At 46.0% G+C, this 144,179-nt stretch overlaps 5 protein-coding genes across 5 annotated transcripts in view; 3 read left to right on the top strand and 2 right to left on the bottom strand.

Annotated features, from left to right (window-relative positions):
* The window catches only part of LOC306773900 (NLR family CARD domain-containing protein 3-like), a gene marked incomplete at both ends in the record, with an annotated part of 28,722 nt that extends 21,572 nt beyond the window's left edge, over positions 1-7,150 (top strand). The window contains 4 exon segments of the mRNA XM_079263844.1: positions 2,597-2,666; positions 2,746-2,836; positions 6,785-6,993; positions 7,097-7,150. Coding sequence (XP_079119970.1) covers positions 2,597-2,666; positions 2,746-2,836; positions 6,785-6,993; positions 7,097-7,150 — 424 coding nt within the window.
* Positions 7,151-41,501: 34,351 nt separating this feature from the next.
* LOC306773804 (NLR family CARD domain-containing protein 3-like) lies at positions 41,502-70,660 on the top strand. Its single transcript, XM_079263719.1, has 11 exons — positions 41,502-41,546; positions 42,536-42,646; positions 55,517-55,687; positions 57,628-57,780; positions 58,997-59,069; positions 59,209-59,431; positions 63,548-65,330; positions 65,410-65,583; positions 66,609-66,770; positions 67,025-67,071; positions 67,183-70,660. The coding sequence occupies exons 2-10, from the start codon at positions 42,558-42,560 to the stop codon at positions 67,029-67,031; spliced, it is 2,835 nt and encodes a 944-aa protein (XP_079119845.1). The 5' UTR covers positions 41,502-41,546; positions 42,536-42,557; the 3' UTR covers positions 67,032-67,071; positions 67,183-70,660.
* Positions 70,661-72,665: 2,005 nt separating this feature from the next.
* On the bottom strand, positions 72,666-92,837 carry LOC306773803 (protein NLRC3-like). Its single transcript, XM_079263718.1, has 10 exons — positions 92,739-92,837; positions 90,287-90,401; positions 90,116-90,208; positions 87,440-87,542; positions 87,108-87,330; positions 79,476-81,258; positions 79,205-79,366; positions 76,067-76,237; positions 75,732-75,778; positions 72,666-75,565 (listed from the first exon to the last, which is right to left on the bottom strand). The coding sequence occupies exons 2-10, from the start codon at positions 90,370-90,372 to the stop codon at positions 75,036-75,038; spliced, it is 3,198 nt and encodes a 1,065-aa protein (XP_079119844.1). The 5' UTR covers positions 90,373-90,401; positions 92,739-92,837; the 3' UTR covers positions 72,666-75,035.
* A 13,453-nt stretch (positions 92,838-106,290) lies between these two features.
* Positions 106,291-122,498, top strand: cdk15 (cyclin-dependent kinase 15; the record flags this gene model as incomplete). The annotated part of the gene is made up of 13 exons (XM_079263843.1): positions 106,291-106,467; positions 109,588-109,728; positions 109,813-109,907; positions 112,571-112,650; positions 113,402-113,496; positions 113,655-113,717; positions 113,823-113,946; positions 116,037-116,157; positions 116,230-116,323; positions 116,719-116,782; positions 117,452-117,500; positions 118,091-118,233; positions 122,396-122,498. 13 exons carry the CDS (start codon positions 106,291-106,293, stop codon positions 122,473-122,475), a joined length of 1,326 nt encoding a protein of 441 aa, XP_079119969.1. The 3' UTR covers positions 122,476-122,498.
* Positions 122,499-134,664: 12,166 nt separating this feature from the next.
* Positions 134,665-135,333, bottom strand: LOC306773898 (putative claudin-24; the record flags this gene model as incomplete). Its single annotated transcript, XM_079263842.1, has 1 exon — positions 134,665-135,333. The coding sequence occupies one exon, from the start codon at positions 135,331-135,333 to the stop codon at positions 134,665-134,667; it is 669 nt and encodes a 222-aa protein (XP_079119968.1).
* Positions 135,334-144,179: the final 8,846 nt, after the last annotated feature.

Below are 144,179 nucleotides of genomic sequence, written 5' to 3'. Positions count from 1 at the left end.
GCACAGTTCCAAGTATGAATTTGTCGGCTGCATGCATCATAGTGGCGCGCCAAGTGCTTTCTCACTTCAAAGGTTCCTTCGAGTCCACACTTCAAATCTGCACTTCGTTTGGCTCCAGATTATCTTAAAAGGATACAAGAGATGTATCCTATGCACCCTCTCCTATCCCAGAATTGCAATACGCCTGATAGAAAAGAATGAGCAGCAGAGTGCTGCCACACCAGCCAGACTATTTATTTTTATGCATATACACACACATATTTGTCCCAGCAGACAAGCTGGTAGGATAGTGGCATTGTGTCCAATAACCACAAATGAATTTCATTCCAGTCGTCCTCAGATGTCTTCGTCCCTTTTCATTAAAGGAAAGACTGAATTTATTACAGTCACTCAGATAACTGGAGACTGAAATAAGGAACAATCATTAAAAATGTCCTAAATTATAATTCAGTGATATAAGACACTGTTTTGTCATTTAACTTAGTTAAAGAAAAAAACAAATTGGTCCTGAACAAATTATAGCATTTTTCTGATGAACAGTGGGACAAAATACCTGTCAACAGGTGCAGAAGTCTGACTGGGAGGAACAGAAAACACCTGACTGGAGTGAAAACAAAACAGCATTTAAAAAAATATATATTAGTTTGACTGATGTAACATGTCATTTTATCATGCTGGTTTGCTTTTTAAAAAATCTTTCTATTGAACCAGAATAAGAAAATAATGTCATGGTTTTCATAACACTTTTATTAATGTGAATGCACATGGGGTCATTCACATAATTGAGATCCTGCTCGGCCATTTTTATTATTATTCCGCCAAACTTTGCCGCGCTGCTAGTCCTGCACCATTCAGGTCATTTCAATCGTTCACATCTCAAATCCTGCAGCTCCTTCGGGAGATGTGTGCTACAACTTTTGTCGTTTCAAATCTATGTAGTTTTTGAGATATTTAACTTTTTCTAAAAAAAAACTAATTCAGCCTTGTGTTGGATGAAAGTCTTTCCAACCAAATGCGGCTTGAAATTCAGCACAGCGATTGGTCAGTTTTTGCATAATGAGCTGAAAACTGCTTCAACAAGGTTTCAGAGCTCTGCACCAGTTTGCAGTGTCTGGTTCATCAATTTCCCGTCCCAACTGTCTTTCCTGCAAAATGTTTGGCAGGCTACTCCTCCTACACTGTTTGTCTCATTTCAACCATTTAAATATCAAACTGTTCAGCTCATTCAGGAGATATGTGCTATGACTTTTGGTCTTTCTAACTTGTAAACTTTTCAAGTTATTCACATTTTTGCCAAATGTTAAAATCCTCTCCAGTGATTGGACAAAACAGAAGTCAGCTCAGCAATTGGTCCATTTTGTGCACCGGTACACAGGTAGACATACAAGACATGTGTACCTGTACCTGTGTTCAAATGCAGCATTTAACATACAGCTCTGTTGTCGTTTGTCGGCTGTTGCTTGATGGCGTGCGGTTCTGCAGACTGCTTAATGTGAACTATTGGTCTCAGCTGCACACTTTAAGGGGCAAAGGAATTTATTTGCAAATGTCACAGTTAAATATGAAGGATTTGTTCCAACAATGGTCCCTGCAACGTTTCAACACTTTGATGAATCTTAAACAACTTTAAAAAAAAAAAGTTTTTTACATTGCACAACGTCTGTCACATCTTTACTGGAGTTTAGTTCAACCTCGCACATGTTTTTGCAATCCTGCACAAAAAAAGGCAATTGGAAAAAATCAAAACGCTTTTTCAAAAGTGCAACTAAGAGTACTAGTGGTATATTGAGTAAGTCAATGTGCTTCAATACAGGAGTTCATTGGTTCAATCCTGATGTGGGGCATTTAGAAAAAATATCAGTAGTGCTTTTCTTTTTTCAATGTCTTATACTTTCTTATACAATTTCATTTCAATCATTCAGCATAGTTCAATAAATGGGCATTCACAGTTGCTATTATTTCAATAATAGCTGTTTCTTTATTATTACTATTGTCAGTTTCATCTTATTTCCCAAGCAGCAGTTTTTCTCCTTTAATGGGAGGGTATGAATACATATGAGGACGACTGTATATGTGTCTAACAAGGGTTATTTTCCACTGAAGTTAACTTCAGCTTGACAGGATGCGATGTCAGCCAGAGGAGAGCTCATCTAAGCCGCCTCCTCCTCATGTTGGTCATTCAGACACAACGGAAAAGGAAAATAAATCTAATTCAAATTACTGGCACCATTTTCTGTCATTTTAAAATATTTTTGTGTCTTTTTGTGGAAGAATGGGATCAGTAATTAGATAAACTTGGCATATGGAGTTGCCAGGCAACGGAGGACCAGCGCACTATGGGTTTATGGGTACGCCAAATAGGCCGTCCATTTTACTGGCAGAACACTTCTTTGCCTGCGTAGTCTGCGCACTTGGAAGTGTGCAAACTCTGAATTGAGAAACACCCATAGTTTCCTCTTTCTCCTGTAGTAATAATGTAATATGCTCCAGCAGCTCTTGGCTACAACATTGTCGATATTCATATTGCCGGAGTGTATTGGTGACGTGAGCTATTTTGGGCCTTTACCTCCCTCTCACTCCTGGATATGGATTCCAGAAGTTGTCTGAGTGATGCGGTGCTCAGTGGATCACCTGAACTGCCACTATATGAAGCTCTGCTGGTATCGGTAAGAAAACCTGCATCTGCTTGTCCTCTGTCGGCCGCGGCTGCTGCTCCTCTCAGCTCCTCATTCTCTCCATTGTCAGTGTGGGAAGAAAGGACAAGTCCACGATGATGATAGGCAAGGATGTAGTCTTCTAGGTGCTTTGGTGCCTTACATGTCGCTCTCTTATATCAGTATGTGGAAGGGGCGCTGTATCTTCCTCTGATGACATATCCTGCAGCAGTCAATTCCGGCTCAAAGGACCTTCTGTTGAGGATTACAACCGCTGATGCTCATTTTATCTAACTGACCACTGCAGGGCTTCAATTAGAAAGCATGTGATTCATCAATGGAGTTTAAGGTTTACTGTTGAACCATGTAGATTCAGCAGTGCCTTTCATTTTCAAAGCAGTTTCTGAAATATTTAACAAAAACAAACCAAATTTACCAATGTATATTGTGGTAATTAAACAGTGTTCTAATGAAACACTTCATCGTAAATAAAAATATCAGTATCAAGCAAATAATAATAATCAGTGCCGTGACAGAACATACACATAACATACACATGTAGACTTAAAGAAATCCAAGTTAAAATCAGACCAACTCAGCTAGCTGAACAGTGTTAATTCCCGATCATGCTAAGAACAAAAAAACGGGCATTTTAAAGAGAGTAAACATATACAGGAGCAAATCAACGTTTGCAGAAAAGGTCATTTACATCTACACTCTCTTCAACCTCACTATAATCGTGACTTACATCGTCAGTGACTGTTGTGATGTCGCAAACATGCCGAAAGCAAAACGTGAATGAAAGGAAGAGGACACCAGGAGTAGGCAACTCCAGTCCTCGAGTGCCACTGTCCTGCAAATGTTAGGAGTTTCTCTGCTGCAACACACCTGATTCAAATCAATGGCTAATCAGCAGACTTGTGCAGAGCTTGACATCAAACTCTGCAAAAGTCTGCTGATTAGCCATCGATTTGGCACTCGAGGACTGGAGTTGCCTACCCCTGCAATCCACCTTAAAACCACCAACCAGGCCAGAAATCTGGGTATAGTGATGGACTCAGATTAAATTTTGAAAAACACATTAAGGCAAGAACAAAGTCAGCTTACTATCCTGTCCTATATTAAGCATAAAAACACAGCAGGACGTGGAAAAACTTGTCCAGGCTTTCATCTTTAGTCGGCTTGATTACTGTAACAGTGTTTTTACGTCTTCTTAAAAAATCTATTACACACCTGCAGCTCATTCAGAACTCTGCTGCTCCTCACTAAAACCAAGAAAGTGGACCACAACAGTCCTGTTCTGAGGTCTTTACACTGGCTGCCTGTTCGCCAGAGAAGAGACTTTAAAGTTCTGCTGCTGGTCTATAAAGCTCTGAATGGTTCAGGACCTCCTGCCCATTACGAACCTACCAGACCCCTCAGAACATCTGGTTCAGGTTTTTTTTTCAGTTTAGGAACAAACTCCCAGGAAGTCTCAGATCAGCTGAAACACTCTAGGTTAAAGACCCTCCTGTTCTCAGCTGCATTTCAGTAGTTTTTATTCAGTTGTTTTAAATTCATTTCCAGTCCAAACCTGCATGTTTCTTCATTTAATGTTATTTCTTTTTTTAAAATTATGCTTTTTATTTTCTAATATTTATTGTCTTTTTAAAGCACTTTAAATCACACTGTTGTTGAATTGTGCTATAGAAATAAACTTGCCTTTCCTTGCAAGACCCATGACCTGCGACTGAGACCAAGCTTTCTGACACTGACCATCACATTTCTGTTCGGAAAATTCCTGTCACAGTAGACACAGTCTTCTTTTCTTCATATGCTTCATTTTCCATCTATCAACATGGAGCTTTTGTGGTAAAAAGTTCCATTTCCGTTTCATCTGTCCGTGGGACACTTTCCCAGAAACTTTGTGGCTTGTCAACATGCAGTTTGGCAAATTCCAATCGGACTTTATGATTTATTTTAACACTGCTGTCCTCCTCGGTCGTCTCCCAGTAAGTCGGCTTTGGCTTACACAACGACAGATGGTGCAATCTCAAACTGATGTTCCTGGAGCTTGAAGTTCACCTTTAATCTCTTTAGTCTTTCTGGGCTCTTTTATTACTGTTTGTATTATCCTTCTCTTTGATTTGTCATCAATTTTCTTCCTGCAGCCACGTCCAGGGAGGTTGGCTACAGTCCCATGGATCTTAGATTTCTGAATATGTGCAGCTGTAGTCACAGGAACATCAAGCTGCTTGGAGATGCTTATATAGTCTTTACCTTGAACATGCTTGTCTACAGTTTTCTTTCTAATCTCCTGAGACAACTCTTTCCTTTGCTTCCTCTGGTCCATGTTGAGTGTGGTACACACCATGTCACCAAACAGCACAGTGACTACCTGTAGCCCTATGTGTAGACCCACTGACTGATTACATCATTGTAGACACCTGTGATGCCGATTAGTGGATAGACTTTGGACTAACACGGCCGTTTGGTAACATTATTTTCTGTTTTTTCTAGGGTGCCATAATTTATGTCCTAGCCTGTATCATTAGTTCATTTTTTATATAATTCTAGTGATGGCAGAAATGGAACGTTCATGAGGTCGAATAATTTGGAAGGATTGTTCAAAGAAAATAATCGACCATTCGGAACACACTACCACAGTGACACCTAGTGGCCAAAATATGTCATTACAAAATATTGAACTCAATAAACTGCAACATTTTTATGTGTCCTGAGTTGTTTGGTCTGTTGTAACTAAATTAGTTCATTTATAGTGATGTCAGCATGGCGGGATGGACTTCAGCATAACTAAAGTGTATTTCTGGATGGGAGAACATGATTGGGTCAAGTTTCTTCGGAAATTCCTGAAACTGTTATTGTCGTCAACCACTGTGAAGGGTTGTGAGTCCTTTACAATCTGGTCAACAACCAGTTGTTTAGGTCTCCCTGTCCGGAAACAACAAAAACAAAGTGGGGAGGGGGAATGCTGCTAAAAAGATAAATTAAAAAGAAAATATGTGATAAATAAAATGAATTAACAATTACATCTTGGATGAAGAGTTTCTGATGCTGAATATAGTTACTGTACATCCAATAAGCAGAGTGCTGGCTTGATGCAGCAGTGGGCTGCACTGGGACTGATGGAGACATCAGGATGTTTGGTCTGAAGGCATCTCCACATTGTTGTAGTATTACTGCAAAAGGCCAAATGTTGCATGCAAAACATTTAACCATTTTCTCTTCAGGCAGTGATCCCAGACAGCTGAACTGGGATGCGTTTTAATTCCTTCCAGTCTAAGACAATTCTCAAAGAATGCTACATTATGCTAAAAAATTTAATACACAACTTTGCAAATAAACAGCCATTAAGGAGAGATTTCAAATGTTTCACACACATCTGGTAATGAATCAGCCACTAACCAGGAAAGACATGAGAAATAACTAATATTTGGGTTTGGTTTTGGGTTTTTTTTGTGAAAATTTAGGCCAACTTATTTGTGAATGTGGAAGGCCTAAATATGTTTCGGTGACACTAGTTGCTGCAAATGAAGTTCAAAGCTGTGATAAAATTAGGTGATCAGGCTGCTCCTGTTAAACAAAGATTGGCTGATACTCACTGACACAGATATCAGTACAGAGCAGTAACGTCTGAATGGTTCAGACTGATAAAACGTAGCAAAGTGCAACCATGACAACAAACATTTTACAGGAATATAAAAGGAGAAACATACTGAGGCTTTAATGAGAACAAACAATATAGCAGGATGCTACACACATAAAAAGGATGCAAGTTGCTCTCCTCACACCTGCAGTTCAAGAAGAAATAAAGAGCTTTGCTGATGAAGGTTTCCATCTCTGATTTACTCCATTTGGTAAAAGATGTGATTGGATATCAGGAACATTGATCTTTTTAGTCGTCGGCTTGTCCATGTTAGCATGCTCTAACCCCCCCCCCCCCTTTCTGCTTTCAGGGTGGCCTGCTGGAGAAGCATGGTTGAGACCAGGTCTGAGGAAGTGTAAGTGTGTTTCCACTGGATTCATCACATTCAGCCATCCTCACACTGTCCCATCTCTCTTCCATCAGTCACATCAAAGTGTCAATAGATCAATAAGTGCAGCGGGATTGTGTTTGTTCTCTCCATCAGATTCCTGTCCACTCACCATCGACGTCAACAACACAGTGAACAGATACATTCGGCTGTCTGACAACAACAGGAAGGCAACATCAGGTTTTCCCTGTCAGCCATATCCTGGTCATCCAGACAGATTTATTGATCCTCAGCTGCTGTGTGAAAACGTTCTGACTGGTCGCTGCTACTGGGAGGTGGAGTGGAGAGGAGTCGTTTCCATAGCAGTGAGTTACAGAGAAATCAGCAGGACAGAAGGCGAGTCTGTGTCTGGAGATAAAGTCCGTCAGTGCTGGAGTCTGAAATGCCATCGTGATTTTGGTTATTCAGTCTCTGACAAAGGCAGAGACACAGATGTCCCTTCCTCTGTCTCTAGCAGAGTAGCAGTGTATGTGGACCAGCCTGCTGGGACTGTGTCCTTCTACAGCGTCTCCTCTGACGCCCTGATCCACCTCCACCACCACTTTCACTCGTCCTCTGTATGCTGGGTTTGGATTGGGGACTGGTTCCATTTATCTGGGTCCAGAAGGTGATGAACGGATGGTTCATTCTCAACCTGTTTTTATTGAGAAACTGGTCTGAATGCTTGTAGGGAACTTCTTCCTCTTCAGTGTGTGAAGACGGAAGCAGAACTACTTCCAGGACCCACGTTTCCAGTCGAAGCTTCATGCTGGGTATCAGGATGCTGTTTTCAGCTGCAGTTAGTGTCGCCTCATGATGCTGAATGAAAATCCTCCCGGCGTTTTTGTTTCATTTGGACTTTTACATGCTTCCATGTTTAATTATGGATTTTTCACATCTTAAAAGGACTTTTTGTTTTATTATTCATCAAGATCTTTATTTCTTCATCCTGTATGGAAATGTTTGACTTTACATGTGAAAAAGTAGAATTTTCTATGAAACTTTTTTCTTTTTGTTTGAATGTCTGAACATTAAACTGGTTCTGGACGTTTTCATCTTTAATCTGATGACTTTGACTTTTCTCATTGATTATTTGTAAAGATGTAATTCCATGTTTCTCTCTGTATGTGTGATCAGTTCAACTTGTTCAACAGAATGAAAACATTTGATCTGAATCTCTTCAGCTAATTTTTGTCTGTTTATCTAGCAGAATTCAGATTTTTCTCATTGATATTTAATAATTCCTGGAACATTTCTTGTTGTCATCGACAGAAACAATCTTCCACAGCAACTGATGTGTTACATCAGGATTGGTGTGAGATTTTCCCAGTGGGTCTTTTCTTCTGGGTGCTCCTGATGATCATCAGGAACCCGCCCGTCCATCGCAGAGAAGCAGGGACGAAGAGAGATTTGGCAGTGGTTTGTTTTTTCCCCACATGAAGAATGCAGTTCCTGGCTGCAGGGAAAGCATTCAAAGATTTCTCAGAGTTTCGGATGTCAGCTGTTTCCCACTTGCACACATAAAGGCACTGAAGAAAGATGCATGCTGCTCCTAGGAATGAAGAACATCAAATGCTAAAAGTCCACCCTTGAATCTAGGAAACAAAGTGACCACTGCATCAGCAATCAAACATCTTAAAGGATTTTAGGAGATCTGCCTCTTTTCTGGAAAGGTCTTCCTATAAACATCCCAGAAGAACACAATGAACAGAAGTCCAGTATGATACATTTTCAACAAGTATTTGGGACTGTACATAGACAGAAACTTCTCTGCCAAAACAACACGACCTGGACCTCTGGCTGTTATGTAGGATCAGCTCTCTTGTACAGGTGTGTGTAGCGGTATCTCATGCAGGCAGGTGTGTTTCACCGCTGCCAAGTAAGACTTTAGGATGCAGCAGTTCTGATGAATTTCCAGCTTTCTTTGTCTCAGTTTCCCAAACACAGACTCCTGCATTCTCCAGTAGGAGTTTTATCACTGTAGACGCTGTACTCGTCGTATCACAGAACCCCCCCGAGCGTTATTAGATGAGAGGTAGGGAACACTGTGGACAGGTGTATCTGGAGAGACAGACTTCCACTCATTCCTAGAGAGAATGGAGAAGCAGCCATTAACATCCATGTCTTTGCTTTGTAGCAGGGAGCCTGAGATCCCTGACAGAACATTGAAACTCCACATAAAACTAAATCTGAATCAAACCAGGAACATTGTTGCTTTGAGGAAACGTTGCTGACCACCACACCCCCCTCCCGCCTCTTTCTCATGTCCTACAGTCATGATCAGAAGATATTAATCAGGACGTAGTGTTGAATGGTTTGGAGTCAAATAAAATAAAAACAGTCTTTCTCCCACCGTTATATCAGGGAGTGTCTGATTATTTTAGATAAACAAGAACATAAAAATATATTCTGACACCTGACCTTATAATAAGTGTACCAATATCCTGCCATGATCACCACCATGATATATAATCTGCTGAATATTTGACTGAGCATGCATCTTAATCTAAACTGGAAATGATTTCATAGTTTTTATGTGTCGCTGTCGGAGCTAAATACACTTCAGATCCAGTTCCAGAGATTCATGTTCAGCTGCCATGAAATAAACAAGTTAAAAACTTTCTAGATTTTCATCACATAACAGTTTTCTGTTACTGAGACACTGAACGAAGGAAAAACGCCTCCATGAAAGAAGAAAAGACCACAAAGCAAAAGTCAACTGAGCCCACAGAGCATGTTCTCGATGTGTGAAACTGTGGTTTAAATAAGCAAACAAACACAAACTAGTTCCGATTAAATGCAGCCGCACATCTTTCCAAGATGGACATGAGATCAGTTAACTAGAAGGGACATAACCAGATAGAAACTGTAGAATCTAAACTATTTAAGACCGCAGAAAGTTCACACTTAAATGACTCCGCAGAAAAGTGGACTCATCACATCTGTGGTATAAAATAAATAAAACGTTTGGAGAAATGTGACAGTTTAACTGGATATAAAGGTAGTTAAATGTAGACTATTTTCCCCCAAACATTTCAGTCATATTAAAGCAGAAACATCAAATAGTTCACTCTGATGTCATTTGTAATTCAGAGGTTGAATCTCTCCTACCTTGTAACAGCTGCAGGCAGCTCTTCTGCTACTTTCCTGTCCTCTCTTTAGTTTCCTTAATATTCCACTTTTCCAAACCTTTTCCTTCTATCATCTGAGAAGAATGAAAATCGTCAATAAATCAGGAAAACTTCCTTCATCCAGCAGATCCAGAGTCTTCTTGACAGCTTTTCAGAGCTGCTTGTAGATGGAGACGTTCTAAAGTTGTCTTTATTACCTCACACAGAACGCTACGTCATACAGGCAGCGTGGAATCCTGGACACCTGCGCGTGTATCCATAGCAACGGAGAGCTGCTCGCTAGCTCAGCTAGCTTAGCTTCGGCAAGCTTTGGCTAAATGCTAGTTAGCTAGCTGAGATAAATCATCTTTAGTGTTTGATTCATTCAAGTTCCTTAAATTAAAATGAACATTTGACACGTGAATGGACTGACTGAAACTTAGATACTGTAGGATTAATTGTATTTCATTTATTAAGTTTACTGTGGATTTTTTTTTTTAGCTTTCTAATTAAAATGTGCTGCTACTTTATAAATAATCAGTTATTTATGAGAGAACTAATAATTTTTAGGCCTAAAACTGATTATTTTGGACAGACGGTTATTGAACTGAGGAGATTATTGCTGACTCAGTTGAGTTAGTTTTGCTCTCCTTTACATTTATTAGATTATTAATTGTGAAGATACCAGATTGAACAACACTGCCTCTGTCCAGGTTTTCATGTAGTGCTTTTTAAATTGAACAATCAGGTTGTGTTCAACTGGATTTGGAGCAACATTTTTACAATAAAGTTTATGTATCGTATATGTCCCGCTGGACTCTTATGGGTTAAAACCAGATCACCTGTTACACTTTGTCATGTTACCACTTTTGACAACAGGGTGGCAGCATTACACTACATATGTAAGTTTTGCTCTTAAGTTTGGTTTTCTTCCACTCTGCCGTCTGATGGCAGCAAATTGTAGTAGCTCTGACTTGCCCTCTTGATATTTTAAAAGTACAAACACTAATCTAGATATTAGCTCAAATGATGCCATTTTTTCCAGAGGATTTCATGCCAGTTCGGTGGGTGTGCTGCAAGGGAGATTTTTCTGCATATTTTTGGCTCTCTCAAGACTTGTTATGAGTCTCCATGGCAACAAAAGACTTGTTTACAATTAGGATCAACAAAAAATAAACTCTCCCAAACAGTGGCGGCTGGTGAGATTTTTTTTTAGGTGGGGCAGTCACTTCCAGTAATTGGCAAAGATTGTAAACATTAGCTCATGCAAGAGAGTAAATTAAGATATTTCCCATTGAAAGTTACACATTCAACAATTTATTCCATAAAATAACACCATCACAGCAAATATCAAAACTTCTTAATGTAGTCATCTATAAAAAAAAGAAAATGGCTTATTACCAGTGTTCCATTTTAAACAAAAGTATTTTATACAAATAAATATATTTGGTTACAATTATGTCTAAAATATGAACTATAATAAACAGTGATGTCTATGATCTGCTCTATTAAACTATCAGTGTTTGCATTCTACAAGTGTAGAAAAGTTGATTTAAAATCATATGTTATTGTGGTAAACAAAATAGCACATAAATATTCTCCCGAAGCCCTAATAACAGTAAGTATGGGAATAAAGTGCTTCAGGTGTAAGCCAAATAAAATTAACACTAGCATACGTTTCTGTAACATAGCAGTTGCCCATTACCTTAAGTGCTTTAAGTAATAAAAGAAAAAGAAAAATTTAAAGTAAATGGTGGCACATTTGGGGGTGGTATCCATTTTTATTTAGAAATATTAATTTATCCAGTGTTTTGGGAGAAAGACGATTTCTTTTTTTGTACAATAGTTCTCCAGCTTTAGAAAATACCCTTTCACAGGGCACCGACAAGGCAGGAGTGCACAGAAATGCCACAGCTAGTTTGTACAGATTTGGATATACAGCCTTCTGTTGCTCCCAATACTTCAGTGGGTCTGATTTCCTCAAGATGTTAGGTTCCGACAGGTAGGCTTGGACCTCCATTGTGGCACCTGCAGTCACATTCGTCGTTCTAGTCAGCTGACTAGTTGCATCAAAGCGATGCCACAATTTGCTTCCTACAAAAAAAAAGAATAAACAAACATTACTTATTAGCACAATTGTACTGTATTAATTACCTTGCTCCACAGATTGAGTAGCTGATGTTGATAGAGTGGATGGAGATGGAGATGATGATGATGATGACTGATGATGCCTTATAATAGCAGCACACTCTGATATCAGTATTGTCTCTGCATCCACTGCTTTATTTGGGCTAAAGAAACCAATTTTTTTTAAACCTTGGGTCCAGAAGTGTTGACAGGTACATGATGCTCATTGACTGGATGTTATTTAGTTTGTCCCTCAGCTGTCTTCGAAGAAACTGGGCCATTTCTCTGCTCTCTGCTGTCTGGATCATCCCAATCTCCTCCTCTTCCAGGGAACAGTGGAGCATTGAAAGGAGTGGAATAACTTTTGACCCCGACACTCTCTTTTCCTCAGACAACTCAGTCGTTGCCTGATTGAAAGGCTCCAAAACTTTGAGGCAGTCTTTGATAATTGTAAAAGTATCTGCCGACAGCGGTTGAATGTCAGTTCGCAGTCCGGCCAAAGCTGCACCAACAGGTTCACGGAGATCATATAGCCGCTGGAACATTAAATAGGTGCTGTTCCAGCGAGTTTCCACCTCTTGAACAAGCTTCAACACAGGAAGGTTCATCTGAACTTGCATTTGTGACAGTCTTTCCTATAAAAAACAACAAACTTGTCAACACACACACACACACAAATAAAACAATTCACATGGTGCATGTAAAGGGCTTACTTTTGCAGTAGTGCTACTCTTGAAATATCCCACTATCCTTCTGTAGTTACTGCGGATAGCAGAAATCTCAAGAGAATTCTCCATTGCCTTTCTCACCATCAAATTTAGGGAACGTGCAACACATGTGTGGCGCAAATGCAGCTCCCTTGCACAGGCACCCATGTTGGGTGCACCATCAGTCACAAGGCATGTGACCTTGTCCCCTATGCCCCATTCTGTCATAAGTGCCGTTTTGGTGCTTGCCAGGTTTACTGCAGAATGTGCTTCAGTAAAATGCTGCACTCCAAGAACCACAGACTGCAGACTGGTGCTTTCATCAATGAAATGGCATGTCACCGCCAAAAAAGATTCTGTGTTGATGGATGTCCACAAATCTGATGTAATGCTGACAGCCTGGGCTTTAGAGACCACAGCCTTGGCTTTCTCCTTGGTTTCTTGGTATCGTTTATCCACCATGGCTTTCAGAGTCTACAATAAAAGTATAATGTGTTAAAAAGAAAATGAGAAAAATATAAAAAATGCTTTGTGTACTTACCTTCCTTGTGGGTAGAACATAATTAGGGGCCAATGCTTCAAAAAGCTTTTTGAAGCCAGTGCCCTCCACAAAGGAAAAGGGTTGGGAATCTTCAACGACCATATTCACCAACAACTCCGCAATATCAGCATTCTTGTCTAAATGCATTACAATAATGTGTTATTATACAGTGAGATCACATTATTGTGTTTCCAAAAGGCATACCTGGGCCTGGATTTTCTTGAGTGGCCTCCACATTGACATGCAAAGACCGATAATGCCTTAGCATTGATGAGGTGTTGTTATACACCAGCTCCCTGAGGCACAACAGACACTTCACCTGAAAAGAAAAAAAAAAAAAAAAAAAGAGGGCTATAGATTTAGTAAAATGCAAACAGTATACAGCTGTTTTTAAACTAACATTTGTAGAATTTGTACATAAGGTAGTTACCTTATTCGGAGAAATCAAATCAAAATGTTCCCAGACAGGTGAAGTTTTTCTTTTTCTGGCTGCTGGTTCCATAGCAACAATTACACAGTTCAAAAACGTGATAATTGTATTGAAACAGCAACAAAGTGGACCCAATAACTCAAGATGAACGAGATGACACGGGCAATCCATTGCGTTTCAACCCCCCTTTTATTTCGAATGCCGCTCCAAAAGCGCGAGACACTTCCTGAACCTGTCACGTGACGCCGCATGCTCGGCGAGGCTTCATGATGCTTCACACGTCACTGCATACGTCAGCGACACACACGTCGACAAGCGCTTCGGCAAAGCGCTTCCAGAATTACTCGATACAAGCTTCGGAGCCCTGCTTCGTATTGGCCATCACTACTCATTGGCAAGGGCTGCTGGTGGAGGCGAGGCTGCTCCACAAACCATTGGTGATTCCCCTGGTCTTAATACTTACCTCTCCAAACAAATAAAAATGTTTGAATTGGAGTCTTTTTGAGTGGATGTCACTGATTCCAGCCACTCAGAGGCAAGCATTCTTCACAGATTCATTCAAGAGGCTCTAACCTTACTGAAACTCTTTGAATTTCCAGCACGTATATATTTAGTAATAATGATTTAAACAAAATAATCAATGGAACCCGGAAACTGGACAGATTAAATAATTTGATTCCTCCAACAACAATTCAAACATTATGTTTGAATCAGCAGAGATGGGAGGTTGTGCCACCATCAGGTCATCTCCATGCCATGTGTTTGTTCTGTTCAGTCACTGCAAGCAGCATTGGAATCACCTGCTTCAGTGGCTGAACAGAACAAACACATGGAGATGACTCGATGGTGGCACAATCTCCCATCTCTGGAAATCAGTTGTGTAAAGTTTCTGTTCATTTGTGGAGGAACCTTGCTCTCCTCTCCTTCTGCATGGCAAACCTCTCAATGACCCTCTTGTCAAAGTCAGGAATGTCCCTCACAAGTTTCTTCTCCATGGAGAGCATTGAGGCGATCCTGAGTCACGGAGTTCCTCAGGAAGGTCTTGATCCTCTTCAGAGTGGAGAAGCACCTCTCAGATTCAGCCGTTGTCATGGGTGTCGTCATGAGGATCTGGAGAAGGCTGACGGTCTCGGAGAAAGTGCTCTGAAGGTTGTTCTCCATGAAAGAGGCACTGCTCCACTACAAGCTTTAAACTCACTGTTGTCGTAGATGAGGGACAGTTCTGAGCTTGGCCTTGTCCAGCATGGGATAAGCCTCCACCGTTGTGTCCAGTGCTGCCTCTGGAAATCTCCCGCTGTGCTGAGGAAAACATCTCCATGCACCAGTGTTGCACTAACTGTCATGATGTGAAGATGTTTGACCCACATGCAAGATCACAATATGGAGAATGAGGATAAGTTTTATTGGAGAATGAAGGGAGTGGTTCCAGAAGACCCAAAGGCAGGGTTCTCTGCAATGATAGATAGATGAGTGACAGAATGATGGATAGGATTTCTGGGAAAGTGATGATTTTCCTACTTGTCTGGAGTTGCAGTGAATTAGGGTGGTGTCAGGTGATCTGAGAGGACTGGTGTTGGCAGTGGGAGCCAGTGAAGGTCTTTTCAATGGGGGGTAGACAGGCAACACCAAGATGATCAGATCCGGAGGATTACCAGTGAAGCAAATGCCAGATTGTTGGTTACTGAAGAAGTGATTGTTGGAGAGGATTTACCGCTGGGAGAAATCACAGGGAGCTCAGGAGAATCCAGGATGTGGTCTTTCTGGGAAAAGACAAGGATTACTTAAAGTTTCTCATGAACGCTAGCGTACACAGGAAATCACAGGAGGGCTTGAGTTTTACCACAAAGGCTCAAGCGAGAAAGGACTGGCAGTCAGCTCCAGACATAGTGCTGGGTAGTTGATCACCAATCCTGATGTTTTTCCCACAGGTGTGCTGGCCTGCACACCTGTGGGAAAAACATCACCCTCCAGAAACGGTTCCTCTGGCACCCTCTGGTGGATCCTGAAAAATACCTCAGAACCTCCCAGACCCCTGACACTAACGTGATGCTGAGTGGATGCAAAGCGTTCCTCATCATGCACCAGGATGGTATCACAGACCTGGAACAAACAAAAGCTTTCCTTTAGAATACAATTAGAACTGGAATATTTCTATTCTAAGGAGGGAGCAGTTATTCCCCCCCAGCCACATATTCAACATCACTCTGTCAGACAGAGCATCATTTCACCAAAATAAAAGTACAGACTACATAAATGGAAATATTAGTTACAGACTGTCAGTTAATTTATTCAGATTGGCTGTGGTTTATAAGATCTTTCTCACCAAATCTTTTTTCTTCTCTTTTTCTCTGTTCTATAATAAAAGAGAAAAAATGAAACTTACTTCTGTGGCCAACCTCTGTTGTTCTTCTGGTCCCAGCGTCCTCCGTCTCTTTAGTGGCTGTCCAGCTGTTCTCACAGAGGGACAGGATGGACATCCTGGTCCAAACATAAAAAGTTGCACTCATTACCTTTACATGACTGATGTTTATAAGCACTTGAAACATCTGTGGAACTGGTCTAAACCTACTGTGGACTTGGTCTGTATGAGTAACAACCTGGATTAAGACTGAGTTCATCATAAAACTCAACTAAAGTTTTGTCTTTGAAAAGTTCACATGTTGAAGATCATCTGATAGAAAGTAATGATAATTCAGTCAAATCTTACTAGTTTCCACTGAAGGCCTAAAAGAACTCTGTGCTCTATAAGAATAATTTACTATGATAAGACTAATACACTTTTTGACAGATTTGATTGAGCAACTTCTCTTTGACAATAACATTCTGTCCGTTACTTTAGATATAATTATTTACCTGATCTTGAGGAAACTGTGGTGGAACCGCTGAAGGAGAGCTTTAATCCAGACAGGGTGGATGTTCCTCTTCTGTAGCTGGTTGAACAGCATGTCCACATGAGGCGTCCTCACAAAGCCCCCAACCTCTCTGCTAGTTTTGGTTGTCAAAGTTTCAGAGTCTCTGATGGTCTGGAAACACTTCAGCAGGTCGTCTTTGTGCTCGTACACAGTGTTTACAGCGCGGCTGTGGAAGTTCCAGCGTGTTGCGGAGGCTCTGGGTAGTCTATGAGAAACCACCTGATCCAGAACCGCGGTTCTCTTTGGTGACCTGGAGAAGAATCCAGCGAGGTCGGAAAGAAACGTGCCGATCCTGGGCATGTGGGATGTTGCCTGCTGCATGATTAGGTTCAGCTGATGTGCGTCGCAGTGGACGGTGTGTAACCTCTGGAGGACGGTGTGTAACCTCTGGAGGACGGTGTGTAACCTCTGGAGGACGGTGTGTAACCTCTGGAGGACGGTGTGTAACCTCTGGAGGACGGTGTGTAACCTCTGGAGGACGGTGTGTAACCTCTGGAGGATGGTGTGTAACCTCTGGAGGACGGTGTGTAACCTCTGGAGGACGGTGTGTAACCTCTGGAGGATGGTGTGTAACCTCTGGAGGACGGTGTGTAACCTCTGGAGGACGGTGTGTAACCTCTGGAGGACGGTGTGTAGCCTCTGGAGGACGGTGTGCAGCCTCTGGAGGAGGGTGTGTAACCTCTGGAGGACGGTGTGTAGCCTCTGGAGGACGGTGTGTAGCCTCTGGAGGACGGTGTGTAACCTCTGGAGGACGGTGTGTAACCTCTGGAGGATGGTGTGTAACCTCTGGAGGACGGTGTGTAACCTCTGGAGGACGGTGTGTAGCCTCTGGAGGACGGTGTGTAGCCTCTGGAGGACGGTGTGTAGCTTCTGGAGGACGGTTTGTAACCTCTGGAGGACGGTGTGTAGCCTCTGGAGGACGGTGTGTAGCCTCTGGAGGATGGTGTGTAGCCTCTGGAGGACGGTGTGTAACCTCTGGAGGACGGTGTGTAGCCTCTGGAGGACGGTGTGTAGCCTCTGGAGGATGGTGTGTAACCTCTTGAGGACGGTGTGTAGCCTCTGGAGGACGGTGTGTAACCTCTGGAGGACGGTGTGTAGCCTCTGGAGGACGGTGTGTAACCTCTGGAGGACGGTGTGTAACCTCTGGAGGATGGTGTGTAACCTCTGGAGGACGGCGTGTAGCCTCTGGAGGACGGTGTGTAGCCTCTGGAGGACGGTGTGTAGCCTCTGGAGGACGGTGTGTAGCCTCTGGAGGATGGTGTGTAACCTCTGGAGGACGGTGTGTAGCCTCTGGAGGACGGTGTGTAACCTCTGGAGGACGGTGTGTAGCCTCTGGAGGACGGTGTGTAACCTCTGGAGGATGGTGTGTAACCTCTGGAGGACGGTGTGTAACCTCTGGAGGACGGTGTGTAACCTCTGGAGGATGGTGTGTAACCTCTGGAGGACGGCGTGTAGCCTCTGGAGGACGGTGTGTAGCCTCTGGAGGACGGTGTGTAGCCTCTGGAGGACGGTGTGTAGCCTCTGGAGGATGGTGTGTAACCTCTGGAGGACGGTGTGTAACCTCTGGAGGACGGTGTGTAGCCTCTGGAGGATGGTGTGTAACCTCTGGAGGACGGTGTGTAGCCTCTGGAGGACGGTGTGTAACCTCTGGAGGACGGTGTGTAGCTTCTGGAGGACGGTGTGTAGCCTCTGGAGGATGGTGTGTAACCTCTGGAGGACGGTGTGTAGCCTCTGGAGGACGGTGTGTAGCTTCTGGAGGACGGTGTGTAACCTCTGGAGGACGGTGTGTAACCTCTGGAGGACGGTGTGTAGCCTCTGGAGGACGGTGTGTAACCTCTGGAGGACGGTGTGTAGCTTCTGGAGGACGGTGTGTAACCTCTGGAGGACGGTGTGTAACCTCTGGAGGACGGTGTGTAGCCTCTGGAGGACGGTGTGTAGCCTCTGGAGGACGGTGTGTAACCTCTGGAGGACGGTGTGTAACCTCTGGAGGACGGTTTGTAGCCTCTGGAGGATGGTGTGTAACCTCTGGAGGACGGTGTGTAGCCTCTGGAGGACGGTGTGTAACCTCTGGAGGACGGTGTGTAACCTCTGGAGGACGGCGTGTAACCTCTGGAGGACGGTGTGTAGCCTCTGGAGGACGGTGTGTAACCTCTGGAGGACGGTGTGTAGCTTCTGGAGGATGGTGTGTAACCTCTGGAGGACGGTGTGTAACCTCTGGAGGACGGCGTGTAACCTCTGGAGGACGGTGTGTAGCCTCTGGAGGACGGTGTGTAACCTCTGGAGGACGGTGTGTAACCTCTGGAGGACGGTGTGTAACCTCTGGAGGACGGTGTGTAGCTTCTGGAGGACGGTGTGTAACCTCTGGAGGACGGTGTGTAACCTCTGGAGGACGGTGTGTAACCTCTGGAGGACGGTGTGTAGCTTCTGGAGGACGGTGTGTAACCTCTGGAGGACGGTGTGTAGCCTCTGGAGGACGGTGTGTAGCCTCTGGAGGACGGTGTGGAGCCTCTGGAGGACGGTGTGTAGCCTCTGGAGGACGGTGTGTAACCTCTGGAGGACGGTGTGTAACCTCTGGAGGACGGTGTGTAGCCTCTGGAGGACGGTGTGTAACCTCTGGAGGACGGTGTGTAACCTCTGGAGGACGGTGTGTAACCTCTGGAGGACGGTGTGTAGCCTCTGGAGGAGGGTGTGTAGCCTCTGGAGGACGGTGTGGAGCCTCTGGAGGACGGTGTGTAGCCTCTGGAGGACGGTGTGTAACCTCTGGAGGACGGTGTGTAGCCTCTGGAGGACGGTGTGTAACCTCTGGAGGACGGTGTGTAACCTCTGGAGGACGGCGTGTAACCTCTGGAGGACGGCGTGTAACCTCTGGAGGATGGTGTGTAACCTCTGGAGGACGGTGTGTAGCCTCTGGAGGACGGTGTGTAGCCTCTGGAGGACGGTGTGTAACCTCTGGAGGATGGTGTGTATCCTCTGGAGGACGGTGTGTAGCCTCTGGAGGACGGTGTGTAACCTCTGGAGGACGGTGTGTAACCTCTGGAGGACGGTGTGTAGCCTCTGGAGGACGGTGTGTAACCTCTGGAGGACGGCGTGTAACCTCTGGAGGACGGCGTGTAACCTCTGGAGGATGGTGTGTAACCTCTGGAGGACGGTGTGTAGCCTCTGGAGGACGGTGTGTAGCCTCTGGAGGACGGTGTGGAGCCTCTGGAGGACGGCGTGTAGCCTCTGGAGGACGGCGTGTAACCTCTGGAGGATGGTGTGTAGCCTCTGGAGGACGGCGTGTAACCTCTGGAGGACGGTGTGTAACCTCTGGAGGACGGCGTGTAACCTCTGGAGGATGGTGTGTAACCTCTGGAGGACGGCGTGTAGCCTCTGGAGGACGGTGTGTAACCTCTGGAGGACGGCGTGTAACCTCTGGAGGATGGTGTGTAGCCTCTGGAGGACGGCGTGTAGCCTCTGGAGGACGGTGTGTAGCCTCTGGAGGACGGTGTGGAGCCTCTGGAGGACGGTGTGTAACCTCTGGAGGACGGTGTGTAACCTCTGGAGGATGGTGTGTAACCTCTGGAGGACGGCGTGTAGCCTCTGGAGGACGGTGTGTAGCCTCTGGAGGACGGCGTGTAGCCTCTGGAGGACGGTGTGTAGCCTCTGGAGGACGGTGTGGAGCCTCTGGAGGACGGTGTGTAGCCTCTGGAGGACGGTGTGGAGCCTCTGGAGGACGGTGTGTAGCCTCTGGAGGACGGTGTGTAACCTCTGGAGGACGGCGTGTAGCCTCTGGAGGACGGTGTGTAGCTTCTGGAGGATGGTGTGTAACCTCTGGAGGACGGTGTGTAGCCTCTGGAGGACGGCGTGTAGCCTCTGGAGGACGGTGTGTAGCCTCTGGAGGATGGTGTGTAGCCTCTGGAGGACGGTGTGTAGCCTCTGGAGGACGGTGTGGAGCCTCTGGAGGACGGTGTGTAGCCTCTGGAGGACGGTGTGTAACCTCTGGAGGACGGCGTGTAGCCTCTGGAGGACGGTGTGTAGCTTCTGGAGGATGGTGTGTAACCTCTGGAGGATGGTGTGTAGCCTCTGGAGGAGCGCTGAGCTGATGGTGTCCGCGGAAGCATTCTGGATGTTCATGAACTCGAAGAACCGCTCCTGTAAATTGTTGCCATCTATGTAGCGCAGTACAAGCACCAGCTGACAGTGGGTGGAAATGTCAGTCGTTTCATCTGCTTGAATGGCAACAAAATCTGCGTTCTTCACTTCCTCCACGATGTAACTCCTCACCACGGACAACATGCAGTCTTCCATGTCCCTTTAAACACAGTCGCCGTCTTCAGGTGCTCTTCAAGCACGTTATCCAGGGAGGCAACGAAGTCTACCAGCCCCCGTAAAACACCGGGGTTTTCAGCCAAGTCTTTCTCGTCATGTCCACGCAAGGCCAACTCAAAGGCGCCACAAAACTTAACACAGTCAAACTTAACACGTCTGTTTTTATCCACGTCCTTATTGTGTTTCCTCACCGCCAGTCTGTGACCGTAGCTATGTTCTGCCTTCCCAACATGGCTAGTTTCACAGAGTTATCCATGTGTGCTCTGGTATTTTCCTGTTTTTTAATTTCCTCAGACAGATGCTTCATATCCCTCACTCCTGTAACGGTCCAGGCGGGATCTGTCCCAGACGTTTTAAAAAGCAAGCATGGGAAACAAAATAAAGTGTTAGCATAGCTACATCCAGCTAGCCAAGCCTTTCTGGTGTAGCAGTTACAGGAGAATCCTCTCACATAAGGTTTTCCCTTCTCGCTTGCCGGCTGTCTGATGGTGAGGTCAGGTTAATCCGGGCCCAGCTCTTTTATCTGAATCTTCTCCATCAAAGTTCTCCTCTCAAATGGGTTTTGAAGGAGAGATCGGACAGAGTTAATGCTAGTTCCTACAGTTTCCATCGTGCGATCGTGTGAAAAATGACGTCTGTTGAGTGTCGTCCAACTGCATAAGTTCAGGCTTGGGGCGATAAAATTGTCGCCCTTCAGGGAACTATTTGGACCACGCTGATAGGCTAAATTCGCCGGCAATATAATTATGCTATTGGCTAATGTGCTGCAAAACTCCACCTCCTCGGGGGGATTTTTCGATCGCCGCAAAGCTGGACCTGACGCATATAGACATGCAGTAAAAACACATTTTAAATACGTTTGTTCTGTTAAAAAAAATATCAATTTACACCAATTTATCACTGTGTCACTGGGTATATCCATTATGTAAATATGTGAATTTTGATGTTTTTGTAAAACTCTTATGAACAATGCTTCCTGCTGGGAGCTGCCTGGGAGGGCGGCGCCCTAGCGCCCTCTATTGGCCAGCCGCCCCTGCTCGATTATCAGCAAAAAAACACATTAAATCCTGCTCAGCTACATGCCCACCTGAGCAGAAATAATTTATGCGAGGAGTTTCAGTCAGGATTTAGAGCTCATCATAGCACTGAGACAGCATTGGTGAAAGTTACTAATGACCTTCTTATGGCCTCAGACAAAGGACTTGTGTCCGTACTTATCTTGCTTGATCTTAGTGCTGCATTTGATACAGTCGATCATAACATTCTGTTACAGAGACTAGAACAGGTGATTGGAATTACAGGTACAGCGTTAAGCTGGTTTAAATCATATTTATCTGATAGACTTCAGTTTGTTCATGTAAATGACAAGTCCTCCTCCCAAACTACAGTAAGTCATGGAGTTCCTCAAGGTTCTGTACTTGGACCAGTACTCTTCACGCTATATATGCTCCCTTTAGGCAAAATTATTAGACAGCATGGAATAAACTTTCATTGTTATGCAGATGATACTCAAATATACTTATCCTTTAAACCAGATGAAACAAATCAGCCCGATAGGCTACAAAAGTGTCTCATAGACATAAAGACTTGGATGTCTAGAAATGTTCTCCTCTTAAACTCAGATAAGACTGAAGTAATTCTCGTTGGATCTGAAAAACTCAGAGCTAAATTTTCCAGTTTTGTAATGAACCTGGATGGCATTACTTTAGCTTCCAGTGCTACAGTGAGAAACCTTGGAGTAATATTTGACCCTGACCTGTCCTTTGGTCCACATATTAAGCAGGTTACTAAAACAGCCTTCTTTCATTTACGTAATATAGCCAAAATTAGGGACATTCTGTCTCAGAGTGATGCAGAAAAACTGGTTCACGCTTTTGTTACTTCGAGACTAGATTACTGTAACTCTCTATTACTGGGCTGTCCTAAATATGCCCTGAAAAGCCTTCAGCTGATCCAGAATTCTGCAGCCAGAGTCCTGACCAGAACCAGCATGAGAGATCATATTTCTCCAGTTTTAGCCCCTCTTCATTGGCTGCCTGTTGAATCTAGAATAGAATTTAAAATCCTTCTCCTTACAAATAAAGCCCTCCACAACCAGGCACCACTATATATCAAAGACCTCATAGTTCCTTATATACCAAGCAGAGTACTTCGTTCCCAGACTGCAGGCTTACTTGTGGTTCCTAGAGTCTCAAAGAGCCGAGCAGGAGGCAGAGCCTTTGGTTATCAGGCCCCTCTCTTATGGAATAAGCTCCCAGTTAGTGTTAGGGAAGCAGACACCCTCCCCACCTTTAAGACTAGGCTGAAGACTTATCTTTCTGATAAGTCCTATAGCTAGGGATGGTTAGCATCCCTTAGTTATGCTGCTATAGGTTTAGACTGCTGAGGGACATTTCCTGATACACTGAGCTTCTTTCTCTTTATCTCTCTCTTTTATCCCCCCCCCCAATAACAGTGTTGCATCATTAACATGTATGTCTCCTGTCTCAGCAGGTCTCCCTGGCCGGGAGTAGCAGTTCCTGTTGTCTGTTGTCTTTCTGTCCTCTTCCCCCCACACAGCAGAGGCAGATGGCTGCCTGTCCTTGAGCCGGGTTCTGCCGGAGGTTTCCTTCCTGTTAAAAGGGAGTTCTTTCCTTCCCACTGTCGCCAGTGTGCTTGCTCAGGATGGGAGATTGAGTTGGACTCAAATCAATCTGTTGGTTTCCTTATATAGGCTGTTATGAATTGGCTTTCATTATGTTTTCCCCTCTGTCTGTAAAGCGTCTTGAGATGGCATTGCCGTGATTTGACGCTATATAAATAAAGTTGAATTGAATTGAATTGAATCTGAAATCAGGAAACAGACATTTTCCTGTTCAAGTCAATTCATTATGATCAAAATCACAAATCCACAAGTCTGGTTTAACATGTGGGACATGTTTGAAAGCTTTCTCCAAGTCCATAAAGCTCACATGGCCTGATTGGGCAAACTGCGTTTCAAGAGCCTGAAGAGGGTGTAAAACTTGTGCAAAGCTCCATCTACCATACACTCATCTGTTCCCCACCCTCAGGCCTGGCCCTAGCAGGGGGCCCAGTGACAGACGATGTGTGTTTGTGTTTTAGGTCCATAAAAGTGTCGTGATGTGATGTCTCGGGTGTTTTATCAGTTCCGGTTTCATGTTTTATTTTGTAGTTTTTCCTGTTTAGTTCCCTTTTGTCTTGTTTTCTGTTTTGTCTGCCGTTCACAAAAGGTGCATTCACATCAGCATAGTCCGCTAAACTCGGTCCGGTTGGGGACTCAGCTCATTTGTATGGGGGTGTATCCATTCAGACCGAGATCGCATTCACACTGCACTTTGATCAAACCTGCCAAACCTTTACAATAATCCAGTCTATCCCCATTCCCACCAAAGGTGGCGCTGCACTAGTATTTAGCAAAAGAGGATAATCCATCCATCCATCCATCTTCTGCCGCTTATCCGGGGTCGGGTCGCGGGGGCAGCAGCCTAAGCAGGGAAGCCCAGACTTTCCTCTCCCCAGCCACATTTGCCAACTCTGCGGGGGGGATCCAGAGGCGTTCCCAGGCCAGCCGAGAGATGTAATCCCTCCAGCGTGTCCTGGGTCTCCTCCCAGTGGGACGTGCCTGGAACACCTCACCAGGGAGGTCCAGGAGGCATCCTGACCAGATGCCCGAGCCACCTCAACTGGTTCCTCTCGATGCGAAGGAGCAGCGGCTCTACTCTGAGCCCCTCCCGGATGACTGAGCTCCTCACCCTATCTCTAAGGGAGAGCCCGGCCACCCTGCGGAGGAAACTCATTTCAGCCGTCTGTATACGAGATCTCGTTCTTTCGGTCACAACCCACAGCTCATGACCATAGGGGAGGGTAGGAACGTAGATCGACTGGTAAATGGAGAGCTTCGCCTTCTGGCTCAGCTCCTTCTTCACCACGACAGACCGGTGCAGAGCCCACATTACTGCAGACGCCGCACCGATCCGTCTGTCGATCTCGCGCTCCATCCTTCCCTCACTCGTGAACAAGACTCCAAGATATTTAAACTCCTCCACTTGAGGCAGGACCTGACCCCCGACCCGGAGAGGGCAATCCACCCTATTCCGGCTGAGGACCATGGTCTCAGATTTTGAGGTGCTGATTCTCATCCCAGCCGCTTCACACTCAGCCGCGAATCGCTCAAGCGAGAGCTGGAGATCACGACCAGATGAAGCCAACAGGACCACGTCATCCGCAAAAAGCAGGGACCCAATCCTGAGGCCACCAAGTCGAATCCCCTCAACACCTCGGCTGCGCCTAGAAATTCTGTCAATATAAGTTATGAACAGAATCGGTGATAAAGGGCAGCCTTGGCGGAGTCCAACCCTCACCGGAAACGGATCCGACTTACTACCGGCAATGCGGACCAAGCTCTGACACCTGTCGTACAGGGACGGGACAGCTCGTACAAGGGGGTCCGGTACCCCATACTCCCGGAGTACCCCCCACAGGAGCCCCTGGGGGACACGGTCGAATGCCTTCTCCAGGTCCACAAAGCACATGTAGACTGGTTGGGCAAACTCCCATGCCCCCTCCAGGACCCCAAAGAGGGTATAGAGCTGGTCCACTGTTCCGCGACCAGGACGAAAACCACACTGCTCCTCCTCAATCCGGGATTTGACTATCCGGCGGACCCTCCTCTCCAGGACCCCTGAATAGACCTTACCAGGGAGGCTGAGGAGTGTGATTCCCCTGTAATTGGAACACACCCTCCGGTCCCCCTTCTTAAAAAGGGGGACCACCACCCCAGTCTGCCAATCCAGCGGTACTGCCCCTGATGTCCACGCAATGCTGCAGAGGCGTGTCAGCCAGGACAGCCCCACAGCATCCAGAGCCTTAAGGAACTCCGGGCGGATCTCATCCACCCCCGGGGCCTTGCCGCCAAGGAGCTTTTTGACCACCTCAGCAACTTCAGCCCCAGAGATAGGAGAGTCCACCCCTGAGTCTGCCAGCTCTGCTTCCTCATCGGAAGACGTGTTGGTAGGATTGAGGAGGTCTTCGAAGTATTCCTTCCACCGACTCACTACGTCCCGAGTTGAGGTCAGCAGCTCCCCACCTCCACTGTACACAGTATTGATGGAGCACTGCTTCCCCCCCCTGAGCCGCCGGATGGTGGACCAGAATCTCCTCGAAGCCGTCCGGAAGTCTTTCTCCATGGCCTCGCCGAACTCCTCCCATGCCCGAGTTTTTGCCTCGGCAACAGCCGAAGCCGCATGCCGCTTAGCCCGCCGGTACCCATCAGCTGCCTCCAGAGTCCCACAGGCCAAGAAGGCCCGATAGGACTCCTTCTTCAGCTTGACGGCATCCCTCACTGTTGGTGTCCACCAACGACTCCTGGGATTACCGCCACGACAGGCACCAACGACCTTACAGCCACAGCTCCGGCCGGCCGCCTCAGCAATAGAGGCACGGAACACAGCCCATTCGGACTCAATGTCCCCCGGGACACTCACTCGGGACATGGTTGAAGCTCTGCTGAAGGTGGGAGTTGAAGCTTGCTCTGACGGGGGACTCAGCCAGACGTTCCCAGCAGACCCTCACAACACGTTTGGGTCTGCCAGATCTGACCGGCCTCCTCCCCCACCACCTGAGCCAACTCACCACCAGGTGGTGATCAGTTGACAGCTCCGCCCCCCTCTTCACCCGAGTGTCCAAGGCATGTGGCCGCAGGTCCGACGATACGACTACAAAATCAATCATCGAACTGCGGCCCAGGGAATCCTGATGCCAGGTGTACACATGGACACTCATGTTGGAACATGGTGTTCATTATGGACAATCCATGACGAGCACAGAAGTCCAATAACAAAACACCATTTGGGTTCAGAGGGGGGGGACCATGCCTCCCAATCACTCCCCTCCAGGTCTCACTGTCATTGCCCACGTGAGCATTGAAGTCCCCCAGCAGAACAATGGAGTCCCCAGAAGGAGCACCCTCCAGCACTCCCTCCAAGGACTCCAGAAAAGATGGGTACTCTGAACTGCTGTTCGGCGCATAAGCACAGACAACAGTCAGGACCCGTCCCCCACCCGGAGGCGGAGGGAAACTACCCTTTCATCCACCGGGGTAAACCCCAACTTGCAGGCACCAAGCTGGGGGCTGATGAGAATGCCCACACCTGCTCGGCGCCTCCCACCATGAGCAACTCCAGAGTGGAAGAAAGTCCAGCCCCTTTCGAGGGTACTGGTTCCAGAGCCCAAGCCATGCGTCGAGGTGAGTCCAACTATATTTAGCCGGAACCGCTCAGCCTCGCGCACAAGCTCAGGCTCCTTCGCCACCAGAGAGGTGACGTTCCACGTCCCTAGAGCCAGCTTCTGCAGCCGGGGATCGGACCGCCAGGGTCCCCGCCCCTTGCTGCCGCCCAGCTCACACTGCACCCGACCCCTATGGCTCCTCCCGCAGATGGTGAGCCCACGGGAGGTGGGGCCCATGTAACCCTTTCGGGCTGAGCCCGGCCGGGCCCCATGGGTGAAGGCCCGGCCACCAGACGCTCGCTCTCGTACCCCACCTCCAGGCCTGGCTCCAGAGGGGGGTCCCGGTAACCCGCGTCCGGGCAAGGGAACATTCCAGGTTGGTCGTCATCGTAGAGGTCGATGAGCCGTGCTTGGTCTGGTCCCTCCCCTAGACACCTGTTTGCCATGGGTGACCCTACCAGGGGCATAAAGCCCCCGACAACTTAGCTGCTAGGATCTTCGGGACGCACAAACCCCTCCACCACGATAAGGTGACGGCTCAGGGAGGGGCCGTCACCTTATCGTGTTAGATTATATAGTACTGAGTATAATTGTTAATGTAGGATTGTATTCAGTATTATATGGTATTGCTAAATATTTCTCTCCAACATTGACTAGGATAAGTGACAACAGAAGATTAGTTCATGTTAAAATATAAAATTTTATGATGTTGATGGTGTTGCTGACTGATGAGGCTGTGTAATCCATCATTCAGTAATCAGGAAAAAAGCATATGAACACAATTTAAGATTGTTTTAAGAAATCCTTCTAATTCCCACTGAAATGCAAAAGCACTTCTCCCAAACCATCATATCTCCCAACAAACTAATTTTGACATACCTGTCTATCATCTTCTTTCACAACACACACACTATCTAAATCCTGTTAGAAAATCTAATGAATAACAGGACAACCCGTTGAGCCATAACTAACACACTGAGAATATAGAATGTTACTACACTTAGAGATGACGACCCCTCAGGATGAAAACAGCTGCAAGATTGACTGAATTGTTTGTGTTGGTAGTTAAATCGAGTTGGAGAGCTTATTAGAAGATCTGCGCCTGTAATAACTACAGCTGACCACCAGGTGTCACTGGTGTGGTCTATTATATGAGGCTTTGAAGCTTTGACTCTTTTCACCCATCTCTAACAAGTGTGTGTGTGTGTATATATATATATATATATATATATATATATATATATATATATATATATATATATATATATATATATATATATATATAAATATATATATATATATATATATATACATACATATATATATATATATATATATATATATATATATATATATATATATATATATATATATATATATATATATATATATATATATATATATATATCCATGTAAGAGGTAAAATCCTTTTTCACATTAATTTATTAATTTTATGGAAGGTAAAAATTTAATTACAGTGGAAGTCGATGTAACAACTCTTGTACTTAACACCACCACTTAACCTTTATGGTTAATGTTCAATGGGACAGAAAAAAACTGAAACTCCTGCTAAATTAGTCTGCTCAGTAATTAATCAGAAGAGCAGGCTGGTTATAGTATATATAATTTAAAGCAAAAATTTTCTCTTTTATGGTGAGTTATAGCATTATTTTTATTTTTTACTTCTAATGATACAGGATCAAAACTGGCAGGCAAAGGCTTTTTATGGTGACTTTTTTTTTAACAGAGCATAAAGGTTAAGCAATGGATCACAGATAAACCACATTCAGCTTAATTTTCTTTAAAACATTTTCAGACATTTTTATTTACAACATGACTGACTTTATTTTAACAGCTTATTGCTGATAATCCAACCTGATTAATTTCTCTTTAAGCAAGAGATACTGCTGGTCTGAGTCTGACTTTTTCAGGCGTCTCTCTAGAGTCTAGAGCGACTTTTATGGAAAAATAATCCCTGAACAGGAAACAGAAACTTGACCCAGGCATACTGTAAACACATCATTTATGTCTTGGAGATGCCGGTTTTAACATGAAGACAAAATGTCTCCAGACATCGTTTTTTCCCAGAAGACCATATTGAGCAGAACATAGCCGAGTGGTCTGAGACAAGCCATGGCTACGTGGGACCTGGATGAAACTAAACTCGTCTGTATTACCACAGATAACGCTTCAAACACTGGCTGGCCAGCTAAATGGATGGATGAGACTCCAGTTGGAGACTCCACTTGGCCATAGGTGAGTAGACCTACTTCCTCCTGATTGTGAGGAATTATGTGATATATTGTATAAATATATCCATGATTATAATTAATGTCTTAGTAATGTGTGTGTATAGTGACTGTGAGAGAATGAGTGATAAAAAGTATCTCAGAATAAATATACTTATATTCATATATACACACACACACACACACACACACACATATGAGACAGAGCGTCATTATTCACATACTATTTATCCATTAACAATAATCTTGTGAATTATATGAATTACAATAATTAGATACAAAGATATTTAATCTAAAATTACTTTGTCACTCATTGTCTCATACAAACACACTAATAATAATCCTGATGATACAGGTTTATATTATTGTTGTTATTGAGAGGACCATGAAAAATCACAGGATTGAGTGTGCAATGGGGTCTGCAAGAAGTTTGTAAGCACCTTTTTCTATAGTTGGAGAAAAAAGAAAGAGCTGAGAGTGGCACAGTAGGACCTGAAGCTGCCTGACCACTCGTTAAAAACTGAATGTCCAACCAGATGGGGATCTTGGCAGGCCATGATTTCCAGAGTCTTTGAGCAGCAGAAGGCAATTGGCCAGGTCCTCTCCTAAGACAAAGTAACCAGGCGCCTCATCCCCTCATGGCAGGACATGGATGTGCTTGAGGCCACCAACAAGACCCTGGGCCCTCTAGGTGAATTTACTGAGGTTTGTTTAGTAAAACCAACACTCTCCCTCTTTAACAACTCAATCTTGTCAGAGCGAGAGGATAACACAGATCTGTGGAGATGCATCAAGAAGAAGATACTGGAATACCATCCATCATCCTAACCGCTTAGTCCGATGAAGGGTCACGGACAAGCTGGAGCCTTTCCCAGCAGTTTCTGGGCAACAGGCGGGGTACACCCTGGACAGCTCGCCAGTCCATCGCAGGGACACACAGAGACAAACAACTACTCACGCCTGGGGGCAGTTTAGAGTAAGCAATTAACCTAACATACCTGTCTTTGGATGGTGGGAGGAAGTCGGAGTACCTGGAACGAACCCGCGCATGCAAACTCCACACAGAAAGGCCACTGTCCAAGCCTCACCCCAGCCGAGGATCGAATCAGCAACCTTCTTGCTGTGAGGCCACAGTGCTAACCACCATACAGCCCGATACTGGAATACCTAAATGAAAAATATAGTGACCCACCAACACAAGAGCTGCTCGATGAGGCCACTGCCCTGGACCCAAGGTTCAAACGGAGTTACGTCAGTGAGGTCTCCCAGAAGTCAGTTAAAGCCAGACTGACAACGAAGACCATCAAAGTAAATATAAGGATCATAAAAATCAGAAAATTAAGTCAATTGTCATGTAAATTTACGTTTTGATGTCAAAACCCCAAACAGATAAAATTGGTTTCTCTTTCTGTGTTGCCTTCATATTATGTTTGTTTCCTGAAAGGAGACTGAAGGGATGGAGATGCCTGCTGGTGACACTGAAGTTGCTACTGATGAAGCATCTAACCAGGAGAAGAGGGAGAGGGGCCTAAGCAGCTTCTTCAAGGTCCCGACAGCACAGCTCCAGCTGCAGGACATACTCTGCAACCAGACCAGGCCATAGTTCTGGAGACCGGTGTTCTCTTCCAGACAGGAACACTGGACACTGAGGAAGACCCACTGGACTGGTGGAAGATATTGCAGCAGCTCGTCCCACGTCTCCATCCTAGCAAAGAAATATCTGTGTATCCCAGCCATACGTGCCTCATTAGAAAGAGTCTTCCGTACAGGTGGAAACATCGTCACCTGTTTCGTGGTTTATTAGAACACCTGGCCTCGTTGCACCTGGCTATAAAAGCTCAGGGCTTCCGGAGCTCTCTCTCTCTCTCTCTTTCGCTAGTTTTTCAGGTACTAACTAAAAGCTCATAAAAATCATTCCTGTAACCACCAAACACAGTGAGGACAGTAAACACTGAAAAGACCAAGTAAACAAAGTCTGCATAGATATGTAAACAAACATGGATCCTTGTGTCCACCCAGCGGCATGCAAATGGACAAACACCACCTCCGCCAGAAGCACACCTCACAGATTCACCCCCCAAAATGTCAAAAACACCTAAAAAAAGAAATACCCAAATTAAATTAGATGCTGTTCTTAAACCCTTTGGAGTACATTCAAAAGCATGGCTCTAAAGTCTCCAAAGTTTTACCCTGAGTTTTCAAATGTACTGTAACTGTAACCAGCATAAAGTTATTGAAGTTGGAACACAAGGAAATTTGAGTTTTTATCCCTCACTAGAATTTTTCTTTTACTTTGTCTACATGCTGCTCATGGAGAGATGGAGATATGGACTGGAAAATCAGATGGAGCTGTAGCATGAAGCCTTTCCTATGACCAGTTAAAATCTGGTGACAATAGCAGCCACAATTATTATTCTATGAGGGCTTTACTGTAAGTATGTTCATACACTCCCCACAGTGACCATATGGAGTCTCCAAATGGCCTCTTTGGATTCTCCAACTTCAATAAGCTATAACTCCAGAACACTTCAACTTACAGTCACCAATGAGACTCTAATGAAAGGTGGTATCAAGAGGAATCTTGCTGTATATTCATATTCACTATCAGTCTTATTGAAATTCACTAGGTGATGGATAAAGACCCTAAAAGCTTATTTTTTCTGATGTGCATTATAATAAAAGAGTCAGAATAAGTTTTACGGTCATCAGTTTTATATATGTAAACAATATAATGCCATGTTATGCAATGTAAACAAAATATAATAATAAAAACACCATAACACACTCCGGCCCACACACACGCAGATATATATATATATATATATATATATATATATATATACATACAGGTGGAAAACTAACGTGCAGCTGTAAACTAACGTGCAGGTGTAGTAGTAACCTTTGACAGGAATCTGTCTGTTCTAGAGGGCAAAATTCCCCCATGCTGAGTGGACATTCACTAACATTAACATAAACTGTTGTTTATTTTGATCACATTACTGTTTCTGCATGAGTGTGAAATGAAATGTAAAGCTCATATTATCATTTTGTAATATAGTTTTTTAGGAGAGTCTGTAGCCTTCCATTCCCTTAGTTCAAAAAGGAAATACTTACAAAGCTGTTTAAAGATGTAGTTTATCTGTCATTTCAAAGAGACTTTGTTTATTATTCATTTATTTACAAATATAATTTGACTGCTGTATTAGGCATCAGGCATTGGTCCTTAAAATGACGGTTCTGAGTTTAATCATAAAACAGATAACATCATTCCTGACAGGTTCTAATATTTCACATTTCAACTGAAAACAAACCTGTTCATAAATAACATCATTTTATAATGATAATTAAGAGCAAAACTTACATATGTAGTGTAATGCTGCCACCCTGTTGTCAAAAGTGGTAACATGACAAAGTGTAACAGGTGATCTGGTTTTAACCCATAAGAGTCCAGCGGGACATATACGATACATAAACTTTATTGTAAAAATGTTGCTCCAAATCCAGTTGAACACAACCTGATTGTTCAATTTAAAAAGCACTACATGAAAACCTGGACAGAGGCAGTGTTGTTCAATCTGGTATCTTCACAATTAATAATCTAATAAATGTAAAGGAGAGCAAAACTAACTCAACTGAGTCAGCAATAATCTCCTCAGTTCAATAACCGTCTGTCCAAAATAATCAGTTTTAGGCCTAAAAATTATTAGTTCTCTCATAAATAACTGATTATTTATAAAGTAGCAGCACATTTTAATTAGAAAGCTAAAAAAAAAAAATCCACAGTAAACTTAATAAATGAAATACAATTAATCCTACAGTATCTAAGTTTCAGTCAGTCCATTCACGTGTCAAATGTTCATTTTAATTTAAGGAACTTGAATGAATCAAACACTAAAGATGATTTATCTCAGCTAGCTAACTAGCATTTAGCCAAAGCTTGCCGAAGCTAAGCTAGCTGAGCTAGCTAGCAGCTCTCCGTTGCTATGGATACACGCGCAGGTGTCCAGGATTCCACGCTGCCTGTATGACGTAGCGTTCTGTGTGAGGTAATAAAGACAACTTTAGAACGTCTCCATCTACAAGCAGCTCTGAAAAGCTGTCAAGAAGACTCTGGATCTGCTGGATGAAGGAAGTTTTCCTGATTTATTGACGATTTTCATTCTTCTCAGATGATAGAAGGAAAAGGTTTGGAAAAGTGGAATATTAAGGAAACTAAAGAGAGGACAGGAAAGTAGCAGAAGAGCTGCCTGCAGCTGTTACAAGGTAGGAGAGATTCAACCTCTGAATTACAAATGACATCAGAGTGAACTATTTGATGTTTCTGCTTTAATATGACTGAAATGTTTGGGGGAAAATAGTCTACATTTAACTACCTTTATATCCAGTTAAACTGTCACATTTCTCCAAACGTTTTATTTACTTTATACCACAGATGTGATGAGTCCACTTTTCTGCGGAGTCATTTAAGTGTGAACTTTCTGCGGTCTTAAATAGTTTAGATTCTACAGTTTCTATCTGGTTATGTCCCTTCTAGTTAACTGATCTCATGTCCATCTTGGAAAGATGTGCGGCTGCATTTAATCGGAACTAGTTTGTGTTTGTTTGCTTATTTAAACCACAGTTTCACACATCGAGAACATGCTCTGTGGGCTCAGTTGACTTTTGCTTTGTGGTCTTTTCTTCTTTCATGGAGGCTTTTTTCCTTCGTTCAGTGTCTCAGTAACAGAAAACTGTTATGTGATGAAAATCTAGAAAGTTTTTAACTTGTTTATTTCATGGCAGCTGAACATGAATCTCTGGAACTGGATCTGAAGTGTATTTAGCTCCGACAGCGACACATAAAAACTATGAAATCATTTCCAGTTTAGATTAAGATGCATGCTCAGTCAAATATTCAGCAGATTATATATCATGGTGGTGATCATGGCAGGATATTGGTACACTTATTATAAGGTCAGGTGTCAGAATATATTTTTATGTTCTTGTTTATCTAAAATAATCAGACACTCCCTGATATAACGGTGGGAGAAAGACTGTTTTTATTTTATTTGACTCCAAACCATTCAACACTACGTCCTGATTAATATCTTCTGATCATGACTGTAGGACATGAGAAAGAGGCGGGAGGGGGGTGTGGTGGTCAGCAACGTTTCCTCAAAGCAACAATGTTCCTGGTTTGATTCAGATTTAGTTTTATGTGGAGTTTCAATGTTCTGTCAGGGATCTCAGGCTCCCTGCTACAAAGCAAAGACATGGATGTTAATGGCTGCTTCTCCATTCTCTCTAGGAATGAGTGGAAGTCTGTCTCTCCAGATACACCTGTCCACAGTGTTCCCTACCTCTCATCTAATAACGCTCGGGGGGGTTCTGTGATACGACGAGTACAGCGTCTACAGTGATAAAACTCCTACTGGAGAATGCAGGAGTCTGTGTTTGGGAAACTGAGACAAAGAAAGCTGGAAATTCATCAGAACTGCTGCATCCTAAAGTCTTACTTGGCAGCGGTGAAACACACCTGCCTGCGTGAGATACCGCTACACACAGCCACGCCTCGCCATCCATTAGTCATGTAGTCATGGCGATGTGATGTCAGGTGATGCACTGAGCATGTCCTTGCTCCTGTTCCTTTATGTGACAGTATCGCCATCATTAACATATTTATCCTCTTTCTGCAGGTCTTCCTGGATAAAAGGCATGTTGATCTGTCTTTCCTGTCCTCTCCACCAAAACCAGTCCAGGCTGATGGTTGCCCTCCCTGAGCTGCGTGAGAACCACATTTATAGTCCAGCTCCTCCAGAACCTGAAAGCCTGGGTAAGTCAGGCAGGTCAGGGAGAGACATCCGGGGTGTGTCATCACGCTTCGTAGTCCTGGCTTCTGGTCTCGGTGGATTAGATGTCTGTAGCTGTTTGCTCATTTTATTCTGAATCTTTTTTTACTGAGGATTAGAAATCTGGAACTTGTTTAAACAATATAGATCCGAGTAGAGTGAAGAGGGTTTCTTGGTGTGATTATCCTTCCTAACTGCCTTCGTTCCTGCTTGTGCTCTTTGTTTTCTCTGTTTTAGACTGTTTGCATCGTCCAGGCCTCGGTCTGCAAGGTTCTGCAGAAAGCTTGTGTACTACTACGTACACACAGTTTCATTTGCTTAAATCACCACATGGGGACACAGTTCCAGCAAATTACATTAAATTGGAACTAACAACTGTATGACTGGGAGAAAAACATCTCATTTCAAGGTAATATTATGCTAAAGTTATTATGTAGAACCATGATTACACGGAAGTGTTTCATGTCGGATCCGTGACAGCCTTTGGTTAGAATTTAGTCCTAATAAATAATTGGTAACAATATCAGTTTTTTTCTCTTCTCTCATCATCTTTATGTGTTTTTTTTTTTTTTTTTCATTTCTGTTTTCTATATAGAGATGGATAATGCAGAACTTTTCAGAAAGGTTTGTTATTGGAACTGGAAGTTAAATGGAAAACAATCATTCTTCAGCTCCATTTGCTGCTAAATGTTTGTTCAACTTTTTGTTGTTTGTTTTTTTTAAGTATCACCATCATGTAGACACCAACATCACGGCACCACCAGGGACCTCCGACATGGAGCGGAACCTGTGGCAAGCGTTCCTCCCTGATGTGGAGGCTCCAGTCCTGCATCTTTCTGGGCGTGTTGGGGCGTCTTGTCGGGGAGCACTTTAGTGGATCCGCAGGTGGATGCTGAGGAGCCGGACAGCAGGAGAGTTCTGCTCTCTCTATGAAGAGTCGGGTCTGCACGCTGGATTTCAGCTTGGACAGGACACTGGGTTGTAGGAGGGGCCTGGCCCAGGGGCCTGGCCCAGGGGCCGGGCCCAGGGGCCGGGCCCAGGGGCCGGGCCCAGGGGCCGGGCCCAGGGGCCGGGCCCAGGGGCCGGGCCCAGGGGCCCCTTCGGCTGGAGACATTCTGTCCTGGTGAGGTCGATGAGCTGCAGCAGGTCGTCCAGATTGGCTTCAGCAGACTGAGGTGGAGGGGAGGGTCATTTCCTCCACGGTTGCAGGTTGGGGGGGGGGGGGGGGGGGGGTGATGTCCTCCGTGGCAGCAGGTAGGTGCTGGTGTGTGGGTTCTCTTCTGGGGCGTTGCTCTTTTGGTTCAGATGTCCCCGGTTCCCTGGCTGGGGGGACGGGCTGCTGGAAGAGGGGGATGCTGCAGACCAGCCTCCAGGCAGGGGGTCAGTCATGGTGGACGCGGTGGTCTTGTTGGGTGCTGAGGTGACCTCCGTGTGGGTGGATGCAGGTGCAGGTGGGGGTGCTGGTGCGTGTCGTTCGGTTCTGGCAGCTCTCTGTGAGTCAGGTGCTGGATCTGGTGCTGGTGCCGACTCCAGTTCTGACATCTTGGCCACTATGATGGCCTGAGCCTGGTCCAGCAGGCGACCCAGGTTCCTCCTGGTCCAGGATCTCAAATGGCCCCTGCCAGTCCTGTGGGGGTGAGTCTGATGAAGTCTGTGCTTTGTGATCTATGTTCTCCAGATAGTGGTCCCAGAGGATCTGCACAGCGTTCTGGGCCCATTGGTCTGCGTTTTCCACGATTAGGGACTCGGTCTTTCTATTTGGGGTGGCTGGTTTCACCACCGTGGCCAGACTGCGTGCAGTTTTGTCCAGGGATGGAGGAAGTTCTTTTAGTGAGCTGGTTTTCAGGTGGTGCTCTGCTGTCATCAGTCTGTGGATGATACGGACCTTTTGGGAGAAGTCAGGACCATCGGACTGGTGCGTCCCCGTGGCAGGTAAGTCTCACGCGGCTGTCAGGCTTCCTGCGGTTGTAGTCATGGTAACGGGCGGAGCGTCCGTGGTAGCGGGTCGGTCAGGTGGCGGCCATCAGAGGCTCCCTCTAAGGAAAGAGCCCCCTAGTGGACAGAGCCTGAAACAGCACTCTGGTCTGCTGTGTGCAGATTCTGTGGAATCAGAGCAGCTGTGACTTGACCAGGCCGGCAAATGTGTGTTTGGGATGGAAGCTGTGTTTGTGGAGGAGTGCATGGGTGTCTGTGGGTTTGAAATAGACTTTAACGTCCAGTTTATGTGTTTGTGGGAAATTTGGTCCTTTATAAGTGGTTGTATCCAGGAAGTCGATAGAATGTGTGTGTTGAGTGGATTTTAGTGAAATGGATGCGTTGTGGTTATTAAGGGTGCCCAGGAGAACCTCAAAGTCCCGCTCCGAGTGCAGCCACACCCCCCCAGATGTCATCCAGGAACCTGTAGTAGAAGAGAGGCTTCTTTTCACAGCTCTGGAGAGCAGAAGTCTCCCAGTCTGCCATGAATATGTTGGCGTAGGCTCGAGCAAACTTCTTCCCCATCGCCGTTCCCTTCACTTGCAGGTTATATTCTCCGTTAAATACAAATCATTTCTGGTCAGGTTGATTTCCAGCAGCTGCAGCAGTTCCTTGTCTGGTCTCTTTTGTTGGAAAAATTCTTTTTACAGCTTCTCATCCTTCTTTGGTGTCAATATTTGTGCATAAACGATCAATATCAGTTGTAAATAAGAATGAGTTTTCTGGGATTTTAATGTGTTTAATTTGATCAATAAAATCATCTGTATCTTTTATATAACTATCATGTTTGGTGGAGAGAGGATGAAGGAAGTGGTCGATGTATTCCGCAGTAGAATATGTTTCACTGTGACAGTCTGATAGGATGGGACGTCCAGGAGGGACTTGAAAGGGGACAGACCACCTACAAGGCTCTTTGTGAACTTTAGGCAGCATGTAGAAACGCCTCGCCCTCGGTTCTGTGGAGCCCTTTGTTTCAAGTTAATGAACTTTTTCAAATATAAATGATTCATTATTTTATCAACAATAGTTTCTAGATAGATGGCTTGTTTTAATTTCAAATAAAAAGTTGTCTGTATCCTTCATTTAGGTATTGTTGTCTATCTAAAATTACTACGCCACTTCCTTCATCTGCAGGTTTTATGATGATATTTGGGTTTTTTGCTAATTCCTTAAGAGCTTTGGCTTCTTCAGGAGTTAGATTAGGTTCCAGAGGCCTTATCTGAAAGGATTCCTCAAACTGCTTCAAATCAGATTCAATCAGGTGCTGGAAGCTGACCAATGGGGGGAGCCCAATCTGACTTGGGAGTGGAGGGCTGAGGCTCAGACTCTGTAATGTACAGCCAGTTTGATCCTTCTGTGCAAGCTTACATTGAAACCATAAATTCCTGTTGTATCCTGCAGTTGGGATAAAATTCAACCCTCTACTGAGGAAGGTAAGTTGTGCTGAGGACAGCTGGAAACATTCAGACAGATTAAAAACACCATTTGTCCCATTTAACCGGGCTTATGGGGATTCCCCATCTCCATGTTCAGACCAGTGACTAAGCACAGCCAGACCTGGACCAAAGATGTCATCCTTCTCTGTGAAGAAGGGTTTGCTGGGAAGTGGCAGTCCAGGATGTAGTTGTTCAGATGCTCCGGGATCATCCTCTCTCTGTAGGGAAGGAGGTTGGAAAAGTTGGTGACTGGGATAAACACCTGAGCAGTGGGGAATTCTCCCAACTGGTGCTAACTTTTATTCAACCAATAATCACGCACTGTGGATGGCAGACTAAGATTTGTTCATTGTACAATTAGTTTTTCAGATATCAGACACAATCATTTCAGCTTGTGTACGACACAAATCCCAGAGTTTATCTGAAGGAATGAGTGCTTTTCCTACGTCCCAGTTTGCTTCTGTCCTTTATAGCCGGTTCAATGCTCCACAAACAGCAGAGTTTTTGCTTTGAGATGATGTGGATCAGGTGTCAGGTTAATTCTGACCTGGGAACAGAGAAACACAAGAAGAAACATGCACGGACAGAAGTTTAGCTTCTGCGAAAGGGAAGAACAGCTTTCCCCGGCACTCCATGGACGGCTTTCCCTCAGCAGGTTTTACTGAAGAGACAGACTGGACTGGTGGACTACATCCTGTCTGTGGCCAGGCATGTTTTATACCTTGACAGGGACGTACGCTCACCGCTGCACCTCAGGACTCTCCATCGGGCAGTCAGACCTTCTCAGAGCCCGGTTCATGAGGAGGACCTCGTTGTTCCTGGTGGAGGGAAGGAGGTTCGATGTTTCTTGGGTGTGAGGGGGAGGTTTTGGTGCATTCTTGTTTTAACTGGTTTTCCTTGTAGGGTTTAGCTTCGTGTATGATGCCCTCCTTAGCAGGATTGTGTTTAGTGTCTGTTTATTTTGCAGGATTGTGTTTGGGATGTACTGGTTTTAACCTTGGGTTTTGCACAATAAAAGTTTTTTTTTTTTTTTAATCTGGGAAGCTAAGCAGGGTCTGGCCTGGTCAGGACTTGGATGGGAGCCCGCTTGGAGGTACCAGGCGCTGCAAGCTTCTGCTCTTCCATCTGCAAACTCATGAGGGCGCTGCTGCAACACTGCTTCTTATCAAAACTACCAGATTGTGCAGTTTTCAGCCAAGTATCGTTCCTCCATGATACAAACCGTTGTTTAACTTGAACAGCAACTCTTTTTTTTTTTTTCTGATTCCTAACTTGACCAGGAACGCCTCTCTGGGTGGTTCCTCCAGTGTCTCCGTCCAGTAAAACCAAATGCTTCTCTGGTGTGGAGCTTCATCTGAAGGAAAGAGAAGCTCTATTTAATGCCTGAGTTGGTAACATCAAAAACCACCAGAGACCAGTAGAAACCACCGGGGACCAGTAGAAACCACCGGGGACCAGTAGAAACCACCGGGGACCAGTAGAAACCACCGGGGACCAGTAGAAAACCACCGGGGACCAGTAGAAACCACCAGGGACCAGTAGAAACCACCGGAGACCAGTAGAAACCACCAGGAACCACCAGAGACCAGTAGAAACCACCGGAGACCAGTAGAAACCACCGGGGACCAGTAGAAACCACCGGGGACCAGTAGAAACCACCGGGGACCAGTAGAAACCACCAGGAACCACCAGAGACCAGTAGAAACCACCAGGAACCACCAGAGACCAGTAGAAACCACCGGAGACCAGTAGAAACCACCGGAGACCAGTAGAAACCACCGGAGACCAGTAGAAACCACCAGGAACCACCGGGGACCAGTAGAAAACCACCGGGGACCAGTAGAAAACCACCGGGGACCAGTAGAAACCACCGGGGACCAGTAGAAACCACCGGGGACCAGTAGAAACCACCAGGGACCAGTAGAAACCACCAGGAACCACCAGAGACCAGTAGAAACCACCGGAGACCAGTAGAAACCACCAGGAACCACCAGAGACCACCAGAAACCACCAGGAACCAGTAGAAACCACCAGGAACCAGTAGAAAACCACCAGGGACCAGTAGAAACCACCGGGGACCAGTAGAAACCACCGGGGACCAGTAGAAACCACCTGGAACCACCAGAGACCAGTAGAAACCACCAGAGACCAGTAGAAACCACCGGAGACCAGTAGAAACCACCAGGAACCACCAGAGACCACCAGAAACCACCAGGAACCAGTAGAAACCACCGGGGACCAGTAGAAACCACCTGGAACCACCAGAGACCAGTAGAAAACCACCGGGGACCAGTAGAAAACCACCGGGGACCAGTAGAAACCACCAGGGACCAGTAGAAAACCACCAGGGACCAGTAGAAACAACCAGGAACCAGTAGAAAACCACCAGGGACCAGTAGAAACCACCGGGGACCAGTAGAAAACCACCAGAGACCAGTAGAAACAACCGGGGACCAGTAGAAACAACCGGGGACCAGTAGAAACCACCAGGGACCAGTAGAAAACCACCAGGGACCAGTAGAAAACCACCAGGGACCAGAAGAAAACCACCGGGGACCAGAAGAAAACCACCGGGGACCAGTAGAAAACCACCAGAGACCAGTAGAAAACCACCAGGGACCAGAAGAAAACCACCAGGGACCAGAAGAAAACCACCGGGGACCAGTAGAAAACTACCAGGGACCAGCAGGAAACACTCCCAGGCTACGAGCCACAGCTGGAATGTCATAACTAACATGTTTATTCTTTATTCCCCCCCCCCCCCCCCCCCCCCCCAGCCCGAGCGGCCGCCCGCCGCCTGGTCCTAGTGCCTGACATGTCTCTATTTGCTAAAGCTAAACGATGTTTTTGGACATAAAAAGTTACAGGGGACAAAAACCGTATTTTGAAAAGACCCCGCCCCCGACACACACGCACGCACGCACTCCCTGATGTCCCTCCAGGACAACTGCTTCCTGCGCGCGCAGCTTTGTCTACACTTTACTTTCGCTTTCTCCGCTCTTGTGACGCAGCGCGCGACCGTCAGTCTGCAGGTAAAATAATCAGTTTTTCTTGTTTATATATCGAACAGGGATCTTGTCCAACAGTATTGATCACAGAGTAAATGCTTCTTCTTCCAGCGCTTTCCTTCCAGCTGTTTTACAACAATGTGGATCCTTGTAGTTCAGGACTCTGTAGGCCTCACTGGGAGTCCAGATCCCCTCAGATGGACTTTGAGCTGCTGGACATTTTGTTTTAATGTGAGCAGGGAATGAAAAGAGACCTGGTTTTACAGGACAACTTCATTTCCCGCTGCCTGTCGTCAAAAACCTTCTGTTCTTCTTTTTTCCTCTCACATTTATTTATTTATTGATTTATTTATTTATTGAAACTTTGTAAATCAATAGAAACACATTCAACCACAAGTACTGTTGAGTGGATGGAATTATTATTATTATTATTATTATCATAATTATAAAAGGATGGCGAGAACCACTCCAGGAGCCAGGCAGACCTTGTCCCCGGGCACTCGGCTGACTTGTCGTTTCTTATCAACTATGGCTCCAGCCTGCTGCTCCTGAACTTGAGCTGGTTTCATATTGTGAACTTTACTGTGAAGCGAACACTCGAGCAATAAAGTGTTTATTAATTTCAGGTGTTCAGGATAAAGATGAGCAATTTAGGGACATTTTAAATAACCTGGGAGTCTAGTTTCATTCAGTAAAATGACCTGAAGGTTAGTCAGATGCATTTAACAGAAAAAAGGTATTTAGAAATGTCTTCTAGTAAAAGAACTTTTAGGTCTATGTTGGTGATTTGCTCTCCAACAGGAGACGTACCTGACAGAACACACAACACTTCAGGTTCTGGTCATTTCACACACCAACTGCAGCAGTTCCCTCCTGGCAGGTCTGCCTGCAGGCTCGGCTCTGCAGACGACCCAGAACAGCACGTCTGGTCTAATCAGTGCTATGGTTTAGGAAAGGATGTCGTCTCACCAGTAAACTTACAGTACAGATGTTTGATTCCTGTTTCCCTGCAGACAGGAAGTGTGTGTGATCAGTATGGATCAGTGTGAGGACAGAGAGGAGGAAGGCCGTCCTGCTAAAACCAGTCTGCGTGGGAAACCTGAGAGCCGGATCAGAGCTCAGAGGTGAGATCATCTCTCAGGACACGTTACCATCAGCGCCTCTGATCCGAATCCGAGTCCGTTTGCTCGGAAAGTCCGCTTCGTTTGTGGAAATGTGAGCACGCCAAACGAAGCGGTACCGGTCAGATGGGGACCTACAACTGAGCCGAGTCTGCTAGACCCGGTCTGACTGGGGACCTACAACTGAGCCGAGTCTCCCTTAGACCCGGTCTGACTGGGGACCTACAACTGAGCCGAGTCTGCTAGACCCGGTCTGACTGGGGACCTACAACTGAGCCGAGTCTGCTAGACCCGGTCTGACTGGGGACCTACAACTGAGCCGAGTCTGCTAGACCCGGTCTGACTGAGGACCTACAACTGAGCCGAGTCTCCCTAGACCCGGTCTGACTGAGGACCTACAACTGAGCCGAGTCTCTGCTAGACCCGGTCTGACTGGGGACCTACAACTGAGCCGAGTCTGCTAGACCCGGTCTGACTGGGGACCTACAACTGAGCCGAGTCTCTGCTAGACCCGGTCTGACTGGGGACCTACAACTGAGCTGAGTCTGCTAGACCCGGTCTGACTGAGTTCCTAAAACTGAGCCGAGTCTGCTAGACCCGGTCTGACTGAGGACCTACAACTGAGCCGAGTCTGCTAGACCCGGTCTGACTGGGGACCTACAACTGAGCCGAGTCTGCTAGACCCGGTCTGACTGGGGACCTACAACTGAGCCGAGTCTGCTAGACCCGGTCTGACTGGGGACCTACAACTGAGCCGAGTCTGCTAGACCCGGTCTGACTGAGGTCCTAAAACTGAGCCGAGTCTGCTAGACCCGGTCTGACTGGGGACCTACAACTGAGCCGAGTCTGCTAGACCCGGTCTGACTGAGGACCTAAAACTGAGCCGAGTCTGCTAGACCCGGTCTGACTGGGGACCTACAGCTGAGCCGAGTCTGCTAGACCCGGTCTGACTGGGGACCTACAACTGAGCCGAGTCTGCTAGACCCGGTCTGACTGAGGACCTAAAACTGAGCCGAGTCTGCTAGACCCGGTCTGACTGGGGACCTACAACTGAGCCGAGTCTGCTAGACCCGGTCTGACTGAGGTCCTAAAACTGAGCCGAGTCTGCTAGACCCGGTCTGACTGAGGTCCTAAAACTGAGCCGAGTCTGCTAGACCCGGTCTGACTGGGGACCTAAAACTGAGCCGAGTCTGCTAGACCCGGTCTGACTGGGGACCTACAACTGAGCCGAGTCTGCTAGACCCGGTCTGACTGAGGACCTACAACTGAGCCGAGTCTGCTAGACCCGGTCTGACTGAGGACCTAAAACTGAGCCGAGTCTGCTAGACCCGGTCTGACTGAGGACCTAAAACTGAGCCGAGTCTGCTAGACCCGGTCTGACTGAGGACCTAAAACTGAGCCGAGTCTGCTAGACCCGGTCTGACTGAGGACCTAAAACTGAGCCGAGTCTGCTAGACCCGGTCTGACTGAGGAACTAAAACTGAGCCGAGTCTCCCTAGACCCGGTCTGACTGAGGACCTAAAACTGAGCCGAGTCTGCTAGACCCGGTCTGACTGAGGACCTACAACTGAGCCGAGTCTCCCTAGACCCGGTCTGACTGGGGACCTACAACTGAGCCGAGTCTCCCTAGACCCGGTCTGACTGGGGACCTACAACTGAGCCGAGTCTCTGCTAGACCCGACCTGACTGGGCTCCTACAACTGAGCCGAGTCTCTGCTAGACCTGGTCTGACTGGGGACCTACAACTGAGCCGAATCTCTGCTAGACCCGACCTGACTGGGCACCTACAACTGAGCCGAATCTCTGCTAGACCCGACCTGACTGGGCACCTACAACTGAGCCGAGTCTCTGCTAGACCTGGTCTGACTGAGGACCTACAACTGAGCCGAGTCTCTGCTAGACCCGACCTGACTGGGCACCTACAACTGAGCCGAGTCTCCCTTAGACCCGGTCTGACTGGGGACCTACAACTGAGCCGAGTCTCCCTTAGACCCGGTCTGACTGGGGACCTACAACTGAGCCGAGTCTCCCTTAGACCCGGTCTGACTGGGGACCTACAACTGAGCCGAGTCTCCCTTAGACCCGGTCTGACTGGGGACCTACAACTGAGCCGAGTCTCCCTTAGACCCGGTCTGACTGGGGACCTACAACTGAGCTGAGTCTGCTAGACCCGGTCTGACTGAGTTCCTAAAACTGAGCCGAGTCTGCTAGACCCGGTCTGACTGAGGACCTACAACTGAGCCGAGTCTGCTAGACCCGGTCTGACTGGGGACCTACAACTGAGCCGAGTCTGCTAGACCCGGTCTGACTGGGGACCTACAACTGAGCCGAGTCTGCTAGACCCGGTCTGACTGGGGACCTACAACTGAGCCGAGTCTGCTAGACCCGGTCTGACTGAGGTCCTAAAACTGAGCCGAGTCTGCTAGACCCGGTCTGACTGGGGACCTACAACTGAGCCGAGTCTGCTAGACCCGGTCTGACTGAGGACCTAAAACTGAGCCGAGTCTGCTAGACCCGGTCTGACTGGGGACCTACAGCTGAGCCGAGTCTGCTAGACCCGGTCTGACTGGGGACCTACAACTGAGCCGAGTCTGCTAGACCCGGTCTGACTGAGGACCTAAAACTGAGCCGAGTCTGCTAGACCCGGTCTGACTGGGGACCTACAACTGAGCCGAGTCTGCTAGACCCGGTCTGACTGAGGTCCTAAAACTGAGCCGAGTCTGCTAGACCCGGTCTGACTGAGGTCCTAAAACTGAGCCGAGTCTGCTAGACCCGGTCTGACTGGGGACCTAAAACTGAGCCGAGTCTGCTAGACCCGGTCTGACTGGGGACCTACAACTGAGCCGAGTCTGCTAGACCCGGTCTGACTGAGGACCTACAACTGAGCCGAGTCTGCTAGACCCGGTCTGACTGAGGACCTAAAACTGAGCCGAGTCTGCTAGACCCGGTCTGACTGAGGACCTAAAACTGAGCCGAGTCTGCTAGACCCGGTCTGACTGAGGACCTAAAACTGAGCCGAGTCTGCTAGACCCGGTCTGACTGAGGAACTAAAACTGAGCCGAGTCTCCCTAGACCCGGTCTGACTGAGGACCTAAAACTGAGCCGAGTCTGCTAGACCCGGTCTGACTGAGGACCTACAACTGAGCCGAGTCTCCCTAGACCCGGTCTGACTGGGGACCTACAACTGAGCCGAGTCTCCCTAGACCCGGTCTGACTGGGGACCTACAACTGAGCCGAGTCTCTGCTAGACCCGACCTGACTGGGCTCCTACAACTGAGCCGAGTCTCTGCTAGACCTGGTCTGACTGGGGACCTACAACTGAGCCGAATCTCTGCTAGACCCGACCTGACTGGGCACCTACAACTGAGCCGAATCTCTGCTAGACCCGACCTGACTGGGCACCTACAACTGAGCCGAGTCTCTGCTAGACCTGGTCTGACTGAGGACCTACAACTGAGCCGAGTCTCTGCTAGACCCGACCTGACTGGGCACCTACAACTGAGCCGAGTCTCCCTTAGACCCGGTCTGACTGGGGACCTACAACTGAGCCGAGTCTCCCTTAGACCCGGTCTGACTGGGGACCTACAACTGAGCCGAGTCTCCCTTAGACCCGGTCTGACTGGGGACCTACAACTGAGCCGAGTCTCCCTTAGACCCGGTCTGACTGGGGACCTACAACTGAGCCGAGTCTCCCTTAGACCCGGTCTGACTGGGGACCTACAACTGAGCCGAGTCTCCCTTAGACCCCGTCTGACTGGGGACCTACAACTGAGCCGAGTCTCTGCAAGACCCGGCCTGACTGGGCACCTACAACTGAGCCGAGTCTCCCTTAGACCCGGTCTGACTGGGGACCTACAACTGAGCCGAGTCTCCCTTAGACCCGGTCTGACTGGGGACCTACAACTGAGCCGAGTCTCCCTTAGACCCGGTCTGACTGGGCACCTACAACTGAGCCGAGTCTCTGCTAGACCCGGTCTGACTGGGGACCTACAACTGAGCCGAGTCTCTGCTAGACCTGGTCTGACTGGGGACCTACAACTGAGCCGAGTCTCCCTTAGACCCGGTCTGACTGGGGACCTACAACTGAGCCGAGTCTGCCTTAGACCCGATCTGACTGGGGACCTACAACTGAGCTGAGTCTCTGCTGGACCCGACCTGACTGGGCACCTACAACTGAGCCGAGTCTCGGCTAGACCTGGTCTGACTGGGGACCTACAACTGAACCGAGTCTCTGCTAGACCTGGTCTGACTGGGGACCTACAACTGCGCCGATTCTCTGCTAGACCCGACCTGACTGGGCACCTACAACTGAGCCGAGTCTTTGCTAGACCTGGTCTGACTGGGGACCTACAACTGAGCCGAGTCTGCTAGACCCGGTCTGACTGGGGACCTACAACTGAGCCGAGTCTGCTAGACCCGGTCTGACTGGGGACTTACAACTGAGCCGAGTCTCCCTTAGACCCGGTCTGACTGGGGACCTACAACTGAGCCGAGTCTCCCTTAGACCCGGTCTGACTGGGGACCTACAACTGAGCCGAGTCTCGCTTAGACCTGGTCTGACTGGGGACCTACAACTGAGCCGAGTCTCTGCTAGACCTGGTCTGACTGGGGACCTACAACTGAGCCGAGTCTCTGCTAGGCCCGGTCTGACTGGGCACCTACAACTGAGCCGAGTCTCCCTTAGACCCGGTCTGACTGGGGACCTACAACTGAGCTGAGTCTCTGCTAGACCCGGTCTTACTGGGGACCTACAACTGAGCCGAGTCTCTGCTAGACCCGGTCTTACTGGGGACCTACAACTGAGCCGAGTCTCTGCTAGACCCGGTCTTACTGGGGACCTACAACTGAGCCGAGTCTCTGCTAGACCCCATCTGACTGGGGACCTACAACTGAGCCGAGTCTCTGCTAGACCCGGTCTGACTGGGGACCTACAACTGAGCCGAGTCTCTGCTAGACCCGGTCTGACTGGGGACCTACAACTGAGCCGAGTCTCTGCTAGACCCGGTCTGACTGGGGACCTACAACTGAGCCGAGTCTCCCTTAGACCCGGTCTGACTGGGGACCTACAACTGAGCCGAGTCTGCTAGACCCGGTCTGACTGGGGACCTACAACTGAGCCGAGTCTGCTAGACCCGGTCTGACTGGGGACCTACAACTGAGCCGAGTCTGCTAGACCCGGTCTGACTGGGGACCTACAACTGAGCCGAGTCTCTGCTAGACCCGGTCTGACTGGGGACCTACAACTGAGCCGAGTCTGCTAGACCCGGTCTGACTGAGGACCTACAACTGAGCCGAGTCTCCCTAGACCCGGTCTGACTGAGGACCTACAACTGAGCCGAGTCTCTGCTAGACCCGGTCTGACTGGGGACCTACAACTGAGCTGAGTCTGCTAGACCCGGTCTGACTGAGTTCCTAAAACTGAGCCGAGTCTGCTAGACCCGGTCTGACTGAGGACCTACAACTGAGCCGAGTCTGCTAGACCCGGTCTGACTGGGGACCTACAACTGAGCCGAGTCTGCTAGACCCGGTCTGACTGGGGACCTACAACTGAGCCGAGTCTGCTAGACCCGGTCTGACTGGGGACCTACAACTGAGCCGAGTCTGCTAGACCCGGTCTGACTGAGGTCCTAAAACTGAGCCGAGTCTGCTAGACCCGGTCTGACTGGGGACCTACAACTGAGCCGAGTCTGCTAGACCCGGTCTGACTGAGGACCTAAAACTGAGCCGAGTCTGCTAGACCCGGTCTGACTGGGGACCTACAGCTGAGCCGAGTCTGCTAGACCCGGTCTGACTGGGGACCTACAACTGAGCCGAGTCTGCTAGACCCGGTCTGACTGAGGACCTAAAACTGAGCCGAGTCTGCTAGACCCGGTCTGACTGGGGACCTACAACTGAGCCGAGTCTGCTAGACCCGGTCTGACTGAGGTCCTAAAACTGAGCCGAGTCTGCTAGACCCGGTCTGACTGGGGACCTAAAACTGAGCCGAGTCTGCTAGACCCGGTCTGACTGGGGACCTACAACTGAGCCGAGTCTGCTAGACCCGGTCTGACTGAGGACCTACAACTGAGCCGAGTCTGCTAGACCCGGTCTGACTGAGGACCTAAAACTGAGCCGAGTCTGCTAGACCCGGTCTGACTGAGGACCTAAAACTGAGCCGAGTCTGCTAGACCCGGTCTGACTGAGGACCTAAAACTGAGCCGAGTCTGCTAGACCCGGTCTGACTGAGGAACTAAAACTGAGCCGAGTCTCCCTAGACCCGGTCTGACTGAGGACCTAAAACTGAGCCGAGTCTGCTAGACCCGGTCTGACTGAGGACCTACAACTGAGCCGAGTCTCCCTAGACCCGGTCTGACTGGGGACCTACAACTGAGCCGAGTCTCCCTAGACCCGGTCTGACTGGGGACCTACAACTGAGCCGAGTCTCTGCTAGACCCGACCTGACTGGGCTCCTACAACTGAGCCGAGTCTCTGCTAGACCTGGTCTGACTGGGGACCTACAACTGAGCCGAATCTCTGCTAGACCCGACCTGACTGGGCACCTACAACTGAGCCGAGTCTCTGCTAGACCTGGTCTGACTGAGGACCTACAACTGAGCCGAGTCTCTGCTAGACCCGACCTGACTGGGCACCTACAACTGAGCCGAGTCTCCCTTAGACCCGGTCTGACTGGGGACCTACAACTGAGCCGAGTCTCCCTTAGACCCGGTCTGACTGGGGACCTACAACTGAGCCGAGTCTCCCTTAGACCCGGTCTGACTGGGGACCTACAACTGAGCCGAGTCTCCCTTAGACCCGGTCTGACTGGGGACCTACAACTGAGCCGAGTCTCCCTTAGACCCGGTCTGACTGGGGACCTACAACTGAGCCGAGTCTCCCTTAGACCCGGTCTGACTGGGGACCTACAACTGAGCCGAGTCTCCCTTAGACCCCGTCTGACTGGGGACCTACAACTGAGCCGAGTCTCTGCAAGACCCGGCCTGACTGGGCACCTACAACTGAGCCGAGTCTCCCTTAGACCCGGTCTGACTGGGGACCTACAACTGAGCCGAGTCTCCCTTAGACCCGGTCTGACTGGGGACCTACAACTGAGCCGAGTCTCCCTTAGACCCGGTCTGACTGGGCACCTACAACTGAGCCGAGTCTCTGCTAGACCCGGTCTGACTGGGGACCTACAACTGAGCCGAGTCTCTGCTAGACCTGGTCTGACTGGGGACCTACAACTGAGCCGAGTCTCCCTTAGACCCGGTCTGACTGGGGACCTACAACTGAGCCGAGTCTGCCTTAGACCCGATCTGACTGGGGACCTACAACTGAGCTGAGTCTCTGCTGGACCCGACCTGACTGGGCACCTACAACTGAGCCGAGTCTCGGCTAGACCTGGTCTGACTGGGGACCTACAACTGAACCGAGTCTCTGCTAGACCTGGTCTGACTGGGGACCTACAACTGCGCCGATTCTCTGCTAGACCCGACCTGACTGGGCACCTACAACTGAGCCGAGTCTTTGCTAGACCTGGTCTGACTGGGGACCTACAACTGAGCCGAGTCTGCTAGACCCGGTCTGACTGGGGACCTACAACTGAGCCGAGTCTGCTAGACCCGGTCTGACTGGGGACTTACAACTGAGCCGAGTCTCCCTTAGACCCGGTCTGACTGGGGACCTACAACTGAGCCGAGTCTCCCTTAGACCCGGTCTGACTGGGGACCTACAACTGAGCCGAGTCTCGCTTAGACCTGGTCTGACTGGGGACCTACAACTGAGCCGAGTCTCTGCTAGACCTGGTCTGACTGGGGACCTACAACTGAGCCGAGTCTCTGCTAGGCCCGGTCTGACTGGGCACCTACAACTGAGCCGAGTCTCCCTTAGACCCGGTCTGACTGGGGACCTACAACTGAGCTGAGTCTCTGCTAGACCCGGTCTTACTGGGGACCTACAACTGAGCCGAGTCTCTGCTAGACCCGGTCTGACTGGGGACCTACAACTGAGCCGAGTCTCTGCTAGACCCCATCTGACTGGGGACCTACAACTGAGCCGAGTCTCTGCTAGACCCGGTCTGACTGGGGACCTACAACTGAGCCGAGTCTCTGCTAGACCCGGTCTGACTGGGGACCTACAACTGAGCCGAGTCTCTGCTAGACCCGGTCTGACTGGGGACCTACAACTGAGCCGAGTCTGCCTTAGACCCGATCTGACTGGGCACCTACAACTGAGCTGAGTCTCTGCTGGACCCGACCTGACTGGGCACCTACAACTGAGCCGAGTCTCGGCTAGACCTGGTCTGACTGGGGACCTACAACTGAACCGAGTCTCTGCTAGACCTGGTCTGACTGGGGACCTACAACTGCGCCGATTCTCTGCTAGACCCGACCTGACTGGGCACCTACAACTGAGCCGAGTCTTTGCTAGACCTGGTCTGACTGGGGACCTACAACTGAGCCGAGTCTGCTAGACCCGGTCTGACTGGGGACCTACAACTGAGCCGAGTCTGCTAGACCCGGTCTGACTGGGGACCTACAACTGAGCCGAGTCTGCTAGACCCGGTCTGACTGGGGACTTACAACTGAGCCGAGTCTCCCTTAGACCCGGTCTGACTGGGGACCTACAACTGAGCCGAGTCTCTGCTAGACCCGGTCTGACTGGGGACCTACAACTGAGCCGAGTCTCTGCTAGACCTGTTCTGACTGGGGACCTACAACTGAGCCGAGTCTCTGCTAGACCCGACCTGACTGGGCACCTACAACTGAGCCGAGTCTCCCTTAGACCCGGTCTGACTGGGGACCTACAACTGAGCCGAGTCTCGCTTAGACCTGGTCTGACTGGGGACCTACAACTGAGCCGAGTCTCTGCTAGACCTGGTCTGACTGGGGACCTACAACTGAGCCGAGTCTCTGCTAGGCCCGGTCTGACTGGGCACCTACAACTGAGCCGAGTCTCCCTTAGACCCGGTCTGACTGGGGACCTACAACTGAGCTGAGTCTCTGCTAGACCCGGTCTTACTGGGGACCTACAACTGAGCCGAGTCTCTGCTAGACCCGGTCTGACTGGGGACCTACAACTGAGCCGAGTCTCTGCTAGACCCGGTCTGACTGGGGACCTACAACTGAGCCGAGTCTCTGCTAGACCCGGTCTGACTGGGGACGTACAACTGAGCCGAGTCTCTGCTAGACCCGGTCTGACTGGGGACCTACAACTGAGCCGAGTCTCTGCTAGACCCGGTCTGACTGGGGACCTACAACTGAGCCGAGTCTCGGCTAGACCCGGTCTGACTGGGGACCTACAACTGAGCCGAGTCTCTGCTAGACCTGGTCTGACTGGGCACCTAGAACTGAGCCGAGTCTCCCTTAGACCCGACCTGACTGGGCACCTACAACTGAGCCGAGTCTCCCTTAGACCCGGTCTGACTGGGGACCTACAACTGAGCCGAGTCTCGCTTAGACCTGGTCTGACTGGGGACCTACAACTGAGCCGAGTCTCTGCTAGACCTGGTCTGACTGGGGACCTACAACTGAGCCGAGTCTCTGCTAGGCCCGGTCTGACTGGGCACCTACAACTGAGCCGAGTCTCCCTTAGACCCGGTCTGACTGGGGACCTACAACTGAGCCGAGTCTCTGCTAGACCCGGTCTTACTGGGGACCTACAACTGAGCCGAGTCTCTGCTAGACCCGGTCTGACTGGGGACCTACAACTGAGCCGAGTCTCTGCTAGACCCGGTCTGACTGGGGACCTACAACTGAGCCGAGTCTCTGCTAGACCCGGTCTGACTGGGGACCTACAACTGAGCCGAGTCTCTGCTAGACCCGGTCTGACTGGGGACCTACAACTGAGCCGAGTCTCTGCTAGACCCGGTCTGACTGGGGACCTACAACTGAGCCGAGTCTCGGCTAGACCCGGTCTGACTGGGCACCTACAACTGAGCCGAGTCTCTGCTAGACCTGGTCTGACTGGGCACCTACAACTGAGCCGAGTCTCCCTTAGACCCGGTCTGACTGGGGACCTACAACTGAGCCGAGTCTGCCTTAGACCCGATCTGACTGGGGACCTACAACTGAGCTGAGTCTCTGCTAGACCCGACCTGACTGGGCACCTAGAACTGAGCCGAGTCTCCCTTAGACCCGATCTGACTGGGGACCTACAACTGAGCTGAGTCTCTGCTAGACCCGACCTGACTGGGCACCTACAACTGAGCCGAGTCTGCTAGACCCGGTCTGACTGGGGACCTACAACTGAGCTGAGTCTCTGCTGGACCCGACCTGACTGGGCACCTACAACTGAGCCGAGTCTCGGCTAGACCTGGTCTGACTGGGGACCTACAACTGAACCGAGTCTCTGCTAGACCTGGTCTGACTGGGGACCTACAACTGCGCCGATTCTCTGCTAGACCCGACCTGACTGGGCACCTACAACTGAGCCGAGTCTTTGCTAGACCTGGTCTGACTGGGGACCTACAACTGAGCCGAGTCTGCTAGACCCGGTCTGACTGGGGACCTACAACTGAGCCGAGTCTGCTAGACCCGGTCTCACTGGGGACTTACAACTGAGCCGAGTCTCCCTTAGGCCCGGTCTGACTGGGGACCTACAACTGAGCCGAGTCTCTGCTAGACCCAACCTGACTGGGCACCTACAACTGAGCCGAGTCTCCCTTAGACCCGGTCTGACTGGGGACCTACAACTGAGCCGAGTCTGCCTTAGACCCGATCTGACTGGGGACCTACAACTGAGCTGAGTCTCTGCTGGACCCGACCTGACTGGGCACCTACAACTGAGCCGAGTCTCCCTTAGACCCGGTCTGACTGGGGACCTACAACTGAGCCGAGTCTGCCTTAGACCCGATCTGACTGGGGACCTACAACTGAGCCGAGTCTCTGTTAGACCCGACCTGACTGGGCACCTACAACTGAGCCGAGTCTTTGCTAGACCTGGTCTGACTGGGGACCTACAACTGAGCCGAGTCTGCTAGACCCGGTCTGACTGGGGACCTACAACTGAGCCGAGTCTGCTAGACCCGGTCTGACTGGGGACTTACAACTGAGCCGAGTCTCTGCTAGACCCAACCTGACTGGGGACCTACAACTGAGCCGAGTCTCTGCTAGACCCAACCTGACTGGGCACCTACAACTGAGCCGAGTCTCCCTTAGACCCGGTCTGACTGGGGACCTACAACTGAGCCGAGTCTGCCTTAGACCCGATCTGACTGGGCACCTACAACTGAGCCGAGTCTGCCTTAGACCCGATCTGACTGGGGACCTACAACTGAGCCGAGTCTCTGCTAGACCCAACCTGACTGGGCACCTACAACTGAGCCGAGTCTCCCTTAGACCCGATCTGACTGGGGACCTACAACTGAGCCGAGTCTCTGCTAGACCCAACCTGACTGGGCACCTACAACTGAGCCGAGTCTCCCTTAGACCCGGTCTGACTGGGGACCTACAACTGAGCCGAGTCTGCCTTAGACCCGATCTGACTGGGCACCTACAACTGAGCCGAGTCTGCCTTAGACCCGATCTGACTGGGGACCTACAACTGAGCCGAGTCTCTGCTAGACCCAATCTGACTGGGCACCTACAACTGAGCCGAGTCTGCCTTAGACCCGATCTGACTGGGGACCTACAACTGAGCCGAGTCTCTGCTAGACCCAACCTGACTGGGGACCTACAACTGAGCCGAGTCTCTGCTAGACCCGGTCTGACTGGGGACCTACAACTGAGCCGAGTCTCCCTTAGACCCGGTCTGACTGGGGACCTACAACTGAGCCGAGTCTGCCTTAGACCCGGTCTGACTGGGGACCTACAACTGAGCCGAGTCTGCCTTAGACCCGATCTGACTGGGGACCTACAACTGAGCTGAGTCTCTGCTGGACCCGACCTGACTGGGCACCTACAACTGAGCCGAGTCTCCCTTAGACCCGGTCTGACTGGGGACCTACAACTGAGCCGAATCTGCCTTAGACCCGGTCTGACTGGGGACCTACAACTGAGCTGAGTCTCTGCTAGACCCGACCTGACTGGGCACCTACAACTGAGCCGAGTCTCCCTTTGACCCGGTCTGACTGGGGACCTACAGCTGAGCCGAGTCTCTGCTAGACCTGGTCTGACTGGGCACCTACAACTGAGCCGAGTCTCTGCTAGACCTGGTCTGACTGGGGACCTACATAAGATAAAAGAACCATATAAATATAAAAAACGCTTTTATAAATATAGAAAATGTAAAAATTTGTCACACAAAAGAAAACCTATGTAGTCCATCTGATGCCAGAGTCCAGTCCAGACCTGTTGGCCTGAACGAGGAAAACACCATCTAACTGGGATTTTTCCAGACACGTTTCCCAATCTGCGCTTGTGTTTTAACTCGATCTTTAAATTCCACCTTCTGTTCGGTGTTCATGCAGAATTATAACTCCAGATGGAGGATGATCACATGACACATAAATACGAGCTGCCCTATGTTCTAATAAGGACTGAAGTCTGAATGTCTTCATTTCCTAAACACAAGCCGCAGCGTGTGGCCGAAACACCGAAACTTCTGATAGAACCTCTCTTACCTCACTAGAGGTTTCTCCTGAACATCGGGGCCTTTTGTTCCTTTCAAAAGGAACATCAGCACTTTTTCTGAGACCTGAACAGAGTATTTAGACCAACAAGGACATGGCACTACATGGACTCTTCTGTCAAAGTTTTTGTCACAACTTTTCACGAATTTATGGAAAATTAGTCGTGATGAGGAGTAAAAATGTGACGTAGCCGTCACACCATGTCAGTAACATGACTTTACTTTCAACCGGCCGTTGATTCGTGTTTGGAACCCAACATAAGGCTCAGTGACCAGACCAAACTGGTCATGACTCTTCTTCATATCTGCAAACGTCTGTGGTCACAGGAAACGACCTGGTCCTTTACCTGGACCCGGATCTGGACCCGGACCTGGACCTGGACCAGGACCTTTTCCTGAACATGGACCTTGTCCTGAACCCAGCTGTGTGTCCATGAGGAGCGACTCCTCAAAGGAGGCTTTTGTTGAGTTTAAAGACGAACCTTCTACAGCAAAAAGGTGAGCTATATTTTAATATTGAACATTGGAAAATTCATCATCAGTGTCATATTATTTTATTCCAGCATTTCATCCTTTATCAGGTCCTCATTGAAATACAGGAAATTTTATTTTCCAGTCCCAGAAGAGTGTTGTTATTATTATTTTATTTTATTTTATTTTACAGACTAGATTAACAGGCTTTGTAAATAATCTTGATTAAGGGTTAGGGTTAGGTAAGGGTTAACCCCTTAACATTATGATATTTGCACCAAAAAGCTTTTTTTTTTTATTTATTTTTTTTTTTTTATTATTTCAAATCAATGACTAATTCAACTAATAAATACAAAATCCATCCATCCATCTTCGTGCCGCTTATCCAGGGTCGGGTCGCGTAAGCCTAAGCAGGAAAGCCCAGACTTCCCTCTCCCCAGCCACATTTGCCAACTCTGCGGGGGGGATCCCGAGGTGTTCCCAGGCCAGCTGGGAGATATAATCCCTCCAGCGTGTCCTGGGTCTTCCCCGGGGTCTCCTCCCAGAGGGACGTGCCTGGAACACCTCACCAGGGAGGTCCAGGAGGCATCCTGACCAGATGCCCGAGCCACCTCAACTGGTTCCTCTCGATGCGGAGGAGCAGCGGCTCTACTCTGATCTCCTCCCGGATGACCGAGCTCCTCACCCTATCTCTAAGGGAGAGCCCGGCCACCCTGCGGAGGAAACCCATTTCAGCCGCCTGTATACGAGATCTCGTTCTTTCCGTCACGACCCACAGCTCATGACCATAGGTGAGGGTAGGAACGTAGACCGACTGGTAAATCGAGAGCTTCGCCTACTGGCTCAGCTCCTTCTTCACCACGACAGACCGGCGCAGAGTCCGCATTACTGCAGACGCCGCACCGATCCGTCTGTCGATCTCACGTTCCCTCCTTCCCTCACTTGTGAACAAGACTCCAAGATATTTAAACTCCTCCACTTGAGGCAGGACCTGACTCCCGACCCGGAGAGGACAATCCACCCTATTCCGGCTGAGGACCATGGTCTCAGATTTGGAGGTGCTGATTCTCATCCCAGCCGCTTCACAGTCGGCCGCGAATCGCTCAAGTGAGAGCTGGAGATCACGACCAGATGAAGCCAACAGGACCACGTCATCTGCAAAAAGCAGGGACCCAATCCTGAGGCCACCAAGCCGGATCCCCTCAACACCTCGGCTGCGCCTAGAAATTCTGTCCGTATAAGTTATGAACAGAATCGGTGAAAAAGGGCAGCCTTGGCGGAGTCCAACCCTCACCGGAAACGAATCCGACTTACTACCGTCAATGTGGACCAAGCTCTGACACCTGTCGTACAGGAACCGGACAGCTCGTACAAGATGGTCCGGTACCCCATACTCCCGGAGTACCCCCCACAGGAACCCCCGGGCGACACGGTCGAATGCCTTCTCCAGGTCCACAAAGCACATGTAGACTGGTTGGGCAAACTCCCATGCCCCCTCCAGGACCCCAAAGAGGGTATAGAGCTGGTCCACTGTTCCGCGACCAGGACGAAAACCGCACTGCTCCTCCTCATCCGGGATTCGACTATCCGGCGGACCCTCCTCTCCAGGACCCCTGAATAGACCTTACCAGGGAGGCTGAGGAGTGTGATTCCCCTGTAATTAGAACACACCCTCCGGTCCCCCTTCTTAAAAAGGGGGACCACCACCCCAGTCTGCCAGTCCAGCGGTACGGTCCCCGCTAGATACAAAATAATATAGAAAACTCAAGCTCTGTAATGTCTGGAAATACACATTAATTTCTACTCAAAGAAGTCGAAAAAACTAGAAGATATCCCAAAACTAAACAGACTAGCATGCAGAAGCATACAAATATGGTCATTTACCCAGTAAAGGGTTATAGAGGCTCAGTGACCAGCTCAAACCGTCCACGACTCTTCTTCATATCTGTAAACGTCTGTGTTCACAGGAAACGATCTGGTCCTGAACATGGACCTGGTCCTGAACATGGACCTGGTCCTGAACATGGACCTGGTCCTGAACCCAGCTGTGTGTCCATGAGGAGCGACTCCTCAAAGGAGGCTTTTGTTGAGTTTAAGGATGAACCTTCTACAGCAAAGAGGTGAGCTAAATAATATAATGTTGCATTTAACACAGTTAGCTTCAAATGTTTTTATTCCAACAACGTGAGGTCAGCTCATCCTCGTGTGTGTGTGTGTGTGTGTGTGTGTGTGTGATGGATGCTTGTTTAGATTCATAGCTGCAAACTGTAAAGAAGGGATGTTGTAGTTCGCGTATAAACGTTGTGACATCATGAGCTGATGATATCAGTTACATGAATAAACCCCAGTCTGATTAAATCATCAGCTCTGATCTGCTTGATTTTTGGTTTTTGACACATTATCTGAGTTCTAACAGAAAAGGATGATTAGTTGTTTCCATAAAGACTTTTCTCCCGTCAAAACGGAAACATTTTGTTTGTACTGACTGTTTATGTCCAGACTAAATAATAACCTTTACAATTTGCATTGAAATATTAACAGCATAGTTTTGAGTATTTCTTCATTAACATTGTCATGATCAAAGTAGCAATAATAAGGTCCTGGTTTTGTATAAAAAGGCCATTTTTCATGCTGATGAGTTGAAACTACTAGATGACAGTATGAAGAGGATTTGCAGTTTTTCATTGTGGGATGAATGTAGATGTGATTTTTCTGACCAATATTACAGTTGTTTGTTGTTTTACAGTATTAATGCTGTTTGATGGACGTACCATCCCAGCATGTTCAAAGGTTTTTGCACAAACACCCAATTACTCTGTTCTTATGAGCTTTGGCTGCCTCCTCTTATTCCTTCCATCTCATCCCCGACTTGTAGATAAAAACATTGGCGTCCAAAATTTTTAACCACAGCACCAAAATAACATAAGTTACTGTTCGCAACAAACATTAAATTGGAATTTGTATTTTAAAAACTATTATTTATACTGCCTGAAGTAATAGACGAGCAAAATATACATAAAGATGCTAAATATTTACTTTGTGTTAGAACCATGAAGCTGCTGGTGAATACAAAAAAACTGTTGTATCAGCTCGTAGTAGCAGAGTATGGATTTAGGTATCAGGTGAGCGGGAATTTAAAACGTAAGATGGACATATTTTCCCCCTTTTTTCGTTGTATCATTGTTGTTTGTGCGTGGAACGTTTGATTCTGACATGAAGGTAAAGGGGTTTGATCCCTTGACAGGAGTTACGGGAACCTTGAACTCACCTTCAGCAGCTGTAATGATGTTAACAGAGTCAACTTATATGACAGAACTTTGTTTGATTCCTCCACAGCATGGACCAGCAGAGCGCAGAGCCTCCCAGTGGTCAGTCTGCCCAGCAGACACAGCTGGACTCTGTATTTATGGTCTGTACATGTACAATGAATACTTTTCCATCTCTGTTCAGTCATGTCCATGCTGGAGTGGATTGTCAGTGTGTCTAGCAGGATGTCTGGCTCCATGATTCTAGTCTGACTGTGTCCTTCATGTGGTTTTCTCTTCCAGCTGCTGGAGGACAACATCATCACCTTTGTGAAAAATGAGCTGAAGAAGATCCAGAAGCTTCTTAGTCCAGATGACCCAGGATGCTTAGAGAGTCTGAGGGGTGAAGAAGCGTTGGAGGGTGGGGATGAAAAGCAGACGAAGATGAGAGAGGCCTTTGTGAAGATCACAGTGGACTTCCTGAAGTCAATGAAGCAGGAGGAGCTGGCTGAGCGTCTGCAGAGCAGTAAGAGGATTTCTCTGATAAAATCAAATTAAAATGAAACTTTGTTTATGAAGCACTTTTCATACACAAAGCAACACAAAGTGATTTACATAATAAAACATTACATCCATATTAAAATACAACAAACATAAAAGAAACCTCCATGCATCAAAGTATAAAATATATCAATTTAAAAAGACACCTAAATTCTAGTCTATTTCACACACAAACCCGTCCTCCTTATTCTACTCAGAGTTTGGTAATTATCAACTTCAGTCCCTATTTTTAGTGTCAACTGAATGTAGATTGTGAAGGAGGTGTTGGTAGAAATTCCAGACCTCTACAAGACTGTTTAGGCAACTGATTTTATTCTTCATTCTCCTCAGGTTGTCCTGCCAGAACAAATGATTGTAGACTTCAGTTGTACTCATGCCACTCTTTATTATTGACTATTGGTGATCAATCAGGATTATGCTTCAGGTTTACATTTTATGGTTTATGTTGAGGTTTATGGTTTAGTCTGAAAGCACTTCTTTAAAGAAAACCACAAGTGTTCAAATGAAAAAAAAAAAGGAGTCCAACGACGGGAGGAAGTCAATGTCCCATTATGGCTGCTACCTGTTGACTGATAAGAGGTGATGGAGAAACAGAGGAGAGGCTGAATGCTGATTGCTTTAGCAGGGTGCAGTAACACCCTATTGAGGAGAAAATGAGTATTATGGGATAGATGGTGGAAAAAAACAGCAATTATGGAATTATGATGCACGTCCAGAAACAAGTAACGGAAAACCTTGTGAACAAACTTTGAGGAGCAAAGTTGAACAAAGTCAGTTGGGAATGTCCTGTGTCTGTGCCGGGAGTGAACTTGGCACCAGAACTTGGCACCAGGCCTCGCATATCATTTATCCTTCACTTGAACCTGGGCAGTCCGTACTCTGGCATCAGCTCCGGGGAAAACAGCTGCAACTGTGCCAACCAGCCACAGAGCATGTGTGAGCTGCTTGTCAACAATGAGAACAGTATCTCCTGTAGAGAGATCCTCGTGGTCCTGCTGTCATTTTGAACTGCTCTGATAAGAAGCAAGATAATCCCTGATCCAGAACTGATCGACTAATGCTTGGCAGTGTCTCCATCTACGACGGCTGAGAAGCTCAGTTGTAGGATAGATAACCTGAGGTGTGGCAGGGTACATCCTCCCCATTAGCAGCATATTGGGCGTGATTGGATTGGGGTCTGCCACATCTGATAAAGTATAGCCAAGAGGCTTAGAGTTGATAATGCTCTCCACTTCGGTCAGAATGGTCCCAAGGATTTCTTCTATTTGGGACCAAGGATTGTGTAGAGAACTGATTTGATGGAGTGAATTTCTCGCTCCCAGGAGCCCCCCAAAATGGAGTGCACTTGGTGGATTAAAACTGAAATGAATTTGTTGACTCACAAGCCATGATTCTAATTCAGGAGCAAGTGAGATGAAGGCTTCTTTGAGCTCTGAGCTGCCACCTTTAAAGTGTGTCACTTGATCAAATAGCAACTCATGGGGCTTTCCTCCTCTGGCAATGAAACAACGTCGACTCACGAAGAAGGAATCAGCATCCATACTGACCAGCAGGTAACTAGTAAACTGTAAGTGCAGTTAGGCCATGAATATTATGCCCCATCATTTTTCGCTGCACCTGCCAATCTTAACTGGAAAGGACTGTTTTGGACCTTATTTGATTGAGTTGAATGCTGGTTGATGTAACCTTAAGCTTTAAGGTGGGAGGTCCGACATTTTGGGAACACCTGGTTGATTGCACCAATGAGGTTCACTTCCAAAGTGGGACCAGGAAGAAGATGTTCATTCAGACTAGCACCTTGAGAGATGAATGAACAGTTGAAGACAATACGATCTTTGCCATTGTGACTGACCATGTGTTGCAGGATATACAAAGTTTTGCTGTGTTGCTCTTGAGATAAAGTGATGTGTCTTATATATCCTGCATCCAGTAGCTTATGGATCTTCCTTTTGTAGGAAGCTGCTCTGCCTGAGTCTTTAGTAAGTTGACTCTCTGTACGTCGCAGGTGACTCTTGACTGCTACCTTTGAAGCATTTAGTGGAGGAAGTTCTTCTTTCCACAGCAGAGGAGTGCCTTCAAATGTTTCCAACACCAACTCTGACGGTTTTTCTCCTCCAGTAGTTTGATGGCTGCATTGTCCTGCTTTGACCTGGTGATAAGTTTCTAACTGCGATATGGGAAAATGACCATCTGCCATAATTTGATACATGGCTGAGTAGGTCAGCAGAAGGAGAACAGGTGTTAATGAGAAGATACTGAGGGGTGGAGGATTGAAATTGAAGGAGTTTCTTGGGACCATGAAGTGTCCAAGAAAGCTCCTGGATCTCCGGGTGGTCTCAAATGAGACCCCAGTTGAGCACAGACAAGGTGACAAGGTGAGGATCGTCCGAACCAATGAGAAGTAGTGGCCGGGCTTGGCTGAATGATTGGAGTGGGATACCCCTGAGGTGACGACAAGTCTTCTGTAAGGTCTCAACAGGGTGAGAATGTCTTGACAGGTCAAGCTCTGCTTCCATGAAGGCTTTGTGGATCCTAAACCTTTTCTGAGGACAAGTGGAGAACATGGAGAACGACACTGATTTTCCTGACACTGTCTTGATATTCTGACAGATATTTCTAAGTGTCAGGTTCTCACTCTCTCCATGCAGTTGTAGCTCTTGAGCAGTACTGTGGAAGGTGATTGTGCACTCAGAGCCATCATTGAGGATAACATAAGTCTCAAGTCTCTGCTTGCCATTATAGAGAATGAATTTGACCATTCTTAGGAAACACAGATAATCCTCAGAGTTGGGTCTAGATAAAAGTAACTGGTTGTATAGTCTCCGAGGGTGATCACTTTGATCTGGTAGCAGTGGGTTGATTGACCTCGTGCTATATTTCAAGGTGGGTCTGATTACATTGTTGACACTTGGATTTGAGGTAGCACTGAGTAGCTTGATGATTTCTCCCACATCCAGAAATGTTTCTCAGTTCTGATCCAAGTTGACCTTTGGTCTGTGGTGAACTTCTTGAACTCTAGACACTGGTTAAAATAGTGTTAGACATTATCACAATAAGGGGAGTACTTCTTGGGTTTCTCCAGTTTGGTCCGAAGCCGAACTGCCGATGATGGCGCAAATGACTTGGACATTGGATCTGATCTGAGCAGTACTGTAGTGGGACATATGCCTGATTTTACCTGCTTTGGCTTGACTCTCTGACGCTCATCTCGAAATCATTGTGGGTGAGTGGTTATGAACCGTCGTCTTGAACCCTAACTTCATATTCAAGCCACTTTGAAAAGTGTACCAAGTTGTTCCCATAGAGCTGATAAGACTGCTTCTGAGCTGACATTCTGATGCACTGGTCTCTCTTGGGTAAAAGGTATATCAGGAAGCTGTGCACCAACTCCCTCTGTGGAGTGGTCATGGAGTGCATTTCAAGGGGGCTGACGTGGTGGAAGAGTCATTAGAAAGTCGTTGAGGTAACGAGGCGGACGAATATCATGAGGACAAGTCATTGTTGATCTAAGTAAACTGAAGAACCAGTCCACCCATGAGGACAGAGGATGCCACCAAAGCAACCATACAAATCAAAGTGGGGTAGTCTTCATGTCACAGCCATAAGGCTGCAGCACAGGACCCCCAGCCACCCAGACAAGGATGATAAATGTGGCAACAACCCCAAAGACCAAACAGGCAGAGCCTTCGGAATGAAGAATCCACATGAAGAAAGTACGGAATTAAATCATGTTAAAAGAAAGCTAAAATTATAAGTCTTTAGCCTCTTAAAAACATTGACAGTCCAAAGGCCCTGAGGTTTTCGGGTAAGCTGTTCCACAAGTGAGGATTGTTATAATGGAACAAGGTCTCACAAAACAATAAGGATGGTACAAGACTTCAGAGGCCATGAGGGCTCATAGTTTAAAATCAGATCAGATAAATAAAAAGGCCCCAAGACTAATAAGATATTAATAAACATCTAAAAGAACCTTACAAAACATGCTGGATAAATGACACATTATCTAATGTGTGAAGTGGTGTAACTGTATTTGTGTCCTTTATTAAACACTTGCTGACAAAATCTTATTCATTTATCTTAGAAACCCTTCCTGGAGTTTGTCAACGGAAACTCAAAAAGAGGCTTAAAAACAAGTTACAACACGTGTACGAGGGGATCGCTAAACCAGGGAACCCAACCCTTCTTAATCAGATCTATGTAAAGCCAAACATCACAGATGGAGGGACTGCAGAAGTCAATAATGAACATGAGGTCAGACAGATTGAAGCAGCATCCAGGAAACCAGACAGACCAGAAACAACCATCAGACAAGAAGACATCTTTAAACCCCCACCTGGAAGAGATGAACCAATCAGAACAGTGATGACAAAGGGAGTGGCTGGCATCGGGAAAAAAATTGCTACACAGAAGTTCACTCTGGACTGGGCTGAAGACAAAGCCAACCAGGACATCCAGTTCACATTTCCACTGACTTTCAGAGAGCTGAATGTGCTGGAAGAGAGAAAGTTCAGCTTGGTGGGACTTGTTCATCACTTCTTTACTGAAACCAAAGAAATCTGCAGCTTTGAAGACTTCCAGGTCGTCTTCATCTTGAGTGGTCTGGATGAGTGTCGACTTCCTCTGGACTTCCATAAAACTGAAATCCTAACTGACCCTAGAAAGTCCACTTCAGTGGATGTGCTGCTGATAAACCTCATCAGGGGGAAACTGCTTCCATCTGCTTGTATCTGGATAACCACACGACCTGCAGCAGCCAATCAGATCCCTCCTGACTGTGTTGGCATGGTGACAGAGATCAGAGGGTTCACTGACCCACAGAAGGAGGAGTACTTCAGGAAGAGGTTCAGAGATGAGGAGCAGACCAGCAGGATCATCTCCCACATCAAGACCTCACAAAGCCTCCACATCATGTGCCACATCCCGGTCTTCTGCTGGATCACTGCTACAGTTCTGGAGGATGTTCTGAAAACCAAAGAGAGAGAAGAGCTGCCCAAGACCCTGACTGAGATGTACATCCACTTCCTGGTGGTTCAGACCAAAGTCAAGAAGGTCAAGTACGATGGAGGAGCTGAGACAGATCCAGTCTGGAGTCCAGAGAGCAGAAGGATGATTGAGTCTCTGGGAAAACTGGCTTTTGATCAGCTGCAGAAAGGAAACCTGATCTTCTATGAATCAGACCTGACAGAGTGTGGCATCGACATCACAGCAGCTTCAGTTTACTCAGGAGTGTTCACCCAGATCTTTAGAGAGGAGAGGGGACTGTACCAGGAGAAGGTGTTCAGCTTCGTCCATCTGAGTGTTCAGGAGTTTCTGGCTGCTCTTCATGTCCATCTGACCTTCATCAGTACTGGAGTCAATCTGATGGAGGAACAAACGACCTCCGTCAAATCTAAAACAATAGAAGAACTACTGCTCTACCAGAGTGCTGTGGATCAGGCCTTAGAGAGTCCAAATGGACACCTGGACTTGTTCCTCCGCTTCCTCCTGGGTCTTTCACTGCAGACCAATCAAAGACTCCTACGGGGCCTGATGTCACAAACAGGAAGTGACTCACAGACCAATCAGGAAACAGTTCAGTACATCAAGAAGAAGATCAGTGAAGATCTGTCTGCAGAGAGAAGCATCAATCTGTTCCACTGTCTGAATGAACTGAATGATCGTTCTCTAGTGGAGGAGATCCAGCAGTACCTCAGATCAGGACGTCTCTCTACAGATAAACTGTCTCCTGCCCAGTGGTCAGCTCTGGTCTTCATCCTACTGTCATCAGAACAAGATCTGGATGTGTTTGACCTGAAGAAGTACTCCGCTTCAGAGGAGGCTCTTCTGAGGCTGCTGCCGGTGGTCAAAGCCTCCAACAAAGCTCTGTAAGTACAACAGATTTGGTCATCATTCAGTAAAGTGCTGTCTTTCTTTTGTAAGATTGCTTTTATTATTTTTCTTTAGCCTGAGCAGCTGTAACCTCTCTGAGAGAAGCTGTGCAGCTCTGTCCTCAGTTCTGAGCTCCCCCTCTTCCAGTCTGAGAGAACTGGACCTGAGTAAAAATAACCTGAAGGATTCAGGAGTGAAGCAGCTGTGTGACGGTCTGAAGAATCCCAACTGTAAACTGGAAACTCTCAGGTCAGCTTTGATTACCTTCTACAACAAATCATCATTCAGAATGTGGTTTATTTTGTTCTATTTGTACTTTTAGTACCAATTAGTCTGGTACATGGACTGTGCTGTGGCGGCATGGTGGTTAGCACTGTGGGCTCACAGCAAAAAGGTTGCTGGTTCAATCCTTGGCTGGGGCGAGGTTTGGTCTGTGGTCTTTCTGTGCGGAGTTTGCATGTTCTACCCCATGTATGTATGGGTTCTCCAGCTCCCTCCCACCGTCCAAAGACATGCAAGTTAGGTTAATTGGTTACTCTGTATTGCCCCTAGGAGTGTGTGTGGGTGTGGCCTTGTGATGGACTGGCAGTCTTCTGCTCAAAGACTGCTGGGATAGGCTCCAGCTTCCCCACGACCCTGAATTGGATTAAGCAGTTAGGAAAATGAATGAATGGACTGTTCTGTGATTATAACCAATAAGAACATTGGAAAATAGGTGATATTTTCTTTTTCCAAACAGAATACTACAGAAAAATATCACCTTAAATGTCTTCAGGACTGCAATGGACTGGTGACTGGTGTACATGGCCTCGCGCTCAGTGATGGCTGGGATAGACTCCAGCTTCCCCATGACCCTGAATTGGACTGAGTAGTTAAGAAAATGGATGAATGAAAAACATTACTGTGTAGTCAGCGGTGGCACATTTCCTTGTAGGTTTGTTAGAAAAAGAATAGATCTGTGAAAAGAAAAAATATAATCAAGGAAGATATGTAAAAAGGAACACAAAAACTAAATATGGAAATCTTTAAAAAATCTAATGCGATCAAAGTTTAGTTCCCGAACGTTTCCCTGATGTCAGACAAATGCAAGATGCAGAAGTTAAAACTGAAGTTAAACGTTGATACATTACAATCTCCCCTGTTTCACCTGATCCTCTCTGAGGAAATGCAAAGAAAAAGCTTGTAATTAGGTTGAACACTGAACACTTGATGACATGCAGCTTTACAATCTGAGCAGTTCTCAGAGTTTCTGTCATATGTGTTGTTTTCTGCAGCCTGTCAGGATGTCTGATCACAGAGGAAGGCTGTGCTTCTCTGGCTTCAGCTCTGACCTCCAACCCCTCCCATCTGAGGGAACTGGACCTGACCAACAACCATCCAGGAGAGGAAGGAGTGTGGAAGCTGATGGCTGCGCTGACGGATCCAAAGAAACTCAAGTATGCAGAGGCTGCTGAAGCCATACAAGTAGTTTCAGTGTGTATAATAAGAAGCCACTCCTGGACATTGTCATCTACTGTGCAGTAGCTTCTATTCAAACAGATCGAACCTCGCTTACAGCAAAACATTAGTACAAAAGTACCTGTAGTTATATAAGATGAGACACAGGCTGCATATGGTATCTACAGTATTTATCTTTCCACAAACCCAAAAAGAAATCCTGCTGCTCTGACCACCGCGCCCCTCCTTTCAGGTTTTAGCCTGCAGGATTGTGATGCAGGAGACACGGTGGGAGGGGATGTAAGTATATTTTTCATTGGATTCATCTCATGAAACCATTCATTTCACTCATTGTTCAGCACCAACGTGTGAACAGATCAGTAACTGCAGCTGTGCTTGTGTTTTCATCAGATTCCGGTCCACTCACCACCAACACACACACACAGTGAACAGGGAGATGGACTTGTCTGACAGCAGGAATGTGAGATGGGATGAGGAGCATCAGGCTTGTACTACAAAGCTGAATTTTCAGTCACTTATTGAGGTAACTTCGGCGTTAAACCAGGTTTTCCCATATTGCCACGCTGGTTCACTTCTTAGCCGGAGAAATCACCATGGTAACGTGTAATGTTTCCTACGCTGCTCCAGAGCAGGTTGTGTTCTCAGCGAGTAGAAAACACTCCTCCGGACCAATCAGCTGTCTTGGAAAATGGCCTGCTGTCGTGCTGGTTGATACTTTGGGAACCTTGCAGACATGAAATTCCTGCACCTTTCAGTGAAATTTGGCTTTAAAAACAGGAAATATGTAAACTGAATGATAAAATATTTGGGGTGTAAACGAGACATGGCCTTGCACCAGAAATATTTTACCAGGACTTTGGTTTCATACGCGGCAGCAGCATGGAGCCAAAGTGGGCTGCAAACGTATCGGCGTGCCTGAAGGGAGCCTGACAACTCTTCCAGTGCTGCAGCACTGAAATATTATGGGATGACAATCCTGCCATCGTCTGAAACCAGAAAAACATTTTGGAACTTTGAAACTTGAAAACCTGAAATAAAGTTTTAAAACCTTGAAAAGTATTTTGAAAGTTCGAAAAGAAGTTTGAATCTCTGCAAAGATAACTTTGTACTTATTTGTCGTTGGATATTTCAGAGTTCCAGCCTCACATCTTCAGAGATTCAGACCTCTTGTTGCAGCTTCGCTGTTTGCAAGTCGACGGGTTTCAGACACGACTTCTAGTCAAACCACAGTAGTTTGTGAAAACCTTCTGAAACCTGTAATATGAGATCTGAAAACTGCAAAAAAAAGTTTTCAAACCTTGAAATGTGAGTTTTGAAATGGTAAAATCTTCTGCAAACTTTGATTCAAACAATCAAAAATTCAGATTTATGAAATATATTTATGACTAAAACTAATAATGTGTTAATTCAGCTCCGTAGTCTAGTCCTCTGATCGTCCTTACAGATGCATCAGTCCTCAGCTGCTGGGTGGACGCCTGGTTCACCGGTTAACTGGTTAACTGGTTAACCGGTTAACTGGTTAACTGAGATGTGGAGTGGAGCAGTGTATAGACTGTCCTGCAGAATGTCCTCTGACACACACACACACACACACCCACACACACACACACACACACACTTCCACACCTTCATTCTGTTCCTCTTTCACTCGCATGTTGTTTTGTTTCTCATGTAATGCAGGTTAGTTTACCTGGTGTTTGTTTTACATTCTCCTCTTGTCAGAATATTATTGATATGATGAATTATCACTTTTATTCCCACGCAACATCTTTTGTGAATATCTTTAGCATTTCATTGTAATCTTTTTATTTTTGTCGAAACACTAATAAACTAAAATAAAACTTAACCTTTTATAGGGCAAAAATTTATGCTGTAAGTGTATTTCTGATAAATACACTGATAACTTCTTACTGTTGTTACATTTCTGTTAAAAACTGTTTCATGCTGAAAGTGGAAAAAAAAACCAAAGTGATGAAAAATAGTCACTTGCCCGATTCTGTTAAAGGAAAATATAATAAGAATTGAGGACATCATAGAACATTATGAAACACTTAATAGAAAAATAACATAAATATAAAATAAAATGTTAATGATATACATCAGAATAACAATAAATAACAGCAATAGTTAAAATATATCCATTACTACATAAATTATACATTTTATTATCTATAGCAAATTATTTTAATTACAAATAAAGATACACAATAGGAAAGTTGTATAATGTAGAATACTTTATTCCTATTTATGTTTTATATATTATATTACTGTCATTTTAGCTATAATTATGAGAGATGATCAACTCTATGCCTGAAAAGCACTGATAATAATGATACTATGAAGATACTATAAACAAAGAGAACTGGTTAAAAAAGATAAAATGTTGAAATTAAAACTGCAATTTGGATATAAAATAACACTGAAATGACACAAAACTTTACACAAAAACAACGTAAAATCCCACTAATTCAGTTTTAGATGTATTATTTCTGAAAGTGGGTGACATTTATTAATCAATTGTTGTGAAATATCCAGTAAGCATTTGGCAAGGCTGTAATATATTGTCTAACGTTATTAAGTTTCTTTGATATGAAAAATCTAAGTATGGTTTAGTAGAACGGGTCATATGACTAAAAATGGTCACTTCTGACTTGACCAGTTTTTGGGAATCTGATCAGATCTGATCACTTTGTTTTTCACACAATAATTTCACCAGTTTAACCAACTCTACCACAAACAGCATGTATGGCGTTGTGTAGCACCACTTTTCAGCTCTGTGAGGCGAAAGTTTGAGAAAACTCCCGCGGTTAGAGATCTGACCGTGAAGATGCAGAGGACTCGTATCCCGCCTTTCTGCAAGCACGCGAAAAGCCGCGGTGACGTCGGGGAGGAGATGAGAACCAGTCACTTGCCTGAGAAAGGGTTCATGAAAAACGTTCCACACACATAAAACTCTGCTTCTGTACAATCTGTAGAGAATCTGAGCTCCTCTACATCCAACATATCCTCCCTCTGACACTCCAGTCGGTCCATTCGGTTCCCTGTTAAAGTGAAACTGAAACTGATTGGATGCAGAGTTTCCTGACTCAGATGAAACATGTAGTTCTGTGATTCTTCTGGCGAATCACTTCAAGCTGCACGACTAACAGGACACACATGCAGCTTGTGTGTGGATTCTGCTTTAAATGGTGTTTTTACCTTCAGACTTTCTTCAGGATCTGATTAACCAGACATAAATCTCCTTTCACATCTGATTTGTGCCTTTTTTTTAAATGAATGGACTGTTTTTGGTTGGTAGTTCTGATAAGATGAAGGAGTCCCTGTTGGATGTGTGTTCCGGAAAACATCAAGCATATGTCTAAGAAGGACAAATGTCCCAGCCACTGATTGTTAAAGGACAATAAGTGTGACACAAGATTTTACATTTATTTCTTTTAACACTGCTATTGACAGTAACTTCAACAAGTTTAGATACTGTTAGTTTATACTTTATATATTACTTTATAACATTCTGTCCTTTCATCTCAATTTGATGTAATTTTATGTTTAATAAATGTTTTTATAAATATAAATTCAAGACTCATTCGCAGTATTTTAGATACTTTTTTATGGTTGCTTCCATGTAAATCAGCTGAAAATGTGTGTGAAAGATGTTTTTAAAAAAAAGTGAACTTGTGAATTATATCTGTATGCACCAATGAGATCAGACCGTCCATTAAAGAATCCTTTGTTTATTAAAAACAATTATTAACAAACAAACAAAATGTTCCGGAGGGTTTTCTTTGTAGAGAGGAACCTGAAGGCATCGTTTCCCAGCGGTGAACAGGGTTTAGTACCAGATGGAACCAGTCTGTAAGAATGTTTCGTCTCCAGCTCGGACTGCCAGCGACATGCCAAGACGAAGAGTTCCTTCTGTTTCCTGTCGTTCGGTCAACAACACGTTGAAATAAAGTTTAGCAGAGAAGAGCTTCACGGCGTTCCGCGGCTGCTGAGGTCTGCAGGTTGGACGTGGCTGCTCTGGCAAGTCGACACGTTGCTCCGCTCAATATGTCCAAACTCTAACCCAGCGGATTCGTTCATCATTAAAATGGTTTCCTCGCTCATCTGTTTGGTCCCGATTTTCTCCTGTGACATTAAATGACTCAGTTGTTGCTGTTTTTATCCATTTTCTCATGAATAAATACTTTCATTCGTCACCAAATGATTGTGTTTTGGGTTCTTTAGAAACACATCCACGCAGATAAAATGAAATACTGAAAAAAACTTTTTATTGTCCTGTTTGACCAGGAGACATCTGGATAATCTACACGTTACCACGAGTTTTGTTTAAACCTCAAGCACAAAACAGGTTTGGAATGTAATACTGACTTTATGGACATTTGTTTCTCAAAGGCCCATGAATTCTGTTTATTATGATTCCTCATCAACATGAGGTGAAAATAACGCCACAAAACATCTTCAAGCTACATCCAGATGTAGTCTAACGTATGAAGCCCCGGTCCACGAGGGCCACAACCCAGCAGGTTTTCCATGCATCCCTGCTCCAACACACCTGATTCCAATTAATGAGTCATTGTGCAGAATTTCATAGGTTGTTGGATCCATATAATGGAAGCCAGATGTGTTGCAGCAGGGATACATGGAAACCCTGCAGGACAACGGCCCCTGGGTAAGGACTCTTAAATCCTTCATTTAACTGGATAAAACTGAAATAGTTCATTGTGAAGAGGTCTAAATGTGCTGCAGAGCTGCACATCTGGCAGCTCCGCCACATGCAGCTGCTTCCACTTCCTTCTGAGCAGAAATGGTTTGTTTACTTTAAGTACAACCGTTTTATTACCTAAAACCAGTCTGACATGTAACAAATGGAATTAAAGCTTTTTTTTGTCACTTGAGGTGAAAACAAACCTTCCATGTCCTGTTTACCATCAGTTCTTCCTCCTGCAGCTAAAAGCCAGTTTGGCTATCCTCCTGAGAAATGTAAAAACCAGACCAGTCAGACCTACAACCAGAGCTGAAAGGCAGTACGATCACGTCAGTAGGACTTTAAATATGAGCTTTATGCTTCACCAAGAGAAGCCTGCTAGCTGAAGACCTTCAGGAAGTCCAGACATGCAGACCTGCAGTCTGAGGACCTTCTTCTTCTTCGGGGTTAATGTGGTTCCACGAGGTGTTTGGGATCAAATGGAGCTGCATCCTTCAGGAACAAGGTCTAGGCAGAGTCTCTGTTGTGTTTTACCCTTCGGGGACCAAAAGTATAGTTTTTCTTTTCACAGTTCATTTTAAAGGCTGTTTGTTTCAAACTTGGCAAGTTTTCTTTTACGTTTCTGATGCCATGATCACTTTTTGCAAGACGTCTACAGCAGGATACATGACCAAAAGGAAAACTGTGTGTTTGGGTTCAGTTGACCCTCCTTATAACCACCATGCTCTGGAGATACTGACAGCCTGATGTGTGAGTGTGTTTTTCTGAAAATACCAACTAAAAATGAGTCTCTACCTTCTAAATAGAGGGAAGCAGGTTTTAGATGAAAGGACCTCCCAAACAGCAGATTTACCTTGCATGGTGATAAGAAGCTGAAAACCATAAAAAATAAGCCTTAATGTGTTCAATTATACATAAAACAGAGTTGAATGCAGACGAGTGTGTGTGTGTGTGTGTGTGCGGGGCCGGACGCTGAGGCCCTCCAAACAGACTTAGACTGTGTGTTACTGGACTTTTAGTCTGAATGTAAAAGCAGGAAACATGATATCTGTTTAAAAGGTAAAAGCTTGTTTTCGTTAAACCAGTTCCACGGCTTCCATCCGTCTCAGATTCGCCGTACGGCGGCTTCTCCTACTGGGAAGTAAAACGCTGGGAAACAGCTGTGGTAAGGGCGTTTTATTCATCAACATGTGAACACAAAAATATCACTCTCACAGTGTTAAACAGGTACATAGTTCATTTATAATCTGAAAAGAGTAAATAATTTATGTTCTGAAATAAACTTTATTTTGAAATGATCTGTATCCTGTAACGTGCTGAAGCAGCACGTGTAGCATCAGGCAGCACGCTGCCGGCGTGATGCTCACAGGGAAAACATGGACACTGGAGCAACAGAAACAATCACTGGCTGGTTGAACAACGTCTCTGCTGTCATGTTCTTCTGGCCCAACCAGGACGACTCTCCTTACTGTTCTGCTTCTGCACCATATCGCTGAAACCCCTCCAAATTACTGCTGGACGATTAGTCGGATCTTAATCTCAGTACGATCTGGGTTTCCAACGGTGATAAAACTAAAAGGGTGTGATTATTTTCCTCTCTGCAGTTTCCTCTCCTGCTGTCTTCAGCTGCTAATCGAGCGTCTCTGGCGTTGCAGCGCTGTGCTGTAAACTCCTCCCACAGCCGCTTTGCTTTCATTCAGACACTGTTGCCAACTTGGAGACTTTCTCGCTAAATCTGGAGACTTTTTTTGTTAAAAGCGACAAATCTAGCAGCTTTTACTGGAGTTATTAGAGACTTTTCTGGTGTTTTGGCGACTGACTTGAAGGCACATATTGTTCTGCAGTTACTGTAAGGAAGGAGCAGCGGGAGCCTCTCCCGTCCTAAAGCACTCCCAGGCGGCCAGTCTCAGTCGGCTCCGGCTGCAGGTCCATGTAGAATAACTGCAGTAGGTTGTGGAAGTTCACCTAAACATAGTTTATACCGTTGTCAGTGACAACTGGCTGCATTATTTTCCTATACATAGTTCGGCCAGTTAAACGCTGTAACATCCCTCCGTTACGGGGCGTTACCATAGCAACGCGTTGACCAGCCGGTTCAGATCAGCCGTCTTTTAACAGGTGGATGAGAGAAACGCGCTGCAGCCTGACAGCGGTTGTTTGGTATAAAACGTACATCCAGGCCAGCGTTTAATAGTTCCTATACTTCAGCAAATGTGGAAAAGAAATACAAATTTGTTATAAAAATATTAACTGTGTGGGACCGTGGTATCAGCAGATTAAACAACTCGGAACCGTTATAATGCCCGACGCGCAGCGTTGCTTTATCCTTACTTATATTTATCTATTCAGTTTACAGCAGTATTTACACTTTGTCAGGACAAAGCTTCATGTTATTTCTTTGTTTTTTAAAATCTGTGGAAACCCAAACATTTTTTAAAAGACGCGGCTTAATGTTAAAAAAAACAAAATCATGATGTTAAAGATGAAAGGATAATCGTGTTAAATAATGGAGATCTCAATTTCAGTCAAAACAATCGTGATTATTATTTTTGCCGTAATCGAGCAGCCCTACTCCAAATCCCAGAACTCGGGGTCTAGAGACGATGCAGACCTGCAGGAGGGAGTCTGGACGATGCTGACCAGGCGGCACGCAGTCCTGACCTCAACCTGAACATCTGTGGGGTTAAACAGCAGACTGGCAGCCAGACCTTCCCTCCCCACGTCATGTGAAGGATGAAGCCACGCCCCAACCTTCCTCCAGAACTTTTAACGCTGCAATAAAAGGGTGGCCAACTCCCAACGAATAAGAAGGTTGGCTTCAGAGCAGGACTGAGCGGTCGTTGGCCATGTTCGGAGACTTCCTGCTGCTGTACCATCATTAGACACCACAGAGGAAGAAGGCAGCCAATGTGATGGAAGATGGACGTGAAGGGAACAAATCTGGACTGATCAGGCTTCATAAAAAACTGCTCTTATAACTTCTTCCGTTTAAATGATGTAACTAAATGATAAAATCATTGGTGAATGTGTCTGAATACAGTAAAGTGAGTTTTATAGAAAGTAAAAAAAGAAAGAAGCTGGAGGTCTTGAAGAGCTGGACTATTTACCGCGAAGCGTCTGTCTCTGATATGTGATGTCAGTGTTGAGTTCCAACCAGTCGTTAGATGTGGCTCCTCGTCTCTGTGTCACACGTTAAAGACGCTTTACGCAACTTTCTGACGTTAAAACTCCGCATTCCAGATGTGTTCCATGTTACAGCGACATCTATCAGGTGTATGTCTACAACGTTTACATCCGCGATGAGACGTTTAGCTTCGCGGGACAATAAGGAACTGGATGTTCTGAACACAACGTGGCTGATTCAGCAAAGAAACGAGAAGATTAGAGGAAACAAGAGTGGTGGTGAGATGGTCCTCTGGCTGGAGACAGCTGACAGGTCAGGCAGGATGCAGGATGGAGGCTGGGTTAACCGTTCGTCTCTAAAGTGTGTTTGCTGTTTAGTCACAAGCTGCGAGAGGCACTGCAGAAGGCGACGTTTCTAACTGACCAGAGACACGGAGGAGCCAGGCCAGAAGCCAAACCCAGGATAAAGATCTTCAGTGAACTTGGTCTTCAGGGTGTGGAGGTGGATGGGTGGGTTGGAGGAGACCCTGTAGAAGGACAGAGTGCCAGCGGGACAGTCCACATACACTGCCAATCTGTGGGAGGCGGCGGAGGAGGAGGAGGAGGAGATGAACTCTCTTTTGTTGTTGTGGCAGACAGAGTACCGGCCTTCATCAGAGCAGCTCAGACTCCAGGACTGGTTGTTGAATCCAAACTCACAATCATTGCTGTTCCCTTTCCTTCTGATTCCTCTGTAACTCACCGAAATCTCCACCTTCCCTCTCCACTCCACCTCCCAGTAACAGCGACCAGTCAGAGCGCTGCTGCACAGCACCTCGGGCCAGAAGTCGAACCGGTCCGGATGCTCCGGGTATGGCTGAGCCTCCTCCACCATGCTCAACGTGCGGTCCGACAGCTCCAGGTTTTTGTTCATAGTCCTTGTGTCGACTGAGAGTCGGCAGGAATCTGGAGGAGAAAACAAACAGGACCCAGGTTCACTTCCTGCTCCTCACGCCCTCATCAGTCCAGACAACAGGAGAAAGAATGGAAGAGAAAAGCAGAAAGCAGGGCGATGTGATGATGAAACGCAGGACAAACAACGGCTGAGGCTCTGCGAATGGTTCACACTTACACTTCCTCAGGCCTGGTCTCAGCCACCGCTCTCCTGCAGGCTCCACTCTGAAAGGAGGAGAGCCGTCGATTATTCCTCGCGTTAAAATGTTGAGAATATCAGTGGTGTTTCTGAGGAATCCCACATTCTGCATGTATGGAGACCGACAGGCTGGTGAAATAATGTGGCTTATTCCTACACAAACACTTTGCTATGAACATATAATCAATGTTTCAGTGTGAAATATTTTAGTAAACCACATTCAGTGAAAAGGTGCACCATTTTGGACTGAACCCTAAAACCAGATGGAACGTTTGCTTTCCGTCCAAACTGGATGTGCAGCCGCTGCTTCATACTTGAGACTCTCCAGATTCTTGTGCGAGTCTTTCAGCTGAGACAGCAGCTTCCTTCCTGCATCTCCTGGATGGTTGTAGCTCAGGTCCAGCTCTCTCAGGTGGGCTTGGTTGGCCTCCACAGCTGAAGCCAGAGAAGCAAAGCCCTTCTCTGTGATCAGACAGCCCGACAGCCTGCAGGCGGATAAAACACACATGAAGAGTCCAGTTGGCCACGCTACTGAATCGGTCGGCTGTGATCTCTGGCGGCTGCTTGACTGCACTCAGTGACTGCTTTTTGTTGGACTTTCCTCATGGTTCCACTGGAACAGGATGACTTCCTGGCCTAAACTGAGCTAATGTTGGATTTATGTAGAGGCTCCATTTAAAAACCCTTCTGATTAATTACAGGCTTTGTAACGAATTCATCTCAAGTATTTGCATTTTCTAATTGAAGAACAAAATTTGCCCCAAAAAGCAACATCTTCAGTAGGATTTGGGATCAAATCTGGGTCCTGACTGATTTCCCAGAGGTTTTATTTTACACATTTTACTCAGTATTTGCCCATTTTTCCAGGTATGTAAACGGAGTCATTTAGATTTTTGACCGTTTCCACTGTTTCCCCTGAGAAAAATAAAGAGGTAGGTATGTTTAACAGATTACGTTCAATAGATTTCCACCTAGGATTCATTTTGTCATTCATCAATATGAGAATATATTTTTAACATGAAATACATGATAGTACAGACATACAGTAGGTGTGGTGGGGCCCAGGCCACCCGGTTCCGTGTTCTTGCATGAACTCAAGCTTCACTCTTGGCCTCTTGTAATCCCAAATAAACTTCTCCTTCTCATTCTTTGAAACTTTTCCATGCAGGGGTAAATTCCGAAACAAAGATAAAAAGCGCGGGACGACATGCATCTTAATTATTTTTATCTTTTCAACAAAAGATTCCCCGATTCCCTGGAACGATGAAGTTTTCTTACCAAAAACTCTGGCCAGATTTGTGACCAGTTAAGTTCAAGTTGCAGAACAGGCTTTTTGGAGAATGACAGGCCCCACATACGAGGCTTGTGTACATGCATGACATGCATTAACAATCCAGTCAGACAGATTATATTGACGTATTCATCCATTCATTGGTCCAGTCTTTCTGGGAGACTAAACCTTTTATCCAGTTGATGTTTCTCTCTCATCCAGGTGTTTATTTGCTCCAAACACTGACACAATAAGTCTGTTGGACTGCAGTCATCTGCTGACAAACACACATACAGCTGTGTATCATCTGCATAACTGTGATAAATGATGTTAAAGTTCTGTAGTATTGACCAAAATGGAGGATATGCAAGATGAACGGAAAAGGTCCAAAGACTGACCCATGAAGTTCTCTACAGATCATGCCCACCAGCTCAGATTTATAATTGCTTACTCTCATAAGATAACTTTAAAAAATAACCAAAAATAATTGAAAATAACTTCTAAATAGGACTTGAATCAGTTAAGAATTGCTACATAAAGTCCAGCCAAGTTTTCCACCATGTGCAACAGGATTTTGGGATCTACAGTATCCAACACATCACTGAGATCCGGCAAAACCAGGACTGATACTTGACCAGAATCAATATATTCAACTCTATGTCATTTAAGACTTTGGCAAGACCATTTTCAGTTCTGTGATGAGGTTGAATTTATACTTTCATTGATTTTCATTTAATTTATTGACATTGTTAAATACAACTTAAGCAAGAGCTGGAGATCACGACCAGATGAAGCCAACAGGACCACGTCATCTGCAAAAAGCAGGGACCCAATCCTGAGGCCACCAAGTCGAATCCCCTCAACACCTCGGCTGCGCCTAGAAATTCTGTCCATATAAGTTATGAACAGAATCAGTGATAAAGGGCAGCCTTGGCGGAGTCCAACCCTTACAGGAAACGAATCCGACTTACTACCGGCAATGCAGACCAAGCTCTGACACCTGTCCTACAGGGACCGGACAGCTCGTACAAGGGCGTCCGGTACCCTATACTCCCGGAGTACCCCCCACAGGAGCCCCCGGGGGACACGGTCGAACACCTTCTCCAGGTCCACAAAGCACATGTAGACTGGTTGGGCAAACTCCCATGACCCCTCCAGGACCCCAAAGAGGGTATAGAGCTGGTCCACTGTTCCGTGACCAGGACGAAAACCACACTGCTCCTCCTCAATCCGGGATTCGACTATCTGGCAGACCCTCCTCTCCAGGACCCCTGAATAGACCTTACCAGGGAGGCTGAGGAGTGTGATTCCCCTGTAGTTGGAACACACCCTCCGGTCCCCCTTCTTGAAAAAGGGGGACCACCACCCCAGTCTGCCAATCCAGAGGCACTGTCTCCGGGGAACTCCGGATGGATCTCATCCACCCCCGGGGCCTTGCTACCAAGGAGCTTTTTAACCACCTCAGCAACTTCAGCCAGAGGATTCAGCAGGAGAGGTTTGAAGCTGTTTTCTTTAGACTTTGCTGTATATAGTTATTTATAAACTTAAAATGTGGAAGTGTGTTAAAGAAACACTCCACCTCAGAGGAAGTTTTAAAACTGTCAAAGGCAGACACAAAAGAGAGAGAAGACTGATCATGGAAATAGTAACTTGGTTTTACCTTAAGTTTTTCTGTTTGAATTTTCATACTAATAAACCTGTTCTATATGTATTTAAAATTCAGTTGCTCTGTGTATTTTTATTCTTAGTTATTTATTTATTTTGGGGGGCTTGTCATTTGGTTCTGCTTCAGTTTCAGACTGGGGCCTTTTGCAGGTATAATGTCTGCACACTGTACTGTCATTTCACAGATATAAAGAACTTCTGATGCATCATTAAAAATTCCGGCTGCTCTTGAAGTTATTTTTCTTTTCTTCAATTTGCATTTTTGTTGTTACATTTCAATATTTTTTCCATCAGTTACACAAATACTATGATTTACACATCTTTACATCGCAACTTTTCTGTTTAATAGGTTACCGGAATTTTTACCATCAGTTTTTATTGTTTATGCATTTTTACTGACACCTGAACTGAATTTGAAAAATCAACCATGGGAGTTTGTTTAATTTGGACAGGTCTTGTCTTGCAATGTTGGAAAATGGTAAAACTGCTTTGGATTCCAAAGTGTTTAAGACCTCACCTTAAAGTTTCCAGTTTCCAGTTTGAACGCTTCAATCCATCACATAGATGCTTCACTCCTGAGTCGTGCAGGTCGTTGTTACTCAGGTCCAGTTCAATCAGACTGGAGGACTGGGTGGACAGAGCTGCACAACTTCTCTCAGAAAGGTTACAGCCACTTAGTCTGAAGAGAAAATAATATGAAAGGTACCAGGAAAATATGTCTTTTTTTTTTTTTACCAGAATCAAGCTCACATTGTCTCAAAGACTAAAGCAATGACCCATATACTTACAGAGCCTTGTTAGAGGCTTTGACCACCGGCAGCAGCCTCAGAAGAGCCTCCTCTGATGCAAAATATTTCTTCAGGTCAAAGACATCCAGATGGTTTTCCGATGACAGTAAGATAAAGGCCAAAGCTGACCACTGGGCAGGAGACAGGTTATCAGAAGTGAGGCACCCTGAACTTAGGTATCGCTGGATCTCCTCGGCAAGGGAACGATCATTCAGTTCACTCAGACAGTGGAACAGGTTGATGCTTCTCTCTGCAGACACATCCTCACTGATCTTTTCTTTGATGAACTTGACTGTTTCTTCATTGGTCTGTGAGATACTTCCTGTCTGCTTCATTAGGCCTTGTAGGAGTTTCTGATTGGTCTCCAGTGAAAGACCCAGGAGGAACCGGAGGAACAAGTCCAAGTGTCCATTAGGACTCTGTAAGGCCTCGTCTACAGCACTCTGGTAGAGCAGAGTTTCCTCTCTTGTTTCAGACACCTGGACTGGTGTTTGTTGTCCTTCCATCAGATTGACTCCAGTATTGATGAAGGTCAGATGGACATGAAGAGCAGCCAGAAACTCCTGAACACTCAGATGGACGAAGCTGAACACCTTCTCCTGGTACAGTCCCCTCTCCTCTCTAAAGATCTGGGTGAACACTCCTGAGTAAACTGAAGCTGCTGTGATATCGATGCCACACTCTGTCAGGTCTGATTCATAGAAGATCTGGTTTCCTTTCTGCAGCTGATCAAAAGCCAGTTTTGCCAGATCCTCAATGATCTTCTTATTCTCTGGACTCCAGACTGGATCTGTCTCAGCTCCTCCATCATACTTGACCATCTTGACTTTGGTCTGAACCACCACGAAGCGGACATACATCTCAGTCAGGGTCTTGGGCAGCTCTCCTGCCTCTCTGGTTTTCAGAACATCCTCCAGAACTGTAGCAGTGATCCAGCAGAAGACCGGGATGTGGCACATGATGTGGAGGCTTCGTGAGGTCTTGATGTGGGGGATGATCGTGTTTGCCTTCTTCTCATCTCTGAACCTCTTCCTGAAGTACTCCTCCTTCTGTGGGTCAGTGAACCCTCTGATCTCTGTCACCATGCCAACACAGTCAGGAGGGATCTGATTGGCTGCTGCAGGTCGTGTGGTTATCCAGAGGCGAGCAGATGGAAGCAGTTTCCCCCTGATGAGGTTTATCAGCAGTACATCCACTGAAGTGGACTTTCTAGGGTCAGTTACGATTTCAGTTTTATGGAAGTCCAGAGGAAGTCGACACTCATCCAGACCATCAAAGATGAAGACGACCTGGAATTCTTCAAAGCTGCAGATTTCTTTGGTTTCAGTAAAGAAGTAATGAACAAGTCCCACCAAGCTGAACTTTCTCTCTTCCAGCACATTCAGCTCTCTGAAAGTGAATGGAAATGTGAACTGGATGTCCTGGTTGGCTTTGTCTTCAGACCAGTCCAGAGTGAACTTCTGTGTTAAGACAGTTTTCCCGATGCCAGCCACTCCCTTTGTCATCACTGTTCTGATTGGTTCATCTCTTCCAGGTGGGGGTTTAAAGATGTCTTCTTGTCTGATGGTTGTTTCTGGTCTGTCTGGTTTCCTGGATGCTGCTTCAATCTGTCTGACCTCATGTTCATTATTGACCCCTGCAGCCCCCCCCTCTGTGATGTTGGGCTCTACATAGATCTGATTAAGAAGGGTTGGGTTCCCTGCTTTAGCGATCCCCTCGAACACACACTGGAACTTTCCTTTCAGCTTAGACTTCAGTTTTTGACGACACATGTGAGGAGATCCTAAAAAGGACACCAAAAGTAAGATCAGATATTGAGCAACTTCCTTCAGATGGCATAAGTTTGCAGTATTTTTTTTTTAAAAAGTAACATGCAAAGTAACCTTGTTTTGGTTTTTGTTGCTGACTGCTGCTGAAGAATAGTTTAGGCTGCAGTCAGGTTTGATTGGAATTTGTCAACCAATCTCTTTTAAATTCATTTTTTCTTCATTTGGATTCATCAGCCATAATTAGTCACTGAACTCATAGACTGATATACACCAATGGCGCCATTTCCAAAGCGCACCAAAGACTGAATCAAAGTGTGTGGATATAAAACGGCTAAATAATGGAATGGGAGCGGTACATATTCCCCACACTGAACAACATAACATCCAAGTATGCAGGAGCCATGGTTTTCTCCACATCAGGTGCCTCAAGTGGGTTCTTGCTGCTCCTGTTGGATCCTGGCAGCCAGAAATAAACCACATTAATAACTCCCATGGAAATATTTTGCTTCAAACATTTGCCTTTTGGAATTACACCAGTGCCTGAGATTTCCAAGAAGCTGATGGGTAGACTGCATCACCACGCTGCTCAACGGCCTTGAAGGGACTGTCGCTGTGATAGACGACACCCTTAAGTAAAGCCCTGCATTACTGAAGGAAAATTGCATTCAATTCTAGATGCCCATAACCAGATGAGAATCTACTGGCACAACCGTACCTACAACTGTGCAATGCAAATGAAGGAAGAATGGATGACAGACACTGATGACAGCAGTGTTGAACAGGCTGCAGTCACAACTCTGCATGGTAACTGATTAGCTGAGTAAAGAGGAATCGCACAAAAGAAGCATAGATGTTTGGTCTTGTATTCATAATGTTCAGTGATGCAGTATAATAGTTAAAGAATAGCATCCTTGAATCAATTTGCCTTTTCTGATCCCATTAAAAGAAGAAACAAAATGGCAAAAAAATCCATGCATCCATCCATTCTCTGAGTTGTACAAACTCAACAACTGTGGCACGGAACACAGCCCACTCGGACTCAATGTCCCCCACCCCACTCGGGACATGGTTGAAGCTCTGCTGAAGGTGGGAGTTGAAGCTCGCTCTGACGGGAGACTCTGCCAGACGTTCCCAGCAGACCCTCACAACACTTTCGGGCCTGCCAGATCTGACCGGCTTCCTCCCCCACCATCTGAGCCAACTCACCACCAGGGTGATCAGTTGACAGCTCCTTCACCCGAGTGTCCAAGGCATCTGGCCGCCGGTTCGATGATACAATTAGAAAGTTGATCATCAAACTGCGCCCCAAGTGTCCTGGTGCCAGGTGTACATATGGACACTCTTATGTTTGAACATGGTGTTCGTTATGGACAATCCATGACGAGCACAGAAGTCCAACAACAAGACACCAGGTCTCAATGTCATTGCCCACATGAGCATTGAAGTCCCTCAGCAGAACAAGAGAGTTCCCACAAAGAAAACCTTCCAACACTCCCTCCAAGAACTCCAGAAAGGGTGGGTACTCTGAACTGCTGTTCACTGCATAAGCACAGACAACAGTCAGGGCCGGTCCCCCTACCCGAAGGCAGAAGGTAGCTACCCTTTCATCCACCAGGGTAAACCCCAAAGTGTAGGCACCAACCCAGGGACCAATGAGAATGCCCACACCCACAGGCTCCTTCCCTGCAAGAGGTCATGTTACAACTTCCTCGAGCCAGTTTCTGCAGCCGAGGATCAGAGATAGAGATAGGGTAAGGAGCTCGGTCATCCGGGAGGAGATCAGAGTAGAGCCACTGCTCCTCCGCATCGAGAGGAACCAGTTGAGGTGGCTCGGGCATCTGGTCAGGATGCCTGGACCTCCCTGGCGAGGTGTTCCAGGCACATCCCTCCAGAAAGAGGCCCTGGGGAAGACCCAGGAAGGAATATATCTTTCAGCTGGCCTGGGAACGCCTCGGGTTCCCCCTCACAGAATTGGCAAATGTGGCTGGGGTGAGGGAAGTCTGGGCTTCCCTGCTTAGGCTACTGCCCCCGCGAACCGACCCTAGATAAGCGGAAGAAAATGGATGGATGGATGAACATCATTTAAACTTAATTAACCTATTACTATGATAACACAGGTATAGTATCAGTAATTGGTATCAAAAGGGAACAAAATCCTATGTATTAAAATGAGTTTTGAACAGAAAAAATGGCATCGGAGCATCTCTAGAGATGGGAAATAAAGATATACAGTGCATCAGCAGGTCTGATGTACAGCCCAGGTCTGACGTATAACGTGTTTCTAACGTAGAATGCTGGTCTGACGTACAACGCGGTTCTGACGTATAACGTGTTTTTAACGTAGAATGCTGGTCAGACGTACAACGCGGTTCTGACGTATAACGTGTTTCTAACGTAGAATGCTGGTCAGACGTACGACGCCGTTCTGACGTATAACGTGTTTCTAACATAGAATGCTGGTCAGACGTACGACGCGGTTCTGACGTATAACGTGTTTCTAACGTAGAATGCTGGTCGGACGTACAACGCGGTTCTGACGTATAACGTGTTTCTAACGTAGAATGCTGGTCAGACGTACAACGCGGTTCTGACGTATAACGTGTTTCTAACGTAGAATGCTGGTCGGACGTACGACACGGTTCTGACGTATAACGTGTTTCTAACGTAGAATGCTGGTCGGACGTACGACACGGTTCTGACGTATAACGTGTTTCTAACGTAGAATGCTGGTCGGACGTACGACACGGTTCTGACGTATAACGTGTTTCTAATGTAGAATGCTGGTCAGACGTACGACGTGGTTCTGACGTATAACGTGTTTCTAACGTAGAATGCTGGTCAGACGTACAACGCGGTTCTGACGTATAACGTGTTTCTAACGTAGAATGCTGGTCAGACGTACGACGCGGTTCTGACGTATAACGTGTTTCTAACGTAGAATGCTGGTCAGACGTACGACGCGGTTCTGACGTATAACGTGTTTCTAACGTAGAATGCTGGTCAGACGTACGATGCGGTTCTGACGTATAACGTGTTTCTAACGTAGAATGCTGGTCAGACGTACGACGCGGTTCTGACGTATAACGTGTTTCTAACGTAGAATGCTGGTCTGACGTACAACGCGGTTCTGACGTATAACGTGTTTCTAACGTAGAATGCTGGTCTGACGTACGACATGGTTCTGACGTATAACGTGTTTCTAATGTAGAATGCTGGTCAGACGTACGACGCGGTTCTGACGTATAACGTGTTTCTAACGTAGAATGCTGGTCAGACGTACAACGCGGTTCTGACGTATAACGTGTTTCTAACGTAGAATGCTGGTCAGACGTACGACGCGGTTCTGACGTATAACGTGTTTCTAACGTAGAATGCTGGTCTGACGTACAACGCGGTTCTGACGTATAACGTGTTTCTAACGTAGAATGCTGGTCAGACGTACGACGCGGTTCTGACGTATAACGTGTTTCTAACGTAGAATGCTGGTCTGACGTACAACGCGGTTCTGACGTATAACGTGTTTCTAACGTAGAATGCTGGTCAGACGTACGACGCGGTTCTGACGTATAACGTGTTTCTAACGTAGAATGCTGGTCTGACGTACAACGCGGTTCTGACGTATAACGTGTTTCTAACGTAAAATGCTGGTCAGACGTACAACGCAGTACTGACGTATAACGTGTTTCTAACGTAGAATGCTGGTCTGACGTACAACGCGGTTCTGACGTATAACGTGTTTCTAACGTAGAATGCTGGTCAGACGTACAACGCGGTTCTGACGTATAACGTGTTTCTAACGTAGAATGCTGGTCAGACGTACAACGCGGTTCTGACGTATAACGTGTTTCTAACGTAGAATGCTGGTCGGACGTACGACACGGTTCTGACGTATAACGCTAGGCCTGTCACAGTAACAAGTTGTCATGCGATTAATTGTCTCAGAAATGATTGCGATAGACGATCATATTGCGCTTAGTGATTATTGTTGTCATTTTGAGACCATTTTTAACTAAAATAACAATAATGCCATAATAATACAAGTACACCTTTTCAAAGATCAACATACTTTAATTTCTACAGAACATTTAGCTCGATGTGCAGACTAGTTTATGCTCATCCAGCCCCTAGTGTGCTGAAACAGATCAGGATTTCTCCTGGGGTTTTGGCAACGTGGTTATCTGGAACATCTGGTCTGTAAACACTTGGAGTTCAGGATCCAGGCAGCAGGTATACGATCTATGATAAAGCTCATATCAGAGGACATGCTTGGACTTGACCAGAGGTGGAATGGTAAAATCAAACGTCTTTGATCGCCTTCAGTATGTCATTTTTCATGTCATTGTAAAGTTGTGGAAATGCCGTTTGTATCATGAATGTTAATCCAGGCAGTTCAAACTGGCTGGGAAATGTTTGCAACATTTTTCAAAATGTGGCCTTTTTAACAACATTAAAGGACAGCATGGCTTTACCAACCAGGCTGTCTGAGTCAGAGCAGTGGGACGACGGCGGGGAGGAGGTTAGCGGTGAATGTTTTGCCGCTAGCTTTGGCAACAAACACCACACAGCTCTCCTCCTTCCAGAAGGGTCTCGTGTCTGCTTCACCACTGGGTAAGGTGAAGGGAGCCAACCCTGAAGCTCGCTGGGATAAACTCCCGAACTGGACAAAATGGTATAGAGAAAGACGGTCCTTTTCTTTTTGTTATTAATGTATAACCGCCTTTTATTGGTCCAACTTGCTGATGAGGACATTTCCAGAGAATTGCCCATCCCTACTGACAACATGTGTCCCAGGGTTCAGCCATGTTCTGTCCTCTGGACATGTCTATCTTCGCTGTAATAAACCATTTTGCCTTCATGTTAATGATTAAATCATTTCCGATGTGTTGTAGGGATCTCTGCTCTGATCTTAAACCATTAACAGCACTTCTGTTTCTCTGCCAGAGTTTCTTTACTCTTTGTAAGTTAAACCTTTTTTTCCAATGCAGTAAATTTCTTCTGGTTTTATAAATGTGTTTCCAAACATAGTTCAGTGCTTTGTGTAAAGTGTGTCATGTTGTTTCAGATTAACAGGTAGAAAAGTTAACGTTAACCCTCTGGGGACCAAGGGTATTTTAGAGAAATAAACCTCGCCTGACTTTTTTTTTAGTTTAAATGCTAATAAACACCGACTTTCAATGCCCCATAATGTCCTATACCTTGTTTTTTTTTTTTTTTTATTATTTTGAATTGAAATATCATAAACTGCTTTGTAAATGAGGCTCCTTTGCTTATTATAATTATAAAGTATTATAATTTGGAAGCATGACTAAAGGTACTGAAGGGGACTGAAGCACCGCAGCTTTCAGCTGCACACACTATCTGTTACCAAGTTATACATCTGTTACGACGCCGTCGTGTCATTTATGTTGAAATAAACTACTTGAGTAATGCAAATTTTTGTTTGAGCAGTTACGCATGGTATGCGTGCGTAAAAGCTGTTGTTTTCATAATTTATCGGCCTTGTAAATACAGAAGGCAGCTATCCGACTGCTAATGACACCGATGCAGAGTGATTGACACTGTTTGGAGGCGTTTCCTGAGGCATCATCGGCTCTGATTGGACAAACACGTGTCATGCACCAAAGACAAAGGCTCTGATTGGAACACCTATTTTGACACAACACTGTATCACCTATGAATGGGCTACAGTGATGCTGGAACTACCGTCTGAAAGCCCAGAGTCTCCTGATTAAGAGGGGGAAAAAGTACGTTTCTATCTTCTATGGTTCGAAAGCTATGCTGGATTAAACACAACATGGTCCCTGGCATCGCCGACGATGCCGGCGTTGTCAGTGTGTTAACATGGTGACATGTTCAGGCTTACTGCTCTGCAGAAGATCCGCCAGATCTTGCTCCTTCATCGTCTTCAGGAAGTTCATTGTGATCTTCACAAATGCTTCTTTGTTGCTCCTCCTCCGCTCTTTCTCATCACCCTCCATCACCTCCTCCTCCTCCATCTTTGAGCTCTCTGTGTCATCTAAACTCAGCAGCTTCAGCGTCTGATTCAGCTCATTTTCCACAAAAGTGAAAATGTTTCTCTTCAGCGTCTGGAAGAGAAAAGGATTTGAAGAAAACAGTGAAATGATGGAAGCAAACGTTGGATTTATGTTTGACACCCTGACGGGTCTACTGAGGTCAGCATGGACATGAACAGACCTTAAAGATGGAGTCCAGCTGTGTGTGATGCTGCTGGGCAGACTGGCCACTGGGAGGCTCTGAGCCCTGCTGGTCTGCTGGTGAGTCTGGTTCTTCATGCCTCCTTATGAACACATGAAAGGTAACACAATGCAAAAATTTGACAAATATGCTGAACGTGTCCTTAATCATTTTCATAAAACATCATTTTAAAAAAATAATGTAAAAAGTGAACCATTAAGAAGCACAGAGAGCTAGCGGTCAGCGTCCCACCTAGCCGACATGGATAAACGTGTGGTGAGACGTAACCATGCCGCTGGAGCGGAGAGTAATTCTCTGGATAAGACCCCAAATCCAGACAAACATGAAAGAAGCTAAACGTGGTGATTCTGTGTGTTATCATATCAGCTCCTGTGTTTCCGAGCAACTCAACCCCCAACGCCTTCGTAGTGATCATGGACTGATGGCAGGAAGCAGGAAGTGTGGCTATCCAGCTTTTTCTGGGTCTGTTGCTCATTTTACATTTGTTTTTCACAAATACAGAGACGTTGGTTTAATGAAGACATTACAAGTCCTTCTTCTACTTCCGTCTATTCATTAAACCACTGTGGACTTTTTGGACTTTGTGGACTTTTTGGACTTTGTGGACTTTGGACTTTGTGGACTTTGTAACTTTGTAACTTCGGGGTACTTTGTGGACTTTTTAGACTTTGTGGACTTTTTGGACTTTGTGGACTTTGTAACTTTGTGGACTTTGTAGCTTTGTAACTTTGTGGACTTTTTGGACTTTGTGGACTTTGTAACTTTGTAACTTTGTGGACTTTGTAACTTTGTAACTTTGTGGACTTGGTGGCCTTTGTAACTTTGTGGACTTTTTGGACTTTGTGGACTTTGTAACTTTGTAACTTTGTGGACTTTGTAACTTTGTAACTTTGTGGACTTGGTGGCCTTTGTAACTTTGTGGACTTTTTGGACTTTGTGGCCGGTAACGCTGAGCGGACAGCAGCCGGTGTGGACAGCTGACTGGGAAAGAAGGAAAAGCCCAGAAAGATGCTGCCAGCCCAAGCTTGGGAAGTTCCTCCAGGCTTCTTTCTTGTTCTAGCTCAGAGTTTATCTGTTGTCCTGTTTGTCCTTTTCCATCCTGGGTCTTGTGTTTTCCAGCTGGTTCCTCTCTGGTTTTCTTTAGATGGTGTTTGATACCATCCTGTCATGATGTGGTTTTGTTCGGTGCCTTAGTTTTCTTTTATTTTGTAGTTTTTCCTGTTTTGTTCCCTTGGTTCTTGTTTAGCGTCACTGATTTCCTGTTGAATTCACCTGGTCTTGTTTCAGTTCATTCCGTTCACCTGTTTCTTGTTTGGTTTTCCTGTGTATTTATACCACTCAGTTTCACTCCATGGTTGCTGGATCATTTTGTTACCTAGTTAGTTTGTTCTTAGTTCCCTGGGTTCCTCTGAGGAAAATAAATTGATCTTGAACCTGCATCTCTGTTCCCTCGTCACTGCGTTTGGGTCCACTCCTTCACCATCCCCACTGCCCGCCGTGACAGAATGATCCAGCCAGACGCGCACCCAGCGGAGAAAATCACCCCATACAAGCTCTTCTGCAGACGGGCTGCTATGAACTCTCCAAGCCATGGGCTTAAATGGACTGCTGGGATGGCCAAGAGGAGGCGGACTGCAAACAACATTGCTCCCCTTTGCCTCCTGCTCCGAGGCCCACGTCTCCAGTGTCCCCGCCACCTGCGTTCCAGCCCAGGTCCACGTCTCCGGCGCCGCAGGCTCCCACTGCAGCGCCCAGAACCCGTCCGGCGCCGCAGGCTCCCACGGCAGCGCCCAGAACCCGTCCGGCGCCGCAGGCTCCCACGGCAGCGCCCAGAACCCGTCCGGCGCCGCAGGCTCCCACGGCAGCGCCCAGAACCCGTCCGGCGCCGCAGACTCCCACGCCAGCGCCCAGAACCCGTCCACCTCCTCTGTCCCGAGTTCCCGAGGGGGTCCCAGGTCGGGATCCTCCTCCACTGGCCCCTGTGTCCGGCGAGGAGGTCGCTCCGTCTCCAGTGTCCAACGAGGGGGATCCAGAGCCGGGCCTGCCCCCGGACTGTTTTCCTGAGCTGGGCCGTTTGGACTCTTCCCCCGGCCCTGTGCCCCTGGACTTTGTTTTTCCCTGGTCCCTCCTCCGGGCCCCCTCCTCCCGCCCATCTCCGGACTCTGGACCATTTTGGGCCGTCCGGTGGCCGGCCCTTGAGGAAGGGGAGGGGGGGGTACTGTCATGATGTGGTTTTGTTCGGTGCCTTAGTTTCTGGTTTCCTGTTTTATTTTGTAGTTTTTCCTGTTTTGTTCCCTTGGTTCTTGTTTAGCTTCACTGATTTCCTGTTCATTGAGTTCACCTGGTCTTGTTTCAGTTCATTCCGTTCACCTGTTTCTTGTTTGGTTTTCCTGTGTATTTATACCACTCAGTTTCACTCCATGGTTGCTGGATCATTTTGTTACCTAGTTAGTTTGTTCTTAGTTCCCTGGGTTCCTCTGAGGAAAATAAATTGATCTTGAACCTGCATCTCTGTTCCCTCGTCACTGCGTTTGGGTCCACTCCTTCACCATCCCCACTGCCCGTCGTGACACCATCCCTCCTGTGAGGAGTCTCTAACAGATGTAAAAATTCTTCATGTGTGTCCCAAGCTTTACTTTTTTATCAAATAAATACCTGTCTTTAAAATTAATAAAATCCGGCATTGAGGCGTCATCCTTCAGAGACACGTGGCTGGGTTGAGGATCCGGTCCAGGTCCAGACTGATCCCTGTGAATCCAGATGTTTGATGTGAGTGCAGAGCGGACATGAAGAAGAGTCCTGGATAGTTAGAAATAACCTTCTCACCTTCCTGCTGGGCTCGGGCTCCCATGTTCCCCACTCAGACTGGTTTTAGTGGGACGTCCCTCCTCTCTGTCCACACACTGAAGCATGATGCTGAATCCACACCAGTTCACACACACTGCAGAGGAAACATAAAACAATCAGCTCCAACGCTGCCGTTCTGTCGTTTCTGCTGTAAAACACCCCCTGCCTCTTAACAACACACAACTTGTTAGTTCTGACCTTTATTACACGTTAACTAAAGGTCGCTGGAACTTAGAAAAGGTTTTTACTGGATCTGTTTCAGTTCCAACAAAAACCTTTGAAACAATGAAACTAAATGACTTATTAGCCAGAAAACGTTCGAGTCGTCCATTATTATCTGGCAAACTCTCAGACTGAGATGAGAAGAAGACGATGAATAGAGGATGAGGATAGGATGAAAAGATGAGAAGATAAAACGTTAAAAGGTTGATAAGATGGATGACGATAAAAACTTCACACTGAAGGCTTTCAAACATTAAAAAGTAGAAACTACTTCAAGTTGTTTAATTTTTCTATATTTTCTGTGACGTTTAGTCTGAAGAGGATGTACAGATAGTTTTTACAGCCGTCGTCTTACCAGCAGTTCTCAACCTTTTATAAACTGAGGAATAACTTCTCAGCCAGGTTCCTCTAAACCAGGAACTGTGTGTTTCAGCTCAGGGGCCACATGCAGCGCAGACTGGTCGCCAGCGCGCTCAACCAGTAACACACCAGTACAACCTAGAAATAATTCCACTTTTTCTCTTAGTTTTAGTGCAGAGAATCATCACATCATCACAACGTTTGTTTAGTGAACTCATCTCTTATAAAACAGTCTAGAATTCCTGCAGAAAAATGATTTTTATTTACAAATTTACATCACTGTGATTATTTACATTTTTCACGTTTATTTTATTTGATATTCTTATTATATTTAATATAAAAACAAAATAATTTTGAATATTTTGTGAAATATATATAAATATGAAAACAATTGATGTTTTTATTAAAAAGGTACAGTATCTATAAATTTAGCCATTGAATAATAATTCAGTATTATTCATTTTATATATCAGACATATTTGATGATATAATTACATCTCATTTTTATTTTTCTATATCAACCTCAACAAGTTTTTTTTCTTTATATATGATGGATTAATGAAATGACCAGTGAATATCTGCGTATATAATAAATCAGAGTAACGTTTCCAGATCTACGGGTTCATTTACATACGTGTAACATTTACCTGTGTGTGTAGTAACACGAACCACCTGACCTGACTCACCTCGTAATACACACATCTCCTCAGTAAAGACAAATACTTCTGCTCCCCTTCACACCCGGAGTGTCTCCGAGGACCCCAACAGGTCCACCTACCCCCATGTGAGAAACACTGGTCCAAACTATGTAAAGGTGACGTAGCTAGTATAAATACTACACATGGTCCAGGGTGTCAAACCCAGGTCGGTTCTAGTTGTATCCCTGCTCCAACACACCTGATTCTAATCAAATGGATCCAACACTTCTAGTCAGCCTACTCATTCATTTCAGTCAGGTGTGTTGGAGCAGGGAGACAACTAAAACCAGCAGGATAGTGGAGTTTGACAGCTGTGGTTCTGGGTGGATCGATAGGCTACATGTCTGGTCCGTGGTTCTGGGTGGATCGATAGGCTACATGTCTGGTCCGTGGTTCTGGGTGGATCGATAGGCTACATGTCTGGTCCGTGGTTCTGGGTGGATCGATAGGCTACATGTCTGGTCCGTGGTTCTGGGTGGATCGATAGGCTACATGTCTGGTCCGTGGTTCTGGGTGGATCGATAGGCTACATGTCTGGTCCGTGGTTCTGGGTGGATCGATAGGCTACATGTCTGGTCCGTGGTTCTGGGTGGATCGATAGGCTACATGTCTGGTCCGTGGTTCTGGGTGGATCGATAGGCTACATGTCTGGTCCGTGGTTCTGGGTGGATCGATAGGCTACATGTCTGGTCCGTGGTTCTGGGTGGATCGATAGGCTACATGTCTGGTCCGTGGTTCTGGGTGGATCGATAGGCTACATGTCTGGTCCGTGGTTCTGGGTGGATCGATAGGCTACATGTCTGGTCCGTGGTTCTGGCTGCAAACCGAGCCAGAACCTTCTGTTGCTGGAACACCACCATGACATGTTAAACGTCCTGAAAGTCGGTTAAAATGGTTAATTTGGGACCAAAGTTGTGTAATGTGTAGCAGGAAGACCGCGACACTTTCACTCTTCCAGAAGAGGAACTCTGTCAAACTGCTGACCATCATCTGGTTTGGACGTGATTCTGCAGAATCTGCTGGCGGGACGTTACAGAGACCCAACATGGCGGACTGCGCCTCTTCTCCAGCAGGGAGTCCGTTAACCTGCTTATTCCTGCTGGAAATCAGCTTCCAACTCCTCATGTCTGACATTTACAGCCTGCTTTTACCTTTCCGTGGACCTTTTCACGCGGAGATCCGGAGAAAATGTTCCTGCGTGGAGAGAAAATCCAACTGCGACACAGTTAAAAGTGAAAGTAAAGTTCCGGGACGAAGCGGCGCTAGAGAGCAGAAAGTAAAGACCCGAGTTTCTTTCCATATCCGCGTCATTTCTGTGTAATAATAATACAAATTTCATTTTAGCAACACAGTGAAAATCCATCAACCACAATAACAACTGTAATATCAGTCATTTATATCACTTATTATTGATGTAACATCGATAATAATTGTTAATATTTGTTCATGTAAACGCTTCATATGAACATGAGAGGAGTTGGAATGAACTCGGCTGGCTGTAATCTGTAGAAAATGACACCTGGAATAATTCTTGTTTTGTCGGCTGTGCTCAACTCAGATCAAATATGAAACCGCTGTAAAAATTTCTACTTCTGATAAAAGTCACTGCTATGAACAGAGAGTTTATAGAAAATACATTTTAATTCAAAACATGTGGAGGAGGAGAGGTGGAGGAGTGTTTCACCAACAATGTCTTCACAATCAGGTCTTCATTTTTCATCAACTAAATCATTTAGTCACTGAAATTTATGGTTAAAGTTTATTTAATAATTCAACATATCACATTCTTCTTGTTAACGTGGACACACAATGTGCGTGTGTGTGTGTGTGTGTGTATGTGTACACACACACACACACATCCTATTGTTGTCCAAATAAACCTCAAATGCAGCACAATCCAGGACAAAGGCAGCAGCTGGAGAAGAATAAAGTTTTATTGAGGGTGTGTGTGTGTGTGTGTGTGTGTGTGTGTGTGGTAGCGGTGTCTCCTCTCTCTGCGGCTGTTCTGGCGCCATCTCGTGGCCTTTTTCCAGACCTGCATGCAGATCTCCAGGACGTTTCCAGGAAGTCCCAAAGGTTAAATGTATGTCTATAAAGTCTAGACATAAATCTAGGAGACAGCGTTGCAGAAACTGCCTGGCGCGAGAAGATACTCTCCTTTAAGAGCTCCTGTAGACCTGATCAGGATCTTTCTGTGGCTCATACTTTGCTCCTTGTGTTTTTCTTTAACCCCCCTGGGTCCACTGTCTGACTGGTACTTGTTAGTCCTCCGTGGGATCCGGTCTATAAGCGACCCTAGACCCCCCACACTGCCGTACATGTAGGTCGGTGATGAGGTTATTTATTCAGTTTGAGCTTAAGATGATTTATTTTAGTTCAACTCGGTGTTTAACGGAGCTGTGTCCCGTTTGGAGTTAAACTTTAAAATGCACCCTGCGGGAAACACAGGCCCTGGTGGGGAGTTCCAGCACCTGGCCTGCAGATGTGTAGGCCCCGACAGGACCCCTCCACCACGACGTCCACCATGACGTCCACCACGACGTCCACCATGACGTCCACAGTGACGTCCACCATGACGTCCACCATGACGTCCACCATGACGTCCACCACGACGTCCACCACGACGTCCACCACGACGTCCACCATGACGTCCACAGTGACGTCCACCACGACGTCCACCATGACGTCCACCATGACGTCCACCACGACGTCCACCACGACGTCCACAGTGACGTCCACCACGACGTCCACCACGACGTCCACCGTGACGTCCACCACTACGTTCACAGTGACGTCCACCACGACGTCCACCATGACGTTCACAGTGACGTCCACTACAGAGCAGGAAGCAAATAATTTTCAAAATAAGTCAAAATCCGGAACTGCAGCGATATATATATATATATATATATATATATATATATATATATATATATATATATATATATATATATATATATATATGTATATGTATATATATATATATACATATATATATATACATATACATATATATATATACATATACATACATATATATATACATATATATATATATATATATATATATATATATATATATATATATCGCTGCAGTTCCGGATTTTGACTCATTTGCTTCGATTAAATATAATTTAAACGAATATATTGAGTGAAATTTGATTAAATGGAATACATTTAAATGTTTTAGGAAATGTTGTAAAGGAAGTACTAAGTTCACAAATTCAATGAATTATTTTTTGGAATATATTGATTTTATTCCACTTTAAAGTACTACATGCAAGTCCGTGAAATACTTCTGTAAACTGCTGATGAAAGAAATTTTTTTCCTCATCAAGGTTAGCTGAATGTGTTTTTATTGCTCTCTGTGAAGGACTTCTAAGGTGATTATTGCAGGTATAGTACACAGTAAAAATATTTCATTGTATCTTTGCACGTCATATAGTAAGTCCAGCATCACGGGTTGGACTTAGTACTGAGCAGCGACTGTGTGTTGCCTGCTCCTGATAGTTTGACCTGCTCTGTAGAATGGCCTACCTTTGTTCATGCATGTGTATCACCACACAACGTGAGCTGAGCCACACAGGTTATTCGGTATGTTCACTGAAACGTACGACATTACAGTTATCTGTCATGATTTGGGGTTAGGGTTAGTCCAAGCCAACAGATAAGTAAAGAGGTGACTTCTCCTGTCGGTGGTCAGACAAGGTCATTACCAAGTACAGCTTACCATGGTGCAGAAAACATGAAACAAGAAAGCCAGAACTGAGGAAGCTACATGGACAGGTTGTGTTTAAATCATGACGATTATGAGGGATTATAAGGTGATTCTCACCATCACAGGTTCATGCAAGATGAGCAGCCCACTTTCCTTGAATGGGAACCAGTTGCTCCTCCCAGTAAAAGGTGGCAGACAGCTGTTTGAGGAAGCGGTGAAAGTCCTGCAGCGAAGCCCTGACAGGGCTGAAGTGTGTCTGCAGTGGGACACCAGAGATCCCATCTGTCCCAGTCTGAGCGACTGCCTGCTGCGGTGTTTGGAGAACATCCACTCCATCAGGTACGGAGCTTCACCTGGAGCTGCTGACTCTGTTGTGGTGGCACATGTGATGAAGATCTGTGGATCCATGTGAAGATGTTTCACTCCAGACTGTGAAGCATGTTGTGTGTCGTCCTGCAGCTTCCGTACGATGGACAGAGACGGCAGTCCAGAAGAGCGGAGACATGGAAGGATGCTGGAGAGCCAAGAAAAGGAACTGTTACTGGACATGATGCTGAAAGCGGCACGGAACAAAGGAGAAGATGTTTCCCGTGTCCTGGAGGAGATCCTCACCCAGTTTTCTGTTTACGACCAGAAACACGACGTCCTTCTGGAGTTTTGTCAACGCGTCAGGACTCAGGAAGCTTGGGAAGTTCTTGAAACGCTGACGCCTCTTTTCCAGTCGGATCCTGAAGCTTGGTCCATCAACCTTTCAGAGGGAAAGGCCTCCATCCTCCTGGAGGCGCTGAAGCTGCAGCCATACAGGAAGGAGGTGAAGCTGACGGGGTGCTCCCATGAGGAGAGGGAAGTCCTGACTTTCCTGCAGTGTCTGCCTTACATCTCCCAGCTCAGGTAAGGCAGACTAGTTCACCAGGCTGCTTATTAAACATTCAGGGTCCAGGTGGAAAGGACCTGCAGGTTTTCCATGTATCCCTGCCCCAACACACCTCATTCAAATGAACCAGTCACTGTGCAGAACGATTAATGGAAGCCAGGTGTGTCAGAAAAGTGATGCATGGAAACCCTGCAGGACATCGTCCCCAGAGGACCGACTTTGGACACCCCTGGTCTACATGGAGCCCATCGGTAGTATTGGGTTGTATTTCTGCAGCCCAGATCAAATTAGTCACAAAAGCTTCTTATTTTTACAATTTGCCTCTTGTGAACTCAGATGTTGAAGGAAAAACCAGGCTGTTTATGAGTCTGTTGAAAGCAGCAGCAGAGAGAGACCAGCAGACTGGAGAGAAGATCCTGCAGATGCTCTCATCAGTCTGCTCATATCAAACGTTCCCTTTGGATGAGAGGTTCACAGATAACAGAGATCAATCTGATTTCCTGCTGGACCTGTTCTCCCAGATGAAGGACTGGGAGACTAAAACTGGTCTGAGTCTCCTTCCATCATTACAGCCAGTTTTCCAGTCAGCTCCAGTCTGGTGCATAAAGCTGTCAGAGAGGAAGACCTCCATCCTCCTGGAGATGCTGAAACTCCAGTCAGAGAAGAAACCAGTGAAGCTGACAGACTGGTCCCATGAAGAGGGGGAAGTGAGGATGTTCCTGCAGTGTCTGCCTTATATCTCCCAGCTCAGGTAAATCTCTTCTTCTTCACACAGTTAAATGTAGAGAACAAGAGCTGAGTTCTCAGCTTTATTATTGTTATATGTATTTTATTAGTTTATTTTGTGGATTCAGACTGATATTTATTTATTCTTCTTACCTCAACTGACCTTTTATGACACATGAAAAAAATCCAGGGAATTAAAATGAACGTAATGAAATGTAGTTTTAATATATTTGTCATTTTTGGTGTTTTGCTTTTGAATGTGTGCGATGTGATAAAGTTGAGTGCTTTCAGGTTCTTACTGCAGTTTCAGTGCAGTAGTTTCCTAAGCTGTGAGGAACGGAGACTCCCAGTGGTGCAGAAGACCACCATCCTCACACACAACCTTTCAGCCTCACTAAGTCTGCTGTTTGCTAAAAGGTGTCACCGGCTTTCCCGCGTAGAAAGAAAACTTCTTGCTTTGTGCATGAACTGCAAATAAGTTAAAACTTCACAACACCAATAAAGAAAACTAGCATCAGTCTCTATTAGGCCACTTCCTTTGTTCTTATCGGTTACATCAATGAAAACACTCAAGGAAACGCAGAGTTTTAATGGCTGACCAGAAAAACAGCCAAACTGGACAAAGTTTCGATGAAGGGTGTCGATTTCAGATTATCGCTTTATTTCAACCAATAATTTAAAACTTTTTCTCTACTAAACTTGTGAATTTTTTTCCAATATAACAGAAAAATCTTCATAATGAACTGATCAGCTGTGAATCATAATGTTTTTTAATCTAATCAAACTTTATAAAGCACTTTTCATACAATAAAATGTAGCACAAAGTGCTGTACAGATTCTAAAACTACTAAAAAGAATCCCCATCACTCCTTACACACACATGTACACACACACACCCCATTTCAATCTCCTTGAGCACAGAGGAGGTCGGTAAGGAAACACCATCACAGGAGCGTCTGCACCATGACCAGACTACAGAGACTGGTTAGGGTTAGGGTTAGGTTGAGTGATGGCTAACTCTACCATGCTTCATTTCATGAAGTCTTATCAAACACGTCCCGGAGGATACTGTGTGCCAGCATTGTGACGAGGTGTGCACGGTCAACTGGAGATCCTACATGCCTCGAAGGCCGGGACCCTTGGCCGCTATGTGTGTTTGTATGTTTAAAGTGTGGCAGGGCGTCCCACCTTTACAGAGGAGTATAGGGGAGGAGGGGGGGTGGGGTTTCAGAGGTATGTATATGAGGTACATGGGAGGCTGTGCCTCCTGGATCAGTTCTATCCTAGTCCCTTCTCTGTGTGTGAGGCTAAGTTCTTTAGTTCTTTGTGATCAAAAAAGGAGGGGGGAGGGGAGGGGTTAGAGTTGGGTTCCAGTACCTTGGTTGTGAGTTTTTATTTAAGTTGTTGATCTGGGGATTTATGTATCCCTGTGGTATGTGGTTTTAAGGGGAGAGGTGTAGGTTTGGTCAAGGTATGAGGAGGGAGAGGTATGTTTAGTACAGGAGAGTGGGTAGGGGGAGGAGTTGGTTAAGTTTAGGTCATAGACTGTATATAAAGCGGGCTAAAGCTAAGTCATGTTGTTAACCGGCTAAAAACCGCGGTTGTTCTACATTCTTCTTACTTGAAGAAGTAGATAGGTATCAGTCAATCAAAAGGACACGCCCCTAAATATGCCAAACTTCAAGATTAAATTACTTTAAAACGGGCGAGTTAGAAAAAAATTCACTCCCCCCACACTTGACATGAAGGTAAACCTGACCTATTAAACCTAAAATGGATTTTTGAACCAGGCTGTAAACGTGTTTATTTCTGCTGTAAACATGTTTATTTCTGCTGTAAACATGTTTCTTCCTGCTGTAAACATGTTTATTCCTGCTGTAAACATGTTTCTTCCTGCTGTAAACATGTTTACTTCTGCTGTAAACATGTTTATTCCTGCTGTAAACAAGTTTATTCCTGCTGTAAACATGTTTCTTCCTGCTGTAAACATGTTTCTTCCTGCTGTAAACACGTTTCTTCCTGCTGTAAACATGTTTCTTCCTGCTGTAAACGTTTCTTCCTGCTGTAAACATGTTTATTTCTGCTGTAAACATGTTTCTTCCTGCTGTAAACATGTTTATTTCTGCTGTAAACATGTTTATTCCTGCTGTAAACATGTTTATTCCTGCTGTAAACATGTTTTTTTCTGCTGTAAACATGTTTTTTTCTGCTGTGAAGTTGGTCTTTTTAACATGGGAGTCTTTGGGGCTTTGCTCGTTTTGCTGCCCCTAGTGGATGAAGGGGGAACTGCAGTTTTATGCACTTCCGCATAGCCTTCACTTTTAACCACTGGAGGTTGCCGCTTGGTTTAGGTGGGAAGATAGGAGTGGTTATGGTTAGTGTAAAGAACAGGAGGGGGTTTAGGAAGTAGGGGAGGAGCATGGGGGAGTTGTTGGTTAGGTTTAGGCATCAGAGTGGGAGTGGTTAGGGTTATAGTGGGGGTGAGAGGGAGAGAGAAAGAGGCAGGGAAAAGAAATTAGAGAAAAGAATGATGAAGAGGAGAATGGGTAAGAGGCAATGAAAGGGAATGAAATGAGTAGTGCTGAAGGAAGGGGGGGGGGGGGGGGGGGGTAAACGAGACTTGGTGAATTAAAGTGAGATTTGGAGAATTCAGGGAGGTGTAGACAGTCAATGTGAGTTTTAGAATTGAAGCAAGAGGAGAGATTTAAAGGGAGAGGAGTTGGTGAGGGAGAGACAAAATTGAGAGAGAGGGACCAAAAGGGGGGAGTAGAGAAAGAAATAAATATGAGAAAAAGAGAGGCAAAAATGAAAGGGAGAGAGAGAGTGAGGGAGGGGTTGGGGGTTAAAATAAGAGGAGAGATTTAAGGGGAGAGGAGTTGGTGAGGGAGAGACAAAATTGAGAAAGGGAGAGAGAAAGGAAAAATGAGGAAGAGAGAGAAGTGAGTGAAGAGGCTGAAGTGAAAGGGAGAGAGGGGGAGGGGGGTTATGGTTAGGGTTAGGAAAACGGTAACGGTCCTCATATTACCAGAAACCTTTTCCATGCACAGCATGCTGGGGACATAAGTGTTTACATGTGTGTTACATCAGAGGCAACATGGAGCATTGCATGATGGGAGATTTGAATCGTTCACATGAAACGTTGACGTTATCAGTGTTCATCAATCTTCATCTATTACTCATCATAAAAGAATTTGTTACACAGAAGAGTTGAACATGGAAGTGGATCATCTACGGGACAGTTGTGGACCAGCAGTGTGAGGTTGTATCTACGCAGCAACATCATCGCTGTTTCCTCTTTCAGCTGCAGTTTGGATCGTTGGACGCCGAAGCTCAAAGAACAGCCGACGTTGTTTGTGGATCTGTTCTGTGCAGCAGCAGAGAGAGACCAGCAGACCGGAGACAAGATGCTGGACATGTTGGCATCAGTCTGCTCATATCACACGTTCCCGTTTGATGACACAGAAGTTTGTGATGATGATGGCCACGAGGCAAACCAGTGTGACTTCCTGCTGGACCTGTTCTCCCAGATGAAGGACTGGGAGACTAAAACTGGTCTGAGTCTCCTTCCATCATTACAGCCAGTTTTCCAGTCAGCTCCAGTCTGGTGCATAAAGCTGTCAGAGAGGAAGACCTCCACCCTCTTGGAGATGCTGAAACTCCAGTCAGAGAAGAAACCAGTGGAGCTGACAGGCTGGTCCCATGAAGAGGGGGAAGTGAGGATGTTCCTGCAGTGTCTGCCTTATATCTCCCAGCTCAGGTAAATCTCTTCTTCTTCACACAGTTAAATGTAGAGAAGAAGAGCTGAGTTCTCACACAGCAGCTTTAAAAGTTTCTTATCAACACTGACAGGATTTTATCTGCTATAACTTTCCCATTCTGAGCGGTGTGTGTACATCTGACTGTCGGCAACGTCAGGGTGTTCCTATGAGCTGTGTCTCTCAGCTTCTCGAGTCGAGTATTTTCCGCTTCTAACTGCTCTTTTTAACAAACAAAGGTGATTATCACGTTCTGTTTCTGTGAAAAGTTTAAACGCCACGTTTTCCAGCGACCTGACCTCCAACGGTAAACCAGCTGCAGAAACCGAGATGTCAGCTGGTTGTCGGTAAAACAGGAGCGACACAAGGCTGCTAAAGTAATTGGAAACTTCTGCAGTGCTTTACATTTACACCACGTCTCATTCTCACACAGCACGTTTAACCTATCACACACACTCACACACACTCCCCGGCAACGTCCCGGAAGGACACCTCAGGATGTAATGAGGGGAAACCTGGAACGATCCACCGAAGCCAACTGGAGCTGCATTTCAGAGAACCCACCAGTCTCTGAATGCTCCTCAGACTGAGGTTCCATCATCTACAGCAGCGGTGTCCCGCTCCGGTCCTCGAGCGCCACGGTCCTGCAGGGTTTCCATGTTTTCCCTGCTCCAACACACCTGTCACTGTGCAGAACTTCATATGCTGCTGGATCTGTTTAATGTGAGTTAGACGTGATGGAACACGCTGAAGGACAGCCGTACTCGAGGACCAGCCTTGATCTGCAAGATGCAGAACCATCTACAGATTTCAAGAACCTGGAGGAGTCTCTGTGCGCTGGGACAGGGCTGAGAGTCTAAAGTAGGCGCAGGAAGTCGCGTTGCATGAAAACAGACGTGATTTGGACTGAGCTTGTTTCCTGGCCCAGACGGGGTCAGCCGAACCAGGGAGGGCTTTGCTGACCATCACGTTGCTGCGTCCTCATATCTGTCTGTTTTCTGTTCCTCCTGTTCAGCATCAGTCAGACGGTCCTCCTCCAGCTGGTCCCCCTGCTTCCTGTGGAAACTGAGAGGGACACTTTAAGACGTACCGTGTCCCTGTGTCGACAGCTGGATCTGAGCCACACCACGCTGGATCAGAGGCTCTGTGGGGCCCTGATCCAGATGCTGGACTTGTGTGAAGAGCTGACAGAACTGGACCTCAGTCACTGCCAGCTGACTGACCAGCTGCTGCTCCAACTCATACCACATCTGCAGAAAGTCCACGTCCTGGAGTGAGCGTCAGACCTGGAGAGTCCGGCTGGGTTTTGTCTGAAACTGAACGTGTAACTCAGGTTTCATCTGTTTCTTTCAGTCTGAGTCACAACCGCATCAGCGACGCTTCAACAGGCGGATTAATGGAGCTGATCGCCAACAGCCCCCCCATTCAGACTGTCAGGTGAGAGGAACATGTACGGGATCAGTGAGTCAGCTGACCAAATAGAGGAACATGTGGTAAACCACGGTAAATGTGGAGTCCTGCCTGTGGGTCTGCATCGTTCTGGCCTCACACCACCAGTGAAAGTCTTTTGTAACCCCTGTTGGTACACCTTTCGAGTTCTCCCGAGACGGCGTTGAAATATCACGAGAACTTATAATAACTAACTAATTAATTTAAAGTAACTAATTAATTTAAAGTAAGCGGTACACTTTCATGTTTCAGGAGCTTCATCAGCATGATGCTCTTCATCGGTCACGTGTGAAGGTAAAGATAAAAGGCTTGTCTGGTGAAGTAAGCTGTTGTTTTAGTGACTTAACCGTAGAGGTAGCAGGATTTAAAGGTCTTGCTGTAAATGAGAAAACCAGTTTAGGATGCTGTCCGGTCCCTGTACGACAGGTGTCAGAGCTTGGTCCACATTGCCGGTAGTAAGTCGGATTCGTTTCCGGTGAGGGTTGGACTCCGCCAAGGCTGCCCTTTATCACCGATTCTGTTCATAACTTATATGGACAGAAGAGTAGAGCCGCTGCTCCTCTGCATCGAGAGGAACCAGTTGAGGTGGCTCGGGCATCTGGTCAGGATGCCTCCTGGACCTCCCTGGTGAGGTGTTCCAGGCACGTCCCTCTGGGAGGAGACCCCGGGGAAGACCCAGGACACGCTGGAGGGATTATATCTGGCCTGGGAACGCCTCGGGATCCCCCGCAGAGTTGGCAAATGTGGCTGGGGAGAGGGAAGTCTGGGCTTCCCTGCTTAGGCTGCTGCCCCCACGACCCGACCCCGGATAAGCTGCAGAGGATGGATGGATGGATGGATGGATGGATTAGTGGAGTTTGTGCGGCATGTCTTATTCTGCTGAAAGCTTCTGTCTTTCTGGAACCTTCCCAGGCTCTGCAGCAACAACATTGTGAACAGAGAACCCTTTAAGGACGCCCGTTTTGAACTGCGCTGAACACCTCATCGCCAGGAACGAGGCATTATGCACGCATTCACATGAAACGGTTTTAAATCAGGAATAAACTTGTTTACAGACATAATACTAGCTGTCAGGCTAATTAATTAATTATTTATGGAATTTACTGAAGACCTGCAGATATTAATTGATTATTTTGCTGATTAATTTGGTGACAAATTGTAACTTTGAATTTGAAAATTAAAACATTATTACTGATTTTTTTAAAAAGTGTCCATTTGTCATCCATTTAAACTGCATTGCCATCATAAAAAGCTTTTATTTTGCTTTCAGTCTAGCAGTTTGTACAGAATATAACCAGTTGTTTGTCTATTTTCTGTGGAAAATTATGGTAATTTAGATTAAATATGCATTGTTTAGCAGATTTTACTGCAGGCTTTTTATTATTTACTGCTGGTTTAGGAAAGTAATAAAAGACTTATTTAACATATGACATAATGGTGATATAGTTAACATGGCCGACTACAGAAACACGGCTGTCTGGATATAGAAAAACAAGGAATGGGATGTGTTCAGACCACATCGTGTACCAATATTACCATACTACGATCAATATTACCATACTACTACCTATATTACCAAAGTACTACCTTTATTACCATACTACAACCAATATTACCATACTACTACCAATATTACCATACTACGATCAATATTACCATACTACGACCAATATTACCATACTACTACCTATATTACCAAAGTACTACCTTTATTACCATACTACGACCAATATTACCATACTACTACCAATATTACCATCCTACTACCAATATTACCATACTATGACCAATATTACCATACTACGACCAATATTACCATACTACTACCTATATTACCAAAGTACTACCTTTATTACCATACTACGACCAATATTACCATACTACTACCAATATTACCATCCTACTACCAATATTACCATACTATGACCAATATTACCATACTACTACCTATATTACCAAAGTACTACAAATATTTCCGTACTACGACCAATATTACCATGCTACTATCTTTATTACCAAACTACTACCTATATTACCATACTACTACCAATATTGCCATACTACTACCAATATTACGATACTACGACCAATATTACCATACTACTACCAATATTACCATACTACTACCTATATTACCAAAGTACTACCAATATTTCCGTACTACAACCAATATTACCATGCTACTATCTTTATTACCAAACTACTACCTATATTACCATACTACTACCAATATTACCATACTACTATCAAAAACCTTTACCTTGTTGTTACATTTGTTTCTATCTCTTTGCTGTAGGTTCTAGGCCTGACATTTTAACCTCAGATATAGTGTCATTACTATTATGTACCCCATGTTACTATCATGATATAACCTTGTAATTACACTGGTGATAACAGGAATTATGCAGTTATTACTTCTGTATAGCCATCATGTTACCACACTGTGGTAATATTTAAAAGTAAAAGGCTGTAGCTCAATTTAAAGACTAACTTAAAGATCGGGTGGTTTTGCCCAAATGAGCTGTGCTGAGTGGGAAAACGTAGATGAAAAAGAAGCTGTCATAATGTTTCTGTGCAGATAATAACAAAAGAAAATCCAACTGGAAGACTTACTGACAGGCTCAGATTAGACGGTCAAAGCAGCTGAACTGCTCTGCAGTGTACCAGGGTTTTTCTTCTGTGGTGTTCTGGAGCTTGGAAGCGGCCAAATTCAGATAAAAAGTCACCTTGTTGATCTAAACTGGATGGTGAAGATTTAAACCGAAAGGCTGGAGCTCTGTTGGCGACACCATGAATGACGAGGATCAGGTGGTTTAATTTTCCAGGAGAACGAGGAAGCGACCAGAATGAGTCTCTGCCATGCCAGAAATAATCTCCACTGGTCACAGACGTCCGCTTCAGGTCCGAGGTAAAAGCAGCGGCCATAACTTTTTCCTCAGGTGATGTCTAACTGAAGGGCTTGCAGAATTACACATTATAAAGAGCGTGATGCAGCAGGGTTCTTCTTCCATGGGTCCAAGTAAAAAACAAAGAGACTCAGGAGATTCCAGACAAGAAACTCTCTGTTAAGCCTATTTTCCATTCATCAAAAAACCTCACCAGTCCCCACATTTTTCATGCAGTGGGAGGTTAGCTCAGTCATGGGTCCAATGACTGCAGTTTTTTCAGCTCCAATCCCGTTTAGGAACAGTGGGAAGACAAGAATCAGACGCACTGGGGCTTGTGGTGGAGGATGAACAGTTGGGGCAACAGAAGTAGAGACAACTCTGTCTCACACAAAGACTCTGAAAATAAACTGCTTTCAAGACTAGAAGCTATTTTCTGTTCTGTTAGACTCATGTTAAATGATGATCTGTAACATGGTTATCAGGCACTCAACATAAAGCATAATTCAGCGCTATGATCCTTTCATGTCGCCCTACATCGGCTCTGTGAGGTGGAGACACACTGGACCAGACATGTTTACAGGTTTGTTACAGTGAGAGATCTTCTGTAAAATAAAACAAAAGGCTGTAATGGCTCAACTTCTTCCACACCTTTCTTCACTGTCTGAGCAAGATCGAAGCAGTAGAACATAAAATCCTCCCAGTCTTCTGCAGGTTCAGGACCACCTTCAGCACCGTAACGAGACTGTAAGTAAATAATTAACCTGCAGTGGCTTCCTGCTGCCACCACGATAACTATCAGACCTCAACTCTCATACACCAACAGCAACACTCCTTGATCTGAAATCCACGTTTTATATGAATGGAGGTCACCAGATAGTCACCATGACTCTGTCTTTCTACATTGGCTTACAAAGGGGAAACATCTACCTACAAGGTCTTCAGGAGGTGTCTACAGACGTCTTCCTCCTGCTTGCTTCACAGGTCAGAACCTAAAGGAATAATTAAACTTTTGGCTGCCATCAGTCATTTGATATGCATATGTCAGGTAGTCATGGATGCTCCTTCTGGGTAGAAACTGGAACACCTGGATGCATCCTCTCCTGGAGAGCTGCAGTGGCAGTTACTGACCACTGGAGGGCAGCAGACGCAGTACTGAGCCTGTCAGTGCTGAAAGGAGACTGTTGTTCTCTGCTGCGAGTATGAAGGGAGGTCATGAGACCCTGTTCGTCCTGAACCATGTGAGTCATATGAAACTAAGAGGAAGAGCAGGACTCACACAGAGAAGAAGAAAAGATGGAGGACCTGTTCCACTGTATTCGGGCGACTGGCTGCTGGCTGAGAAGGTGTTGCTGTGGCAGGGAAGAGGAGGATGAAGAGGAGAAAGAAAATAAGGAGGATGAGGAGGAGGAACAAGAGGAGGGGATCAGCCTGAGTAAAAACAGAAGCTGGACTTCCCTCCCGCCTGCTGAGGTATCCGTTCAGACTTCAGGGACCTTTAAAATCAAATGATCTGCTGCAGAAATAGCACTGCTGGAGTTAATCTTCCTTTCTGACAAGCCAGGCGTCTCTTTACTGCTTCTAAAGGGGGTATCACAGTGTTTAAGGTGGTAATTACAATGTTTCAGGGTGTATATCAGGTTGTTTAAGGTGGTCATAGGATGCTTAAGGTGGTATTTCAGGATGTTTAAGGTGGCATCAAACTGTTTATTGTGGTGCAGGAACTCCCAGCTGGAGTTGTTTGGATGTTTCAGATGGTATTAGAACTTCAGCACGGTGTTCTAAAGGTTCTTTCCACTTTAAAGCCTGAGATGAGAAAAACTGGGGAGAAAAGTTAGTTTTTTAATCTGAGGTCTTTATTTTGTCTTTAAACAAAATTAGAAAGAAAGGCAAACCCTGTTTTTGTATTTTAACCATTTATTAGCAGCTTCTTCCATACTCTTGGCTATACTCGCACAGATATGTTGCAACCACATCTGGAACAAGATTTTTAAACTCCTTCAGAAGAAACCACTGCCGGAACTGCTCTGCCCACAGTCTGAGAACTACACGAACAATTTAAAAATGAATCTCCTTGTGGTGAGCTTATTTCACATAGGTTTGCTTCTTATGCTTAAAGATGCTACAAAAGTGCTGCCGTTAAGCTTCTGGCACTAACTCAGAAGCATGTAAACTATTCTTAACAGCGCTGTAATCAGAGCTCTTCTCCTTGGTTAATGCAGAGTACCAGAGTACCACCTCAGGGTTACGAAGAAAACAACAAAGTGATGTTGATTTCTCAAGCACCCACAGTATAACTTAGCTGGGCAAGCCAAAAAGCTATGTAGCAACACAAAAAGCCCCACCAAGCACAGGTGTTACAGGTGTCTAAAGTGCCATTGAAGGTAATATCAAAGCTGTCTAAGTTTGTATCAAAGGTTTCTAAGTTAGCATCAAAGGTGTCTAAGGTAGATTCTAAGGTGTCTGAGGTAGCATCAAATGTGTCTAAGTTAGAATCAAAGGTGTCTGAGGTAATAGCAAAAGTCTTTGATGTGGCACTTAAGGCATCAAATGTAGCATCAAAGGTGTCTGGGGTAGCATCAAAGGGGTTAAGTTAGAATCAAAGGTGTCTGGGGTAGCATCAAAGGGGTTAAGTTAGAATCAAAGGTGTCTGAGGTAGCATCAAAGGGGTTAAGTTAGAATCAAAGGTGTCTGAGGTAGCATCAAAGGGGTTAAGTTAGCATCAAAGGTGTCTGAGGTAGCATCAAAGGGGTTAAGTTAGCATCAAAGGTGTCTGAGGTAGCATCAAAGGGGTTAAGTTAGAATCAAAGGTGTCTGAGGTAGCATCAAAGGGGTTAAGTTAGAATCAAAGGTGTCTGAGGTAGCATCAAAGGGGTTAAGTTAGAATCAAAGGTGTCTGAGGTAGCATCAAAGGGGTTAAGTTAGAATCAAAGGTGTCTGAGGTAATAGCAAAAGTCTTTGATGTGGCACTTAAGGCATCAAATGTAGCATCAAAGGTGTCTGGGGTAGCATCAAAGGGGTTAAGTTAGAATCAAAGGTGTCTGGGGTAGCATCAAAGGGGTTAAGTTAGAATCAAAGGTGTCTGAGGTAGCATCAAAGGGGTTAAGTTAGAATCAAAGGTGTCTGAGGTAGCATCAAAGGGGTTAAGTTAGCATCAAAGGTGTCTGAGGTAGCATCAAAGGGGTTAAGTTAGCATCAAAGGTGTCTGAGGTAGCATCAAAGGGGTTAAGTTAGAATCAAAGGTGTCTGAGGTAGCATCAAAGGGGTTAAGTTAGAATCAAAGGTGTCTGAGGTAGCATCAAAGGGGTTAAGTTAGAATCAAAGGTGTCTGAGGTAGCATCAAAGGGGTTAAGTTAGAATCAAAGGTGTCTGAGGTAGCATCAAAGGTGTCTGAGGTAGCATCAAAGGGGTTAAGTTAGAATCAAAGGTGTCTGAGGTAGCATCAAAGGTGTCTGAGGTAGCATCAAAGGTGTCTGAGGTGGCATCAAAGATGTCTGAGGTAGCATCAAAGGTGTCTAAGTTAGAATCAAAGGTGTCTGAGGTAGCATCAAAGGGGTTAAGTTAGAATCAAAGGTGTCTGAGGTAGCATCAAAGGGGTTAAGTTAGAATCAAAGGTGTCTGAGGTAGCATCAAAGGTGTCTGAGGTAGCATCAAAGGGGTTAAGTTAGAATCAAAGGTGTCTGAGGTAGCATCAAAGGTGTCTGAAGTAGCATCAAAGGTGTCTGAGGTGGCATCAAAGATGTCTGAGGTAGCATCAAAGGTGTCTAAGTTAGAATCAAAGGTGTCTGAGGTAGCATCAAAGGGGTTAAGTTAGAATCAAAGGTGTCTGAGGTAGCATCAAAGGTGTCTGAGGTAGCATCAAAGGGGTTAAGTTAGAATCAAAGGTGTCTGAGGTAGCATCAAAGGTGTCTGAGGTGGCATCAAAGATGTCTGAGGTAGCATCAAAGGTGTCTAAGTTAGAATCAAAGGTGTCTGAGGTGGCAGCAAAGGTATTTGATGTGGCACTGAAGGCATCAAAGGTGTCTGAGGTGGTATCAAAGGGGTTAAGTTAGAGTCAAAGGTGTCTGAGGTAGCATCAAAGGGGTTAAGTTAGAATCAAAGGTGTCTGAGGTAGCATCAAAGGGGTTAAGTTAGCATCAAAGGTGTCTGAGGTAGCATCAAAGGGGTTAAGTTAGCATCAAAGGTGTCTGAGGGAGCACCAAAGGAGTTAAGTTAGCATCAAAGGTGTCTGAGGTAGCATCAAAGGTGTATGAAGTGGCAACAAAGGTATTTGATGTGGCACTGAAGGCATCAAAGGTAGCATCAAAGATGTCTAAGTTAGAATCAAAGGTGTATGAGGTGGCAACAAAGGTGCTAATGTGGCACCGACGGCCTCGAGGGCGGTTTCAAAAGTGTTGAAGGTGGTGTCAAAGGTGTTTAAGGTCACATAAGGGGATATCAGAGATGTATAAGGTGGTATCAAAGGTGCTTTATCAGAGTTTTTAGCTGGTGTTTAATATGGTTTCACAGTTTCTAAAGTTCTGCTCTGTGTTTAAAGGTTTTAGCCCCACGTTGTATCTTGTCCTGCTGACCAAGTCTCTATCTGTGCCCCAGACGGATCCAGACCAGTCATCGCTTTCTGAATCTCGGGCCCACTGGTTCCACACTCTGCAGGTCCGGCGGTTCAGAGTTCATCGAGAACGCAGCAACAGTGACCCCCTGAGAGGAACAACCGGCCAGGATCGTTTCACCTGGGTCAGCTGATGAGTTAAACGGTGTGAGGTAATGGCTATGTAACAGAACTGGTGCGCTGACATGTAATGTGTGTGCTCTGCTCAGAAACCTGGTTTGGAGTTCGGAGCGGCCCAGTCATACCTGAGTCTGGAGAAACTAGGTGAAGGAGCATTCGCTTCAGTCTACAAAGGCATCAGCAGGTCAGATATTTGTTCTGATCACTGTTCCATCATAACACACAGTCTTTTCATTAGATGGAAGGAGCAGAACACATGATTCTGTTCTCAGGTTGAAGTCTTTTGGATTTACTGTCATCACAAGCATTTCCCACATCTTATAATATCTCATTCATTAAAAAAGGCTTTACAGTGAAACTTTAGTCTCTTTTCAAAGTTTAAAAATGTTTCATTATCATCCTAACCACTTAATCCAATGAAGGGTTACAGGGAGGCTGGAGCCTATCCCAGCAGTCTTTTGGGTGAAAGGCAGGGTACACCCTGGACAGCTCGCGACTCCATTGCAGGGTCAACACAAAGGCACACAACCGCTCATGCTCACAGGCAATGTAGAGTAACCAATTAACCTAACCAGTCTGTGGATGCTGGGAGGAAACCAGAGAGAACATGCAAACTCCATACAGAAAGGCCACTGTCCAAGCCTCCCCCGAGCCAGGAATCAAACCAGCAACCATCTGGCTGTGAGGTCATAGTGCTAACCACTATGTCATCATTGTCGTTTTATAAAACTAAATATATTGGTATTTTCATTTAACTAAAAAATTAAATATGCTTTTTTTTGTATTATTTCTATTATTTATTACTTTGTCCATATTTTATCTATAAATAGTTTAGACATAATTTCAATTTTCAGACTTTATGTTACTACTTTTTCAAATTTATTTATCTATTTTGTATTCTTTCTTCTATGATGTAAAGATTTATCCTCATTTTTTGAAATACTAACATTAATTGAGAAATTACTTTCACAATTATATTTTTGACTATTTTAGCATTTTTAATTTGTTTTTTAAATTTATCTAATAGAGATATTCTCCTACATAATTTTGATCCACTAGTGAATCCTTGTGAAGCGGTCTCTGTTACGCCTTCTTCTTCTCTGTGGTAGGACTTCTTCCAGCTTTTGGTGAATAAGGTCTCTGCTCTTAGATCTCCTCTGTTTCAGCCTGCTCAGGAACCCCCAGTTCTTCCAGCAAGCTCAGTGGCCTTTAACCAGTTTAAGCCTGTTACACTTCCTGCACTTATTGAAAATGTTGAACACTTTCATCCTGCTGTCTGTCCATCTGTCCATCTGACTGCATCCCATCTCGTCTGTTTAGAAAGGCCATTACCTCATTGGGTCTTTTATTGTGTTCCTCTTAAACTTGTGTCTTAGTTCTGGAGGTGTGCCGTCCTCTTTTTGGCACACCAAGGTGAAACCTCTTTTAAAAAATAAAAGTTTAGATGGTTTTATCTAATTTTAGGCCAATTTCTAAACTCTCTTTTATTTCCAAGGTTTTAGAGAAAGTTGTTTTTAACCGACTCCAAGAACGTTTGAAACCGGCCAACATTGGTAAACTGGTTCAGTCTGGTTTTAATCCTTTTCACAGCACTGAAACAGATCTTTTAATAGTTTTAATGACATTCTTTTAAACCTTGACTCCGGTATCTGTGCCTTTCTAATTCTTTTAGACCTAACAGCAACGTTTCGTCCAGTAGATTGTTCTATTCTTCCGTCACGTCTCAAACACTGTGATGGTATAAAAGGTACAGCTTTGGACTGGTTTAAATCGGACCTCACAGACGGATCTTTCTACGGTGTGGTGGTGTGGAGCAGAACTGCAGTCCAAGGCAACATTACGATGGAATCTGGGAACTCTATATTAAGCAGGGAGTAAGTCCAACATCCAACAGCGTAGTCAAGGAGACAGGCAATGGTCATACACAGAGCGGCAGAGATTAAACCACTTATCTGAGAAGGGCAGGCCAGAATCTGTGGTCATTCAGAGGAGGAGTCGTTGTCCAGGTAAACACAGAGGGAGAAGGATCTGACGTGGACAAGGCAGGGATAATCCAGGGACGAGACTCAGTCGTTGACTAGAGAACAGGAAGGTTGAGAAAAGGCTGGATATCCACAAGATCTGCTGAGCATCCGGCAGGGAAACAGAAGCAGGAGAGGGTTCAGGTAGAGCAGCAAGCAGGTGAAGATGATGAGCTCGATGAGGGGGTGAAACGTCCAGCAGAGAAGCCATCATGACAGCTGTGTTTTATAATAATTTAATCTAGTTAGGTCTGTGATGGACTGACGAGCTGTCCAGGGTGTACCTCGCCTTTCGCCCAAAGACGGCTGGGATAGGCTCCAGCTTCCCCGCGACCCTTCATTGGACTAAGTGGTTAGGATGATGAATGAATGAACGAATGAATGAATGAGTTAGGTTTGGACTTCAGGGCCAGCGTACATGTTTATATTTATTAATCATATTATTTTTATTACTATAGACTGTCCAGGTTACCTGCCTCTTGCACAACAATTCCAGCTAGCCGTGACCCTGAATTGGTCTAAATAGTTGGGAAAGCAAAAAAAACGGATTCATTCATTCATTCATTCATTTTGTTTTATTGTCTTATTCATTATTAGTTTTATTTTATTATAACAAAAAGCCTATATTTACTCTGATTATTTTACTTTATGAACAATATTGCACATTTTACATTTAATTCCGTTTACTTTTATTTGTCACAGTGATTATTTTTGGACTTCATTATTACCATTTTAATACTAACGACACTGTAATCTGCTGGTATTGTGGCTCTGCCATCGGTTCGTAGAGCTGTTATCAGTGATTATCTTCTCTTTTTCTGTGGAGGATAAACGGACAGCTGGTGGCTCTGAAGGTCATTCGCATGAAGACAGAGGAGGGCGTCCCATTCACTGCTATCAGAGAAGGTGACCAAGCAGATCCTGCACCACATCGGAGAGCACAGCTGTTACTACTCTGACTGTACAGCAGTAATGAGACATGGCTAACACTCCTAGAGCCACTGGGGAAACAGCTTTTACCAGAACAAGCTCAGAGTCACATCGAGGAGCTCCGTCTTTATGAATAAAGTCACAATATGTAGACATCAGGGATCCTCAGTCATGCAGGTTTTCCTGGCTACAACACACCTGACTCAGATCAGTGTGTGATGAGCAGACTTGGTCTGAGTCAGGTACGTTGCAGGGGGGAAACACCTAAAACCTTGCAAGACCCCAGATCTTAAGAACCAGGATGGAGGATTCTGTTAAAGCAGCAGCTAAACTCATCTGGATGAAGGGTGTCAAACTCCAGTCCTCCAGGGCCGGTCGGATCCGGCAGGTTTTTGTTGTTTCCCGCTACCAACGCAGCTGATTCTAATCAAATGAATCCAGCAGCTTCTTGTCACCCTGTTAAGTTTTGGTCAGGTGTGTTGGAGCATGGAGACAACAAAAACCTTCAGGATACCGGCCCTCGAGAACCAGAGTTCGACACCTGTGGTCTAGATGTTTGCTTAAAACAGCTGAAGGAAATATTTAATATCATGTCCTGTCAGAGTAACACACACTGCTGCTCCGCTGCAGGGTCGTCCATCATGCAGCACACAGGCGGATTTACTGACATAACCTCTATGCACTCACTTATCTGTGTGTGTGTGTGTGTGTGTGTGTGTGTGCACAGCCTCTCTGCTAAAACGTCTGAAACACGCCAACATTGTCCTCCTGCACGACATCGTCCACACCAGAGAGACACTCACCTTCGTCTTTGAATATGTGGTGAGAAAGATTATTATCAGTAACACCAGCGTGTGTGTGTGTGTGTGTGTGTGTGTGTGTGTGTGTGTGTGTGTGTGTGTGTGTGTGTGTTTGTAGCTGCTGCTACTGGACTGATGATGAACATGTTTGTGTTTTAACTGATTTAAATGTCGTTGCAGCAGACAGACCTGGCTCAGTACCTGACCCAGCATCCCGGCGGTCTCCACTCTCAAAATATTCGTGTATGTTCACACAGCAGGGGGGGTTGGGTTGGGGAGTGGGGGGGGGGGGTGGGGCGACACAGCAAAGTCTGCAGTGTGGAGTGACGGCGCTGCCTTCCATTGCAGATCTTCATGTTCCAGCTGCTGCGCGGTCTCTCCTACATCCACAGCCGCAGGATCCTACACCGAGACCTGAAGCCTCACAACCTGCTCATCAGCTACCTGGGAGAACTCAAGCTGGCTGACTTCGGTAGGAGAGCAGCGCCCCCTCCTGGCTGCTCACTGCAAAACAAAAAGCTGCTCTGCAGGGATGCAGCAAACACCTGCAGCATCAGTCAACACACGACTCTTTTTGCTCACTGAGAGCTAAAATTTGTGGTTAAATTACAGCAGTGTGTAGAAATATTACATCATCTGAGGCCTTTGTCCAGTTTGCATTTTCATGCATGAGTGAGTTGTCTGTGGATACTCCAGCTTCCTCACATTGCCAAAACAACATGCTCACTGGGTCACCTGGTGGCTTTAGTGGTTGTTTGCCTCTGTGTGTGTCCTGCAACCGACTGGCAACTTGTCTGAGGTGCAGGCGGTCTACTGGCTGCAGGGACCGGGTCCAGGCCCACAGCAAGCGTTCACGATGACAGCAGGATGGATAGATGGATGAATTTAGTATGAAAATCTACTTAAATGCTCCTGAAATCAATTGAAGTTAAATCAAAGATACTTTCTTCATCCTCGAGGGGAAATTCAGAGTTCCAGCCAGCTCGTCCAAGGTCAGACATACAGACATGTAACATTCATGACAAAAGAGTAATACAGAACCAAGCTTAAGCTTAGGCCATGCAGCTAGTTTACCGGCGCTACATTACTATAGATAAGAACAGAGATACATTAGGATAATAGGAGGTCGAGGTAAAAAAAGGTCATGTAACTTCGGACATACAGAGTAAAAAACCTCATACACTGAAGCACAAACTAAAACAAGACACACAAAGTCCAGGGAGGCGGTGAGTCATGTGGGAGGCGACTGGGGGCGGTTGAGGAGGGGGGAAAGAGCGAATCCAGATATGATTGTTGTTTGGGTTCCAGGCGAGGAAAACAATTTGCCCTTGGCCTTGAGTCCATAGCCGTTCTCAGGCAGGCAGCTCCTGACAGCCGAATAGGGGGGTCAATTTCCACCGATCCTAGCAGACCTCTTCTCCATGTTGTTATCGATTCTGCGGACCACCTCCGGGACCTCGGCCCAATGTCCAGTGTGGACCAGAGTGGCATCCTGCTTACGGTTGAATCCAGTCAACGCATGAAGTAAAACCATTTAGTTTCAGCTGTTTATGTAGGAACATTTATTGTGTTTGTTGACAGAACTGGTTCCAGAACTGGTTCCAGAACTGGTTCCAAAACTGGTTCTAGAGCTGGTTCCAGAGCTGATTCCAGAACTGGTTCCAGAGCTGGTTCCAAAACTGGTTCCAGAGCTGATTCTAGAGCTGGTTCCAGAACTGGTTCCAGAGCTGGTTCCAAAACTGGTTCTAGAGCTGGTTCCAGAGCTGATTCCAGAACTGGTTCCAGAGCTGGTTCCAAAACTGGTTCCAGAGCTGATTCTAGAGCTGGTTCCAGAGCTGGTCCCAAAGCTGGTTCTAGAGCTGGTCCCAAAGCTGGTCCCAGATCGGGTTCGGAACCAGAGCCAGACTCATCAAACCAGTTCTATCCTGGCACCAACTCTTTGCTGGACCAGAGTTTGGTGCTGCTTCCCAATGTCTGCATCAGCAGCTGGTTGTGGGGTTACCTGGCCAAAATATGAGTATTGAAAGTTTTCCTTTGTTTTGTTTTGTTTTGTTTTACAAAGGTTTTTTTTTTAAACATTATGACAAATCTAATAAAAAAATTAAATAAAGCATATGACAAACTGTTCATAAGGAGTGGGTAGAAGCATAAGCTTCTAATCCGACCAAACAATAATAACAGAACTACTCGGCTTATGCAACATGTCTTCATTCTAAAACATGATCTCTAAGATTAAAATAATCAATTATAGTGATGGAATAATGCAGTAATAATAACAATAATAATATTACAGCAAATTAGTTTAACAAGTTTTACAAAAGATTTCTGGAGACCAGAAAAAGGAGCAGCAGCAACGAACGACCCAAAAGAAACCCAGATTTCCAGATCCTGATTTCTCTTCTTGGTGATCGGCCGGTGATGACGCAGCCCCGACAATGACCGGTTCTTTGCCAGCACCGGAGCTGAATCACCTAAGCACTGGTTCTAGCACCAGAACCGGTTCTTCTTTGGTCGAAAAGCCCTAAGTGAGGTCCTGTCTGTGCTGTTCTGGTTCTGTTTCAGGTCTGGCTCGCTCTAAGTCCATCCCAAGTCAGACATTCTCTTCGGAGGTGGTGACGCTGTGGTACCGGCCCCCCGACGTGCTTTTGGGCTCCACAGACTACTCCACAGCTCTGGACATGTGGTCAGTGTGGCTGTTAGATACCGACACCTGACCTGAGTAATGGGTCAATAAAGTTTGTCTCCTTTGAATCAGGGGCGCCGGCTGCATCTTTGTGGAGATGCTGCAGGGGACGCCAGCATTCCCAGGAGTCTCTGATGAGCGGAAACAGCTGCAGAAGATCTGGGCGGTCAGTGATGCTGTGCTGTTATTGTAGCCTGTAATGCATCTCATGCATCTCATGGAAGTCCTGTTGAAATGCACAGAAAACATCTGGAAAGGTCACAGAAAACAGCAGCTTCTTTATCTTTTCATACACTACCAAGTCCAATTCTGGATCACAAGAAAGCCGAAGTGTATGCCAGCAGTTAGCTGGTGGCAACCTGCACCAGCAGCTAACTGCTGCAACCTGTTCAGGTACCTGTCCATCACCTGGACAGATCAGCAGAGCATTGCAGGCTTCTTTATTGTCTTCTGTTGACACACCGTTTGCATGATGCAGACTGGATCCTGTCTGTAGTGCAGAGTTGTGTGTAAGACTCTAATGTAATAATGTGTTGATGTAACAGCTCTGACTACCTGCAGGTCCTGGGCTTTCCCACTGAGGAAAACTGGCCTGGAGTCAGTCTGTTGCCTAATTACCGTGAAGGTGCGTTTACCTGCCAGTCTCAACATGTTAATATAAACACGCACTACAGTTCATATTAACGTCAGTTTGACTTTAACCAAATGAATGTTTTAAAGCAGTAGTTTTATTGTAGAGCTGTTTATTTAATCACTTGTTTCTTGATGTTTACAGATTTTCAGAAGTGGTTTGTTGCTGTTGGTGAACAGCATAGTGATGTTCTTCATGTCTCCAGACTTTTTTCTTTTTACAGTCAGTTGTTTTGTTTGTAGTTTTAGCAGCATGTTAGCATCATTTCTTTGTGTTTATAGTGTTTTTCTTGATAGTTGTGATGTTGTGGTTAAATTTAAAGATTTGCAACTTCATGTTTTAAAGAGTTGAACTTCAGCTTCGCCTGCTGAGACTGAGATAATAAGATCACAGTCGTGTAAAGGAAAAAACTGCAGGATGGTCTGAAACCAGCTGCAGTTTGCAGCTAACTTAAGTCCTAAACCCTCTAAATAAAGACAATCTGAATATATTATATATATAATGTAAGTTGGTGTTTGTCTAGAACAAGCCAGTAGACGCAGCTGGAATTTAAGTTAACTGAAGTCACTGCAACTTCCGGGTCAAACCAGCAGAAGCTAAACCGTAACACATTATGAAGTTAAGTTAGCATGCTAACATGTGCTAATCCTTTGCTTTCTTCAGAATGGTTTCTTCACTCCAAACCAAAAGAGTTGAGGACTGTTTGGAAAAGGTAAGCTAATTGTTCTCAACATGTATGCTAAATAGTTAACAGGATTTAGCCCTTTAGCATGATGTATGCTAAAAGAAAAAAAGAAACATCCCGCTAACCGTTGTATAAATTATGCTAAAGCCTTTATTTATTTGTCCTGCTGCTTGTTTCTGTCGTGATTAACTGAGTACAAACCAGCTTTCCTACACAGTTTTAAAGAAAGTGTGAAAAATACAGAAATACTTTACAGCTACAGTTCAGCTTTATTTGTTTAGCGTCGCTTCAGAACAATGTCATCTCAACAAACTTTACTGACACACCAGTTTGAGCCAATTCATGATTAATAAACTTGTTAAGAAATGTACTATTTCATAATAAGAATGGATAAAATGAGTACAAATAAATCTTTGTCCAGCCTGTTGCCATGTAGCTTGTAACAGGAAATCTGAATGTTTATACTGTGAGACAAATGAACTAAGAAATGATCATATTTTTAGTCTAGAAGGATCTGAAATGTCCAGACAGCCAGTAACACTGGAAGAGAGTCAACATTAATGTGCAGGTGTAGACCAGTTAGGACCAGGTCTTTCTTCTGTGTTGATCTGGACCAGGTTGGAGCAGCTGCCCTATAAGACTGAAGACCTGGTTCAGAAGATGCTGAAGCTGGTTCCAGCAGAGCGGGTCTCGGCTCTGGAGGCCCTGCAGCACCCGTACTTCAGCATTCTTCCTCCTCCCATCATGCACCTGCGAGACAGTAAGAATGTCTTTCTGTTTAAACCGGTGCCAGTAGGTTCTCATGTTTACAGTCTGGAAGGTTTTGATCTGTTTCATGCTGGCCTTTCTGTTAGTCATCTGAACTGAACCATCTCTCTGGAAGCCTTTCTTCTGATTGGCCAACATTGGAAACCTGTGGAGCTGCAGCTCCCATGGCTTCTGCCATCTTCTGCACTGCATACCTGCAGCAGAATAAGATGTCAGCTCATATAACAACTTTTTACGACACTATAAAAGAGGCGCGTTGACATAAATTCACACCAACCACAGTCATATGTAAGAATTACCATGAATTGCATAATAATGTGCAGAGAGAAGCAGCAGTGAGTAGTGAGTGAGTGTATAACTGGTTTATAAAGAGTCTTTATGAAGAAGAAAAGAACATTTATGGCTGAGATGGTAGATCCATCGAGCCTTTAATGGCTTCAGTTATCAGCTGGAACAACTCTGCAGGAAACGTTTACACATAAATACCTGATGCAATGTGTGCGTAGTGGACTGCAGTGTTTTGTGGGAGGACTGATGATTCAGAAAGTTTTATTAGTTCATGTATTGAGGACTAGAAAAACAGATCATCTCCATAAAAACTCATTTTATAATGTACACTACCAGTCAAAAGTTTAGACACACATTCCCATCCAATGAAATGTAAAGAATTCTGATCCAGTTAATAAACAACTCTCCCCAGAATGGGAAGCAGGAAAAGCCATTTGGCTGTATCACAGGCAGACAGTGATGGGAGTCTGACTGTTGTGTTGCATGATGCATGTCTGACTTTTAAAAAACTGTTGGATCAGGATGGATCATCAGTGAAATTTTCTATTCTATTCTATTCTATTCTATTCTATTCTATTCTATTCTATTCTATTCTATTCTATTCTACAGTCATGTAGCAGACGCTTTTATCCAAAGTGACGTACATATGAGAGTGAGAACAACACAAGCAAGAAATCAAACAGTAGAGGACATGACAGGAAGGTGCTGGTGGACTGCTGGAGTCCAGTTGGATGCCGGTCTTGAAATGTAGTGATACAGGCTTTCTTTTTTTTTTTTTTTTATCTGCTCCTCCCACAATATTCCCTATGTTAAAAAAAAAAAAAAAAAAAAGAATCCAACAATATTTGTTGCAAAGAACTGCAAGCAGACATGCCAGTAGGGAATGCCAGTAGGGAATTGCAGTAATCGATGCGAGGCATGACCAGAGCCTGAACCAAACGCTGAGTCGTGTGTTAAGTCAGTTACGTCTGATTCTCTTGATGTTGTAGAGAGCATATCGGCAGGTACGGGCAACCGAGGCAACATGGACCTTAAAGGTAACTGGTCATCCACCATGACACCCAGATTCTGGGCTTTTTCCAGTCTGTGTTAAGAATGTTCCATCCTCCACAAGAACAATTAAAAAGTTCTTTTTTTGTCTGGTCAGTACACGAGAAGCTTTGTCTACAGCGGTCACTGCAGCGGTGGAGGCCACTGCGAGCAGGGATGTTGATGCTTTTATGTACAATCAACCTGGTTATTTAGTATTTTACAAGAAAGCCAGAAGTAAAATGTTTAAACTTTCTCAGCAGCTTGATCAGCGGTTTTTATTAAAACAATCTGTTTAACTTGCATCAGCGGAACTGCAGAAATGGCAACTGTCTGCTTCATGCTTGTTAACCCATGCCCACCTGAAATCACACAATACTTCTTGTTGCCCCTTGCGAACATAGTTCTGCTGGGTTGCTGTGTTGAGAACATGCAGCAAGACATCCCCAACCATGTCCATGACAACTAAATGACTTCTTTCTCCTCTCAGGGCCTTGAAAACAGTCCTCCCTTCTCGCAGAGGATCAAGTAGGTTCAAGTGCATTGGGGATCATTTTGAAGTCAACATTCATGAGAGAGATAGAGTGACAACTTGCAAGCAAGGATGGCGTCGTATTAGCTTTAAGGGTATTAGAGGTTGCAGTGGTTGCCATGGACAACGGAAGAGTAGACGTTTGTTACCATCTTGGTAAAAAATGGTGCCAAAACTGACCAGAAATACTCAGCAGGAGGCCACGATGTATTCCAGATGTTCTGGGACAGCTGTTGCTATATTAACTGTTATATAAGACACTCCCATAAGTCGCACCCTTCCCTCTCTATAACGCACAGTTCCAGCCAGGTCAATATAATGACCAGTAATGAGAGGTGGGGGTTGTTATTACAGTTTTTCTCATGACTTTGATGCATTGCTCTCAACAGAACACGTTAGTGTGTTTCTCAAAACCAACTTTTTGCCACGCTGCTTCCATCGTTCACCTTTAGTGGCACTTCATCCAGATTTCTGGCACATAAATCATCTAACTTGCATACTTTGCTTGACTTTAGCTCAACTGGATTTAGCTTTATCTTATAACTGAAGCAAGAGTTTTGTCCAACTTTAAACATGGCGGCAGACTAGAAGTCCCCAGGAGGACAGACTTCTCTGCTTCTGTATTGTCTCCACTGTTCTCTGATTTTTGCTCTATTTATTCTATGAGTCGGTGTCAGACAGAAAAGTTCTGTCATATTGATAAATCCGCTCACCCCGTTTGTTGACATGAGCCACAGAGCTGTAGCAGGATGGGGAGGCGACTTCGTTCAGGGCGTTTTGCTCTGGTTGACCAGCACTGTCATTGCAAACTCACCACATTGTCTGAGCTCTGCAGCGAGTAAAAGGTAAAAAAAAAAACCTTCTGGCCTCTGCAGGAGCTTCCTCTGTAATCAGAGCCAATTGGCAAGAACTCTGAAAGAAAAAAATTCAGATTAATCTGTGATAAAACAATAAACTACATTAATTCATGGATACTGTTCATCAGATCTACCACCAGTCTTTGTGACCAGTCGATGGCGCCGGGCTTCCATGGAAGAATGAACTGGTTAAACAGACTTTTTTAAAAAAAACATTAAAAAAATAGTTGAGAGACTCTGTTTGATGTTTCCTTAAGTTTCCAAACCACTAGGATGAAAAGAATAAACTAAATCCATTAATCACAGTTGTAATGACGTAACATAAACCCTTCATGTTCACACTAACAAACAGGCCAAAAAAAATGTTTCTCTGTGTTTTTCCCTTTGTTTTTGACAAAATAAAGAGAATAAACGTTTTTAGCAAAAAAAAAAACAGAACAAGTTAATAATAACACGAAAACAGTGAAATGGTTGAAATGTGAAACAGTAGTGTTACAACAAACACCTAGTTTGGGTTTACAAGCCAAAAACCAGTTGGTAGAGACGCTAAAGCAGGTGTCCTTCCCCAATGTTTCAAATAAATAAATCAATGTTACTGCAAATACACCTCTACCAGATGGTAAAGGGGACCTTATTTTGTCCCGTTTAGCATCCATGTCGTTTTGACCAGTTTCTATAATGGCTACTTTAGCTTGTAGCTTTTTTACCCAGCCAGGCTGTTAGCTAGCTCCTCGTTAGCCTCGTTTCCAGTATGCGCCTTCCCTGGTAATTCAGACTTCGTCTTCCTTTCTTTCCCTTTTGTATTTTGTGTTTTATCCATGCTGAATATCTGCCTATCGTTGAGTAATATCTATAGAGGTCCTATTAGTTTTTTTAAAACTTGTTTGACCAGGAGCTCCTTGTTTTAGCTTCCTATCGCTTCATTCACAAACTGGAAGTCCTCGGTAGAAGGCACCTTATAACTTCTCTGCGATGTAATGATGAGATCACAAGTCTGCTCTTTGTCTTAGCTGGTAGTTTACCATCAGTAGGTTGCTGCTGGGATGAGATTTACAGGCCACAAGGTGCAAAAGGTAAGAGCAGATGTTTCCTGGCTGTCAAACATCAATGTGGGGATCTGGAGTTAGTCCTTTTAGGTTACAACTGAAAAAAGGATGGCCTGATAAGTTTGGTACCAGGTAGAATGTGTATAAGAAGTTTGTTTGCTTGGTTGTTTTCATTCCAACAGCTTTGCTTTGTGTTTTGGGGGGGTTGATGACTAGTTCTGATAAAGAAAAAGACCGTCTGTTAAAGAAAGAAGATTTGTTAGTCCACTCATAAACCCCATGGTTCCTTTCCTGTGTACATCTGGAGGGGTTCAGTACACTTAAAACCTTTTAATTTAATTTGAACATCTACATCCATATATATATACAGAAAAAGCCACTTCTAACTTTCTTGTTTTTCAGCCGTGTCCATCTTTAAAGTTCCCGGTGTCCGTCTGGAGACAGAGATCAGAGACATCTTCAATCCTGGACGGAAGGCGTAACCACCTCTGCAGCCTGCTGCCGGGTGCTGGTGATCAACCAGATACTCTGACTGGATGGATGGATGGATGGATGGATGGACAGATGGATGGAAAGAAGGATGGAAGGATAGATGGAAAGATGAAAGGACGGATGGAAGGATGGATGGAAAGATGAAAGGACGGATGGAAGTATGGGCGGACCAAAGAATAGATGGACAAACAGACAGATGAATGAAGGAATGGGCGGACGAATGGTCGATGTATGGTTCTTCTGTGTGACTAGCCGTTATGAAATTACTTGAATCCAAAGAGCACATTTACACAACATACAGCACTGATCTGTAAGTTTGGTAAATTCTGTCAATAAAATGCTTGTCAGTGAGTTCATCCAGTCAAGGTAGAACTTTGTTTGTACCAGATCGTTTTGGACATCTGATAATTTGATGACAGGAAAATGTGTGAAAGCATCAAACTGAAGTCTACACCTTTGGTTCAGACTGGGCAGTGGAACAAAAAAATGTTTCCATGTGACTATTTTTATGATGATGTATTTGTTCATTTCTCAGGAACAGTAAAAAGATATATGCTCATATAGAACCACTGAGACTTTGCATCTTGGCAATATAGCATTAAGTAAATTCACAACTGTTACTCTCAGTTAGCTTTTTCAAGTAAAAAAAAAAGGAAGAACATGTAAAGTAGTAAAATATGAACAACACCAATAAAATGCTAAGTTTACAACATATAACAAACAATATGAACATAATATCGACCATCTGTCATCACAAATGGAAGGAAAACGCATACACACACACACTTTCCCATTGGATTTAATGACCTGTTACAGTCTGCTGATCGTAACATTCTTGGGGTTAAAGACGTCGTCATCTACCTGGTTCCAAGAGCTCATCTCCTCTGGACCAATCAGGAAGTACTTTCAGGATCATGTGTTCAGGTATGTTATTGTGGTCCGTAATTATTCTAATGTCAATTGGCTACATAGTTTTTGTACATACGCAGACATAGTTCGGCGAGTTAAATCACTGAAATATCCCTCTGCTAAGGTGGTCACCATAGCAACACGTTAACCAAATGATCCAGATAAGCTGGCTTTTAACAGGTCACTGAGAGAAACACGCTGTCGCTTGACGATGGCTTGTTTAGCATAAAGATTACATCAAGGCCAACATGAAATCGTTCCCATACTTCAGCATATTCAGCAAGTGTTGTAAATAAGAAATACAAAAGTGTTCAAATGTGTGGGACCATGTTATAAGTGGATCAAACAACTCGGGTCTGTGGATTAGACGGCTGTAATGCACTTTGAGTCGTAGTGTTCTAGACTCTGCACCGTGCATTATAACCATCTAATGCATGGCTGTTCATTGTTTAAACCTTACTTATGGGACATGGTCCACACCCACCCGGATTTATAACTAACAGACCAGCTTCTTCGAGTGAAAAGTTGTGTCAGCAGCACTGGAGTACCACAAAGCGCTGTACTCTCACCTCTTATCTTCAGTCTACACCTCACAGATACACAATACAGATTAACAGATACAAAAGTAAAATTTATTATGAATCTTATGAGTTATTATAACAGCCGTTTGACAGATTTTGACCTTGCGATGTAAAAAAAAAAAAAAGGTTAACTTTCAGTCTTTTAGGCATTTACTAGAGCTCAATGATGACATATTTGATATTTGTAATAGCGTTAGTAGTTATGATCTCGGAATTATGCTAATCATCACTCGACCTGAAGAACCAATCCGAACCAATCAGACCTCAAAAACAATAATGTTAACACTAACTGATCCACCGACATTTTACTAAAGTTTAGAGTTGTTCCGATGGAAGAAAATACAACGATGAATAAAAAATAACAGTTTGACCATTTTCTGACCTGTTGGTGCATTTCAGTCAGATTTAATGATGTATAAAAACTATATTACCTTGTTACTTTATTATTTGTATTGCCAAGTAAAAGTGAAGTTGTCAGGGGATGCCGTGCATTTATTGCAGGATATATTTTAGCAATATTTTTAAAAAAAACAAAACAATACATTTGTTCAAACATATTTCCAGCAAACACAATCTTTTTCTGCAAAGTAAGAGTAAAGTCTGACTTTTATCATTCTGGTTTTTCAAAGTGAACCACAACATTCAGCTTTAGTCTAAATGATTTAACCTGACCATGTTTAACACAAAAGCCTGAACGTAAACATCAGTGTCATCTGCATAAAAATGAAACTTTGCATCAGATTTGTTGTGGTCTGTTGTGTTATTATCCAGGATAAGAGGGTGTGTCACGTTTTAATGGCATTTTAAGGCCTAACGACCAGAAGATTTTTTCTTTTTGTGGTTTTTATGGGTTTTCTTTCTTCTTCAGAGCTGTATAAACACAGCTTCACTTGAGGCCATCTGATCTGCTCAATGACTTCCTGTCCCATGAAAACAGATTCTTTGTTCCCGATTGTTACAATACTGGGAGCTATGGTCCAGACTCTGCCTCCCAATGAACAATGACACACACACACACTCACACACTCAGTGAACTGTGCATGGTTGGCTTTTCAACAGATAGTCAAGGAAACTGCTAGGGTCATGAAAGTGTATTTGTGAACCAGAATGTTTCCCTGAGAATTGTGAAATTTTCACCTTTTCTGGAAGAATCACATCCAAAAAATCTGTCAGCTCTGAAATGTGTGATCAGTTTGTTTTTAATCAATAAAGACACGTAACGAGGACTAACAGACACTGCAGGCCTGGTGAAATCCACATTGTGCCAAACTTTTCGCTTGGTTTCTGCAGGAAGTTAAATAATGAATTTATACAGTAAGACACACTTTAACCAGAAATGGTTCTCCGGCTTCTACCGCTCAGATTTTAACCCAGAGGTTCAATACCTCCCTCCTAAAACAAGCCCCTGTTAACCAGTTAACCTAACTGTGGATGGTGGGAAGAAGCTGGAGAACCCACACGTGCACTGGGAGAACCTGTAACCACTACACCAACGTGCGTGTTCGGTGGTCATAATGAGTCATTTTATTACTGGCTTCATCGTACTGGGTTTAATGGGCTCTTACAAAAAAAAAAAACCTCAGTTGTGTGGGAACGGTGCAGCTTTCCACAGCTTCATCATCATCATCATCGTCATCATCATCATCTACAGCCACTGATGAAGGCTTTTTCTGCTGCAGCTGAATTGTCAGACACCTTTGGAGAGTTGTGTCGTCTCCATGGTACTGGCGAGCAGCTGCATCTACAGAGCGACTGCTTCAGCAGCTGCTGGAAGTAAGGAAAGCTCTGCGCTGGCAACGGGGGTCGTCACCGCCCATGGGGTTCTGGTCGGGGTTTTTTCCCACAGCCGTCGCTGGTTTGACCCCACAGCCGTCGCTGGTTTAACCCCACAGCCGTCGCTGGTTTGACCCCACAGCCGTCGCTGGTTTAACCCCACAGCCGTCGCTGGTTTGACCCCACAGCCGTCGCTGGTTCGACCCCACAGCAGTCGCTGGTTCGACCCCACAGCCGTCGCTGGTTTAACCCCACAGCCGTCGCTGGTTCGACCCCACAGCCGTCGCTGGTTTAACCCCACAGCCGTCGCTGGTTCGACCCCACAGCCGTCGCTGGTTCGACCCCACAGCCGTCGCTGGTTTAACCCCACAGCCGTCGCTGGTTCGACCCCACAGCCGTCGCTGGTTCAACCCCACAGCCGTCGCTGGTTTAACCCCACAGCCGTCGCTGGTTCGACCCCACAGCCGTCGCTGGTTCAACCCCACAGCCGTCGCTGGTTTAACCCCACAGCCGTCGCTGGTTCGACCCCACAGCCGTCGCTGGTTCAACCCCACAGCCGTCGCTGGTTTGACCCCACAGCCGTCGCTGGTTCGACCCCACAGCCGTCGCTGGTTCGACCCCACAGCCGTCGCTGGTTTAACCCCACAGCCGTCGCTGGTTCGACCCCACAGCCGTCGCTGGTTCAACCCCACAGCCGTCGCTGGTTTGACCCCACAGCCGTCGCTGGTTTAACCCCACAGCCGTCGCTGGTTCGACCCCACAGCCGTCGCTGGTTCGACCCCACAGCCGTCGCTGGTTCGACCCCACAGCCGTCGCTGGTTTAACCCCACAGCCGTCGCTGGTTTGACCCCACAGCCGTCGCTGGTTCAACCCCACAGCCGTCGCTGGTTTAACCCCACAGCCGTCGCTGGTTCGACCCCACAGCCGTCGCTGGTTCAACCCCACAGCCGTCGCTGGTTTAACCCCACAGCCGTCGCTGGTTCGACCCCACAGCCGTCGCTGGTTCAACCCCACAGCCGTCGCTGGTTTAACCCCACAGCCGTCGCTGGTTTAACCCCACAGCCGTCGCTGGTTTGACCCCACAGCCGTCGCTGGTTTAACCCCACAGCCGTCGCTGGTTTAACCCCACAGCCGTCGCTGGTTTGACCCCACAGCCGTCGCTGGTTTAACCCCACAGCCGTCGCTGGTTCGACCCCACAGCCGTCGCTGGTTCAACCCCACAGCCGTCGCTGGTTCAACCCCACAGCCGTCGCTGGTTTAACCCCACAGCCGTCGCTGGTTTAACCCCACAGCCGTCGCTGGTTTAACCCCACAGCCGTCGCTGGTTTAACCCCACAGCCGTCGCTGGTTTAACCCCACAGCAGTCGCTGGTTTAACCCCACAGCCGTCGCTGGTTTAACCCCACAGCCGTCGCTGGTTTAACCCCACAGCAGTCGCTGGTTTAACCCCACAGCCGTCGCTGGTTTAACCCCACAGCAGTCGCTGGTTTAACCCCACAGCCGTCGCTGGTTTAACCCCACAGCCGTCGCTGGTTTAACCCCACAGCCGTCGCTGGTTTGACCCCACAGCCGTCGCTGGTTTAACCCCACAGCCGTCGCTGGTTTGACCCCACAGCCGTCGCTGGTTCGACCCCACAGCCGTCGCTGGTTCTACCCCACAGCCGTCGCTGGTTTGACCCCACAGCCGTCGCTGGTTCAACCCCACAGCCGTCGCTGGTTTGACCCCACAGCCGTCGCTGGTTCAACCCCACAGCCGTCGCTGGTTTAACCCCACAGCCGTCGCTGGTTTGACCCCACAGCCGTCGCTGGTTTAACCCCACAGCCGTCGCTGGTTTAACCCCACAGCCGTCGCTGGTTTGACCCCACAGCCGTCGCTGGTTTAACCCCACAGCCGGAACAGAAGCTGAACAAAAACTGGAGTCCAGTCTGCACACGATCAACACAATCAGGTGTGTTGCAGCGGGGAAACTCCTAACACATGCAGGACCTGAGTTTTCCACCTGAGTTTTTTGGCCGTAAGCATATCAGTGGCTGCTCAACGTGCACTGGTATGTGCTTGTTCACAAAGTTCCACAGCAGCTAACAGGTAGGCGCTGCACACCAGTCAAAGGTTAACTGGCACTACTGGGACAGTGGGAATGGAGGACAGAGCTGACTGTGTGTTGAAGTGCCACTGAGCAAGGCATCAACCGGCACAGTGCTTTTATGGCTTCATTCTGATGAGGCTTTATGTGAGCGCATGAGACCCTGCATGTCAGAAACAAACACGCTCAAATGTGATGAGGTCGATTGTCTGGACTGTTGCCATGGTGACAACATGGATGTGAGGAGTAGAAGAAAAATCTGGAATCTCAAACATCCATCCATCCACGTCCTGGAACACCTCACCAGGGAGGTCCAGGAGGCATCCTGACCAGATGCCCGAGCCACTTCAACTGGTTCCTCTCGATGCGGAGGAGCAGCGGCTCTACTCTGATCTCCTCCCGGATGACCGAGCTCCTCACCCTATCTCTAAGGGTGAGCCCGGCCACCCTGCGGAGGAAGCTCATTTCAGCCGCCTGTATACGAGATCTCATTCTTTCGGTCACGACCCACAGCTCATGACCATAGGTGAGGGTGGGAACATAGATCGACTGGTAAATCGAGAGCTTCGCCTTCTGGCTCAGCTCCTTCTTCACCACGACAGACCGGTGCAGAGTCCGCATTACTGCAGACGCCGCACCGATCCGTCTGTCGATCTCGCATTCCCTCCTTCCCTCACTCGTGAACAAGACCCCGAGATATTTAAACTCCTCCACTTGAGGCAGGACCTGACTCCCGACCCGGAGAGGGCAATCCACCCTATTCCGGCTGAGGACCATGGTCTCAGATTTGGAGGTGCTGATTCCCATCCCAGCCGCTTCACACTCGGCCGCGAATCGCTCAAGTGAGAGCTGGAGATCACGACCAGATGAAGCCAACAGGACCACGTCATCCGCGAAAAGCAGGGACCCAATCCTGAGGCCACCAAGCCGGATCCCCTCAACCCCTCGGCTGCACCTAGAAATTCTGTCCATATAAGTTATGAACAGAATCAGTGAAAAAGGATTCAAACAGCTTGAGAGAAAAGTTTAATTTGGTTTAAAATAATAGAAGAAATTCTGCAGTTTTCATCTGGTTCTTGGTAAAAATAAAATGAAAACTTAAAGAGAATGGAGCGTGGAGGGAGTTTCGTGACTGGGAGCAACCATCTCTCCTGTCCCTGCAGGTTTCAGAGACGTTGCGGTGCACTGGGGGAACTGGCCGCTCTGGTTTGCCTGTTTGTTTGTAAAACTCTGACAACCTGCAGAGCTGAAAAGCTTTTTGAGGATTTATTGCTTTATTTTGGCTCTTGGTGGCTGTTTGTGTCCGAGGCTCAGCTGGAGAGACTGTTTGCTTTCCAGCCCTCCTTCTTTCCTTCCTTCGTTTCTGCTGAACGTCAACAATCCGAGTCTGCAGGCCGGACTCGACCAGGATCAGGTGCCTCTTCCACATCTTTCTGATTCCACCGTTAAACATGAACGTTTCCAACAAAAAGAGATCCGACTGAGATGTTATGTGTCCAGGAAGGACCTGCTCTGCATCCTGGCCTCGGTTGGCAGAGCGTGGCAGCTTCACCGTGTCCAACAATGTGAGGCTGAGGGAGCTCCACTTCCTGTCCACGCTATCCTCGAGCCACGCTTGTCCAAATCAGCGCTCCATTGTCCCGAAGAGGAAGACAGCAATTAAAGCAGACGGAGAGCGGCGAGCTCCTGCAGATCCGTTTCTTTCATGTCTGCAGCTCAGAACTCTGCAGGGTTCTCTGTTTATACATGTCTGGACAATGTCCACGCACCGAGCAGACCAGGACCGCACCTGAATCCCATCTGGGTCCATCTGTCCACCACATAAACCTGGTCTGCAGCTGTCTCACACATCCCAAACAGAACCAAGGTGTAGACCTGGTCTAGTCAGAGTCCAGACCTCATCCTGACTGCAGGAACCAGACTGGCTGGAGGGGGACCAGGTCTCAGTGTGGTCCAGAGTCCAGACCTCCTCCTGACTGCAGGAACCAGACTGGCTGGAGGGGGACCAGGTCTCAGTGTGGTCCAGAGTCCAGACCTCCTCCTGACTGCAGGAATCAGACTGGCTGGAGGGGGACCAGGTCTCAGTGTGGTCCAGAGTCCAGACCTCCTCCTGACTGCAGGAACCAGACTGGCTGGAGGGGGACCAGGTCTCCGTGTGGTCCAGAGTCCAGACCTCATCCTGACTGCAGGAATCAGACAGACCAGAGGAGGACCAGGTCTCAGTGTGGTCCAGAGTCCAGACCTCATCCTGACTGCAGGAACCAGACTGGCTGGAGGGGGACCAGGTCTCAGTGTGGTCCAGAGTCCAGACCTCCTCCTGACTGCAGGAATCAGACAGACCAGAGGAGGACCAGGTCTCCGTGTGGTCCAGAGTCCAGACCTCATCCTGACTGCAGGAACCAGACTGGCTGGAGGGGGACCAGGTCTCCGTGTGGTCCAGAGTCCAGACCTCCTCCTGACTGCAGGAATCAGACAGACCAGAGGAGGACCAGGTCTCAGTGTGGTCCAGAGTCCAGACCTCATCCTGACTGCAGGACCCAGACTGGCTGGAGGGGGACCAGGTCTCAGTGTGGTCCAGAGACCAGACCTCATCCTGACTGCAGGACCCAGACTGGCTGGAGGGGGACCAGGTCTCAGCGTGGTCCAGAGTCCAGACCTCCTCCTGACTGCAGGAATCAGACTGGCTGGAGGAGGACCAGGTCTCAGTGTGGTCCAGAGTCCAGACCTCCTCCTGACTGCAGGAATCAGACAGACCAGAGGAGGACCAGGTCTCCGTGTGGTCCAGAGTCCAGACCTCATCCTGACTGCAGGAACCAGACTGGCTGGAGGGGGACCAGGTCTCCGTGTGGTCCAGAGTCCAGACCTCCTCCTGACTGCAGGAATCAGACAGACCAGAGGAGGACCAGGTCTCAGTGTGGTCCAGAGTCCAGACCTCATCCTGACTGCAGGACCCAGACTGGCTGGAGGGGGACCAGGTCTCAGTGTGGTCCAGAGACCAGACCTCATCCTGACTGCAGGACCCAGACTGGCTGGAGGGGGACCAGGTCTCAGCGTGGTCCAGAGTCCAGACCTCCTCCTGACTGCAGGAACCAGACTGGCTGGAGGAGGACCAGGTCTCAGTGTGGTCCAGAGTCCAGACCTCATCCTGACTGCAGGAACCAGACAGACCAGAGGAGGACCAGGTCTCAGTGTGGTCCAGAGACCAGACCTCATCCTGACTGCAGGAACCAGACTGGCTGGAGGAGGACCAGGTCTCAGTGTGGTCCAGAGTCCAGACCTCCTCCTGACTGCAGGAACCAGACTGGCTGGAGGGGGACCAGGTCTCAGCATGGTCCAGAGTCCAGACCTCCTCCTGACTGCAGGAATCAGACTGGCTGGAGGGGGACCAGGTCTCAGTGTGGTCCAGAGTCCAGACCTCCTCCTGACTGCAGGAATCAGACTGGCTGGAGGGGGACCAGGTCTCAGTGTGGTCCAGAGACCAGACCTCCTCCTGACTGCAGGAACCAGACTGGCTGGAGGGGGACCAGGTCTCAGTGTGGTCCAGAGACCAGTGACCCTTCTGTTTTCATGTGGTTTCATGATGGATCCTTGTGGTGTTCGTTCAACACTGAGAGCAGCTTTCTGATCATATTTCAGGATATTATTGTATTAAAGTGTTTTGCGGACGTGCATTAAAGGTTTTTATTCCAAAACATCAACTTTAGCAGATAAATCAGTTAAAATGTTTGTGAATGGCTGTGTGGGGGGGTCACATGGCAGCAGCTGGAGCAGACCTCCGATCAGAACAAGTTCATTGTTGGAGCCGAACAACAACACTTCTTTATGTTCGGGAGACACAACCAGCCAATCAGATGGCCCGTCCTGACTGTCATTTCCTGTCTCCTCAGCTGCGTTTTAACGTGATGATGCAGCAGGGATCATCTTCATCAGCAGATGATGAGACATTAGTGAAACCAGCCTGCATTGGGTTTACTGACTAAACAAACAACAATAATAAACAAACCAGAAACAGAAAAAACATGTTTTTTTTCTTTTTTAAATGTTTTATTTTGAGATGTTAATGATACATTTGGGATTCTTATCATTTATTATGATTTATATCTAAATAAAATATAAAATATCTTTTGATCATGTCAGCGTATTCAGTTAATGAAAAGTTTATTTTTATACATTTCCCGGTTTTTTAAAGGTCAAATGTCTTTTTGCTTTGTGAAGACAAAGAAGCAGGGAGATCCTGCGATGAACGGAATTACTGATGGAGGAACTATCATAGCAAACTGTGTCATGATACCATCCATCCATCCATCCATCCATCCATCTGTTCATCCATCCATCCATCCATTCATCCATCCATCTGTTCATCCATCCATCCATCCATTCATCCATCCATCCATTCATCCATCCATCTGTTCATCCATCCATCCATCCATCCATCTGTTCATCCATCCATCCATCCATCTGTTCATCCATCCATCTGTTCATCCATCCATCCATCCATCCATCCATCCATCCATCCATCCATCCATTCATCCATCCATCCATTCATCCATCCATCTGTTCATCCATCCATCTGTTCATCCATCCATCCATCCATTCATCCATCCATCCATCTGTTCATCCATCCATCCATCCATCCATCCATCCATTCATCCATCCATTCATCCATCCATTCATCCTTCCATCCATCCTTCCATCCTTCCATCCATCCATCCTTCCATCCATCCATCCATCCATCCATCCATCCATTCATCCATCCTTCCATCCATCCATCCATCCATCCATCCATTCATCCATCCATCCATCCATCCATTCATTCATCCATCCATTCATCCATCCATCCATCCATCCATCCATCCATCTGTTCATCCATCCATCCATCCATCCACCCATCCTTCCATCATCCATCTATCCATCCATCCATCCATCCATCCATCCATCTGTTCATCCATCCATCCGTCCATCCATCCATTAATTTATCCATCCAACTGTTAATCCACTGTCCACCTGTCCATTCATCATCCATCCATCTGTTCTTCCATCCATCCATCCATCCATCCAACCATCCATCCATCCATCCATCAATTTATCCATCCAACCGTTAATCCACTGTCCATCTGTTCATTCATCCATCCTCCATCCATCCACCGATCGTCCATCCATCCATCCTCCATCCATCCACCCATCGTCCATCCATCCATCTGTTCATCCATCCATCCGTCCATCCGCACATCCATCCAACCATCCATCCATCCATCCTTCCATCTGTTCATCCATCCATCCATCCATTCATCCATCCATCCATCTGTTCATCCATCCATCCATCCATTCATCCATCCATCCATCTGTTCATCCATCCATCCATCCATCCATCCATCCATTCATCCATCCATCCTTCCATCCATCCATCCTTCCATCCATCCATCCATCCATTCATCCATCCATCCATCCATCTGTTCATCCATCCATCCATCCATCCAACATCCATTCATCCATCCATTCATCCATCCATCCATTTATCCATCCACCAAACCGTCCATCCATTCATCATCCACCTATCATACATCTGTTCATCCACTATACAGCCTTCAATCCATCTATCCATCCATCCATCCATCCAGCCACCATCCATCTGTGCATCCATCCATCCATCCTCCATCCCTCCACTGTCCATCTGTCCATCCACCCATCCATCCATCCATCCACCCAAAAATCCATCCTTCCATCAATATGTTCTTCCATCCATCCATCCATCTGTTCTTCCATCCATCCTTCAATCCACCCGCCTACTTGCCCACATTGATGGAAATGTAACATCATCAACGGATAAGTGAACTTCTCAATCTTTATTAGATGTTCAGTCGCTGCTCATCTTTACAATCATCAGTAATCTGAGATAATCATTTATCTGAACGATTGAACACAGAAAAGTCTGAAAACGTCATGTGTTGTTTTTTTTTTTAATCATCATCTGCTATAATCAATAAATCTTTATTATTTTCCAACGTTTGACAGAAGAAATCATTTGTTTTCAGAAAAAGACACTGTAATAGATAAAGAGTTCAAATGGAGTAAAGAAGCAGCTTTTTTTTCTCTTTGGCTTCAACAAATAAAACACGTAACTGATTGATCACAAAATGGAAACACAAAAACACAGACATGAAGTCCAAGATGAGATCAAACCTTTACGTCCAAACAAGGGTCATAACCACATCATTACACACCAGCATGACACGATCCGTCATCAGGTGGAGTTATTCTCATCTTTCAGTCTGATTCTGCTGGAGTTTTACTTCCCCCACATCAACATCCACTTCCACGTTACAGAGTCGCCTCAACTGGACACGACCTTCACTTTCATGTTTTGGTTTCAGGTGCAGAAAACAGCTGGATTTTGGTCTGAAGTTACGGGTTTATGGTCTGAAGCTCCTTGTTTTTGGTCTGAAGCTCCTGGTCTTGGTCTGAAGCCCCTGGTTTTTGCCTGAAGCTTTTGGTTTTGGTCTGAAGCTCCTGGATTTTGGTCTGAAGCTCCTGGTTTTGGTCTGAAGCTCCTGGTTTTGGTCTGAAGCTTCTGGATTTTTGTCTGAAGCTTCTGGATTTTGGTCTGAAGCTCCTGGGTTTTGGTCTGAAGCTCCTGGATTTTGGTCTGAAGCTCCTGGTTTTGGTCTGAAGTTACTGGTTTTTTGTCTGAAGCTTCTGGTCTTGGTCTGAAGTTACTGGTTTTCGTTAGAAGCTTATGGTTTTTGGTCTGAAGCTCCTGGTTTTTGGAGTGAACCTCCTGGTTTGAGTTCTGATGCATTGGGAATCTTGGCGTTTTGAGCAGGGTAGATGCGGTCTTAGACGTACTCGGTTCTGGACCGGGCAGACTGGCGTCCTGGCTGAACCGGGCGCAGTGGGATGTGGACCGGTACGTTACAGTTCTGGTCCCCTGGACGCAAACAGGAAGTCAGCAGCAGTGTTCCTGCCACCAGATGCAGGACTCCAGCTGTCCAACCACAGAACAGAGAATCACCAAACTCCCAACGTGGAACCACGTCTGGAACAGACTCATCGAAAAACCGCACCACCGTGAGGTGAGCGATGTAGGAGACTGGTACCAGAACCAGGATCCCAGCTGCCAGACTCAAAGTCCCACCCAGCGCTTTCAGGACCCGCTTGCAGCGCAGCTCCTCCCTCCACCGTTGGCAGCTGTTGACCAGGTTCATTCCTGGGATGGCCAGCAGCAGGCCGAGAAGTCCGGCACCCAGCGCGGTGCACATCATGATCCGGGCCAGCTTGATGTCCGGCGGCAGGCCCAGCAGGCTGTTGTAGGGCCGGCACTCCTGCAGGCCCAGATCCTGAATCACACAGGTTTCCCACAGACCCAGCTCAAAGCTCTCAGTGGGCAGCAGCTCTGTGGACAGGGTGAGCCAGGAGGGCATCAGCGTCGTGGCCAGAGAGCAGAACCAGGCCGCCGCTGAGAACAAGACCCCCAGCAGCTCCAAAGGCTGAACGCTCGAGTCCATCACAGCCGACGTTTAGGGTCTGAGCTCCCTGCGATCCGGAGGGAGGTCCTGCTCCCACATCACTGAGGAGCTCTGCAGTCCAGTCCAGCTCGGCCCCCTCCAGCTGTCAGAGGGGACGCTGTGATTGGTCGGCTGGAAACAACAGCGGGGCTGTGAGGTCGCCTGCAGGCAGGAGACAGGATGTTATCGATGCCCACATCTCTGACTGGAAGGCGTTTGAAACCCCCCCCCCACAGCGTCAGCAGGCACGCTGCCCGTTTCACACCGTGTCTGTTTGCTCTTTGTTTCCAGGGAAAACAGGAAGCCACTGGGTTTCCATGGCAACCACAGCTGCAACAGAGATTGGAGCAGCAGCTTCAATCCTGAATCTGGTCCAGAACTGGACTCTGTTATCCAGAAAGAAAACACATTGTAACCAAGGAGACGACTTGGGAAATCTCTTGATCCAAACATTTATTTTCATGTCTGAAAACAGCAGATTCCCAAAACACCAGCTGTCAACAGGTGAACCCAGGTGCTGGGATCAGGATGCTGGGATCAGGGTGCTGGGATCAGGGAGCTGGGATCAGGGTGCTGGGATCAGGATGCTGGGATCAGGGTGCTGGGATCAGGGCACTGAGATCAGGATGCTGGGATCAGGGTACTGGGATCAGGATGCTGGGATCAGGGTGCTGGGATCAGGGTACTGGGATCAGGGTACTGGGATCAGGATGCTGGGATCAGGATGCTGGGATCAGGGTACTGGGATCAGGGTACTGGGACCAGGGTACTGGGATCAGGGCGCTGGGATCAGGGTGCTGGGATCAGGGTACTGGGATCAGGATGCTGGAATCAGGGTGCTGGGATCAGGATGCTGGGATCAGGGTACTGGGATCAGGGTACTGGGATCAGGGCGCTGGGATCAGGATGCTGGGATCAGGGTGCTGGGATCAGGGTACTGGGATCAGGGTACTGGGATCAGGGTGCTGAGATCAGGATGCTGGGATCAGGGTGCTGGGATCAGGGTACTGGGACCAGGGTACTGGGATCAGGGTGCTGGGATTAGGATGCTGGGATCAGGGTACTGGGATCAGGGTACTGGGACCAGGGTACTGGGATCAGGGCGCTGGGATCAGGATGCTGGGATCAGGGTACTGGGATCAGGATGCTGGAATCAGGGTGCTGGGATCAGGATGCTGGGATCAGGGTGCTGGGATCAGGGTACTGGGATCAGGATGCTGGGATCAGGGTACTGGGATCAGGGTACTGGGACCAGGGTACTGGGATCAGGGCGCTGGGATCAGGATGCTGGGATCAGGGTACTGGGATCAGGATGCTGGGATCAGGGTGCTGGGATCAGGATGCTGGGATCAGGGTGCTGGGATCAGGGTGCTGGGATCAGGGCGCTGGGATCAGGATGCTGGAATCAGGGTGCTGGGATCAGGGCGCTGGGATCAGGATGCTGGAATCAGGGTGCTGGGATCAGGATGCTGGGATCAGGGTGCTGGGATCAGGATGCTGGGATCAGGGTGCTGGGATCAGGGAGCTGGGATCAGGGCGCTGGGATCAGGATGCTGGAATCAGGGTGCTGGGACCAGGGTACTGGGATCAGGGTACTAGGATCAGGGTACTGGGATCAGGGTGCTGGGATCAGGGTACTGGGATCAGGGTACTGGGATCAGGGTGCTGAGATCAGGATGCTGGGATCAGGGTGCTGGGATCAGGATGCTGGGATCAGGGTACTGGGATCAGGGTACTGGGACCAGGGTACTGGGATCAGGGCGCTGGGATCAGGATGCTGGGATCAGGGTACTGGGATCAGGATGCTGGAATCAGGGTGCTGGGATCAGGATGCTGGGATCAGGGTGCTGGGATCAGGGCGCTGGGATCAGGGCGCTGGGATCAGGATGCTGGAATCAGGGTGCTGGGATCAGGATGCTGGGATCAGGGTGCTGGGATCAGGATGCTGGAATCAGGGTGCTGGGATCAGGGCGCTGGGATCAGGATGCTGGAATCAGGGTGCTGGGATCAGGATGCTGGGATCAGGGTGCTGGGATCAGGATGCTGGGATCAGGGTGCTGGGATCAGGGTGCTGGGATCAGGGCGCTGGGATCAGGGTGCTGGGATCAGGATGCTGGAATCAGGGTGCTGGGATCAGGCTGCTGGGATCAGGGTGCTGGGATCAGGATGCTGGGATCAGGGTGCTGGGATCAGGGTGCTGGGATCAGGGCGCTGGGATCAGGATGCTGGAATCAGGGTGCTGGGATCAGGGCGCTGGGATCAGGATGCTGGAATCAGGGTGCTGGGATCAGGATGCTGGGATCAGGGTGCTGGGATCAGGATGCTGGGATCAGGGCGCTGGGATCAGGATGCTGGGATCAGGGTACTGGGATCAGGATGCTGGAATCAGGGTGCTGGGATCAGGGTGCTGGGATCAGGGTGCTGGGATCAGGGCGCTGGGATCAGGATGCTGGAATCAGGGTGCTGGGATCAGGATGCTGGGATCAGGGTGCTGGGATCAGGGTGCTGGGATCAGGGTGCTGGGATCAGGATGCTGGAATCAGGGTGCTGGGATCAGGGCGCTGGGATCAGGATGCTGGAATCAGGGTGCTGGGATCAGGATGCTGGGATCAGGGTGCTGGGATCAGGATGCTGGAATCAGGGTGCTGGGACCAGGGTACTGGGATCAGGGTACTAGGATCAGGGTACTAGGATCAGGGTACTGGGATCAGGGTACTGGGATCAGGGTCCCCCCTCAAATCCCGAGGATTTGAGGGGGGACAAATGGCAGTTAAGTTTATATCCATACAGTTTATATATTCATAACCTTTCATTAAAGAAAAGGTTGAATTTACAACAGTCACTCATTAACTGGAGACTTGAAAAGGGAACAATAACGTTTTAAACCAGAAAAGAAAAGAAATCTCTCATAAAATGTAGGAATTGCATTATTTATTTCTCTTTCAAAAACAGAAAATCTCAGAAAAATGACCTAATATTTCAATATAAAATGTGTAATTAGAAAAGAACTACAAAAGGATCTTTTTCTATTCATTACTGGTTTAGTTTTCATTTACTAGAAATCTAAATCTTTATTTTACAGTTTATAACGTCAGTGGAAATGCTGCCTTGCTGGTTGGTTGGAGGTTCTGGACTAAGAATGCTGAGTTGTCTCTCAGTCCTCTGCTCCGAGCTAACGTTAGCTTGGCTAAAGAAAGTTTCTGATCAGAAATGCAACAAAGACTTGTACACCTTTAATCCACCTTTTGATGGATTGTGTGAAACATCTGCACACAGCTGGGTGAGGCCAAAGGAGATATCCTCGTCCTCCTATCAGGTTGTTTCGTAGATCCTTGTCCACTAGGAAGGGATCTGTTGACTTTTCTCGTCCCTCTGTCGTAAAACAAGACGCCTATGTGGAAAAACGTTTGAGCCGGGTGGAAAATCAACCATCTCTCATCAAACACTAAACCTGAGCTGAACCTGCCCGTCCCGGTGGAAGTCTGCAGATTCATTTCTTTTTAAACCAGCGTGACATAAATTATGTGGAACACAATCTGATCTGTCTTCTGTCCATTAATGGACAGCAGGCAGCAGAAGGGTTCACCATTAAAATGTTTACATATCCCAATGAGATAAATGGTAAATATCCCTGAAAAGAGTTGGTCATCTCTTATATTTAGTTAAAGGGACTGATGAAGACACCTGGACGTCTCTTAGCGTGTTTTATAGGTTGTTTCTTTATTTAGATCAACGACGATCAGCTGAATTCTATGATTATTTATCCTCTGATGTGTCCTGATACATTATTATAAAAGGTTTTCTTCTGTCAGGATGTAACTCCACCAGTATAACATGTCAGGATGTAACTCCACCAGTATAATATGTCAGGATGTAACTCCACCAGTATAATATGTCAGGATGTAACTCCACCAGTATAACATGTCAGGATGTAACTCCACCAGTATAATATGTCAGGATGTAACTCCACCAGTATAATATGTCAGGATGTAACTCCACCAGTAGAATATGTCAGGATGTAACTCCACCAGTATAATATGTCAGGATGTAACTCCACCAGTATAATGTGCCAGGATGTAACTCCACCAGTATAACATGTCAGGATGTAACTTCACCAGTATGTCAGGATGTAACTCCACCAGTATAATATGTCAGGATGTAACTCCACCAGTATAACATGTCAGGATGTAACTCCACCAGTATAATGTGCCAGGATGTAACTCCACCAGTATAACATGTCAGGATGTAACTCCACCAGTATGTCAGGATGTAACTCCACCAGTATAATGTGTCAGGATGTAACTCCACCAGTAGAATATGTCAGGATGTAACTCCACCAGTATAATGTGCCAGGATGTAACTCCACCAGTATAACATGTCAGGATGTAACTCCACCAGTATGTCAGGATGTAACTCCACCAGTATAATGTGTCAGGATGTAACTCCACCAGTAGAATATGTCAGGATGTAACTCCACCAGTAGAATATGTCAGGATGTAACTCCACCAGTATAATATGTCAGGATGTAACTCCACCAGTATAATGTGTCAGGATGTAACTCCACCAGTATAACATGTCAGGATGTAACTCCACCAGTATAATATGTCAGGATGTAACTCCACCAGTATAATATGTCAGGATGTAACTCCACCAGTATAATATGTCAGGATGTAACTCCACCAGTATAATATGTCAGGATGTAACTCCACCAATATAATATGTCAGGATGTAACTCCACCAATATAATATGTCAGGATGTAACTCCACCAGTATATTATGTCAGGATGTAACTCCACCAGTATAATATGTCAGGATGTAACTCCACCAGTATAATATGTCAGGATGTAACTCCACCAATATGTCAGGATGTAACTCCACCAGTATAATATGTCAGGATGTAACTCCACCAGTATGTCAGGATGTAACTCCACCAGTATAATGTGTCAGGATGTAACTCCACCAGTATAATATGTCAGGATGTAACTCCACCAGAATAATATGTCAGGATGTAACTCCACCAGTAAGTCAGGATGTAACTCCACCAGTATAATATGTCAGGATGTAACTCCACCAGTATAATGTGTCAGGATGTAACTCCACCAGTATAATATGTCAGGATGTAACTCCACCAGTATGTCAGGATGTAACTCCACCAGTATAACATGTCAGGATGTAACTCCACCAGTATGTCAGGATGTAACTCCACCAGTATAATATGTCAGGATGTAACTCCACCAGTATAATATGTCAGGATGTAACTCCACCAGTATAATATGTCAGGATGTAACTCCACCAGTATATTATGTCAGGATGTAACTCCACCAGTAGAATATGTCAGGATGTAACTTCACCAGTATGTCAGGATGTAACTCCACCAGTATAATATGTCAGGATGTAACTCCACCAGTATGTCAGGATGAAACTCCACCAGTATAATATGTCAGGATGTAACTCCACCAGAATAATATGTCAGGATGTAACTCCACCAGTATAATATGTCAGGATGTAACTTCACCAGTATGTCAGGATGTAACTCCACCAGTATAACATGTCAGGATGTAACTCCACCAGTATGTCAGGATGTAACTCCACCAGTATAATGTGTCAGGATGTAACTCCACCAGTATAATATGTCAGGATGTAACTCCACCAGAATAATATGTCAGGATGTAACTCCACCAGTAAGTCAGGATGTAACTCCACCAGTATAATATGTCAGGATGTAACTCCACCAGTATAATGTGTCAGGATGTAACTCCACCAGTATAATATGTCAGGATGTAACTCCACCAGTATGTCAGGATGTAACTCCACCATTATAACATGTCAGGATGTAACTCCACCAGTATGTCAGGATGTAACTCCACCAGTATAATATGTCAGGATGTAACTCCACCAGTATAATATGTCAGGATGTAACTCCACCAGTATAATATGTCAGGATGTAACTCCACCAGTATAATATGTCAGGATGTAACTCCACCAGTATAATATGTCAGGATGTAACTCCACCAGTATAATATGTCAGGATGTAACTCCACCAGTATAATATGTCAGGATGTAACTCCACCAGTATAATATGTCAGGATGTAACTCCACCAGTATAATATGTCAGGATGTAACTCCACCAGTATAATATGTCAGGATGTAACTCCACCAATATAATATGTCAGGATGTAACTCAACCAGTATAATGTGTCAGGATGTAACTCCACCAGTATAATATGTCAGGATGAAACTCCACCAGTATATTATGGCAGGATGTAACTCCACCAGTATAATATGTCAGGATGTAACTCCACCAGTATAATATGTCAGGATGTAACTCCACCAGTATGTCAGGATGTAACTCCACCAGTATAACATGTCAGGATGTAACTCCACCAGCATAATATGTCAGGATGTAACTCCACCAGTATATGTCAGGATGTAACTCCACCAGTATAATATGTCAGGATGTAACTCCACCAATATAATATGTCAGGATGTAACTCCACCAGTATAATATGTCAGGATGTAACTCCACCAGTATATTATGTCAGGATGTAACTCCACCAGTATAATATGTCAGGATGTAACTCCACCAGTATAATATGTCAGGATGTAACTCCACCAATATGTCAGGATGTAACTCCACCAGTATAACATGTCAGGATGTAACTCCACCAGTATGTCAGGATGTAACTCCACCAGTATAATGTGTCAGGATGTAACTCCACCAGTATAATATGTCAGGATGTAACTCCACCAGAATAATATGTCAGGATGTAACTCCACCAGTAAGTCAGGATGTAACTCCACCAGTATAATATGTCAGGATGTAACTCCACCAGTATAATGTGTCAGGATGTAACTCCACCAGTATAATATGTCAGGATGTAACTCCACCAGTATGTCAGGATGTAACTCCACCAGTATAACATGTCAGGATGTAACTCCACCAGTATGTCAGGATGTAACTCCACCAGTATAATATGTCAGGATGTAACTCCACCAGTATAATATGTCAGGATGTAACTCCACCAGTATAATATGTCAGGATGTAACTCCACCAGTATAATATGTCAGGATGTAACTCCACCAGTAGAATATGTCAGGATGTAACTTCACCAGTATGTCAGGATGTAACTCCACCAGTATAATATGTCAGGATGTAACTCCACCAGTATGTCAGGATGAAACTCCACCAGTATAATATGTCAGGATGTAACTCCACCAGAATAATATGTCAGGATGTAACTCCACCAGTATAATATGTCAGGATGTAACTTCACCAGTATGTCAGGATGTAACTCCACCAGTATAACATGTCAGGATGTAACTCCACCAGTATGTCAGGATGTAACTCCACCAGTATAATGTGTCAGGATGTAACTCCACCAGTATAATATGTCAGGATGTAACTCCACCAGAATAATATGTCAGGATGTAACTCCACCAGTAAGTCAGGATGTAACTCCACCAGTATAATATGTCAGGATGTAACTCCACCAGTATAATGTGTCAGGATGTAACTCCACCAGTATAATATGTCAGGATGTAACTCCACCAGTATGTCAGGATGTAACTCCACCAGTATGTCAGGATGTAACTCCACCAGTATAATATGTCAGGATGTAACTCCACCAGTATAATATGTCAGGATGTAACTCCACCAGTATAATATGTCAGGATGTAACTCCACCAGTATAATATGTCAGGATGTAACTCCACCAGTATAATATGTCAGGATGTAACTCCACCAGTATAATATGTCAGGATGTAACTCCACCAGTATAATATGTCAGGATGTAACTCCACCAGTATAATATGTCAGGATGTAACTCCACCAGTATAATATGTCAGGATGTAACTCCACCAATATAATATGTCAGGATGTAACTCAACCAGTATAGTGTGTCAGGATGTAACTCCACCAGTATAATATGTCAGGATGAAACTCCACCAGTATATTATGGCAGGATGTAACTCCACCAGTATAATATGTCAGGATGTAACTCCACCAGTATAATATGTCAGGATGTAACTCCACCAGTATGTCAGGATGTAACTCCACCAGTATAACATGTCAGGATGTAACTCCACCAGTATGTCAGGATGTAACTCCACCAGTATAATATGTCAGGATGAAACTCCACCAGTATATTATGGCAGGATGTAACTCCACCAGTATAATATGTCAGGATGTAACTCCACCAGTATAATATGTCAGGATGTAACTCCACCAGTATGTCAGGATGTAACTCCACCAGTATATTATGTCAGGATGTAACTCCACCAGTAGAATATGTCAGGATGTAACTTCACCAGTATGTCAGGATGTAACTCCACCAGTATAATATGTCAGGATGTAACTCCACCAGTATGTCAGGATGAAACTCCACCAGTATAATATGTCAGGATGTAACTCCACCAGAATAATATGTCAGGATGTAACTCCACCAGTATAATATGTCAGGATGTAACTTCACCAGTATGTCAGGATGTAACTCCACCAGTATAACATGTCAGGATGTAACTCCACCAGTATGTCAGGATGTAACTCCACCAGTATAATGTGTCAGGATGTAACTCCACCAGTATAATATGTCAGGATGTAACTCCACCAGAATAATATGTCAGGATGTAACTCCACCAGTAAGTCAGGATGTAACTCCACCAGTATAATATGTCAGGATGTAACTCCACCAGTATAATGTGTCAGGATGTAACTCCACCAGTATAATATGTCAGGATGTAACTCCACCAGTATGTCAGGATGTAACTCCACCATTATAACATGTCAGGATGTAACTCCACCAGTATGTCAGGATGTAACTCCACCAGTATAATATGTCAGGATGTAA

This window comes from Telmatherina bonti (assembly GCF_933228915.1).
Source record: "Telmatherina bonti genome assembly, chromosome: 24".
NCBI classification, from domain to species: domain Eukaryota; kingdom Metazoa; phylum Chordata; class Actinopteri; order Atheriniformes; family Telmatherinidae; genus Telmatherina; species Telmatherina bonti.
Note: the sequence above shows the minus strand (reverse complement) of the source record. Positions and strands in the feature narration are given on the sequence as shown.

Bases quoted from the DNA above. Each gene is read 5' to 3' on its own strand.
- LOC306773803 (XM_079263718.1), bottom strand. From the start codon at position 90,372: ATGCTTCAGTGTGTGGACAGAGAGGAGGGACGTCCCACTAAAACCAGT. The intron at 90,209-90,286 runs GTGAGAAGGTTA...CTGGATTCACAG, and splicing joins AGCCCGAGCCCAGCAGGAAG to GGATCAGTCTGGACCTGGAC. The intron at 87,331-87,439 runs GTCTGTTCATGT...TTTCTCTTCCAG, and splicing joins AGCTGGACTCCATCTTTAAG to ACGCTGAAGAGAAACATTTT.
- LOC306773804 (XM_079263719.1), top strand. From the start codon at position 42,558: ATGGATCAGTGTGAGGACAGAGAGGAGGAAGGCCGTCCTGCTAAAACC. The intron at 55,688-57,627 runs GTGAGCTATATT...CTGTGTTCACAG, and splicing joins GAACCTTCTACAGCAAAAAG to GAAACGATCTGGTCCTGAAC. The intron at 57,781-58,996 runs GTGAGCTAAATA...ATTCCTCCACAG, and splicing joins GAACCTTCTACAGCAAAGAG to CATGGACCAGCAGAGCGCAG.